General features: G+C 48.4%; 2 protein-coding genes across 8 annotated transcripts; both read right to left on the bottom strand.

The window, feature by feature from the left end:
* Positions 1 to 28,640: 28,640 nt before the first annotated feature.
* Positions 28,641 to 64,073, bottom strand: MAPRE1 (microtubule associated protein RP/EB family member 1). Of its 2 annotated transcripts, none has more exons than XM_036009709.1 (7): positions 63,972 to 64,073; positions 52,726 to 52,849; positions 42,366 to 42,511; positions 39,922 to 40,129; positions 37,530 to 37,651; positions 32,262 to 32,414; positions 28,641 to 30,357 (listed from the first exon to the last, which is right to left on the bottom strand). In XM_036009709.1, exons 1-7 carry the CDS (start codon positions 64,035 to 64,037, stop codon positions 30,301 to 30,303), a joined length of 876 nt encoding a protein of 291 aa, XP_035865602.1. In that variant the 5' UTR covers positions 64,038 to 64,073; the 3' UTR covers positions 28,641 to 30,300. The 2 variants fall into 2 exon arrangements, with proteins under 2 accessions (XP_035865602.1, XP_028379819.1); XM_028524018.2 differs by lacking the exon at positions 63,972 to 64,073 and adding an exon at positions 57,315 to 57,453 and having other exon boundaries at positions 28,819 to 30,357.
* Positions 64,074 to 65,395: 1,322 nt separating this feature from the next.
* Positions 65,396 to 106,067, bottom strand: DNMT3B (DNA methyltransferase 3 beta). 6 transcript variants are annotated; one of them, XM_036009703.1, is made up of 22 exons: positions 105,862 to 106,067; positions 90,438 to 90,600; positions 89,355 to 89,416; positions 87,771 to 87,875; positions 86,469 to 86,594; positions 85,580 to 85,789; positions 84,251 to 84,409; positions 82,255 to 82,362; positions 81,003 to 81,147; positions 79,193 to 79,321; positions 79,001 to 79,045; positions 77,538 to 77,617; positions 77,090 to 77,202; positions 76,445 to 76,628; positions 75,799 to 75,883; positions 74,709 to 74,854; positions 74,389 to 74,479; positions 73,918 to 74,066; positions 72,975 to 73,060; positions 69,783 to 69,852; positions 68,939 to 69,057; positions 65,396 to 66,752 (listed from the first exon to the last, which is right to left on the bottom strand). In XM_036009703.1, exons 2-22 carry the CDS (start codon positions 90,592 to 90,594, stop codon positions 66,611 to 66,613), a joined length of 2,511 nt encoding a protein of 836 aa, XP_035865596.1. In that variant the 5' UTR covers positions 90,595 to 90,600; positions 105,862 to 106,067; the 3' UTR covers positions 65,396 to 66,610. The 6 variants fall into 6 exon arrangements, with proteins under 6 accessions (XP_035865596.1, XP_028380594.1, XP_035865597.1 ...); XM_028524793.2 differs by lacking the exon at positions 105,862 to 106,067 and adding an exon at positions 90,785 to 91,089; XM_036009704.1 differs by lacking the exons at positions 86,469 to 86,594; positions 105,862 to 106,067 and adding an exon at positions 90,785 to 91,089.
* Between the last annotated feature and the right edge of the window lie 10,376 nt (positions 106,068 to 116,443).

Below are 116,443 nucleotides of genomic sequence, written 5' to 3'. Positions count from 1 at the left end.
GGCCCTGGGGTGGGCCCTGGGGTGGGCACTACGGTCTGCAGAGCACTTGAATAAGGAACAGGCCCTGAGAGGAATCCAGCCCCGCCCCCAGGCCCACATCAGGAGCCCAACAGCCCAGCAGGGCTCGGGGGCCTGCTCCGGCCCACGAAGGGCTCTTTCCTGGGGCAGGGTCCTGAAGCAGAAGGAAGGCCCCCCCGAGGCCTTGCTCTCCCACCCTCATTCCAGGTCCACAATGCACAAGGCTGGCCGCCTGCCCACCACGTGGCCAACCCACAGGACTGGAGCAGAGGAGTGGGCAGCCGGCCAGGGGGACAGCCAGCGATCTGTGGTGACCAAGACAGGGCCGGAGGTACAGAGCGCCAAGCCACCCCCAGGCCCCCAGAGTGGCGCCTCTGTTAAGCCTACCGGCAGCCTGGTGATTTGAGCTAATCCCATAATCCTTGGACACCAGGCTGGTAGGGTCAGGGCACGCAGGCAGGGCCTTGCTTCTCTGAGACTCAGGGACCCTGGACCAGTGACGAGACAGCGCATTGGGCCCCACCCCTGCCCTGTGCTCCCTCACTGTGTGACCTGCAGGGAGTCACCATCTTAGCCTCAGTTTCCCCATGTGCATTCCTCCCCTTTTCCTGGCCAGAGGTGGACTGAGGCCCCCAAGATCCTACCCATTTCTCCGAAGGCTTTTCCTACCTCTCACCTAGCTGGAAATGGGTATCCTAGATCCTAGCTGGAAATGGGTATGAACCCCTCACATAAAGAAGGGAGGGAAGTATCACAGTCTTTATTCCCTCAGGTCAAATCTGACTCTGCGTCCCCATACACCCAAGCCAATGGGTGTCCCAGAGTGGTCATTTTTCAGGTCACTGTCACCCTTCGGGAGCTCCCTGGAGAGGAGGAGCCAAAGGTGTGGTCACAGCAGGGAGCCTAAACACCCCCGTCCACCCCTCTTTTTAACCACCACTGCCCATAGCAGCCTCCTCCACGGCCCACTCCAATCTGACTACACCACTCCCCAGCTGCACACCCAGCTGTGACTGCCATCTCGCTAGCAGTGACCTCCACGCCCCTTCTCATCACCCTGGCTGAGCCCCTCTGCTCCACTGCCCCCAGCCCGGCTTCCTCGGCACCAGCTGCCCCACTGCTCCCTGAACACTGGCCTCACTCCCACTGCAGGGCTGTGGGCTCTGCTGTATCCCCACCCGGGACTCTCCCTGCACACGCTCACCCAGCTGGCTTCTCAGTCCCGCAGGTCTCTGTTCAGACATCACTCTCCTGCAAGTCTTCCCCTGATCACGTGTCCTGATGGACTCCTTCTCACCTGCCCCCGCATCAGCTGTCTCTCCCACCCGCTGCTTCGTTAGCTCCTCTATCAGATGTTGGTTCACCACTTGACCGTTCTTCCCTCGTTGCTGCACACGAGGGCCCCGCGGGTGGGTGCTGTGTTGGTCTTATCCACGCCACGTCCCCAGAGCCTGTCACACACTAGGTGGTCAATAAACAGGAGCTGGAGGAGCAGACAGTGCACGGGAGGGGTGCTGACACCCTGAGCTGTCCACCAGTGGGGACAGCAAGGCTCAGACTCTCAGAATCAAGGACAAACAAGGACAGGGCAACAGGGCACTGATGTGGCGTGAGGCCCATTAAGGGTGAGCCCGGGTGTGGACCAGGCTCCCCATGTCCGGAGGGGACACTCCTTGACCATCCTTGCCAAGTCTGGGGTCAGTGTCACAGGAGCGGTGCTCCCTGGAGAACACGGAGGCTCAGGTGGGCAGGAGGGGCCGGGTTGGAAAGCGGGAGGCCTGGGACCCAGCCAAGTCCCCGGCAGGCCTCAGCCACCCTGTCTGCACAGCGGTCGGGCCGCCTCCTGCCCTTTGGCTTCCTCTGGGGGTGAGAGGTAGGAGAAGCCTTCGGAGAGGCGGAATGCTGCCGTTTCTCACCCAGGAGAGCAAGGCTCTGGGGCGGGGCCACAGAGAGACAGGCCGATCTCCTGAGTGCAGGCAGGCCCAGAGCTAGTAGCAGGGCTCACGCCACGGGCGCTTGCTTGGACAGTCTTCACGGTGACACCACCACATGACATCCAGGACGCTGGACAGAGGGTCCCTGCAATGGTTGGGTGCAGGCCAGGCCCAGCAACCTTGCCTGGCTCCCAACGGCTTCTTCCCTACAAGTGTCTGCTTGTTGAACAACCACCCCCTCGTTCCATTAACCTTCCTGGAGCCACCCCCCACCCCCGCCCCACATCTGAAGGTCTCTCCGTGTATGTGGGTTTCATCTGCCTTGTCAATACTTCCTGTCTTCAGACCTGTAGAGAAAGGCTGGGTATTACTGGGGCCTGCGCCTTCTCTACGTGGGGGGGCCGGGGGGGGGGCGCGGGCGGAAGGGTGGAGAACAGGGGAGGGGCCACGAGGACCCCACAGGCTCCAGAGTGAAACCAGCTCTGTCTGTTGAGAAACACCAACACTGTGAGACTCTCATTCCACGAAGGGGCGCTCCCTCCCCCACAGGATTGCCCTCATTGTCTAGTGCTTTGGTTCTGTTCTAGAATACACCACCCCTGTAATGCCCGCTGTCCAAGGGGAAAAAATCCACTGAATGCAACCGTCAATCGTGAGACACATTCCAATATCTTTTTTTTTTTAGATTTTATTTATTTATTTTTAGAGAGGGAAGGGAGGGAGAAAGAGAGAGAGAGAGAGAGAAACATCAATGTGTGGTTGCTGAGGGTCATGGCCTGCAACCAGGCAATGTACCCTGAGTGGGAATTGAACCTGCGACACTTTGGTTTGCAGCCCGTGCTCAATCCACTGAGCTACACCAGCCAGGGCTGCATCCCAATTTCTTAAACCTTTTTAAGATTGTTCCTTAACACAACTTTATAATAATGTCTGAAATAGTGGCATTTAATTTGATTAACATACTTTAAAAGAGAAATAAAATGATGTCTGAGAATTGAAGAAATCTAGTAGTGCTAAAATTGTTGGAATAAAAAAGGAAAACAAAGATTTTTTTTACTGGAAATGTTTATTTTTCCATTACCATTTAGTCCCCTTATACCCCCTGCCCCCCAGCAATCACCACACAGTTGTTTGTGTCCATGAGTCTTTCTCCTTTTTGCTCAGTCCCTCCGCCCCCAACCTCCTCTCCAACCCCCATAGCTGTCACCTGCTCTCCATCTATGAGTCTGTATGTCTTGCTTGTTAGTTCAGTTTGTTCATTAGATTCCACATGTGGGCGAAATCACGTGGTGTTTGTCTTTCTCTGGCTGGCTCATTTCACTTAGCATAATGTCCTCCAGGTCCATCCATGCTGTTGCAAAGGGTAAAATTTTCAGCTTCAATTCCCCTTCAAAGGAATCTATACCAATAATATATCTTATGGCTTACTACACAGCTATAAAAAGTAACGTACTGATGATATTCAAAGATCTCCAAGATACAGTGTGCAGTAAGAAAAGTAAGGTGAACACCAGTGTGTATGCCATGCTACCTTTATGTAAATAGGAGGAAATGACTTTACACATGTGTGTTTGCGTAAATAAATATTGGAAGAACAGCCAAAACCAACAAAAGTGGTTACTTCAGGGAACAAGAACTATTTTGGGGAAGAACAGGAGTAAGGCTGCACTCCTCATTTTAATAGCCTTTTTACATCACCTGATTTTTAAAGTTTTCATTGGTGTATAATACACACACAGGAAAGTACAGACATTGTACGTTTTTACAAACAAAACATGACCGTTCGATCAGACCCAGATAACGAGGCAGAGCACTGCCGGTCTCTGAGGTCCCTCCTGTGGCGTCTTCCAGCCCCTTCGCTCCCCCCACCCCCAGCCCCACACAGGTCATCCCTTCTAATGGAATAGCTGTGTGGTGTCTGTTTTGCATTACATAAATGCAACATTTGGTGCATGTGCTCCTGTGGCTGACTTCTTTCACTGAAAGCATTGGAAGAGCTCCCCATTCTGCAGTGAATGGATGCAAACCACCCGTTTCCGATGCTGGGTATCACCCGGCACAGCATGTTGGCCACGGTTCCCTTCTCCAGTCTACGCCGATGAGCACTTGAGATGTTTCAAAGGTGAAGTTACACAAATAGTAATCCTATCATTCTTACTCACACTTACTCACACATTCTTACCCACACTTCTTAGAGCATAGATTTCTCTTCGGTACAAACTGAGAAGTTGCTGGGTTGTAGAGCAGGCACATCGGCTTTAGGAGCTAGAGTTCCCCAAACAATCCCCAAAGTGATTACACCAATTTACACTCCTACCAGCTGTGAAAATTCCAGGTGAGGTGGGTGGGTCCTTGCCAATATTTTGGAGTACCTGCCTCTTTAGTTTTAGTCGTTTTAGTGGGCGTGCAGTGGTATCACATTGTGGCTGTGATTTGCATTTCGCTGATAACTAATGAAAAGGTGCTCAAGTTCATTAGTCATCAGGGAAATACCAATTTCTGAACTATGTAAATGTATATTATACCTGCCCAGGAAAGTACATATATTTTTTATTTTTTAAAAAAAATTGCATGACTCCAGGGCCCTCACTGCAATGATCAAAGCCCATGGAAGAAATGTGTGTGTGCATGTGTGTATACACATGTGTGTGTGTGCATGTGGGTGTATTTGATGTGTGCGTACTTGTGTTTTGCTGGTTAATGGTGACTCTGGTTAACAATAGCTTCTCCACATCAGCCAGACCACCTTAAACAGGAAACGTGATAGACTCAGAGGCCCAGTCCCAGAACCAGGGTCCCGGCCCATGAGTGGGGCTCAAAGGGACTTTTTCAAGCCATCGTCCAGTGCCCTTCCTCACTCCTCCTCCTCCAAGGGGACACAGGACACAGGCAGAGAGTCACTGGTCACCAGACGAGAGGATGTCAGGGCAGTCCTGAACGGCAGCTTTTATCTGAGCAACCTCCTTCCTGAATTCCAAGTCCCTTCCCTACACTTTCTCCTCCTTATAAAGAAGGCTGGCTTGAATGGAAACATAAGATGGTCTCTTCAAGTCCATAACCATCCGTCTTCTCAGCTCGCCAGCCATCTGAATAAAGTGCCCATAAAGACTCAACCCCTGTCTGGACTGAGGGATGTGGCTGTGGCCAAGGCCCAGCCCCAATCTCCTGTGAGACTCCCCGGCAGTCCATAACTGGGACGCAGCTGGCCAGACAGATGGAGGTGAAGCCTGGACATGTGTGTGGTTACTAAAATCAAAGGACTCTGGGAAGAGACAGGGGAGAGGCAAGCACAGAACCCAAAGCCGCGGCCCAGGCCTCGGGGTCTCTGGGGACAGTGAGCAGTCTCTGCTCACCACCTGGCAATGCCCCAGAGGATTTTAATCCATGCTCACAGTCATCCCAGTGACAGACCTCTCCAAGTGCAGACGCACCACTCCCAATGGCAGAGAGCAGGGTGGGGCGGCTGCCGGCGCTCACCTCTCTTCCCGTCAGTAGACGCAGTCACAACTAGGTTCATGTCATGAAGACATGCCAGGTCGGTGACCCACATCTGCTGGTTGTGGAGCGGCGGGATCTGGTTAGCCGGCCAGGGGAAGAGCAGAGGAGACCTGGGCTAGGGGGGCTTCCCCAGGAGAGCACACCAGGAGCACGGGGTCCCCGTGCAGCCTCCCCTGCCACCCGAGGCGCTGGAGCCAGGCAGAGACCTGGTCACAAGCCTAGCGTGACCGCCAGCTACTAATGACCAAGCCTTGGATAAACTCCCTAACTTGAGTCTGTTTCCACATCTGTAAAATGGGCTTAAAAAGCTGGTATCTTTACAACCCTTTAGAGAAGTTTGACCACCTCTTCAAAGTTGCAAATGTACAGAGTCTGCAGCCCAGGACCCACGCTCATAGCCCTGAGCGTGACTATGGACGTGCTCACATGCACTCACAGAGCAGTACATGCCAGGGACCCCACGCAGACGTCAGCAGTGAAGGAACTGTGTACATGCCAATAAAGAACAGTTGTCAAGATACATTATTAAGCGAAAAAGCAAGACGAAAAGTGGCATTATAATGTGCTACCATCTGTATACTTAACAAGAAAGGGGGTGGTGTCTGAATAGGCTATCCATGAAAGAGCACCCCAAAACTCGTCAGAGCAGCTGCCTCCAGGGAGAGGCATTAGGGTCTGGGGCAGGAAGACTGACTGTCCACTGTCTGTCCCTCCGTGTGCCCCAGTGTTGCTCCCCCAGTTTTACTGAGATGTTATTGACGTATAATATTGTTTGTTTTGTCCCATCTGGTTTACACTTGCTGGCGTCCCCTGGTGTGCACTAAGGGGAAGTCGACCTGCCAGGCTGTGAGGGATGAACGGAACCGTGGCAGCTGAAGCGTCTGGTGCGCTGCCCAGCAGTCGGTGGGAGCCAGGCAGGCCAGGTGCCCTTCCGCGCCTGCGCCAGCCTCCCTCAGCACTTACATGGATGGAACTCACCCAGGTCGCCAGGGAGGGGACACCACGAGCAAAGGCCTGTCCCAGAAACAAACTGTTACATCCAAGGAAGAGAGGCCAGCCTGACAGGTCTGGGTGGGAGGAGACAGGAGGTAACTTGGGGCGGCCAGCTAAGGAACTTGTATTTTACTTTCTGGATCACTGCACAGACTCCAAACTGAAGAAGGAAGAGAGGGATTCCATCTGGAGACGGGAGGGAGGGGCATTTCTAGGCAGCTCCTGCAGGCGGATACCCGGAAGGGAAGGCGAAGGCAGAGGCCGGAAGCAGAATGTGCCGACAGAACTCAGAGCACCAGGAGCAGGGGCCTGTGCCAACAGCTGGGGCAGTGAGGACAGTGGACCAGGGCCCCCTGACGCCAATTACCTACACACAAGGGAAACAACAGTAACCCGTCACCCGTGTTCAGATGAGAGACTGGGAGCCCTAGAGGGTTTCAGTGACCTGCCCAAGGGCGCACAGCTAGTAGGTGAAGCCCAGGCCCTGCCCCAAACTCCAGGAGTCTCCATCTGCATGGCCGCAGGTGTGCAGCTAGCTAATGGTCGTGGCAGGTGCCTGGTGACTCACCCTTGATGACATCTACTTGAAAGCAGCCCCTCAAGGAAGAATACCCAGGTCTCCCAGACCTTCCAGGAGAACCTCCCTCTGTCTTCCTCCGCCCTCCTGGGCTTTGGCCCTTGAGGGGCACTGAGGTGACCAGGTAGCAGCCAGAACCAGGAACTTAGGCTACAGTGTGCCCCCTCCCCCAGGAAACATACAGAGAAAAAGAGGGGGAAGTGTGCCAGAAACCCCAGCCTCAGGAGCACGGTGTGAATCCCCCCCAGTCCTGGGCTACCCAGCGCACCCAGAGGAGTCACTGGGCCTCCCCGGAACTTAGTTCCCACCCTCGGCAACTGGGAGGCAGTGGGGGGAGACCATCCAGAGCCCCCAGCCCCAGGGTGCAACCCCTGGGGCAGCTGTAAAGCCCTCTGCAGTTACACGGGCGGATAAAAGCACCCACACTGCCAGCAGCGTCTCGGTTGTTAGCCTCTCCTCCCGAGAGCTGGGCCTGCCTCATTTGCTGGAGGGTTCTAGACCGGCCTGGCAACACAAGCACGTAGTGGGTTTTCCCGAGCGTTTTCCCACCCATGGTGCTTGGCCACGAAGCGACGGCAGGAAACCAACGAGGACGGCAGCTTACGTTCTCCGGGCGCTTGCTGGGTGCCGTGCTCAGAGCCCCATGTATGAATCGTCTGTCACCAAATCCTCCCGGCTGCCCTGTCCCATTCGACAGACGAGGAAAATGAGGCATGGAGAGCTCCACGGTAATGGGTCCAAGGTCACAGAGCTGGAAGGGGGTACCCTGGGGTTCTAAGCTGGGCGGTGGGTGGGGCTCCGGCAGCCAGGCTCACAGCCACTGTGACCTCCTGCCTGGCCAGGCAAAGGGTTCAGATCTGCAGGATGTGCTGACGGAGCGGGTGCAACAAAGCAGGGAAGGGGGTTGATCTCCAGCAGGGGACCCTTCCTCTGAGAAGGGGACACAGGAGGAGCCTGGGGGACAGACGGGGCTACAGCGACACTCGGTTTGGACTAACTGGGTTTGACGCATCTGTTGGCCATTGAGGCGGAATGAACATCAGTGGAATCTCGCTTACAGAGGAGACAGGAGGCCCACAGTCCCACAGGGAAGCCGGAACCTGGACCCACCAGCTGTGACTCCAAGTGCGGGCGGCCTCGGGCCCTCGCCCTGAGGAGGAGCCCGTTCTGGGTCCAGGGGTTGCAGAGCCTCTCTGACCATGCACGCCGTCTGCGCTGCACGCGCGGGCCCCACTCACCCTGCAGGAGTGGACAGGTCGGCGAAAAGGACTCTGACTGGAGCTGCAGGATCCCGTCCCAGGTGACAGGCTACGCCCAGTCTCCTGGAACTGCTGGCCTAAAAGCCCCGCCTTCACAGCCTCATACCAGTTATTCCCGTGGGAGGTAATGAGAGCGAGAAGAGCCCACACAGAAACAGAACGAAGACACAGAGGAGGGAGGGGAGACGCGCAGGAGGGGCTTTGCTCACACACGTTGCAGGGGGCTCCAGCCGGCTCCGGGGGATGCGGCATGGGGCTTGCCCCTCCTCCAGGAAGACCGCTACCGTTACCACTAGTGGCCAAAGGGAAGGGACCCATCCCGTGATGAGGACGCCAGTCATCATGGGAGAGGCGGATGACACAACGAACGGGTTTTTGCAAAGCTTTTAGTGGACGCATGGCCCACAGAGGGCGAGTGGAGTAGGGCTTGTTGGCTGAAAACTGTAACCACACTGATTCCGGCAACGGCTCTAGTGCTCCAGGTGGAGTGGGGCGAGGGCCCGAGGATGAGGGAACGTGGACAAGTGTCTGAGAAACCAGGGCCCCACCACACCACCCCTCCTCCCCAAGGACATGCCCTGGGTGCCGCCGACAGCTTCGGGGCCGGACCTGGCCTCACAGGCAGCCACGGCCAGCCATCCCGGCAGGCCTCAGAGCCACCTGCCAGGGGTGGCTTCTTTCCTGTCCCCAAGCTGGCTGAGCCAGCTATCTGGCAGTGAAAGGACACCCCGGTTTTGACTTCCCAACACAGTGCACCTCTCCTATTTGGTGTGCCTACACCTCTGGGCCCCAGCAGGGCGGGTGACGTTCGCTCGCCTTACAGGGCCCCAGGGGAAACCCGTGTGCTGGGAGTCCCATCCTGGAACTAGGACCCAGCAGCCTCCATCCCCACTCCAGCCACAGCCCTTCCCAAATGATGTGGCATGTGGCTTACCCATAACCCAGTCGCTGAAATTCTACTTCGCTGCAATCTCTGCAGACGAGAGGGACACAGCTGTCCCCTCTCTCCTGCTGTCAGCCCGTAGCTGTCCCAATCGTGAAGAATATTCTCAGTCACCCCCCCCCCCAGCTGTCACCTCCAGTGTTGCCTCTTCTGTCAGGGCCAGGAAACGGCGGGGGACAGACATGACAGGAAAGAGCTACAAAGTGAGGAGAGCCCTAGGAACTGTCACCTCAGGAAGTCTGGGTTTTGTCACTGACACGATGAGACAGCACCTCCCTCTCCGAGGGCTGCGGGGGGGACCACGGAGCCAGTGTGTTTGGTGAGCTGGACCCAGGCCCGGGACAGGCCGGCCAACCTTTGAAAACTACCCTTTCACGAAGGTGATCACATAGTATCTGGCTATTTTCCCCACCGAGCCTGAAGGCTCTCCGGGTCTGTAGGCTGAGCACGTGGGCTGAACCCGGGGGCGAGCTTCTGGACGTTTTTGGCTCAGGCCTTTCAACCGCCCTTGAGAGTTCAGGAAAGTTCAGGAGAGTCCAAGGAAATGGACTGTTGAAGGCTTGGCTACATCAAGTAAAGCTTCCATGTCAAAGTCTAAGTTTATAAATCTCTCATCATATTTATGGGCTACCTTTTTTAAAGGCACCCTTTCATGGGTTTCATTTAAACCATCTTCTCTACTAACCTCCAGGTTGTTGAGGGCAGGGGCTGCCCTCCAGTCCGTGGTGTCCCCATGGCCTGCTCCGGGTGTGGTCCCCGGAGGACAGACCCACCACAGCCCCTCCTGACTAGGCCACAGATGTCAGCTGCCACACCTTAGACCAGAGGACCCGGCTCCTAGCCCCAGCCCCCTGTGCTGGGCAGCTACAGCTCCAGCCCAAGGTGGGCTCTGGGAACGGGGCCAGCAGCACACGGCAGCCCAGCAGGCCAAGCCCCTGGAGTGCTCCTCACTCGTGGGGTGTTTTGAGGGCGGGGGCAGATGGGGCCACAGCACAGAGACAGGATGAGGGGAAGGTCCAGAGGGCACAGGGGGAAGAGCAGCAGGAGGAGCAAACAGGCAGGGCCAGGCGGAAATCCAGGCAGGAACAGAGCTGCAAGTCCCAAAGGTGACACAGGGGCCACTCCTGAGGCCCGGGGCAGGCTGAAGGAGCAGTTGCCTGTGGTAGCTCTCACTCCGTCACCTCCAGGGACAGCCCAGGGCCCACTGTGTGAGGCACCCATGTCCTGTGGACGAAACTGCCAGCCCCACTCAACCCGGCCCTGGGAGGAAGCGGAAGGAGCTGTGCTGTGGGGCTGAGGACTGGGAGGGGCAAATGGAGCAATCCCAACATTTGATATCTCTGAGCCTCAGCTTCCTCATCTATAAAATGGGGACAAATCACCTACTTAATGCTCAAGCCTACCTACCCATTTGTGAGGCCAAAAGGAGCTAAAGGACATCAAGCACCAGGCCCAGTGCCGACACTCGGTGGCCCCCGAGTGCGGCTCAGGGACTGAGGAAGGGCCTGGCTGCAGGGCCGGTGCAGGCTTGTTCAGACCCACCCTTCAGCCCAGCGAGGGGCCCCTTACAGGGGGTGGTCCTCTGGGGCGGGTGGGTGTGCCGTGGCACTGGCTCTTCCTCACCAGCTCCTTTCCCTGGAACTCACGCACCACACGATCCACCCGGTTCGACTGCCTCAGGAAGAAACACAAGGCGGGGGCGGGGGGGGGGGGGGAGCGGGGGTTGCTGGCCCAGAGCCCACTTCTGGTGTTCTGCGTCTCTCCCAGCCCCTTCCCAGGAGCTCGGGAGCCACCTCCGCCCCCAGGCTGGCCAAGGGAAGTAGCGTAGCAACAGAGCCTTTCTGGATCTGAACTGGGTGAAGGGCTTATTGGCAAGCGGGTTTGTGAAGACAGCATAGCAGTGCCTGCCCCTTAAAGCATTTCTGTGATGCCAGAGCGGCAACTCTCAACCTTCTTCGTCTCACGGAACACACAAACCAATCACTAAAATTCCACAGCATGCCAAAAAATATATTTTTGCTGATCTGACAAAAAAGTTGGTATAATTTTGATTCATTTATGCTGGACGGCTGTTGTGTTGGCTGTTGTCATTTTACTATTTGTCAGTCTGAGGGAAAAGAGCCCGGTGCCCCTGACTAAACAGTCAAGTCCTGCGTGTTGTGAAGACTCCCGAGGCACAGCAGTGGAAATCGCTGTGCCAGAGGCGTCTTCATGTCACTCCCACACCCGGCTCCCCTCCGAGCCTGCTCCTTCACCCCGCCTGACGGATGACGAGGAGACTGTGCCTGAGTAAGCGTGGGAGGGGGGCCACAGCCCACCTCTCAGCTGACAGCAGGGGAGCACCCAGAGGCCACTAGGGCACCTCTAGACTCGGCTGGTCCCTCGTGGAAATACGGCCGAGGCCAACATGGGCCGCCAGGCGAAGCTATGACCACAAACAGGGAGTCACTAAGAAACATCAGGGTGTCGATGGCAGAGTAAAGCTGGACACGTGTTTATTCTAGAACATTACGGGAAATGAAAGCAAAATGACACAGAACGTGCCCTGGGCCGAAAAGGAGGTATGACGGAGCGGTTAACGCAAGCCCCTGGGTCTGAGACGGGCTCTGCGACCCTGGGTGAGGTCCTTGACTTCTCTGTGCCCCCTCCCCCAACCCGTCAAGCGGCAGCTCACGGTCCCTCACGCGGAACACGGACATCGGATGGCGGCCCGAGCGCAGGCAGCCTCTCCCCGGGGAGAGAGCGGCGTCGAAGTGCCTTGTGCAGCAGCGAGCAGACGCCTCGCTCTGGGGGTCAAGTCCCTTCAGTGTTTAAACCACGTATATTGTTCACCATCATATTATTTTAATGTGCTTCTTCTCACAAAGAGTCGCCAAAACCAGACCCCTGACTTCTGCCAGCGCCCTCCCCGAGCCACCAGTGACATGGAGCCTGCCGGTGCCTTTCTTTGTCCTGGGGCCTCCTCCCCACGAACAGAGAGCCCCCACCGGCCACCCCGCCTCCCTGGGCAGCTGCGTCCCCTCCAGGCTCTGCTGCCTGCCCTGCCCTGTCACTCCGTGTCTGCCTCTCCTTAGCACTGCCCTTTGTTTTACCGCATGAGGCCCTCTTGTGTGACCTCATCTACTACCCGCCTCTACATCTCAGGAGAGAATCTCTCCCATGTCCCCGGCTGTTTCCAAGTGCCCCCCCCACCCCCTGTGCCATCCCTCCAACTCAGGCTCACAATCCAACTTATCTTTATCCCAGACTTGCTCCCTATTCCTCTGTGTGTTATCTTTGCTAATGGTGTCGTTGCTCCCCAGTCACATAGACTGAAAACCTGGGGTGGGGGGGCTTAATGTCTTCCCTCCTAAATCCTCCTTAAGAGCCTATGAGCCTAGAATGCAGGCAAGGTCACTGTCCCTGTCACCCAGGCGAGGACGCAGAGCACCTGAGAGGTCCCGGGAATTGCCCCAGGACACAGAGTGGCACAGCAGGGATTTGAAGCCGAACCGTCCCTCCTCTCCATCCTGCCCTCCACTGCCCCAAGCCCTCCCGCATCCACCCAGCCCCCTTGCTTGTCTCCAACAGGTCTAGATGTGTCCCCTCCCCGTCACTGCTTCAGCCCCACTGCTGACATCTGGGGCCCCTCCTGGCCTGAGTGAGTCACCCCCATGACCCACTTTCTCCCTCCAGCACAGCAGCCCCCTGCGCCCCTCCTCTGCCACTGGCTCCCTGGAAGCGCCCCCTCCCCGTGCCCTGAAACTCCTACCTCTCAGGCAGGTTTCTAACCAAGTGCCCTCCCCCCCACCCCCAGCCGCACGCCTTTCTCTTCCTTTCTATCTGCCTTTGTAATGCCAAGACATAGAATCATGGGCTCTTTTCATATACTTATAAGCATTTCTAAAAATACATGCCACACTAAAAATATTCAAGGAAAAAATGCTGTTTCCTAGCCTCCCGTCTGCCCTTGGGGAAATGCGCCCACGCTCCCCAATGCTCCCTGGAACAGGATCGCTTCCCTGTGCTGCGTGCCCACACCCCCTCCTTCATTTACTCTGCTATCTGGGGTGCTGCACACAGTGCACGGTGCCCCAAAAGGCACAGGCTCAGTGTCCGAGGCCCTGGGCCACTCCGCTGGGCATGCTGTTGATGCAGGTGAGCAGGGAGAGGCTCCAGGCTCCTGAGATACAGCCAGGGCCCCCGCCAGCTCTGCAGAGCTTCCGTGGGAACGGAACAAAATCCAACAGGGAGCTCCATAACCCATCAACCTCAGTTCCAACACCGATTTTACCACGCCTGGCAGGGCTGGGTAAAATGCCTGTTGGTGACACTGTGCCTCTGATGCCCACCCAGAAGCACCTGCGCAGAAGGTAAGGTCCCCACGGGCTCCCCACAGGGAGCTGCAGCTCAGTGCTAATCCCTCGACCCTGGGCAACCCGCAGGCTCCCCCGGCAGGCCCCCAGCCTGGGCTGTGGGCACATGGACGCTTTCAAATCCTCCCAGAGACTGGTGGCCCTTCTCTTCAAGAACCATAGCCCCCCCCTTCAGAGACCTCAGTGCCACCGACAGAAAACTACGGCCGGGAAGGGGAACTCGCAGAAGGAGGAAGAGAGCCCCGTCCTCTCCCCGTCCGCCGAGGCAGGCACCGTTGGCTGGGCTCCCAGGACACGGCACTGAGCCCGTGCGCAGAGTGCATCTGTTTCAGGGACTTCTGAAAGAGGAAAACGATCCCCTTTTCCTTCACCCTACATCAACTAAAGGTGAGACGTCCTTTCCTCCACTTAAAACCATGACCTTTTTAGAAAACGAGGAAGCACTTTTTTACATTGATATGAAGAGATTACCAAGACATATTAAATAAAAAACAAGAAGAAAAACTTTGGTATGAATTTTTTTTTAAAGCAAGGAGCAGACAATGGTAGGGATCCTTTTACAATGTACACCAGTATCAAGTCACCATGTTGTACACTTTAAATGTATTGTAATTTTATATGTCAATTACACCTCAATAAAACGGCGGCGGGGGTGGGGGTGAAGCAAGGAGTAGAACAGTGTGGGCAGTAGGCCACCACAGAGTGTAAGAGGGGGAAGCGACTATACCCACTTCTGTGCTTGTCCAGCAGAGGGCGACGTTTCTCTGTATGCCAAAAAGGTATCAAGGGCAAGTGCATTTTCAAATTCTGAACTGCACAGCTCTCCTATCTATTCAAGACAAACACAAACACAATAGAAATTTGTCGGGGTCCAAGACACAATGATGGCAACAAACACAAACACAGAAGAACTCCGATTAGGAATCACCTCTTCAGGTCAGACACGATGGTGCCTCCCCGGCCTCACTTTGCTTATTTGTAAACTGAGGACTTGTCACCTCGTCCTGCGGTGACCGTAGCGGTGACCACGGTGTGACCGTAAAACTCAAAAGAAATTGATGGGGTGGGTAGACAGGGCGCAAGCATTGGTGTTCGCAGTTTAGTGGGTATAAACAAAGGTGCCTTTAAGCATGCGTTATTTAACTTTACGACGTGTATCATCCCACGGGAAAAAGCAAGGTCTGAGGAAAACATCCGATGCACAAAGGATGTTCTTCACGATGTTAAACTCAATAAAACCTGAATGAATGTCCCAACACACAGGAACAGCATGGCCCATCAGTAGAACATGCACGCTCAGTAGTAAGGATGGTTTGGGAAACCACGTGACCACATGAAAGGCCCTTAAGGAATCAACATTAAGAGGAAAAGAAGGGTCTGGAATTACATACATAGGACAATTACAGACATGTGAAAACACACATGGCCATCTGTGGCAGAAGCTCCGGGACTTCCACCTCCTAGTGTTCATGCCCCCCGTGGCCCCCTCCCCTTGCCTGTGGTGGGACACGTGACTCACTTCTAACCAACGCGGCGAAGCTGATGGGATGTGCAAGACCATGTGCACGTGATTACGTGACTGTGTTGTGAGACTGCAGCGCCCGTCTCAGTGGAGTTTCTATCTCCCTGGCTGGTTTGAGCCCGGAAACCAGCCACTGCGGAGAACCACCCATGGCCAGGAGCTGCAGGCGGCTTCCAGCCGACAGCCAGCAGGAACCGGAAGGCCGCAGCCCTGCCGCTGCCAGGGCTGGTTCTGCCAACGACTTGAGTGCGCTCAGAAGTGGGTCCTGCCCCAACCAGACCCTAGATGACACCTCAGCCCCCGGGCCCATCTGAGTCCGTGAGTCTGTGGGAGTACTGCCACACAGCAACAGATGACAAGCCATACAATGAAACTGTTTGGAAGGAAATACACCAAAACGCTGACAGTAGTTACATTTCGGAGTTTGGATTAGGGATATTTTTTCCAAGGTCCCAAATAGCCTCCAATATGCTTACAATGTACAAATTAACAATAAAAGGTTTTAAAAGAGACACTGGATACAAAAATATTGTCCAGTCTGACCCCTTCACACACTGCAGGTGTTGGGTCCCACCCTGAGCAAAAGCCGAGAGAGTAAGCCCACAACGCACCACCTCCAGTTGAGTTTGCGTCATTCCCATTTTCTCCACCTCGGCTGGGGGGAGCTCGGTAAACAGCTAAGACCCATGTTGGAAGTCGGGCGTCTGGCTAAGGGAGGCAGGTGGTGTCAGGGGCCTAAGGACCTCCTTGTCCTTCTGGAATCTAGCTGGGGTGGACAGCTAGAACAAACACGACCACAAGAACCAGAGACTAAGAAGGCTAATTTCCCGCACTGAACACTTTTAAGCACATCTTGTTGAAACACAGACCCTCTGGGGAAGGGCTGGGTGTGCTGCGTCACAAACTGATGCAAACAAGCCTCGACCACTTCCAGGCTTGGGAAGACCCAGACGTATCCGGACAGGCTGCCTCCCCTGACTGCGGCAAGTTCTCCTTTTACAGACGCCACACCTGAGGCTCTGTGAGGTTCTCGGACACGGCCGGCGCCCCACCTCACACAAAACAGGCCTCTCATTTATACAGAGCTTCAGTTCAGTGACTATATTGTTTCCAATCTTCAGTGGTCAGAATTCAAGACCCCAAAGAATCCAGCCCCATGTTCCCCAGACAACTTGACACAGTCCCGACGAGGCCAGACACCCGCTGCGTCGGATCAGACCACCTGCACACACACTGAAGCCTGTGCAGACCCCTCCCTCAGGGGCTCGCAGCTTCCCGCTCCTCCTCACCTCCCCACACCCCCCAAAGCCATCCCCACCCCTCAGCCCCTCAGCATCAACCATGCTTCCTCTCGTTAGCTCCTACCTGTCTCATTGTGACACTGGGCACAATGCCTCAGGTCACTGAAGGCCCAGGTCCTCAGTCTGCCTCTCCCAGAATAGGGCAGGTGTAGGCTGGGGCATGAGGACCAGCCACTGAGTGCTGCTCCGAGACGAGCTGTTTTGGGCTTTGGGCAGCCCAGCCCCCGCAAGCAAGCACAACACTCATCTCCTGCGAACCTTCGTCCACTCTTGGTCTACACACATTGGTTAAGTGCCAGGCACAATGGACACACAAGTGAACCGAGTGGAGGCCTGCCCTCATGCAGCCAGGCAGGTGAGCCAGTTAATACTCTCACTGGCCACGCAGACCCTCAGACTAGAAAGCTGAGCACCATCTTTGGCTCTTCCCTCTTCCTTCCATGCATTCTCATGGTGCCTCCATTAGTCTTACTGTGGTCCATCTCCCACGTCTAAGCCCTCCTCTCGCACATCCCTGCCCCACCCCAAACCCTGGCCTGTTGCTGGGACCAGTACAATGGCCTCCCCTAACTGGGGCCTGTGTCTGGCCTTCCCTCCCATTCACCTGGCACCAATCATCTTTCTGGAAAGCAACTCTGATTGGCTCTGACACCTCCCAGGCTACTCTCCCACCACCACCACCACTACTAAGGCATTCAGAGCCCTTTGCAAAGCAGCCCCGACCTCTTTCCAGCTCCCATGCACACTCGGTGGTCCAGGCACACCAAGGGCTGCCCAACGCCCCAGGCAGAGCAAGCATTCGCTGTTGCTCACAGTGTTCCCTCTGGGGAACACAGACTGCCTCCCCCCAAAGTGAACGCCCACCCATTCTTCAAAGTCTGGCTCCAGTAGCACCGCCTCCAAAGAGCTTTTTTATAACTTTCAGGTAGGAGTCATCTCTGCCACCTCTGTGCCCCCAAACTCTTCACTCACATCTTCCATGCATGTGTGATTCTCATGCACCTGCCCATCCATCCCTGTGTGATGGGACACACGCAGATGCGGAGTCCCAGAGCTCCAGGCAGGAATTCTGCCTGGCTCCCTCCTTCCGAGCTAACTGTCTTGGGCGTACCACATCACCTCTCTGAGCCACCAGCGTCTTTGTCAGCAAGAGACCCACAATACCCACCACGCAGGGCTGTGGTAAGATTCAAATGGCACCTGAATGCATGCGAAGCCCCATCAAACTGCCGTCACACAATAAATAATGGCTACTGTTGTCACTCCTCTCACAGTGAGCTTCTGCAAAGCAAGGGCATAGTTATCTTAATGCAATCTTAATTTAACTTATATTAATTATCTCTATCATTCCCCAACCCCAACCAAGCACGTAATAGACACTAAATAGTTATCTGGCTTGAGAGTAATCTGCACAGCCCATCATGCCATCACGACTGAGCTGAAGAGCATTAAGTTCAGTCCATGCAGACTGAAACCGGGCAACCTCGGGTTTGCTACACAAGGCATGTGCAGGGCAGGGCTTTAAAGGGGACACCAGCCCGTCTCAGCACACACTTCAGCTTCCTTTCTGGCCTCGTGAACATCCGAGTGTGAGACCCCTGGTGAGAGACTGACAACCGACAGACTTCTGTGCTGAAGGGTCACGTTTGGGTGCCTCTAGAACACCCCCTCCTGCCAGCAGCTCTGAGGGAATTTTTATTTGAAGATTTTTTTTTATTCATTTAGAGAGAGGGGAAGGGAGACAGAGAGGGAGAGAAACATCCATGCATGAGCAATACATTGATCACTTGCCTCTAGCACGTCCCCAACTGGGGACCTGGCCCACAACCCAGGCATGTGCCCTGACTGCGAATCAAACCGTCAACCCTTTAGTTCATAGGCCGGCGCTCAATCCACTGAGCCACACCACAGGGCTGATGGTTTTCTTACCATTTAAGGTTGAGGACTTTCTCAAGTCCTCAGAAGATACGAGTCTTGACCTAGAATAGGGAATTGTAGTCACTTCAACTTGTCCTTGTAAGGACCACGTGGGAGGCTGACCTAGCTAGGTCACAGGAAGCTGAAAAGGAAGTCAGGGTGAAGGGCGTGTGGCTGCCCTGTGTCCACGGACACCCCAGCACACACCTGTGAACGGCCCTTTCCCCGCAGGGGCTTCCCCAGCAGGGGGCTTTGCCAAGCTTACACTAGTGAGTTTTCCTTCCCCTGGTGGAAGCGAGTCGTCCTACTGAAGCCTGGGGCTTCTCAAGTTACCATACTCGCTGCTTACTGCCAGAGGCTTCCTGAAGGCGAAGGCGGTCACCCTTTTAACAGAACTAGGAAGGGCTCAGGCGGCCAGGAGGTGGCCCAGCTAACTCCACAGATGAGGAAACTTAAGGTCCAGGGGCAGGCCTGTGTCCCAAGGGGTCAAAGACAAGCACCAGAGGGCGGCGGGACGGGCCCAACTTTCCACTTCATACGTGCCCCCACCCCCTCTCTGATGCCCCTGGAGACAGGACATCTTTGGTGGCAGTGACAGAACCCTCCTGACAGGAGCCAAAGGTCAGGGGAGAGTGTGGGGGAGAGGTCTGTCCCCCGGAGCTCTGCCCTGAGAATATAAAGGCCACGTTTCCACTGGGCCAGGGGCGCCTCCATAGAAGGTGGAGACAGCGAGCCCCACCAGCAGGAATGGAGGGGGCAGGACTCAGGGATGGCAGCGGGGGAGTCAAGCCCCACACACGCTCAGTGGACAGAGCGAGTGAGACAGCCAGGCCAAGCAAAGGGCTCAGACGGGAGGGGAGGGGATGGAAGGTTGGAAATAAAATTTTAAACTACCTCGCCAGGGAGGCTGAATAGGTGAGGAGCGGTTATGAACACTCGTCAGCATAAATGGAGGCGGAGAGGAAGAAGGCTGAAGACTGGCCGACAGCGCCCTGACCTAACAGCGTCTCGGCAGCAGCTCAGATATAAGGTCCAATGGAGAGAGACGAGCCAAAGGAAAGAGTTAGAAACCAAGAACCAGGGTAACAGAGGCGTATGCCAGAAACATTTCTAGAAAAGGGAGCAAAGAGGGAAAGTAGCTTGATTCATGTTATGCTGAACTGTCCAACTAGAAAACAGGGAAAGAAAAAGCCCTGGCTGATGAGGCTCAGTGGATCGAGTGCCCGCCTGAGAACCAAAGGGTCGCTGGTTCAATTCCCAGTCAGGGCACATGCCTGGGTTGCGCGTGTGTACAAGAGGCAACCACACATTAATGTTTCTCTCCCTCTCTTTCTCCCTCCCCTCCCTTCTAAAAATAAATAAAATCTTTTTTAAAAGAAATAAAAAAAATACCCAGGGGAAAAATACAATAAAGGCCAAGTTTTAAAAAAGAAAGAAAATACAAACACCTGAAACTGTGGGGACTGACACCTGAGGGGTGGCTACACTGAAGAGACAGGAAGGGGAGGAGAAACAGAGAAGACAGGATGAGTCAGCCAGCAGGATAGGATGCTCAGGGTGGACCGAAACGAGAAGGGAATGAAAGGGACACTAGCCGTGGCAGCGAGAGGCCACCCGTGGGGAAAAGGGCTGCCGCGGCGGGTTTCTGAGTCCACTTCCGCTAAGGGCGCGTGCGTGTGTGTGTTGGCACAAGCACAGAGAGCGCGCCTGGGAAATTATACCCCAGATGCAACGGCAGTTATTTCTGGCAGGTGAGACTAGGGAGGATTTCTAAATCTCTGGGTTTTTTTTTTTTTTTTTTCACTTCAAAAAAGGTCCGTGACAGCCTTTAAAGTGTATTTCAATGGAGCGGGCAGAGCGGTGGGTAGGGATGTAAACTGCTCCTCCGTGAAGGAGCGCTGTGCACAGTGGCCGCTGCGGCATGGCTCGTGGTGCGGAGGGTGAAGCGACAGGTGTGAGAAGAGGGGCAGTTCAAAGGTCAGCACGCCCGCACTCCAAGCGTGACCCGGGCACCCAAAGGTGTGCATCCGACCTTCGGCAGACAAGGAGGGATTTCCATGAGACAGGAATAACTCAGAAAAGACGCTGAAGAGTGCCCGTGTGATGCCAATGTTCAGAAAAGAATGACAATAGGTATGCGTCTATACACTGTGTACACACACATATACGTACATTTTAAAAAGAATCATCCTTAATAATTATGGGACCAAGGCAAGAGAACATAGGTCCACATAGCAAGTCTCAGCACTTTAAATGTTTGTAAGTTAATATGCTATGGAAAAAATATTCTATTCTCTGACCTTAGCAAATATGCTTTCAAAACAACTTGGAAGACCAGTTTCAAATTCAGGGTTCTTCAGCTCAGTGTCAGAATGTGGCAGTGTGGGGAGAGCCGGCCACAAGCCCTCTGCCCAACCCTGTGGTGCCCTCTCTGGCCTACTGAAGAGACTTACAGCTGGTGACGCGTACTCAGACACCCCAGCCCACACCCAGGCCACACTCCCCGTCACCTACCCTGCTCCACAGCTACCTCTGGCTTCGGGAGGGTTGCCTCAAAAATGATGCACTGAGGAGCCGGCCTGAACAGACCCTGGAGCCAAGCTCAAAGCCATCTGGGTAGGAAATTCCAGTACTTAGCGCAGTGGGGACGGGGAGCCCCTGGGAGGCCTCGTCCCCTTAGGCCCTTGATTCCTCACCAAGTAGAGGACACGGCGAGAGGAGGGACAAAACGGGGGGCCCAGTGCCTTCTCACCTGGGTCGACGGGAGGGACTGCACTGTCAGTACGTACAGAGTTGTGAGCACAGAGAAAGACACACAAGGAAACACACTGGGGTGCTGACTCAGGTTTTGGGGAGTCGGGGGCTAATGTGGCAGAAGGTGGGTGAAGAATAAAGAAAGGCGGGAAAGTCCGCACTAACCAAGGCCTGTGCATCATCGCATCTGTGTAAAGCAGGAGCACGGCCACGTCTAAAGAAAACGAGCAAGCTTCGCTCTGCTTGAAAGTCTCGACCATGAAGTAACGCCACTGAGGTGGGAGCCGAAGGCCACCGTGCGCCTCCTGGTGCCCCCACTCAGGATTCATCGTGTCGGTGGCACCGCTGGCAAACGAGCGTCACCTGGATCAAATCAGGGGAAATGAGACACACCCAAACTGCAGGGCGCTCTACAAAATAACTCGGTTTCACGCTAAAAATGTGAGTGTGTGAGAAACAAAGGCAGGCTGGGCACTGTCCTAGACAACTAGAGGTGACTGGATCACTAAAGGTGACTAGAGAGAGCCAACAACTAAAGGCCACGCGTGTCTGCCCAGACCCCAGGCCCCAGGCCAGGGGAAACCAAAGAAGCTCTGAGGGCCGCTGGGCCCAACGGGCTCTCCACACTCAGATGACACTGAACTGGCAGTCCCCGCTTCTGACCGCTGGGCTGCTGTTACGCGAGAACATCCCTGAGCCAGGCAACACACACTGGAGCAGTTGGGGGAGAGGGGCACAGTGTCTGCAATTTATTCTCGAGTGGCCCAATAAACATGCACGAGAATAAAGCCGATGTGGCAAAATGTTCACAATTAGTCAATCTGGGCAAAGGGGAGTTCTTTACACTACTCTTACAACTATGTAGAAAATTTTAATTATTCCACATCTAAAAATTTGATGAAGGAAATGTGTTTAACCAGGAGAGAGAACTCCGTGGATGTTCATGGACGGAGGGAACAAGTGGAAAAACATCGGAGGGCAACAGAGATACCCAAGCGATACCGAGGAGAAGAGTGAGCAGCAGACAGAGGTGCCAGTCCTCCAACACTGGTGAGAAGGACACTTCAGATGTAGAGTAACATCTGTGTTTAGAACAGAGAACCAGTAAGAGCAGGGGAGGCCACACCCACTGGCCTTGATCTATTCCCTAAAGGTGACCTGCTCTGGGGGCAGGAGCCCGGAACTGCACAAACCTGGAAGCAGGAGTGGACCATGGAACAGCCACTAGTGGCACACGCTAGGGACGGAAGAGGAGTGACTGGATTGCTGACTAATTGAGAAAGAATCTGTGGGGGCAGATGACTTAAGGCCAAAGGCAGCTAAAGCCATCCTGGAAATGGGTAAGAGATGCTCTCTTGTTTGGCCTTTGGTCTCAGGCCAAGTGCAGGCCAGGGCCCAGGCATCCAATCTTTTAGGAAGGACTTCATCCCCAAACCCTCAATCACCCTGGCCCAGTCTGATCTGCCCAGCTAATCTCACTGGCCACATCCAACAGAGACTTATTGGCTGTCCTGCATCCAAAGCAGCTCTATGAAGTTGCTGTGGACTCCGGGGCTTCCACCTAACCTCAGGCAGCTGGCCACACTGAGAGCTGGGAAACGAGACAGAATTCCACGTGTAGAACACAAAACCGAACACCAGAACCCAGCCCACAAACCATAACAACGCAGCCATTTTCCATCCAATTGGAGACAACCTCTTTATTGACGTTGAACTTACAGCAGACAGTGACAGGAGCTACAGCACACACCGCCAGGCCAGGTGTGAGTACAAAACCACCCACAGAACAAGTACAGCACAGAACACCCACCTCGCACGGAAACTGGGCAACGCCAGGGAGCCTTACGATAAAGCAGGATTCACCGAAACCAAAGGCCAACTGGCCCCGCACCTGGGACAGGAAAAGGCACACAGCAGCTTCTTAACACGTCCTCTGCGTGAGCTCCAACAACCGGAGAAGAGGACGGCCACAAGAGCACTGCATGCAGATGGGGTCTCACAAACCCAGACTTCGGAGCAGGCCTGGGCCGGCACAGCCCCGCTCCGCCCTGGTCCACGGCACAGCACAGTGGGGTGAGTCAGCCAAAGGTAAGCCTCTGGGGAATTTCAACCCAGGACACAGAGTCTGGATTTAAAGACACCCGCCGAGTCACACTTCATGACAACCTACATGTTACCAAAATGTAACGACCACCACGTAAGACACTCCCCAGACCACACCACTAAGAGACCACCACACACGTATGGAAAAAATGTCTGTGCCTGTTTCACCCATAATCAAGGAGAGATGTTCACACTGCAGAACACTAAAAGTAGAGTGGGTCAATGAAACGTCATGAAAGATACAGGTCTTTTAAATCAGCTTCATTGAACGAGGTCTGACCACGCTGGGAGGGTCTATTGAGAAGACACACGAGGCTCTTCACGAACTGCTTCCCGGTGTTCAGTTTTGGGTTTTTTGCTTGTTTGTTTCTGGCCCAGTGCTTTCACCTCCAATCCAATGTGTCTACCTACAGGAGTTTCTGCATTTATCAGTACTTTTATACAGGCTAAATCCTGTCACAATGTACTTTTCCTTCCCTGGGAAGAAACATGAGCACGACAGAGAAATATTAAGATACATTCTTTTAGGTAAGGGAAAGTTCAGAAAACTCCTGCCTAAATATAATCGATCAATAACTCAGGTTAAAAAAAAACAAGAGGTAGGAGGGAAGGTGACTGGAAGACAAAAATTCCCCACGTACACCTCTGCACAAAAATAATTCAGGAAAAAAGTTCGAAGTCCCACTGGAGACTAGTCCCCACATCACCTGCCAACCCTCAGGCGACTCTGCTCCCTAAGAGGGGACTCGGGATGCTGCCAGACTGCAGTGACGGGCAGCGAGCTGCTCCAGGAAGCCGCCGCCACCCCACCCAGCAGCAAGGCCAACATTGTCCTTCCCGGCTTCACCACTGCAGGTTTTAACACGTCAAAATCTGTATCCTAATACACAATTATATGTCGATTATACCTCAGTCAAGTTTTAAAAAAAACAAACTTGCACCCTCAGCTTTCATATAATTTTTCAAAAATTTCAGGATGCAATTTGCTTTGCTGAATATGAATAGTCTGTAAGACTCTGTAGGGGCAGGTGACGTGAGGCCAAAGACCAGCAGGGCCGTCCGGGAAACGGGCACGAGATGCTGTCCTGCGAAGCCTGCGGTCTCAGGCGAACTGTGTGCTAGCCACGCATGGAGGCCCTCCCTTTTCAAACACAAGTAAGTGAGACAGATTTCAAAATGCCATAATTCAAGAAAAAAGGCAGATTCTTAATGTGGCTACTTACCTATCTCCTCTCTCCCCCCAAAAAGATAAAAGGGGTGGGGGTGGGTAAATATTAAGTCAGAGTGTTAAAATCCTTAGGAAAATTTTTAAAATAATTCTTTCATTCAACATCAAACTTTTTCAGCCTTTAAAATTAACAGGGAGGGAGGTATGCACACGGCCTATAACTACCTATAAAACACACTAGTTTATTCCACTTTTCCAAGCAGCATTTGAAATAAGTAAAAAACAGTAGCTGTATATCATTACACATGGTTAACTCTCACATCATTTTGTAGAAAAAAATACCCCCCCAAATAACGGCGGTATCAGGTTAGAAACCTTCAGAATGCTGAAATCCAGGTGACCTTGAGTTATGCTGGACCTTCAAGTATATAAATGGACCCCTTTATGAGAAACATAAACAGGACATGATAAAACAGCTGCGAAGCACGCAGGAGAGCAGAGAAACCCAAAGGTTGCTCAAGCTGAGCCTGGGATAAACCATGACCTGGGTACAACACACCTAGGTTCTCACGCTAAAAGGCGAGATTCGGGGGTGGAGGTATTTGCAAAGCTCTCCCTGCAGCTTGCTGCAGCCTGCAGAAAAAGTCAGACACATTTGTTACGTCTTCTGTCAAAGCCTCTTCTTTTAGACAAAACTTTTATTAAAAACCAAAAGCTATACAGTTTACAGTTTGTCAAGGTTTTTTTCAACATTCCTCACATAAAATGTGTGTAGCTAATACTGAGAAACATTGTACTTTTCTTTGAACCAAATTTTCCCTCAACTGACGAAAACCCGTCTCCTCCAGAGGGCAACAGTTGCCAGAACTGGGCACTCCCCCACTCTTACTGCTCCAGTATCCTCCTGGTTTTTAGAGACCCAAGTCACTTCTTCTGGCCCGGAAGGGGTCTGGGGGAAACCATCCTCAGCTCAGCGCCTAGAGGAGGACCCTCGTCTCAACCCCTGGTCCTTGGCCTCCTGACCTCTAGAAGTCCCCTCATTTACTTTGGTAAAGGTCAGAGAAGGGCTCTGGCCATAAACTCCCTTTAAATATTCTATCTACCCACTTGTATGCTTCTTCAACCCCGGACTTAACCTTGACAGTCTACAAGCTAGGAATCATTCATTAAGGCTGAATCTTAGAAAGTCATCTATCTCTGCTCCCACTGCTAACTTGTAAGACCCATAAAGCCAGCTTTATTAAGACTCCCTGATGGACTGACTCAGCTACCAGCTTCCCAAATCTCATTCCACCACCAAAACTAAATGTTAAAGACATCAGTAAACAGCCCTGGCTGGGTAGCTAAGTTGGTTAAAGTATTATCCTCATACATCCAGGTTGTGGGTTCTATTCCCAGTCAGGGTACATACAAGAATCAACCAATGAACGCACAAATAGGTGAAACAAATCGATGTTTCTCTCTCTCCCTTCCTCTCTCTAAAATGAATTTTTTGAAAGACGTCAATAAATAGAATAAATTGCTCTTCCTGCTCTCCCTTATACCCACATCCATCCTACCCTCACCAATAATTCCTGCAGACTATGAAACACCATTCGAAGTCAACTAGGAAAAAGTTAAGGGAGAAATTTTTTTTTAGCTTTTGAGCTCAGACATCTCGCAGAATTCCAAACGGCTGACAGATCACTTTGCAATTCTAAATCCCTCTCTCTATCTGAAGTTCTAGGCCCTGGTGACTAACCTGGTTTGCCTTCCAATGGTCACGGCACGAAGACATGCCTCTCCCCACACACACGTTTCTAATGCTGACAGACACGTGTCTGTGAAGGCTGTCTTCATTCTACATCTCAGAACCTCAGAGCCTTCGACAGAAAGAAAACACAGACTAAATTTTATATACATGATTTACGGTGCTGGTCTGAGGAGCCTACATATCCTATTCTAAGGCTAGACCTGCTGACCTAGATAGCCAAATGAATGAAGCTACCTGACTAAAACCTCAAGAGAAGTTTCTGTGCTCCAAGGACTAAGGCATTCCTTCCCAATCCAGACCTTCCCAAGCTGTAGCTGTGTGGAGGTCTGGCCCAAGTCTTCCAGGTCCATATTTCTGACTACAGGTAAGATTGAACGGGCGTTCTCTCAGACGAGGACTCTGCATACTCAGTAACATCCTCCTGTATGAAAACTGTGAGAAAAAAGCACCAAGCATCAGAAATAAATATGTACTCATCTGGTTTTAAAATTTTATAAATGGAATGTATGAAATCAAAAGCATGACATATTCCTAATTTTAAATCAGGACAGCCACAGTGCCAGACCAGCAAAACGAGTGGTCATTCATGAACACTGACCACAGGCTCAGGTTCAGCCTGGGTCAAAACCATGGTTCTCCCTCTGCTGACAGCGGCCGGCCTTGGGTCGCCCTCATCCTGGCAGGCTAATCTGATTGGGCTGATCAGGCTTAATGCCCAGGTTTTGTCTGCAGACTGGGGTGAACTATGGCGGACGTTACAAAACGAGCTCCTCATACCACATCTTAGAAAACAATCCTTAAAGAAAAACTTCTCTAAGTCTCTCTGGTTTTAGCAAAAGAAAAGGTTCCCTTTCAAACATCATACTGCATTCTTGAAGAAAATACAATTTTTAAGTCAGTAAATCTGAATTACTGAATCCCTGAATCTTCTTCATAAAAGAAAACAGTGGCGTGTATGTTTAGACCTCGATTTCACTAACAGTGAAAAACCATGGTTTGAAAACTGAAAGGAGCTGGGCTCATTGATACCGCTAAGCTAAAAAAGAAACACTGAGAAATCTTATTGTTTATTTTACAAAATACTCAAAGCCTATCTTAAGGAATGCCCTCCGGATTTCTCAGGATGCGAAACCCTGCCCAAAGCTTTTCTGACCTAGAAACAAACTTTCAGACTGGATCAGAAGAACCCACGCAGGGCCATCTAATGTCACGGTTGCTGTCAGCTCCCTGTGATCAGTGAGGGTGGCACTTCAGCCAAGGTCAACATCCCTGTTTTTGCAGGTCAGAACAAGAGAGGTCAATTAGCACAGAAGTCATAAAGCTAGGAAGGGCCTGGAAGGACTAACCCCCAGTCCGCCCACCACCACCACTCTCCCCACCCTGAGCCAGAATTAGACTTGAACTCGCAGGCATGTATGTAAGGGCAAAGTACAGGTCTCAAGACTACATCCAGCCCAGCTCACCTGAGGTACATAGTAAAATGCAGGTTTTCAATCTCCTGACTTGAAATTTCTGGGGATGGACTTTAGAAATATGTTGATCAAGTTTCCCCGGCAACCCTGAAGCCCATCAGTTTGAGGACCCCAGGCATGAATGAATCCTCAATCCAAATCCAGCCAGAAAACCCACCTGTTTACCTATCCTCCATGCAACACAATATTTGCCAAGCAAACCAAACAGCCCATTCAAATTTCCTGTACCAATGACCTAACCAGAGTTAGTCACATCAAAAGACTTTGTGTGCCTCAGCCGCAAGAGCCAGGTCAACGGACTTAAGGTCAGAGGTACACACAGTATCAGCTTCACTCTTTCCAAGGTAACATCTCAGTTGACATTACCTAAGAGTATCTTCACAAACTCCATGCCCTCCTAGAGGTGTCTTCTTATAGATTACTGCCACACAGAGCGTCCAATGCCTTCTGAAGGTGTGTAATGTTTCAAGAATGGTGTCAGACCATTAACTTCTAGAGGAAGTAATGTGGGCGTCACCTTGGTCACAATCATCAAGGTGGGTTTACAGAGCATCCATGACTGTGGGAGGTACTCTAGAGATCACACAAAAACTTCCTTCTACCCATTTAACTTTATTTCATATTAAAAATGGAAAGAAGCAAGTCTCATTTCAGCAGAGAATGTTAAAAAGGAAGAAAAAAATGAAGAAAATTTCAAGTTTATTTTATATATTAAGATTGTGTTCAATGCCTTTGAAATATACTTTCAAGAAAAACAAACAAACAAAAAAAGTATCTCCCCATCAGCCTGCTGCGTATCTGAGGAGGAAGCAGCCTAAAAAGGCATCACAGGAGCTAGGCCAAGCCTGGGACTTCTGCACTACCACTCTGCAGTGAAAATGCAAAACAGCAGGAGGCCGAGAAATGTAATGTGAATAAAGGGGGAAAAAGAACAGGCTTAGAAATAAACACTTTTGGAAAAACACTGAAGGATTTTAAAAAGATCAGTCCTGATTTAAGAAAGAAGCATCGCTACCTTATCGTTTGAACCTAAAAGAACACACCCAGGAAAAGACAAATTTCAAAAGACATGACACTCTTGAAATACAGAATTTTATTTAGAAACTGTTTAAAGTAGAAAAAAACCCTGTCAAGAAAGACCAGGTGGAAAATGGGTTCCCAATAAAATGGAATTTTAGGGCAACAAAAGTCTAAAAGGCCACAAAAGAGAAATAGCACCACTGTTATTTGAACAATGGCTAGTTACTTGCATTTTTGGCATTGTTAATCACTGAATCTGGGTTTTCCTCTGAATTCCACACAGAGCATGCACTACACAACAATTTTTCATAAAACACCTGCTTTCTACACACACATTTCAGGACAAACTACCACCAGAAACAGATCGGTACAAGTACATCGGGAGTGGAGCAATCTCAGTAGTGGGCGACACACGATTGGAAGAATTCTGCCACACAAAGGAACTGAACGGGCTGTGGGCAAAGCAAGTGAGGGAGTGTTAAGGAATGAAATATTTTAAATATTAATAATTAATTCAGACATGGTACTGTATTTTCTGCAAAAAAAGTAACATTTAATAACACGCTAACGAATTTTATCTCCAAAGAGATTAGTGCACTGGCAAAGTATTCTGTTAACAGTGGAGGGCTGTGGACAGCAGGGACCAAAACACCCGGCCTTGCAGATCCCAAGGCAGCGACGGCCTTCACTGATCACTCCCTTTGTCAGAGGTCCAAAAAGAACTTGCAGCATGATCGCCAGCCGGCTGAACTTCCACTCTAAGCAGCAAACTTTAAGGAGCCAAAAAGGAGTCCCCAGTGGGCAAGGGAAGCAGAGAAATATGTTAAATATAAACTTAAAAGACAGTAAAATGGGACACAACCCCCATTCAAATCCCAGAGATGTGGGCAAGTCCCCAAAAGTAGTTGTTAAGATTTAAAAACTGAACACACCTCATTTCCCAAAAAACACAATACATAGAAATTTCAGGGGTAACCGGAAAAATCGTCAGGGGAAATGCTCAATAAAAATCAAGCTCTTCAACTCAAACACTGCAGGGTCGAAACACACCCTCTACTCATTCAGCCAACAATGCCTCTTGCTTCTTAGCAGAGATGCAGTTGGTCAAGGACACCAAATGGCTTTACAGAGCAACTTTTTAAACTTTCCTTCTGGGCCAAGGTTAGGCCTCTGCAGGCTCAGGCAGCCCTGCAAGGCCTGTGAACAGCAGGCTCCAAAGTTCCGAGGTCTGGTCCTTCCTTCCCAGACACAAGGGCACCACACTTCCTCTCCTGTCAGGTTACATCTCATATTTTGAAATATGGAAGCATATTTTAAATACTCTTAAGGCATTTATTTATTAAAACGTTCTCTGCCGAGATTTCACATTAGCTTAAAATTCAAATCAGTCTTTACCTCCACGAATCACATAAAAACATCTTCTCCAGCCATCAGTGTTACCAGCATCCATATGGTGAGCCCATGGTCAGCCTCTCTGTTTCCTAGGTGAACCCACTAGATGTTAATACTGCTCTGCTACAAGGTAAAAGCTCCTAACTCAAACTTATTGGAAAAGGAGTGAAACTTCTGCAAAGTGCACTTTAAGAAGAGGTACTTTTTGCTTATTGAAAAAGAAACCAGTGAGTCCTCTAAGAATAATAAAAGGGAGTATTTTACAGTTAAGCACATGATTTGGAGTGAAGAATTCAGATGCTGCTCTGCTGGTCCAGGCTGTTAATACTCTTCTTGCTCCTCCTGTGGTCCCCCTTCATCCGGTATCACAAAGCCTTCCTGAAAGGGGAGAATGAGAAGGGAACGCTATTACTCAACACCGAATGATCAGTTTCTACTCTGGGTTCACTTTCCTGTATTTAAAGACAACAGTTCTTCCTGTCTCTACCACACACTTGGCATTTAATGGCACAAGGCCGGGGCACCACTGTTTTATTACTTAGGCAGTAGAATCCATCTCACAAAAGACAAAAACTGAGCACAATCAAATGGTGATGGATGTGTATACACTGTCTTGATTATAGTGTTGATTTCATGTCATCAAGTTGTATGTACTTCAATATGTGGTCATTATGTCAATTCTACCTCAAATCAGGTTGTTTAAAAAAGGTGCCCTGACTAGTGTGGCTCAGTGGATTGTGTATCCTTCCTCAAACCAAAGGTTGCTGGTTCGATTCCTGGTCAGGGCACATGCCTGGGTTGCAAGCCAGGTCCCAGGTTGGGAACCTGCAAGAGGCAACCAATCAATGTTTCCCTTCCACTACGTGTCTCTCCCTCTCTTTCTCCCTCCCTTTCCCTCTCTCTAAAAATAAATAAAACCTTTTATAAAAAGGCGAGGGAAGTTCAGGGAGAAAAACAAAAAATGGAAAAGTTACCCTCAACAATCCCCAAGGTCACCATAAAAGTTTGGTACCATCTCCCCTCAACAAACTGTCTACAGCCAGCTTTTCCTTTACGCATTCCTTTGACTGCATTCAGGAATCATGCCTGCTATTTACGAGTGTTGTGGGTGTTTTGAGTGTTTAAACATAAGCAATGCCTGTGCAGAAATAGCTCCAAGACTGATCCAGCACAAATGGCATGGGAAATCAGCAGACTCCAGGGCCCACTGGCATGCACTAATGGCCGCACTAACATAAAAATTAGACTTCCCTTTCAACCACCATTTTTTTAAAACAAATCTCTATGGATGAATTTACTTAAAATACGACTTCACTAAAGTAATACTTGGACTAGATCAAGGACCCCTTATATGCTTATCATCTTTGTTTCCATTACCTGGCACAGAGCAGGCCTGAAATAGGAATTTATTTAACAAATTACCAACTTTTAGTCATCTGTCTTAATCCTCCAAATCTGCTTGGTACGTTTAGAGGACAGGGTTAATAAGAGCATGAGTATTACCCTTATATCTGTGTGCTACAGACATACTACACATCACTTAGGCATATGTGACAATTTGATCCTGCAGACCTTGCTGGGAATGCAGAAAAATCTGAAGTACCGTAAAGCCATTAAACAGTGGACACAACGAGGTACCAAATCCTAAATCTAGGAAAAATCAGTGTTCGGGCAACAGCAATGTTAGGATATCTGCCTCAGGAACTTCCCTGGTCAGTTGATGTCATGATTAATATCAGCAGATCTGCTGTGTAATACACCTAGGTCCCAAGAAACCTGACCGCAGCGCACTCTGAGGAAATGAGAACCAGGCACGCTCCTGGGAGGGAGGAGTGAAGGTGCACTCTGCTGTCTGTGGGCAGCAACATCAAAGGGGGACCACATGCCTGGCTCTCCAGGCCATGCGTGGGGCCCCAAGAAAATGGAGGCAGCAACTCAGGCTGAGGGCCCCAAGGTGCAGAGGGTGGAGAGGGGATGGCGAGGTCAAGAGCATTTTGTGGCACTCATCACCTATCAGTGGCCACAAACTATAGAAGCAGGGCAAACCAGCTGCCCACTTCTTCCTGTTCCTGCCTCTCAAGGGCTCACAGACCTCAAGGCAACGGTTGTAGCTGGGCAAAAGTGCCCCCTGGCTGACTTAGAGGGGTCAAAGGTGAAGCCCTTCGATGAATGCTAAACTGGAACACAATGAGCCATCAGCACGGAGTTTGCCCTAATCAACTAGATAAAATTCATTTTCTCTTCGGTGGCAAAATGGCAAATACCCCCGTGTCAACACGTACATCTGTGGCATAGAGAATGTCCACAATCCTCTGCAACACAGGGTTGTTTTCCCCCTCGTTCTCCTGGCAAATCAATTCGATGTTCCTTAGCTTTCCAAAGTAGAAATCTCTTTCTTTCTCCAAGTCTTCCACGGTGAGTTTCAATACGTTGACCTGCACAGGACAGTAACAAGGGTGAGACACCTGGCACTCGTGCACCACCAACACATCACACAAACATCCAACCCGAGAGATGTGGCCTTTCATCGAACTCCCTAACGAGGACAAAACTCACTTCAGTGTAATGTAACCTTCCCCCAGCCCCAGAGAAATAACATGGGCTTATTCATGTCCACCTTGACTGTAACGATTCTTAGAAAAGGGCAGACAGCACTGTGAAACATTCATGAACTTCTCAGGGACTAAGAAAAGACCTAGGAGAAAAACTATGAAAGCCTGAGACAAATATAAAAGCAAAATGCAGCCCAGCAGGGCAGCTGACAATCATAAGTTGAGTCCTCACCACTGGTCAATCAAGTCCAGACCTTTCTGCGTGTGGAGGTCAATGGTGAGAAAGGGTCCAGGACAGCAGGGGAGAAATGGTGAGCCAGGAGGGGAAGACTAGCGAATGCTGACTAATACTAGCCAAAGGCCTAGAGCTAGGACTACAGGAGGCGCGGGCACAGAAAACTCAATGGTCTTTTTCTTCTCCACCCCGACCTGTATATTGGGGAAAGGGCAATCCTTGACTCAAAAGAACAGCATCTCCAGGCGTAGTTCAGTGCATTGAGCTCGGGCTGTGAATCAAAGCATCGCAGGTTCGATTCCCAGTCAGGGCACATGCCTGGGTTGTGGGCCATGTGAGAGGCAACCACACATTAATGTTTATCTCTCTTTCTCCCTCCCTTCCCCTCTCTAAAAATAATTTAAAAAAAGAAGAATAGCATCTTCCAAGGACAGTCCTCATATCTGTCTTTCTCCAAAGAGAGTCTGAAAAGGGAAAGGCAGCAGAGGTAGGGAACAAAACCACATTCACGGCTAGCTCCTCCGCTGAGCATCACACCAGCTCACCGCATGTGCTGCAGGAGCCTCCAGGAGCCTCCACTGAGGGGCTCTCATTTCCACAAGGGGGCAACAAAGAAAGCAATCTCAGTGCTTAGGCCAGGGCTCTGTCTAGCCAAGAGTACTAAGTGTCACAACGACTCTTCCAGTCCTCGGTGTATTTTAAGCACGGTGCATCCTCATTCCAGTGTGTTCACATCGACACCATGCGAATTCACTTTAATGTTCATGGAATGTAAATTACAAGGCATACCATGAAGCATATAAAACCCTCACAGGACTTACAGGCTAGGGCCACATGGAAAAACAAGCCAGGAAATCACAGGTGGAGCAGCCGTGAGCAATTTGGATAACAGGGACTATGAGAGCCAGAAGGCAAACCTATGAAGTTCAGACCTTCTGAACTTAAAGCTGCAAAAACTGAAGGAAACTGCTGATCTGGCTTCCCCAGAGCCTGATGAGGAAGCCAGATACAACCACAGGGATCAAACACTGTCCCAGGCAGAGAGTAGCTCACCCTTCGTTCAGAATCTATACTCAAGACGCACCAAGAGGTGTGGAACAGGTGACTGGAACCAGCAGGACCATTTTATTAAAGACTTATTGTCATGCTCATCATTAAAGGCCTGAACAGACCAAACCAGAAGAATCGAGCTTATATTTCAACCACAAAAATCACTTTTAAAAATGACTGGGCCCTGGCTGGGGTGGCTCAGTGGACTGAGCACCAGCCTGCAAACCAAAGGGTCGCTGGTTCGATTCCCAGTCAGGGCACATGCCTGGGTTATGGGCCAGGTCCCCAGTAGGGCGACATGTGAGAAGCAACCACACAGTGATGTTTCTCTCCCTCTCTTTCTCCCCCTCTCTCTCTCTGAAAAATAAATAAAATCTTTAAGGAAAAAAAAATTACTGAAAGTACTACCATCACCTAGTAGCCAGCAAAACTAAATTGCCTATTTCCCCGCATTCCCCCCACCCCTGCTTTAACTGCTGCAGTGCGGTTACCTTTCCTTAAGCATCAGCCCCGAAGTGCAGTGCACATGGGGACAGAAGGACAAGGGCTGACCAACTCCAGCAACAGAAAGCCCCCTTGAATCTTCAGCTCCAAGCTCCAAAAGCCTGGGAAGAGGCCTTCTAATCACATTAGTGACCAAGAAGGAAAAGGAAACTAAACAGCTTAAAAAGGTATGCTAGCTTAGAGTCCAACTGCACACTCATGCTTCACTAGCGCCTCCTCATAAACCCATCAGAACCTTCTCTGGCCTCCGCATCATCCAGGGCACCAGAACCCAGCATTCTGGGCCCCACCTGCAGGGCCAAAGCAGCATTCCTCCTGTCATCAATAACTACGTACCTACAAGAAACACTCAGGAAGTACACGCTACGTCACTGGCTTTCACTGAGCACTCCTCTTAATGCTTCTTTGAGGTTATTAAAAATCTGTGCTACTAATCAGTATCCCTCTTAGAACCTTCTCTTGTAGTAAAGTAATAGCTTTAACCTAAGAAGCCCAAGAAGAATGCAAAGGGCCTGCACTGGCCAATCTGGCAGCTACGAGCCATTCGTGGCTACCTGAGCCCTTGAAACACGGCCAGTGCAACTGAGATGGGCTGTGCACACTAAATACACGCTGGATGGGTCTCAAAGACTAGTAAGGGCCTCCAAATGTGAAACATCTTGGTAACTGTCTGTACTGATTACATGTCAAAATGGCAATATTTTGGGTATACAGTCATACCTCAATATTCATCAACTTCAGATCTTGTCAAACCCTGTATTCATCATATTGTGACAAGAAAAAAATGTTTGCAGCACTCAGCACTTGCTCAGGGCTTGTCACACTCGCCAGAGCTTACACAAGTCACAACACTGCCCCACAAGGCAAAAGCTTCATCGTTCCGCACGCGTCAGTTCTGGCACTTGTCACGAGTTCCGAAACACATTAATGACGAGTACCGAGGCACCACTGTGTTGGGTTAACGTGCTATTCGAGCTCACTTAACCTTGTTTCTTTTTACCTTTTTTTAATGTGGGTACTAAAAATTTTCAAGTTATACATGTGCCTCACATTTCTGGTTCACGTCATATTTCTACTGAACAGTGTTGTTCTGGACCAAAATCAACGACAAGTATATTTCTCCACGTTGAAGTGCAGCAGACCTCCCAAGGTTACAAACACAACGAGATGATTTGTATAGAACACACTCCTCTTCTCTTAGCCTAAACAAGCCCATCTGGTGCTATTTCTTATATTAGTCATAACCCCCAGACCTCCACACCTTTGTCAGGGCCACAAATTCAAATATTTTCAGGGACCAGGAAGATCACATAATGAGCCAAGGGCAACCTGGAGAGAAGCTAAAATCTTTCATATAAAAAAAAAACAACAACGTTAAAACTCCACGCAAGCCGAAGCACTTCTGAGACTGGGCTAAACCAGCTGTGAACAAGCCTGGTTCAAATCCCAGCTCGGGCTACTTGACCTCTCCGAGCCACAGTGCCTGGACCTGCAAAGCAGCCTCACAGGGTTGATGCAAAGGTGAAATCAAAGTGTTTAATAACATAATGGCACACACTCTAAAGATGTTAGCTGATTTTGTTTCCGTTATTAATGTTCACAGAGCCCATACACATTAACAACACTCATGTACGTATTTCATGCACAAAAAACTTTATTCCTGTGAACTTTTTAAAAAATTTTTTTAAAGATTTTATTTATTCATTTTTAGAGAGTGAAGGGAGGGAGAAAGAGAGAGAGAGAAACATCAATGTGTGGTTGCTGGGGGTCATGGCCTGCAACCCATGCATGTACCCTGACTGGGAATCGAACCTGTGACACTTTGGTTCACAGCCCGTGCTCAATCCACTGAGCTACGCCAGCCAAGGCTATTCCTGTGAACTTTTAAAGAACACTTCAGGTCCTATCTCACTCTGTCAAGACAATGGACAGGAACCATAATAACCACAGTGTCTTCCATCCACTGTCATCACTCCGTTTATCGCAACACCATTCCAGGCACTTCACGTGACATCAGCTCCAAGCAAGAGCCCCAACACACAGCAGTGAGCCTGCTTCCCAGGTACACCCAGGCCGGGACAATGACAGAGCGAAGTCTTCCTCTCCAGAACATCTACACTTCAGTGACAGCACCCAGAGCACGCTCAAGGCCACCACACTAATGGGGACGGTGACCCAGTCACCCTGACTCCCCTGAGGCACCTAGAACCATGGGTCACACATGAATCAGAGAATTAAGAAAACAACGTGTGATCTTTGGGCAGGCTTTTCTGTCCCGCATCTGCATCACAATAGGTTCTGGTTTAAAATGAGGCTGTCCCCCAGGTTTTAGGACTTGGCTTTTAGGAAAATAAGAGAGTCCAATCTCAAACTCACTGGGCTAACAAAGCATCTTGATTTGAAGACTGGGATTAATCAAGAGAACCACCCAAAAGCAAACAAACAAACTATAAGGATTAGTGAGAAAGTGTTTAAAAGTCTAAAATTTGTTCTGATCCATAGACCTCTAACAAGTACCTTCAGGATATTAATTAGCCCTAAAGAAGACATTTTAAGTGTCCCAGGTTCGATTCCCAGCCAGGGTACATTCCTGGGTTGCAGGCCATAACCCCCAGCAACCGCACATTGATGTGTCTGTCTGTCTGTCTGTCTCTCTCTCTCTCCCCCCCCCCCTCCCTCCCCTCTCTAAAAATAAATAAATTAAAAAATCTAAAAAAAAAAAAAAAGAAGAAGACGACATTTCAAATCACTGACCTATTAAGAACAGACGAACAATAGGCTTTTCATATCAGTTCCACTCTCAACTTGGATTTCAGAAGAGAAACTGTGAAATCATTTTTATTATTCAAAAAGAAACTCCCCTTTACCCTTTTTCAGAGCCAAAATTCAAGAGACACTCCAAACCCCACAGAGCTCCACTATCATTCCAGAGACGTCAACTGGACTCTGCTGTACAGGTGGGTTTCCAAACTAGACCCTGGTTCCTGCCACACTTACTGACCTCAGAACGCCCAACCCCCTCTCCCTCCTCCGCCTCCACACTCACGCTGCCCACACAGCACCTGACGGGCTCACACACGTCAGGAGGATAACTGTTTTGGCAGACAACGCAGGTCTTCCACAAGAACACGAGCGAGCCTCCTCTGGTCAGTGCAGCAAGCATCCTCTTCACTGACCTGACTCCAGTCTGGGACACAGGAGGGACCTACCTGCTGCATGAGTTCAGCTGCTTCATCATCTCCGTTGCCCACACCAGGGTTCTTTCGCACCACACCTGGGCCAGTCTTAGGGGTTGCAGTAGTTCTGTGTGTTGCAATGGGCCTCTGTGGAGCTGAGAGAGGAGCAGAGGTCTTTTCAAGAGCAGAAATTTCAAAACAAAGAAGAACCCACAAGGCAATAAGGACAGGCTGTGACCCATTGGCCTCCACAGTAAATGCAGTGAATGAACCCAATGTTGAGAGCTTGACATACATGACAACACCCTAAGTTTGCCCAAAGTAGCTCTTTAATCCTGGCAGCAAAGTACAGTACCAATTTTAGCCATAATCCCTTGTGCTGAGAATTAGTCCTTCTGTGAGGTCTTTTTGCCACTGTTTTTGCCTCTGCGGTGAGTAGACTATCTGAAAGAGGCACACACAGCTGTTCTACTGTAACTCACTTCCTGCCAAATCCACAGCAGGGCAGCTTCATGGTGCAAAGGCCAATTTCTCTCCAGGAATGAGCTCAGGGCCCCAGCTACTGCTGGGTGCTCACAGTTCCCCATGTGGAAAGTAAGATACCTCCTAACTCAGAAACTGAGATTCCTTGGACTGGGAAGAGCAGGGTGGTAGAGACTACTCTTGTGACTAATTACTTCAAGCCCCTGGCTTGCTCACCTTTTAGAAGGTATCTGTGGAGTTAGGAGAGAAAAGCAGCAGCCTAACCAGAATTTGCAAACTTCTCAGTGGTAACAGCCAAAAGTAGACAAAGACAAGGAAGAAGCAGTAAAGGGGCCTACCTATCTACAAGTTAAAATAATCAAATGTATCATTTATGATTTTATTCATTCATTTAGCAATCATTTTGTAAAGTTTATACATTATGCCATGCTTAGAAATACCTGCTTTTCCTGATACCCGTGTTACTCAACAATCATGAAGCCTGGGACCTGCCTACAGTAACAGGCATTTCCTCTGGATGATCTCTAGTATCATCTCCAGCACATTTACCTCTAGTAAGTTTATCCCGAAGACTAAACGCTTAATGCAAGCCTCTGCGTGCCTGGTAGCCACGTCTGAGATACGAAATGCACAGTTATCTATGCACCTCCCCATTCTGAGTAGCTAAGAAAATAAAATATTGAAGAATAAAAGTACTCAATATTTGGAGAAAGTGGAGCCTTCATATACTCTACTGATGGTAATGCAAAGTGGTTCGGCCACTTGGGAAAACAATCGGGTAGTTCTGCAAAAGGTTAAATACAGTGTTACCACAGGACCCAAGGACTCTGCTCCAGGAGTATATACTCTAAGATATATACCCAAGAAAAATGAAAACATGTCCACAAAGAAACTCATATAGGAATGTTCATAGCAGCATTACTCATAATAGCTAAAAAGTGGAAATACAAACAATCAACTGATGAATAAATAAAATGTGATACAATGGAATATTATTCACCCATAAAAAGGAATAAAGTACTGGTACATGCTATGACATGGATAAATGTTGAAAACATGGTAACGAAAAAAGCCAAACACAAAAAGACACATTTTATGATCCCATTTATATGAGGTCATATGAAAATTTAAAAGTACTCATTGTCCCTCTCTTTCTACTTGATGGATCTAGCCTCTTTCTCAAGGTACAATGGACCTTACTAGGGACCTTAACTAATATTCTTGTCACCTTCTGGAAAAGGAGGAGCTAGCACCTGTAGGTGCTATGTACAGGTATAGTCTACAGATATACCGCTGCAAACACATTTTGGGAAACCTCCAGGCCAAGATTTTTTAGAGAAGGTCTCTAAAAACAGCCCCCGCCCCACCCCCACCAGATTGTGCTAGCATCAAAGCAAGCCAAAGCCACTTAACAGCTAAAGGTCTTGGGAGGGCAGGGAAGCTTTAAGTACCGGAAGCTGGTCTGCAAGTACAGTGATGACGCAGAGAGCCAAGAACAGTCCCTGAGAGACCCAGAAAGCTCCTTAAGTTCCTGGGAGCTCAGGTCTCATTGCAATGGGGCTCTGTGTACCGTCCTTGTGTTCAAACCAAAGCTCTCTTTCATGTGAGCTGGCCTCAGGGGTTTCTATTCCATACAACTAAAGAGCCTTGGCAAAACTGCACACAGTAACTCATTCAGGCCTCAAAAGCAACCCTCTGGGACACATATTCAAAGTCCCATTCTATATAGGAGGAAACTGCAGGGCAGAGGTAAAGTGGCTCACACAGGGCTACAGAGCCCTAAAAGCCATAAACATGGGTCTGCCTGATGCCACACTACCTGCTCCTGCCACATAGGCTCCTTAAGCCTATGGCTACTCAAAAAATTCTGGTTACAAGTTGAATGAATAAATGAGCACCTGGAAAACTATTACTTGGAAATGGTATTTGTTTGGTTTTTTACCTGCACTGCTAGAGCTGAGAGGTTTCTTCGGTTTGTTCAGAGCTGGAGCAACAAGGGAGGGGGCCACTGCGGTTTCTTGACCTTGTCTGGCAGCTACAGGGTCATAGTCTTTTCCATCATAGTTTGCATCAAAAAACTTCTTGAACCACTGAACGAATTCAAAATTGTCCTGAAATTTTCCTTTTACTAATTTGTCCACGGGAATTATCTGCAGAGAAACATCAAGACTATTTAGCCCAAAGCAAGAGGCTTTTGGCAAGTACCACGTGTGTCCGCGCATCCAATGGGTACAAAGCTCTAAAATAGTTTAGAAGTAAGAACTTAGTACAAAGTAAACCCCTGAAAGTTTATAAAGCAAGTTTCACCCAGTTTGCCTTTCACAGAATACTTCTACCTACCAACCCCCCTCCAAGGCCACCAAAGGAATCAGAGATGCAAAAGGAACAAGTATCACATATAAGTCACATCCACAATCCCAAACACATCCTACTATACGACATTCCACTGTACAGAATAAGTCTCCGTGTAACTTGCATGGCCACGGTGTCTGTCACAAAGTAAAGAATCCAGAGCACAAACACAGGTATCTACAATAAACCATGTTAAAAAACTTGTTTTAAAAATAGGTCAAGGATAGATTTCTACAAAATGGCATGTTTTTACAGTAATTCCAATCCTTTTAAAATATACTTTAATGACTCTAAGTTTTGTTACTACACAAAAGTACCATGTTATCAGATATTACTTCAAGTCACTGGACTTTGGCCCAAGTTTATTTTCAAGAATTCCAGGTGCAATGGCACTTTTATAAAAAATACATGTAATAATCTGAACTATATTCATTCTCTAAACAAATAAATATAAAAGTACTTTGTTTGATACTGAAACATTTATAAGTAAAACACTATGTCTGGAATTCCAAAACCACCCAGCAGGACACGTGGCGGGGCAGAGGCGGGGCTGAACCGAAGCCAGGCGAGAGCTGGTAACTGTGGAGGCGCGTGGGGATTCACTGCGCGATACTCTTGACTTCTGTTCACTTCAGAAATTTACTTATTTTAAAAAATTAAATTCTATAAAAAGAAAAGTTACTGTATATAATAAGCTGTACCTAGTTTAACCTTTGCCTGGTAACTAAATGATATTCTTACAATACACGTGCACATTTTATATATTGCAGAGGCAAAACTAAAATAAAGACAGATTTTAAAGTAAATAAAAACCAGACAAACCAGCAAGCTAATTAGGGGGTTATTATAAGCTTTACTAAAAAATTATTTTCCCCCCAAAATGGCTTAAAAGGATAAACCTTTCTGATAGGTGGGGAAAGAAACTGTTTAATTTTACAACAGATACACACTGCTCACCAATGGGGATGCATTTTGAGAAATGCACTGCTAGGCAATTTCGTCATAGCATACACTTACACAACCCTAGATGGTGTAGTCTACTACACACCTAGGCCACAGGTAATAGCCTGCAACTCCTAGGCGATAAGCCTGCACAGAGTATAACCGTACAGCACCTCACAAGATTAAACGAAGCACAAGACAGACTGACGCAACAGACGGGATGGGCGAGGCTGCTGCTCACATGACTCAGCGTGCTGTTTTACGGCAAACTCTAAGTAGAAAGACAATGCTCTAAAGCAATGGTTAAAAAGTACAGTATAGTAAATGCATAAACCAGTACCACAGTCATTCATTATCATTACCAAGTATTGTGTACTTGTACATAATAATTACCTGGACTATATACTGTACCTTTACACGACTGGCATAGCAGTAGGTTTACGTATACCAGCACGAAAGTTTAATGCATTATGCTATGATGCTATGACGTCAAAAGGTGATAGGAATTTTTCAGCTCCATTATAATCTCAGGTGTCCTTGTTGACTGAAACATTATATGGCTCATGACTATAATCTATTAATATTACCTACTACAAGAGATAATCTTTATCCTAATGAAGCCTAGTGGCCAGTGTTGCTGGTACCTTTAAATAACCTTGTGGGCAAGAGGGAAATTCCCAACCCAAAGGGATCTGCCTTGTACCTTGCTTCTACAAAGCAAGTATTTCTAGAATTTTCTCTATTAGAACTACTTATTGTACCATATGGTATGCTTTACAAAGGTAAATCCAGGGATTAAAGACTTAGATCTCAAATTAATAGAGATTAAACAGGTTGATTCCTACAGATGGTTAACTAACTTCACTAAGAAAGAAGACAGCAAGGGAAGGGGGAGGTTGGGGGGAGAGGCCAAGTAGGAGGTTAGAAGGAAACTTTGCTCCCAGTAAATTCTAGGCTAACAGGAGAAAAAAATAACGATATAAATTGGGAAAAGAAAAAAGAAAATGTTGACAGTCATGGGCCAGCATCTGTCTCCTTAGTAACAATCACCAGACAAGAAACAACCTAAATGAAAGAATAAAATTTACCTACTTTGTCAACACCCATTCTCTTAAAACCTGCTTGCAGTATTTTGAAGTTCTGGATGTATTCATGTTCTAGCTTAGCTTGGAATTTCACTTTCTTCAAGGCAATGGAGCCAGGGAACAGCATGTCCATAAACTGACAATATGCAGCCCCTGAATGGACAACAGCAGAAGAATAAAAGACACAACAGATCATTAAACGTTATCATTAAAGAAGCAGGGTGAACTTTACCCCAAACCCATGTAACCCAGGTACAATTGTAAAAGTTGTACAGCAGATCTACAAAGCCCTGAAGCTACAATACCACTTGACTTCAAAGTCACTTTTATAATCTGTCATAAGACTGCGGTTTTACCAGATAGGTTCTACAATACACTTGTAACTTGGAAGACTATGGTGAGGAGAAAAGAAGTATTTCTATAAAATTTTAAACCTAGTCTTTATTAGAAACTAACATAACAATAAAATGACCGCTGCAAAAAAAAAAAAAAAGAATGCAGAGAACAGAAAAAAGGGAAACAGAGGTGACATCATTTTCTGATTTTTCGCAAGCACATACCCTCCCCCTTCTCCTGAGCAGGAGGGACTTCCCAAGTATTTCAAAAATCCATTCTCTGACCTAGGTTAAAAAAAGTTTTTTTTCTAAGATGTATGTCCTTCCTGAGCTTTTCACATCTCTACATAAACTTAACTATGTTCATTGCAGCATTATTTACAAGATCCAAGATATGGAAGCAACCCAAGTGCCCATCAGCAGACAACTGGCTACAGACGTGGTACATATTGGGCTGGCCAAAGAGTTCATGTGTAAGAATAAAGAGTTTTTCTGTAAGATGGCTCTAATAGTGTTTAACTTCATTCAAAACAATTTTGTTAGATTGTATTGTGACAGCTGTGATATCAACATGTAATTTAAAAAAAAAACGGTGAACTTTTGTGTAGCCATTTTAATACTGAAATATTAGCAACTTTTTTGAAATGTTGGTAGAAAAATAAGCAACATTTTTGGTATATTATGCTTTATTATTTCAAGAAAGGTAAAAACACAACTGAAATGCAAAAAAATATTTGTCACTGTATGGAGAAGGTACTATGACTGATCAACCATGTCAAAAGTGGTTTGCAGTTTCATGCTGGAGATTTCTTGCTGGATGATGCTCCACAGTTGGGTAGACCAGATGAAGCTGATAAGGATCAAATTGAGACATTAATTGAGAATTAATATTATACCACATGGGAGATAGCTGACCTACTCAAAATATCCAAATCAATAAAGTTACTGGTGACAATGAAAATGTGTCTTTTATTTTACAGAAAAACCACACCGACTTTTAGGCCAACCCAATACATACAATAGAGTCTTACTCAGCGAGGCCCTGGCCGGGTAAACTTAGTTGATTCAAGTGCCTTCCCATACGCCAAGGTTTCAGGTTCAATTTGCTCGATCCCCAGGCAGAGCACATACAAGAATCAACCAATGGCCCTGACTAATGTGGCTGAGCAGGCTGGGTGTCAACCTGCAAACCGAAAGATCGCTGGTTTGATTCCTAGTCAGCGCACACGCCTGGGTGGCAGGCAGGTCCCTGGTTGGGGGTGTTGGCAGCATGCGAGAGGCAACCAATTGATGTTTCTCCCACATTGATGCTTCTCTCCCTTTCTTCCTCCCTTCCCCATTCTGTAAAAATAAATAAATGAATAAACTCTTTTAAAATAAAAATATTTTTTTTATTTTAAAGGCCACTATAAGAAATTATTGCATGTATTTTGTCCCATTTGCTCCCCAATTTCATTCCTTCCCCCACTTGCCCATTTTTCTCTAATGCCTACCAACAGCCCTCTTCTAACACAGGGCAGGCTTTACTGTGTGCTTACTGACTGGCCAGGGCTAATTTTGCCACAGAAACAAGACAGGGAAGGAAGTGAGAAATCTAGTGACTAGGCAGGCAATAGATGTTCTGCAGAACTCGCGACTGCCACTGTATGTATAATCAACTTATTTAAAATGGCTCCCTGCCAGTTCCAGCACAAAGAGTGTCACTGTCATTATTTTTGGAAAGAAGATGCAATGAAAGCAAAGCACTTCAGTGACCAGAGTGACATTCTCAGTAGAAAGGAGCACCAGAAAATGAAAGCCTGGTTTTTTTTGAAGTGGCTGATTTATTATTCATGCAAGAGACAATATACTGAAGGCATTCTATGTAGCTGGCAGTGCAATAGCAATATTTATATTTTTAAAAAAGAGACACAAACAGTGTCCTAAATTCTAGAGGACAAGAACCCCAGTGTCTTCAACAAACTAACAGCATGAAGAAGGGTAATTCTTTTATATATATATATATATACACACACACACACACACACACGAAAAAACTATTTCTAGATATTTACACTTAAAAGCTCCAGAAATTGTTATATTTTAAGAGATATTTAATATCAATATTAATCAATGTAGTGCCAATAAATTCAATTTTAAAAAAAATTTTTAGTGAAAGATTTAAAAGTCACGATTTACCAAGTGCAATGTAAAGAGTTTATCTGGATGCTGATATACACAAATCAACTCACATAAACACACACATATAGATAATCTATTGAGCATCTACACCTGTAGCACTGCTTTACACATAAAAAGTATTTTTCTGAAACAAAATGATGGGCTTTTACTAAATGCACAGTATTTGCAACCCATCCGTGGGACTTCCAGATCAAGTCAACGAAAACCACTTAAAAGCAGCAGCCATCTGCTTCTCAGAAAAGTCTGCTTGAAGAACTATTAGTTTTTATTTTAGAGCTAGAAAAGTCCTTAGAGCCTTAAATTTAAAATGTGAGACCCAAAAATGGTGGCCCCAAACCACAGAGGCCAAGACCAAGCTCAGGACCACAACCCAGGCGTCCCGAACTCCCCGTGCGCGCTCTTCTTCACAACAGCATCATACACGCTCTTGGAACTACTGCAGTTGAATGAAAAGCACTTCCTGGATTAGGAGGGAAAAAAAGATACACCATGCTGCTATGGTCTAACTGGCTGAAATAGCACTTATATATATTAAAAAAAAATTAAGACCCCAGTAAAAATGGACAAAGTCACTGGACAATTCACAAAAGAAATGTAAACGGCAAATGGCCACGTGGGAAGCCAGCCCCATGTTCAGGTACTGGTTCTGAGTATTTCAAAGAGTGTTAAACTGCAATTCTGACATTGCCCTTGGACACTGTTAGAATTTTATATGCTTCTACTCTTGTAGGAATTTTAAAAATACATGTGTCTGAACCAACAAGAAAAAAAACAGGAAGCGACCTCTATCTCCCACAGTCGCTGCAATCACTTACATAAATTTTAGCATGCCATCTGCCTGACAGAATATTATGCAGGCATTCAAAACATTTTTTTTACTTCTTTAGGAAAAGCTCAAGATTTAATATTGGAAGAATATACATCTTCATCTGTATCTTCATATATAAAAATATCTTGATATATATGCATAGAAAAAACCGCAAGAAAAATGTATTAGGTTCAACCATATGAAATTATTGCTTTGTAAATCAAAAATTATTGAATGCTGGCTATATCTGAAGGGTGGTACTAAATGTATTCTATTTTTGAAATATTTAATTATATATAAATAAATAAACACACACACACACACTACAATGAATATGTTATCATCAGAACACCAAAAAAAGGTGGCAAATGTTTAAAAGAAAAAAGTACAATATATCAGCTGCTTTACACAAAAGGGCTGAAAACTCCTGGACTATAAAAATGTCTCCACTAGGCACAGAAGAGGTTCACAAGTGCATTCCTTCCAGGCTCTGCCTTAATAACAAAGGCTGGCAATCTAAGCAGGGGACACTCTTAAGGGCTGCTGCCCCAACAATCTGCAACAGAACAGTCCCTTAAGGCCGCAGACAGACTTAGCGCAGGACCAGCTATGCCATGGCATCAACTCTCAAGGCTGACTGCCACAGCCCCGCCCTGCCAGGAGCTGCGCTGGAACTGAGAACACCAAACGAGGGCACTGCGAGGCCCCTGCTCCAAAGGCTTACAGTATCTCAAGTGCAATGGCTCTCAGCCCTTTTGGGTCAATGGTCCCTTGGAGAATTAGATAAAAATTGCAGCCAACATTCTACAAGAATAGATGCTCCCATATCAGAAAACTCCAGTGTTTTAAATCAAATACAGAGGAAACACACTCCAACTACTACACGTAAGAGTGTTCGGGCTTTAGGGGGTAGGTGAGGCTTGAGTCATCTCACAGTATGAATAAAATTTGGAAATAGGGGGTTGTGAGAAGTCATTAATATAGGCATTAAAAATCATCAAGAAATTTAACATGAGAAAAATAATCCTGTTTTAACTTTGCAAGTAGGAAACAAAACTGTACAACACATGTTTGTATGATGTTACTGTAACAATCTCTAGTGTCAACAGACTGGAAACAAACTAAATGTCCACCGACATGGGACTGATACAAGGAAATTACCATATACATAGCCATGAAAGAAAATAACGTGGCATCCGATGATACGTGGATATGGAACATCCTCCAGAATATACACTGTGATTAAACATGCTATCATTTGTATAGGGGGGAGAAAACACGTGCACACAAACACACACACAGAATACGGATAGATGGATGTTATGTTTCTGATTGTATGTACATACTCTCTCGGGAGGCTATCCAGCTAGTGACACTACATTTCCTCTGGGGAGGGAACTGGGCATCTGGTAGATACCAGTTAAGAGGGAGATTTATCACTGTTTTATCTTTCTGTTCTTTTCAAATTTTAAACCATTTTGAGACTTCCAGGATTTCAAAAAATAAACACCATATATGCAGCCCTGGCAGGGTAGCTCAGTTGGTTAGAATATCATCACCCAAGTCACAGGTTCAATCCCCAGTGAAGGCACATACAGCAATCAACCAGTGAATGCATAAATAAGTGGAACAACAAATCTATGTTTCTCTCTACCTTCTTCTCTAAAATTTTTTAAAAATATCACTAAAACCCCCACATATACAGTATGTCAGTTAAGTACAGGTAAAATGAGTAAGCTTGGGCAAGCTGTTAACCTCTCTGTGCCTCACTTCCTGATCTGTGCGATGACGGCAGCAGTCCTGACCCTCCAGATTATATATGTGAAGCACTTTGCAAAGCACCTGGCCTAGAAGCACTCAATAAATAAAGCCACAATTCAGGAAAAAATATAGCTAAAAGCTAACAATGACTATCACTAACTTGTGACATCACAGTGGACTATGGTTTTCTTAATGTTTCGATAACAAAGACTTAATCACTTATAATCACAAGAAAGTAAGTTTCTTATCTTTCGTTTTGTTTTGTTTTAAGGCAAAGAAAAACCAAGAAGGTGCTTGAAGACTTAGGCAAAAAAGTTTGAAGCAATACTTCTTTGAGCACAGGAGTGACTCAATAAAATTGCTCTCCCAGAGAAGCTGCAAACAAATGTGGTAGAACAAAGAAGTGGGGGTGAAGGAACCTAGAAGGAATCTAGTGCCCGGCCGGGGCCACTGGGGCAGCAGTGAGCAACGTGAGAGGTGCTGGCCTTGGCTGCTGTGGCTCCATTGGCTGGAGCATCGTTCTGTGCACCACAAGGTCCCAGGTTCTACTCCCCATTGGGGCACATGCCCCGGTTGCTGGTTTGGTCCTGGTTGGGGTGCATATGGCAGGCAAATGACAGAAGTTTCTCTCTCCCACCCCACCCCCCACTTTTCCACTCTCTAAAAATCAATCAATGTATCTTTGGGCAAGGACTTTTTAAAAAATGCTGAGAAGGGGCTCAATCTAAAACACCCTTCAAAAGACACATAGAACTCTGTCAATTAGATTCAGATGCTTCTCAGGCCTGCGACAACAGAAGAATGGCATAATCACGGCCCCCCACATGGAGCGTCTGTAAAAGGAAGTCAACCTGAGAAGCGAGGCAGGCCTGGTTAGGGGCAAGGTCACACAACAGAAATGAGCAAGACTGACAAGCTGTTTTACAGAAACCCAAGGGCTGGCAGGGCCCCACAATAAGCTGAGGAAAAAGTCAACCTAGCATTTGCCTGAGAGCATGTGAACACTTCTCCTACCCTGTGCAGCACAGAGGCAATGGCGGAGGCCAGGCTGGAGGAGAGAAGACAAGGAGAAGGGAAAGGGAGTTGAGAACATTCTTTGCCCACCACCTGACAGGTTCAAAGCCCCATGCTGGGCCCCTGGGGGAGTGCAGAGGCCCGAATAAGGAATGGAACTGAAGAAACAGCAATGGGTGACAGAAGGCAACTGGCATCCCCTTTTGACACAAGCAATCCCTCATCAAAATCCTCCTCTGTGATCAGCTTTGTTTTCTTGATGGCGAGCCCTCCAATATAGGGAGACTAGAGAATGTAATGAATCTTGAACAACCACCTACCAACTCTGTCACTGAAAGTAATCCTCACCTTATCTCACTACGAGAGCCAAGTAAAGGTTCATTTCACTTCCCAAGCAAAGGTTCATTTCACTTCCGGGGGCCGGGCGGGGGGGGGGGGGGGGGGGGGGGGGGGCAGTGCCCACAACACTGACACAACGCAGCCAATCCACAGGCAGCCAGCACATTGATAGTGTGGGACCTTAGAACTATGCCCTCTCAAAAGAAAAACCTATTCCTACCTTTTAAAGCATATGTTTGGTAGAGAATTTTAATCTGCTTGATTGTCTTCCCATCAGAGCTCAGAAGAGGAGGCAAAAGGCAACCTAGCCCCAGAGGCACCAGGCCCCAGGCCCCAGAGTTAAAGACCAAGGGATTCTGCTTTGGCCTCTGCAGACACAAGGATCTGAGGAGCCTCACTTTCTCTGTGACTCCGATCCCCTGGCACGGGCCTTCTCCAAGGCATGGCATCTGCCACTCATCCTGTTTGGTCTCACACTGGAAGCTGAGACCAGGTTTTCTAAACATTAACGTGAAGGACAATACGACCGTCTACACAGTGTAACAGAAGCCCCGCAGGGCTCTCAAGAGAGCTAGTTATGAATGAATAAAAGTTTGTTCACAAATCACAGTCAAGTCCTGCACTTAATATTTCCTACTGGAGAAAAGCATTTTATCTAGAGCAAGAGCAGCAACTGCCAGTAGGCAAAGTTGAAATTCTTTACAGATTCTTAATGAGGCAGTACTGTTGTAATTAATTACATGTAATCAACATTTAACTCTTACAAATGGTTCTTTTATTTTTATACACCATTTAAAACATTTTTATCATTTAATGATTTTAGAGACAGAGGAAGAAGGAGAGGGAGAGAAACATCACTTTGTTGTTCCGCTTATTCATCCATTCACTGGCTATTTGTTATATGGGCCCTAAGCAGAGACTGAACCCACAACCTTGACATATCAGAATGACGCTCTAGCTAAGGGAGCTACCTGGCCAGGGCCAAATGCTTCTTTTAAAAAGACATAACATGTATACAAGACAAAGAATGTGGGCTGTGTGGCCAGAAAGATCTGGGTTCAAAACTAGGCTCTGAGATGCATGAACTGTGCCCCACAGGTAGCCTCCCCACCTGTAAAGCCAGGATGTGCCCTCCCTCGAGAGATCTGTACTTGCCTCCAGGGTCTCGCACAGAATCCACATCTGACAGCTGTTTTTACAGGTGGGCCAGGTCCAACTGCCCTGTTCACAAATGAGGAACTAGAACATTAAAGGCTCCAAAGTCACATGGCTCAGAGCTGACGAATCCTTGTCTTAGCACGACAACTTCCTGTCCGACTGAGATAAACCTGGAGTCAGATCAGCACAAGCACAACTCGCCTACACAGGAAAAGGGATCTCATTTTCCCATTAACTAAGTGAAATATACTCTGAAGTATACTTATTGAAAGAGGTAACTTTTAGGGAGAAACTGCTACCAAAAAAGCCAGCTCCAGTGAAAACTAGGATGACCTCATCCCCACATTAGTCATAAATCACGGGTCAAACAAGTGCTTTAGAAGCTGCAGACAAATAGGGATGTGGTAATGAAACAGAGGAAAAGAAGAGAAAATGGGGGAAAGCAGCCCAGAGTTAGGGCTGACAACCCTGACTGACTCTGACTAACAAAGTAACTCATGTTCCATCAGCATGACTCTCGTGCACCAGTTCTTCCCTGAACAACCTCACATGAAGCCTCTCCTGGACCCTCTGTAGAACTGAGATTAAGCTTCACAGGGGAACAAGACAAGTAAATGAAACTAAGACCAAGACTAGGACACGGCTATAAAATAAGGAAGTACAAAGCTGCATTTGTTTTAAAAAACCATACAGTCCAGGCCGGGTAGCCCTGCCCAGGCCAGGTAGCCCTGCCCAGGTGGGGCAGCCCTGATAGCTGGAGCAGCATCCCGATGCACCAGGGTGGTGGGTTCCATCCCTGCTCAGGGCACATGTCGGAACCAACCAGTAAGTGCGTAAAACAAGTGGAACAACAAAGAATTGGTGTTTCTCTTGCTCTCCCCCCAACCCACTTCCGTCTCTCTAAAAATCAGTAAATTTTTTAAAAAAATCATGAGCAATGATTCTTATTTACTTTTTATTGTTGTTCAGTTACAGTTGTCCCTGTTTCCCCCCCATTACTCTCCGCTGCCCTACCCACCCCCCACCTTCCACATTCAATCCCCTCCCATGACCCCGGTCTTTGTCCATGGGTCCTTTATACAGGTTCCTTGATTTGACACTTCCCCTTCTTTCCCTCCTTATTCCCCTCCCTCCCTCCCCTCTGGTCACTGTCAGCTTGTTCTTTATTCACACGTTCAGGTTCTATTTTGCTCACTTGTTTGTTCTGTTGATTAGGTTCCACTTCTAGGTGAGATCATATGGTATATGGTATTTGTCTTTCACCGCCTGGCTTATTTCATTTAGCACAATATGCTCCAGAGAACAATAATTTGAAATTGATCCAAATGGCACCAATTGGTAAAGGAAAAGTCTAGAGAACGAGTGAGGCACAGGGATTGAAGAACATGGGCTGTTGATTTAAATGAAGGGTCAAGTCTCAATTCTATTCTTGGCTGTATAATCCTGGACTTCCTACTCCATTTATCTAAGCCCATTTCCCCATCTGTAAAATGGGGTTTTGTAACCCCATCTGTAAAACATCCCTACCTTCTGGAGGAATGATGAGAATTAAATGAAGAGGTATTTGAAAAGCTTTTATATAACGATTACTATCATTACTGGAAGAATCTGAGGATTCTAACAATCTATCCCATAAACAATATAAAAACTTAAACAGCAGAATACATGTCTCATCTTTCTCTGGCATATTCTTGACTTCCGTGGTAAACCCAGTTTTGATAACCCGACACATTCCTTATGTCAGGACAGTCAGGGGTAGACAAACTCCCAAAAGGTGGGACAGGAAGTCTTTAAAGAAAGTAAAACTGCTAACACCTTTATGAAAAACAATTACCAAGAACCTAAAGTTCATACCCTCTGAACTAGTAAATCCATTTCTAGGACTCACTGAAGAAATAAACGGAGATTAAGGTTAACGTGAAAAATACTCAGCCTAGCTACAGCCACAGTGCAAAAATTAGAACCCCACATGCCCTAAAACTGGGAAGACAGCAAACAACTCCAGCATACCCAAAGAAAGCAACAGTATGCAGCCATTTCAGGTAAGCACTGAATAATTCCGAGATGGTGAATGACACTAAAAAATATCCCCAATATGAGGTTAAGTTGAAAAACTGCAAGGAAAAGTAAAAGAAAACAACCACACAATGGTTTTCTCTGAATGAAACTATTACCATTTTTTTCTTCTTTCTAGTTTTCTAAATGTTATACTATTAGCATATATAAGAACATGTTTGTGTGGGGTTTTTTTAAAGATTTTATTTATTTTTAGAGACGGGGGAAAGGAGGGAGAGAGAGAATGAGAGAAACATCAGTGTTGTGCACTTTTTAAAAAATCATTACCTCTCTGCCAAATTTTATTAAACAGAAATTCAATAAAATTGTGGCTGAAATGGCATCTACCTGACTTTGGTCTCAGGATAAGAAATGCCCCTGATAAACTAATATAGAACTAGAACAATTATAATGACTGTCCTCAAATAAAACACTTCAAATCTAACCAGAGAAGAGCGTGAGTGGAGACGGCAGAGTGAAGCTGCAGGCCTCAGTGCGCAGCTTCCACAGCGGGAGACGATGGACTCGTGGGCCAGGAGCGTGCTCCTTTCAGGCACTTCCTCTCAGAAGTACAACCAGGGCAGGGCTGAGCAGAAGAAATGGGGCAGGCCTAACTTAAAACCTGAACCTGTGTCTTTTGCAGTCAGATACAGACCTGCACATGCTTGAAGGACCTATAGGCTCTTCTGGAAAAACTTCTCATGAACTTCTCTTACCTGAGCACAACTGTTCGATCTTTGTCAGATTCAACTGCAGTGACTCATTGATCCAGGCCAGCATGTCATGTCGACTGAGGTTATCGCTGGTGACTGACGTTGAATATACATTCACTGCCATCTTCTGTAGCACGTGAGGAAAAGAGAAGGGTGTGCGTTACTATGAAGCATGCAAGGAAGAACAATCACTTCCTTCCTAGAGAGTCACCCACAGCAGGCCTGTGGGAACGCTCCATTTTTAAGCCTCACCTTCTTCCCAAAGAGGCCAAATCAGAGACACCAACATTCCAGCCACAAGGCTGGAATAAACGTGACCTGACATGAATTGCCCAACAGCAGCCTGCCTAAAATTTAGGCTCCATTTTCATGTAACTGGTATAAAACGTTAAGGTACAAGGAACTCTAAGTAAAGGGAAGGTTAGATGCTTTATGAAGGGAGGCCGATGCACAAACAAAGATACTGTGTGTTTAGAAAACATCAGTTCAAGCTTCCCCACTAACATTAAAATGTTTATAGCATTATTCTTCAGACAGTGGGCTTTTTACTAATTCCTCTTTATAGTTTCACTATTTTCCAAACTTTCTTTAAGGACTATACCCACTGTTATAATCCAAAGTAACCTTTTCAATAACCTAAATACTACAAAGTGGTGGCAAATAACCTTACAGTGAAGAATCCTTGTTACTAATTCTCTGTGGAGCTACCTGGAGACAGGAGGGCATCTGAGAGCCTACTAAGCGCCAGGAGCATCACAAACACTTGTCATTTAACCCTGACAACTCTGCAAGATTCACTCGATTCTCCTCATTTTACAGACAAGGAGAGTTTCAACAGAGACCCTACAAACTGGCAGCCAAGCCTACCCAGTCCCATCGTCCACATTCTTTCCTCAGCCTAGAAAATGCTACCCCTCACCCTGCTGTCAGGCTTTGAAATTCAAAACACACACACACACACACACACACACACACACAGAAGAAACACATTAACTTAAAATGCTATTAAGTGAGGACGCCATCATCACCCTCATTCAATCTGCAAATGTTTACCAAGCACTGATTTTGGGAATGGAAACAAGACAGGCAGGAAAGACAAATGGCTAGTCTGCAGAGCTCACGTTCTAGTAGTAGAAGTCTAACACTGACCAAATACACACAAGTGTCATTTCATACTGACCTGAGGCAATGGGGGTGAAGGGAGTGTCATCACAGAAAGCCTCTCTGAGTGACATTTGAGCTTAAGGATCAGAAGATCTGGAAGAAGGGTGGCTATGGCCCAGTGAGCAAGAGGGAGTGCAGAAACAGAAGTAGGAAAAGCAGCAAAGAAGCCAGATCATGTTAGGACTCTGCAGGCCATGATAAGGAGTTTGGATTTTAGCCTCCCTCTGATCAAACTCTCATTTAAATCTGAAAAAGATCACCCTGACTGCTGGTAGAAAATAGGCTGTGGAAAGGGAAGACTTGAGCAACATGAGATAAGGACAGGCTAAGTCAGATCCAAATGAAACCTGGGGGCAATCACCATGAGGACACACGACTATGAAACACTGGATTTCACAGCAACCACTTATAATTTTCCTCATTTCATAAGACACCAATATTACCAATGGGCGGGGGGGAGGGAGGACTTGGCAAACGTGGAACCATCATAAGACCCCATGCTGTCTTGTGGCACTTCATTCTATGTCCTCACACCCCACACAGCACTTGGCAGAGTGCCCTCCATACAGTGGGAGCTCAGTAAATGCTACCTGTTTTCAGGACAGCAAGACAGTGTTAGAAAAAAATGTATCCGTATAAACTTTTTTCAGAAAGTAAACCTTTTACACTTTTAAAATTTTAAACTAAATTATAAAACTGTGTTATATGTGAAGCCTGCACATTTTAGCTCCTGACTCTACTGGGAAATTCATCCCCACGTTACCACTGCACTTCATTCCAACCTCTACCGTAGGCATTATCACAGGGGACTGTCATTATCTCTTCATTTCTGAGTGACTCCAGGGCCAGATTTGGCCAGAAGGCAACTTGCTCTATGAAAAGAGCTGAGGATTTCAAGCAAGGAGGAACTGGATCTGAACTTGAAGATGTCATTCATTAGTTGTATGACTTTGGACAAGTTACTTAACTTCAATGTACTTCAGTTATGAGTTAATGTCACTTACCTGAACAGGAGAAGGCAAGGTTTAGATGAGATAAGGTACATAAAATACCTGGCATTCTATCTGACACAGAACAGGTATTAGGTCCAGGGCAGGGAGGGACCTAGTCTCACTCATCCTCCTACCTCCAGTGCCAAAAACAGAGACCTGCCACCACCATCTCTCATCTGGATCCACTGCCACTGCGTTCAAATTAGTCTCACTGTCTCAATCTGTTTTTAAAAGGAAGCCAGAGCCCTGGCTGGCACAGCTCAGTGGATTGAGCTCGGGCTGCGAACCAAAACATCACAGGTTCGATTCGCAGTCAGGGCACATGACTGGGTTGCAGGCCACGGCCCCCAGCATCCGCACATTGATGTTTCTCTCTCTCTCTTTTTTCCCTCCCTTCCCTCTCTAAAAAATAAATAAATAAAATCTTTTAAAAAAAGGCATCCAGAGATAATTTTCTAAATCACAAATCAGATGAAGCATCTCCCTGTTTAAAATCCCAGAATGAACAAATAAATGATATGCATACTGTATGCAAAATGCTATTATCAGGTGCCGAAAAAACACGGTCTCAAGCTGAGCATTTGTAATCTATATTGGCAACATTCACACATACATCAGGTATTGTGTATGTCACGCTACTAAAAACTGTAAGCAGCTGGTTAGGCCACGTGTGCCTCCAGACCACACCCCAGTTCTGAAAACGTTATGGCCTTTCATCATCATATAATTCAAACCTCCTTCATTACCAGTACATTAATACCTGGTCCCATGTGCTCTGCAAGCTCTCCACCCACTAAATACATGTGGTTAGGCACCCTGTGGATGTGCAATAAACATCCACTGACTTAATTAATTGGCCCTTCCAGGCAATCAAAACAGAGTCCAGTCTGTTTTGGAGGAAGCTCACCCTTCCTCCACAATGATTCCATTGCTTGCCCTCAATGGAAGACCCCACAATCACCCGGCAAACCTCACCCTTAAATAACTCCTTGAACCAGGTTTCCAACTGCCTCGAAAAAGCATCCTCTTGCCTCCCCAGCTAGTTCTCCTCCTTTAGCAGTTCTCCTAGAAGACTCCCAAGCTCCTTTGATTCAATGTTAGCTGCTAAGCACCCTATTATGTTCCAGACGCCATACTGAGCACTACAGAAAGAGGGGGAAGGAGATGCCACCAGAAAAAAAGTGATGTGACCCTGGATGAACACCTCACCTTTCTAGATCACAAATGGCTCACCTGTAAAAGGTGAGCAGTATCTTCTGAACAATATGGTAATGAGAATTAAATGAGAGAGCCTGGAATCAGTAGTCACAGATGTGGCTTCTGCCATTTGCTGACATCATGAAGTAAATCACCTCTCCTGTAAGGATCTAAGCCCTCCCATTTATAAAATGAAGAGACTATCTCTTAGAGACAGAGTGATATATTAAATGACATAATGCCCCGCCAAGAGCTTAATACAATGCCTGATACATACCAAGTACCCAATTAACAAATAATAGTTATTATTACTATTCTTAGAGATATTCCATTAAAGGTGGATGCCAGGCCTGCTGTACCTTCCTTCATTGGGTTTCAGGACCCTCATCCCCCCAAATGGAGCAGAAGCCAAAAGCCTGTAGCACCCCAGGGCAGCTGTGAAGCAGGGATTGGAAAAGCACTGTTCATACAATCTTCCTAGTAGTTATATGAAATTATCTTGTATGCATTTCCTCATTTCCTACCTGTCTCCCCACCCCAATATAACAGACTCCTGGGGAACAGGCCTTTGCCCTCTTACTGCTTAGTGTGTAGCCCAGTGTTTAGCACAATACCTAGCACCTAGTAGGCGCTCAACAAATACCCAAGGAAGAACGGAGTCTACTGAGCTGGCTTGGTTTCTGTCATTCACTGTGTTGGAGCTTTCTGTACGGAGTATTATCATTGTTCCTACTTCACAGATGAGGAAACTGAAGCCCAGAGAGTTTAAAGCACCTGCCCAAGGTCGCATAGCAGGAGAAGCGAGCCCAGGTTTGAATAAAACCCCTAACTCTTAACCATCAAGCAACACCTACTCCTACACTGGTGGTCCTCAGAGCTCCCAGCAGGGCCCACTTCAACCACACATACCCAGTAACCGAGCTGGCCACGCCGCAACCTCCCGCTACCTCTGTCGGGGTTCCACAACTCGGCCACGACCCAGAAGCCCCCACGCGCTACGGGGCAGCCCCCGCTTCCGGCCCGAAGCCCCGCCCCCGCCCCCCAGTAGAAAGGAGAGCGCTACCCCCGAGCCCAGCCCGCGCGCGCCGGGTCAAGGCCCCGCCCTTCCCCCCACCGGCCCGAACAGTACCGCCGTGAGGAGAGACCCGCGCACCGCACGCAAGGCCCGCTGGCATCTCCCCGGCCAAGGCCTACCCGGCCGATCCCTGGCCACCTCCCCGCGCCCACTAACCGGCTCACCGGCTCTCGGCGGAACCCCGTCCACTGCCCGTGCCCGGCTCCGGTTCCGTCTTCGTCTCGTTCAAACCGTCCGACCCCGCCCGCCCGCGCGATGACCTCACACGCACCCCCCGGTTACGCGACGACGCAAATGCTCGTCACCCGCGCCGGCTCCTTTTATAGAGACTCGGCGCGCTCTGAGGGCGGAGCCCTGCCCTTGATCGACTGCTGAGACGTCCAAGGGGCGGGGTACCGAATGCTGGGCGGGGGAGGGCGGGGTTTGCTGCGCCACACGGTCTGCCACAGCCAATGAGATTCTGCCCCAGGGCGAGTGTGACTGCCTAGGAGGTGGGATCCAGTTTACAAATTCTTCCCCGGTAACCAAAAAAAAAAAAAAAAAAAAAAAAAAAAAAAAGGTTTTACAATGAATTTCTCCAAGTATGGTTTATTAAATAGAGATACTTGATAGGGGCTTACAGGAAAGACTTAAAAATATCACTTCAAAGACACATTCTGTAACCCTATAATCTCATCTGTTTATTTCTTGTTAGTATGAGATCATCTTGTTTATGCCTTTCTGTCTGCCTTTTCGTTAAGTATCATGGAAGAAAAAATCTTCTCAGTCCTGTTCCACCTGTGTCCTAGTGTCTGATACATGGATTCTTAGAGATTTGCTGAATGAATTATCCCCCCCCCCCCACACACCCCACTTTACAGAAGAGGAAACAGACTCAGTGAGGTTAATTGGCTCAACATCAGAGGCTGGTCCAGGTTTCGAGCTAGTTTCCTTATCTAGATATCATCTATTCACATGTTCAACAAGTATCTATATCCCCTGGTCAATCAGGTCCTAGGAATTTGATGGTGAGCAAAATCCAGAGAGCATCTGAGTTCTTAAAGTTTCCAGTCCCATAGGCTAGGCTCAAATCACGATACAAATCACTGTTTGATTCCAAACTAGACTTACTGCTAGGCAGGAGCGGTATTCAGCAAGGGTGATGGCACCTCAATGCATGGAGTAGGGTCCTGGAAACCCCTTCTGGGCCAGGCCTCCCCCAGTTAGTTGTTGAAGCCTGGGGAGATGTTCAGGGAAGATTGTGGGGTGAGGAGCTGGGGCAGGAGCTATTTACCCATCAGTCTGGAGGCATTTCAGTATTTTAACCACAAGTACTGCTGGTTACCTCTCTGGTATGCAGTGCTCCAAGAGTACATCACAATGAGACCTGACCTCACCTGAATAGTGTAGGAAGACCTGATACTTACCCTAAAAGATGAGATGTTAACCTGGCAAAAGGATTAGGGTAGGAAAGGGCAAAAAGGAGGATATAGAAACAGCCTTGTGCCCAATAGTAGTAATATTAGCAGTGAATTGATACGAAGCATGGATAATCGAGAAAAGATTTTCAAAATCACTTAGAAGTAGCTTTATTCCATTATTCATGCTTCATATCAAAATGTGTTACCCTCACTTTATACATGGGGACATTAAGTTTCCAACAGGCTAAGTGAATGTTGTAAGTAGCGAAGGCAGCAGATCTGGGTTCAAATCCTGACACTGCTAGGAGTTAGAATTAGATGTGTAAAGTTCTTTTCTTAATTTTTATATATTGATTTTAGAGACAGGACGGGAGAGAGAGAAAAAGAGAAACATCGATTTGTTGTCCCACTTATTTATGCATTCGTACGTGCCCTGACCAGGGATGGAAACCACAACCATAGTGTACAGGGAAGACACTCTAACCAACTATACTACCTAGCCAGGGCTAAGATATGTAAAGCTCTTGACCACTCCTAGCACACTAGTATGTGCTTATAAAGTTTTAGTGATTTCTGAGCCCCTTTATATTTATGTCAATACTCAATGTCAATTATTGTCAGCATTATCTAAAGGCCATTTTGGCTGGGGGGCAGGATGTTAGTGTGGCAGATGAGATCAGTGGAGAAACCCAAGTCAAGAAAAGCATCAAGCACCAGACTAGGAGTCTGGGCCTCGTTCTGGACACACAGAGCATCACAACAGGTTTCTGAGCAAGGGCCTCCAAAATAAAAGTCATCTCCCTCCCAAGAGACATCTCCCTCCCTCCCAGACAGGTGAGAGAGGGGCAATGGCCTGCTCAGAGTACATTCTGGTCCCTGAGAAAGGAGCCAGTCAAAGTTATCAGGATCAGACTAAGCTATCTGCAAAAAGTGAGAGGGTGAAATGAAAAAAATATGCATCTTTAAGCAACTGTTTTAAAATGTAAAATCATCTCATTATCACAGAAATTGTGAGTCTCCTCTCCAAAAGCAAAATACCATGACTTCAAGGCCTGAGTTTTTCAAATGTATGACAAGTTCCTTTTTTTTTTTAAACCCTCACCTGAGGATATGTTTACTGGTTTGAGAGAGGAAGGGAGAGAAACACATCAATAGCACCCAGTCCAGGGATCGAATCCACAACCCAGACATGTACTCTGACTGGGAATTGAACCAACCTTTTTTGGGGGGGCGGGCGGGTGTACAGGAAGTGCTCCAACCAACTGAACCACCTGGCCAAGGCTATGACAAGTTTCTTGAACTCAAAAATGGTGTTGGAACATCTCAGCTACCTTGGGGACCTCAAGCTCATGAAGGAGACAACTACAAAAATAAGAAATTATAATACAGAGAGCTTTGTGCTGAAATGGAGTCTCCCAGCTATCCACAGGGAAGGAAGGCTCAGATCAGAGAATGGCTCCTAATCCTGCTTCGGAATGGGAGCCAAGAAAACTTCCTGAAAGCGATGAGAACCAGAGGACTAGGCAGGCAAGGGGGAGAAGGCTGTTCTAGTCAGAGAACGGCAGGTTCAAAGACTCAGAGTAAGCAGTTACCAGCTCTAGCAGTGCCAACCACTGTTTTGTTAGTGCAGTGCAGAGAGCTCAGGATGAACCAAAGGCTGGAGAACACAGGTAAGTTTTAAGGCCCGAAGCACCAGGATTTATAAATACTCTGTTGTTTGTATATACTTCACAATTAATCAAAAGGTTTTTTTAAAGATTTTATTTATTTATTTTTAGAAAGAGGGGAAGGGAGGAAGAGAGGGAGAGAAACATCAATGTGTGGTTGTCTCTTGCGTGTGCACAACCCAGGCATGTGCCCCAACTGGGAATCAAACCGGCGACCCTTTGGTTCGCAGGCCAGCACTCAATCCACTGAGCCACACCAGCCAGGGCACGATTAATCAAGTTTTAAAAATAAAAAATAACCAAGTACAATGTGTGATTCTGGAATAGATACTGGTCAAAATATGTTTGTTTATTTGTTTTATTACATTTATTATTTATTTCTCTTCCTCTATCAAGGCATTCCTAGAGCAACTGGAAAAACATAAATGAGGCATGCAGACTAGATAAAGAGGTGAATGAATGCATTACCCAATTATGATAAATGTACTACAGTTATGTAAAACAGTGTTCTGGTGTTTGGGAAATACACAATGAAGGACTTAAAGGTAAAGAAAAATCATGTCTGCAATGCAATCGCAAATGGTCCAGAAAAAAAATACCCATCACCTAAATTCCTCCAATGTTAACATTTTGCCACATTTGTTTTGTCATCCTCTCAAATGGGACTACATCAAACTAAAAAGGTTTTGCACAGGAGGAGAAACCATCAACAAAATGAAAAGACAACCTACTGAATGTATATTTGCCAATGATACACCTGATAAGGAAGTAATATCCAAAAATTTTTAAGAACTCATACAACTTCACACTGAAAAAATAAACAATCCAATTAAAAAATAGGCAAAGAACCTAAACAGACACTTCTAAGAGGACAGACATACAGATGGCCAGTAGGCATAAAAAGATGCTCAACATCACTAATCAGACAAATGCAAATTAAAACCACAATGAGATCTCACCTCACACTTGTCAGAATGGCCATCATCAATAAATCAACAAACAATAAGCGTTGGTGAGGTTGTGGAGAAAAGGGGACCCTTGGACACTGTTGGCGGGAATGCAGATCGGTGCAGCCACTGTGGAAACCAGTATGGAGTTTCCTCAAAAAATTAAAACGCAACTGCCTTATGACCCAGTGATTCCACTTCTGGGAATATATCCAAAGAAACCTGAAACACTGATTCAAAAGAATATATGGACCCCTATGTTCATTGTAGTGTTATTTACAATAGCCAAGATTTGAAAGTAGTCCAAGTGCCCAGCTGCAGAGAAGTGGATTAAAAGATGTGGTACATTTACACAATGGAACATTACTCAGCTGTAAAAAAGAAGGAAATGTTACTTTTTGCAACAGCATGAATGGACTGGGAAAAGTAATACGCTAAGTGAAATGAGCCGGTCAGAGAAAGACTGATACCACATGAGTTCACCTACATGGGGAATCTAATGAACAAAACTAAACAAAATAGAAGCAGACTCAGAGAGACAGAAAACAGGCTCACAGCTATTAAACGGAGGGGGGTTGGGGGGCTAGGTGAAAAAGGTGAAGGGATTGCCCTGCCAGTGTGGCTCAATTGGTTGGAGCATTTGTCCTGTACAATGAAAGGATGTGGGTTGACGCCTGGTCAAGGCACATACCTATGTTGAGGGTTTGATCCCCAGTTGGGGCAAATACAGGAGGCAACCAGTCAATGTTTCTCTCTCCCTCTCTCTGTCTCTCTCCCTCCTCTCCCATTCCTCTCTAAAAGCAATGAAAAGATGTCTTTGGGTAAGGATTAAAAAGAAAAGATGAAGGGATTAAGCAAAAGAAAACAAAACAAAAAAACCCTCATAGACACAAACAGTATGGTGATTACCAGAGGGAAAGTGGGGGGAGGCAGAAGGTAGAAGAGGGTACAGGAGGGAAAAATGGTGATAAAAAGGGACGTGACTTTGGGTGGTGAGCACTCAGTACAATATACAGATGATATAGAATTGTACACCTGAAACCTATGTAATTTTATTAACCAATGTCACTCCAATAAATTCAATAAAAATAAAAAATAAGAATAAAATAAAGTAAATTTAAGAAATCCATAAAGTTAATCAGAAAGAAGGAGGGAAGAAACAATGTAGAATGGATGGAGAGGAGGGAAGGCGGGCTAGAAAAAAGAAGGGAAGGAAGCCAGGGAAATAGGCAAATTGCACCCCAGGCTGCAAAGGGTAGCCAGCAATTTTGAACTCCAGCAAAACAAAAAAGAAAAATACACATACAGAAAAAGATTAAAAATGAAATAAAGATATAGATGGCAGGTAAGACCAAGGAGAAACAGTAATAGACCTTGGCTTCAACACAACAGATTCCACCTCCAACTGCTTTACCACTAGCTGCGTGGCCTTGGGCTTGTTATGGGACCTCTCAGTCTCAATGCTCCTACCTATAATCACGCTGGTCACGGCATCAGTCCAGGGTTGCTAGGAGGGTTCTCCAACAGTAACAATAAAGCAGTGTATTTGCTCAGCACTTACTACTCACAAACATTTTTCCATGCACTTATGCTCAATCATTGGATTCATTCATCAGCCTTAGGAAGTTGATATAATTATCCCTGTTTCACAATTGGGTAAACTGAGGAACACAGCCTATGAAGAACAGCTAAGGTCATAAGTCAGCAGGGGGTGAGGCCAGAATGGGCACCCAGCCTGGCTGCAGAGAGGAATCAAGGCCCAACCCAGGCCTGGAACAGAGGATCACTCAAGAAGTAGCAGTTGGCAGGAAAATGGTAGGAACTTAGGTCCACTGGGAGACCCTGTCTGTTTGGTGCTGACCCCACCCCCCAGCCAAAGAGCTGTGGAACCGTCCAGAGGTCAGTCCCTGCACCCCCAGGCAAGATCCTGTCCACCCCCATACACTCCCTCTAAAAAGGAGCAAGGAGCCCCTGGGGCAGGGGGGCAGGCCGTGGTGATGGACACTACACCAGATGCTGCTACTGCTATAGCCCAGCTCCTATGCAACACCTGGGGGAATACTACCCTCTCCTTCCTTTGTAAGACTTTACTGTTAATACATTTAAATAAATGTTGGATGTTACCATCACCACTGGCACCCAGGCACTCACACTGCGGTAATGGCTTGCCTTATCACAATACCATCCACTGCATGTGAGGACTTGCTGCATGCCAGGAACCAGGCAAAACACGTTACTCAGATCATTCCCTTGAACCCTCACAGCAGCCCTAGGAAATAGATAGGATTTATGACCCCCACCTTTTGGAGATTTGAAAAAAGAAAAAGAGATACTCCAAGAGGCACATGCCCAAAGTGACCCCAGCAACAAGCCAAACCCTGGACACAGCCCCAGGGAACTGGAATATCGCTTCAGAAGAGGCCTACGTGTGATACAAAATCCAACCCATGCTCCAGCGAGGAACGTTCCTCACATTCTCCCCTTGGCCACAGAGCGTGGGATCACTCGGATCCCAACCTGGTCATCCTGAGAAACCATATAAAGACCTACCCTTGCCCTGGCTGGTGTGGCTCTGGATCAAGGGCTGGCCTGAGAACCAGAGGGAAGCTGGTTCAATTCCCAGTCAGGGCACATGCAGGTCAGGCTCCCAGTAGGGGGCATGCAAGAGACAGCCACACATTGATGCTTCTCCCTCTTTCTCTCTCCCTTCTCCTCTCTAAAAGTCTAAAAAAAATTAAAAACCGCCCTCACAACAGGTCTCCCCCAGTCTGCCCCACAAGCAGACCAGGACACCAAGGGCCCCTCACCTGGAAGGCTTGTCCATCTCCTCTCTTGGAGTTTTTTTTAGGCCGGGGCTGTTTATTTTGCTTCATCCTGTCCTGGCATTTGTGCAGCACTGTACACAAGATGGCTTAACGGGGAAGCCAAGGCCCCTGGGGGTCTCAGCACCTCAGAGAGGAGCGCCAGCCCAGCTTGCTAATTGCCAATTGTCTCACCATAGCAACTCACACCTGGGCTGCTCTAGCCCAGCAGCACCTAAAAAACATAATTAGTTTCTCATTCTCCACTCCACTAGACTTTGTGGCACACAGCTAACTGGGACTATAGCCTATCTTGCATACAAACAGGCTCACAGGTGCCGAGTCCAACTAACACTCAATTGATATACTACGTGTGCATCCCCTTTTACACATCTTCCTCCATCTGCACACACCAGCTGACCAACATCAACCTCTGGAGGGGTACTTAAACTTCACAGGCTCCTTTTCCCTGAGCAAGATAGAGGCAGCAAGACACGAGGATTATGGGATTGTGGCATACTGGGCTTGGGACATCTGGCTAAGTGAACTCAGGTAGACCTTAAGACTATGTAGGGGAGATGCAGTGTTAAGCTTCCAACAGCAACAGGTACAGGCTCCTCCAAAAGCGCCAAGACCAAGGGCAGCTGTTACTGTCACGGGGCCACTACCAATCAGTCCTTTCCCTGGGGCCAAGTCCTTTTCCTGAATGTGGCTTAAATGCATCATGACAACTTGAGAGCCACGGAACAAGGTGCTGGAGAATCGCAAAGGCATAAAGAATCGGGAGAATCAGCCCTGCGATTCTCGAGTCCTGAATCGTCTCAATCAGCTTCCCAAGAGCTTCAAGAAATTGGAGGTGGTCGTTTCAGACATCGAGCTTTTAAAGCACCTCAGACACTCCAGTCACTCATTTTAGGAACGAAGGTTTAGAAGAAACTCATTCACTAGCCCTTTGTGGCCCCTGAACCAGAGGGGTGGAAGTCTGAGTCCCCACTCCACACTCAATTAACCGGAAAACTTGAAGTGGGGCCCAGAAACCTTCAAACAAGCCGCCCAGGGAATGCTGATGCACTGGAGCTGGAATTCTGGGGCCCTAGGCCTTGCCTGCCTGACGTCACTAGGGCATTCTGCACTGTGCTTGTTGAATGACTGGAATGACTTAGTGTCCAACCACCGACCTTTGCACGTGAGCCAGGCCCGTCCATCTGACCTGCGAAGAAGGAACAAAAGGGACACCACCAGACTGTTGTAGAGAAATACTGATTTTAATTCAACATAAAGTAAACTCTAGGCATCTTTCAGCCTAAAAAAATAGCAAAACTGTTGAAACAAGGCACAATTTTTCCCCCATTCTTGTTACGTGACTACGATTACAAAAAAATCTTTTTACGAAAATGGTAAAACAAAAATAGAAGTCAGGTTGTTTTTTGTTTTTTAAAAAGTGTATTAAAAATTCTCACAAGACTTGTCAAAGTTACTCCTTATTCTACAAAATAGCACCAGTAAGATGACTAAAAGGTGTTAAAAACCATTACAATGGCATTTCTGAAATGCAGCTTTTGTCCTACCTCCTGTTATTCCTAAAAAAATGATTTATCATGGAATAAGACTTTAAAATCTCTGGAGGGAGGGTTGAGCTTTTATTGCAATTTTCCCCCTGCTATCTCTAAGATGAGGGGGCTGTGCTTCTGCCCTGGCTGTCACTGCTTCTGAGTTTAGAGAAAGGCTGAGGGATCAGAGTCATACTTCTAATAGGGAGGTGCTGTGCCTGCAGAAGTCTGGAGGGTGCGTTTGGGAGGGTCCTTAACTAAGCTCCCCCCCCCCCATTTCACCCCCTCCCACACACACACATAGAAGAGATAGCAAGACGCCATACCTGCCTGCATGTCAGCTTATGACCCAAGTCACCCCCTGCCTGAGCTCCCAGGGGGGTTCTATTGCAGTCACTGGGAGGGATTTCACGAAGGCTGGCCCTGCCTTCGGGTCCATGGGAAGAAATAGCCCTGAATGTGGTAAGGTCATCCCTGCTGAAATCATTGTTAGTGTGGAAAATACTCTCAGTAGGCCCCAACAGCGAATCCCAGCCCTTTATACTGAGGCTTGGGGAATGTGCTGGGTAAAATTCAAGCATAACAGAGACATCATTTCCTCTTCTGCCCTAGAAAGTGTCCTGGCCCCTTAAAATGTCCCTTTGCTACGTGTCTAACACTGCACACTCCTGGAAACAAGTCGTCACAGACGAAAGAAAAGTCCTGCAGTAACTGTCTCGGGTGACTTTTCAGCCTTAACCTGAGTATTGGAGAGCTGTTGGCACTGTGGTTTTGGTATATTAGCCATTGTTTCTGAGCAGTAAACCCAGGAGGCGGGGGGGGGGGGGGGGCAGGGGGAACCATCTTTACTAACTACTTCAAGTTTCCAAGTTTTAGGAGAAGACAAAATAAGCACCGTGTTTGGCCACTCCAAGCAGCCAGGTTGAATTGTGCGCAAGAAGGTGGCACCTTGGGCTCCCCCTGCCAGGAGGGTGTCAGGTGGCTCTGGCGAGGTCCGTGGCGTGACCCCACACAGCTGAGCTGAGAGAGGACAGAGCCTGGGATGCACCGCCTGGGTTCTGGCTCTGCCCCCTCCACCCCAGAGCCCCAAGGGGACTATTCACAGGCAAAGTAGTCCTTCAGGGGGGCGAAGAGGTGTCGGATGACGGGCACACTCCAGGACCTCCCGAGCAGCTTCTGGCGGGCCCCGCGGCCCATGTTGGACACGTCCGTGTAGTGTACGGGAAAGCCGAAGATCCTGGGGGGCACCAGAGTAAAGAGACAGGGAGTCAGAAGTGCCACCGCCAGCGTGCTCGGCGCCTCTGGTGTGAGGTGTGGGGGGTCCTCACACCTCAGCCTACGCAGCACTGCTCTGTCTGCCCTTCGTCCAGGCCCACCAGGCCTCCGTATGGGGACTCCTGTTTTTTTTTCTGGAAGGCACTATTCCTGCCCCCCCCCTTTTTTTTTAAGAAAAACATCTTAATTTTTATTGGGATTAACTTAAAACTTACAGAAAAGTGACAAACATAAAATCGTACAAAGAATGCTTATGTGCCCTTTACTCAGATTCACGGGTTGGTGTTTTGCCCCATTTCCTTGTCACTGGCACACGAGCCCTCTCTGGACCCCAGAGGTCAGAGGCACAGTTCTTCAGAACACAGGTGTTACCAATGAGGGCCTGGCTCCTCCGTGAGGGCACCTGTTAGGTGCTTCCACCAGCACGGCCACCGTGCTCCTGGCACAGAGCTGGTGCTCGGGGAACCTTTCTCAAATGAATGAATGAACAAAGTTTGAGTGAATGCCAGAAGACAGCCAACAAGAAGACAACAGTGTACCGGTCTTCAATTCACAAGATGTGAGAAGTTAGGTCATTTCCTTGTAAGGAACGCAGACACTTGCAAAAAACAAAGCTTATTTTCAGTCCTTGGATGCTCAGGCAATTTACATAAGGACGCTGAAGCATCTTGTGTTCTCTTTCTCTTTTCAAACCCAGTTGCTGAATCAAAAGCCAAGCTGGACTCAATGGCAGATGGCAACCAAACACACCAAGACCCTCCTTTTTGGGATTTTACCGGGCCTGGTAAGAGGTTACAGATATACCGGACCTTATTCTTACCCAGGTTTACCATCTAACACTAAAAATGACGCCAATGGGCCAATGCTAAGTGGGTATTAAGAAACAGGCAAAGTTGCAACACTTCAGGGCTTTGTCTCAATTTGTCTACATAATGACAGCCATCTGCACCACCCACGTATCACAGGTCTGGCCCAGCATGTTACACTTGAGTCTCAAAATACATTTAACCCGTGAACAGCACGAGGATTAGGGGTGCTGACTCCCCACCTCCATGCAGTTGAAAACCCAAGTATAACTTTGAGTCCCCCAAAATATAAGTACTGGTAGGTCACTGTTGACCAGAAGATTGACTGATGCCATGAATGGTCGCTCTGTGCTGACTCTGTGGTTGTAAGTGATAAAATAACACAAGCATCTACATAAATTTTATTCACTTATGGCAGACCTAATTTTTTCTTAATTTTTTCAATATTTCTTTCCAGACTATGTGACTCATCTGTGAGCTTTTCCCAATTGTTGCAAATCTCCAGGAAATTTTCATATATATATATATCCACGTATGAGTGGGCCCACACAGTTCAAACCTGTGTTGTTCAAGGGGCCACTGTCAGAATAATCCACAGCACGAATGGGCAAGGTTACCCAGTTTGTTTCTCATTAGAACTTTTATACTATGAAAATTATTGCTTAGTAAAGATTAAAACTAGCTGTAGAACTGAAATACCAGGAATGAAGAAAATACTCTGTATCAATTCCTTTAAGACATAGCCAAAAAATGTAGAGAGGAATACTCATATCCCTTCTTACACTCTTAACAAAAATAAAAACAAAATTAACAAGAAAAACAAAAGGAATGAAAAAAATTGAAACCAGAATAAGAGAACTGAAATTTAAGAGCTGGTTCTCCGAATCAAAATTGATAAGCTACCAACTCAGCCAAACACACAGAGAAGGCGCGCAGGAAGGCACGTGGCTAAGCAGGACGCAGCTACAGGGGGTGGCTCGGCAGCGGTCTTCTGAGAAAGAGCAATGGCACGTCAGTGGGGCTTTCTCAGCTGGTTCCGCTGACACCCTACAGCCCCAGCATGTTAGGGCAGGCAGACACCGGGACAGCGCAGCCCACGGGCAGACCGTGCTGCCTCATGACCTCATGTTCCAGATTCCTCCTCACCACCACCTTCTGCCGTTTCTGCAAGGACTAAGGACTAACTCTGAAAAGGTATTGCTCCCAGCCCTACTAACGCAGAAGGTCGGCGGGCCCCTGTAGAATGGAGGCAAGCAAGCCCACTTGCGCTGCTGGCCTTAACCACGTTTCTTCCCCTTTCTGTGTCTGCAGCGTTCCCCTCTCCACATGCAGCCTCGCTCACCTTTCTAGCTCAGTGCACCACAAAACATCTTCTTTGCCATTCATGACAACAGGGAAAAGTTGGTTTTTCCCCTGTCTGATCGAGTTGGACTTGGTGGTTATTGTCTGTACTTTCTTTAACTGGAGAACAAAATGACATCATGGAGTGAGCACAGAAGGAAGGGTTCTGGGTTGAGTCGAGGCTCAGAAGCACCTAGGGGAGATGGGGGCAGGGGGTGCACGTGGGGGAAAGAAGGTGGCAGGTCTGGGCTCCCAGAGGGAATAAGAAAAGGAGAGTTGGAAGAAGAACAATTTGTGCTTCCCACAAACACCAAGAAGTTAATGCACAGGAAGGACCAGCCCAGAGAGAACAAGATAAAAATGTGACCGTGAATGAGATCACGTGAGTGCCAAAGAGAACACCAGAGTTACTGATTGAGCAAGACTGAGCAAAGCATAAAAACCCACCGAAGATTATAGAGGACAGTGAACCAAACCAGGGTTTTGATGAACCTTAGCTTATTGTTAACATTAAGAATTAAGTTTATGGACATCTTAATATAATTATCTATGCCTTGTCAGCAGATAATTTTTTTTTCCTTTGGCAAGAGCATTCACTCATTTTTGGGAGGACCGGCGGACATTATCTGCATCTCTACGGCGTGTGCATTCACAGTTGGAAAGTAGAGTTGCCTCTTCTCATACAGTGACTGTTTGTTTACCGAGGACCGCTCCTACTCTGTACTTGACAGACAGGACAGAACAATCATGTGGGGAAAGAGGCCCAGCACCAGGGAGTCACATAGCGGGGGAGAGGCAGGAACAAATGGCACCAAGGTCAAGTCCCAGCTGTGACCACATCTTACCTTTGCTGTCCTATTGAACTCCAAGCAGTCCTGCAGCTCGAGTTTATCATTCTTTGATGCTATCACAGGCCTGGGAACAGCCAAAACCCATTACTTTCTACCGTTTGTTAATGGGCCTCAGCCAGGCACCTCTCAAGGTGGGGAGTGAGGGCAGGGCTTAAGGCCGCAAAATGTGCTCTGGCAATGGACTTGCTACAAACACACAATGATAATTATCCTGGCAGGAGCACAAAGCTAAGGACAGACAAGGCCCTTGAAGGGGCAAGCCCAGTGTCCAAAAATGAATGCTCCCCTGTCCCAAAATTTTAATATTAGTCAAAGCCAGGTTGTCATTGAGTAGAGCAGGATGGAAGAGCACACTGAAGCCTCAGTAGACCCCTCTGATCCCAGCTGCACCGCTGAGCGATGACCTTGAGCAAGTAAGTCACACCGGACACTGTGTCCCGGGAGCTTGGATTAGATCTTTGTTGGTCTACCTGCTACAATGAGCACTTCAAAGCCGTGACTTGGTGGCTTACTTCTGGGGATGGAGCCACAGGAGGCTAAGGACTAAAAACAAGTGGGTGCAGGTAGGAAGGATAGGAGGTGGTTGACAAAGCACTAATTACCCTCGTAACTTTCACCATCAAACCTTCCAATGCAGAGGGAGGCAAGCCAGTGCCCAGAGGGGGACAGAACTCTAGAAGCAAAGTGGTTGAGCAGTTACAGAGCACAAACCACCGGGATCTCTGAATGCAGCGTCAATCGACACCCGGCAGCTCTCCTGTAAGGAACTTCAAGGTCACAAACAAACCAGACCTCCTAAGAATGAAAATGGTTTCCCTAACAGAGACCATTGAATGACACCAAACATTCCCCAGACCAATGATTTTCAACCTTTTCCATTTCACGGCACACGTAAACAAATTACTAAAATTCTGCAGCACACCACAAAATATATCTTTTACCAATCTGACAAAAGAAAGGGGGGCATTATTTTGATTCATTCACACCAGATGGCCATTGTTGTGTTGGCTGTTGTTTTTTTACTTGACAGTCTGAGGGAAAAGAGGGCAGTGCCTCTGACTAAAGTCAGGTATTGCATGTTTTAAAAATTCTTGCAAGCACACCAGTGTGCCTCTTGTAACACACCGGTTGAAAATCGCTGCCCTAGAGTCATCGCAGTCTTCCTTGACCTCAGCTTCCACATTTCCAGTGCCACTCTATCCCCACGCCCAGATCTTTCTGTGAAGCCAAGGGAGCTGAGGGACCTGGGGAAAAGGACGCAGCATAGCCCTACCTATGTTGATTCTAGGATTTAGATCTAAACAAACTAAGGCTTTTAACCCACAGCCTGGATGTGGCTCTGTGGCCCCCAGATTTATGCTGAGTCAATATTCTAGAATCCTGCAGAGCTGGCTACAGTGTTACACCTTGGTTCTTATCACAGCTCAGGCAGAAAACTTTGTGGCATTTTAACCGAGTCTTCTTTTCATCTTACACCACAGCACATCCCGCGCATCAGCGAATCCTGTAAGTCCAACGTTCACATTACCTAGAACCTGATCTCCCCTGCTGAGATCCACAGAACTCCCAGGAGTTGCAACCCCCTGGGATGCACTGTGTACACGAAGGGCATCTCCTAGGGCACCGCACCATAATCAGTCAGCTCCATCCTCTGAACAACCAGCTCATGTTTCTCCCCATTTCTGCCCTCATCCCACTATTATCTATTCCACCAGAAACTACCATGAATTTAGGACACTACCCCTTGGCTTAAAACTTCCTGTGAATTCCCAAAGTAAATCTAAGTGGTACCACGACCCATAAGCCCTACATAACTTGGGCCCATGCTCTGCATTCTGTCCTCCTCTCCCAGCCTTCCCCGAATAAGGAACACTGTTCTCCAAACTGGTCTTTAAATTCCCTGCCACACCCCTTACCACCCCCTTTTATTTATTTATTTTTAATCCTCACCTGAGGATCTTTTTTAAAATGATTTTGCGGGGGGCAGGGGGGGGTGGAGAGAGAGAGAAACATCGATGTGAGAGAAACAGCAATCAGTTGCCTCGCATACACACCTGACCCAGGACCAAAGCTGCAACCTTTTGGTGGACAGGGTGACACTCCAACTAACTGAGCCACTGGGCCAGGGCCCTTACCCTGTCCTCTAACTTTTTCCTGGAATGTTCTCTGAAATAACTACGGCTCCATTCTTACAGGCAGGTCCTTGCGGGCATGAGAAGCCTCCCCATCAACTCTCCCAATGCACCCCCCTCCAGCCATGGCCCTGAAATCATTTACTGTCTTCTCTCCCCATCCTCCACTAGCACATCAACTCCATGACACAAGACGTAACTCTGACACGTTAACCACACAACTGGCAGCAGGTACAACAGTGACTGCCACGGAGTGACAGCTCAAGTGTTGATTGAATGAGCCCATTTTACCCTGAACACAGCACTGCACCATTTGACTGATCAGCCAAATAAAAATGCAAGAAACAAACAAAAAATCCTCCAAGCTAGTCCAGCACCTTCTCGCCTCTGTCCACATTTTACCAAATGTCAAAATTAATGCTTCAAATACTTCCCCTTCTAAGGGAGAATACTTTTAAGTTGAACACATTTGCAAATGTGGGGTATCACATTTTGGATCTTAATTAGCATACCACACATCCCTGAAACCACATATAGAAGATAATTAATCCTCTAACTCACTTTGATGGAAAATTGGGAAAGGCTCTTGGTTAAGAAAGACCGAGGGAGACAGGCTTTGGGTACCGACAGTCATCTCAGCTCTGTCCCCTGCCTGGTCACCACAGGCTGGTCCGGGGTTCCTTCATCTCAGGGAGAAGGGCACGTCTAACCATCCCCTTCCATCTCCCGGCAGGACAGGCAACTGGGAGAAGCGGTGGGGTAGAGAGGATCGGCATCTCCGGCTGAGGAGACGCCCGTGTGCGCCAGTGCACGGTGCTGGAAAAACCAGGGCCCTGGGCAGCGCGGGAAACAAGTTGGAGCAGACCGAGGCATCTTGGCTGAGATGCCCAGGTGGTTGTACGTCCTCACAGACGTCAATCCGTAACACCAGGGGTTGGTCTGGGGCCCAGGGTGGGGCCCGTTCTCTGTCTCACAAGAGTAAACCTGTCAGGGCTCGCTCCATTAGCTGCATTTCACTTGGCTGTTACCTGTCCCTCTCGGAGCCCCTTGTTACCTGTTCATCCCAGGCAGGTTGCCCCAGAAGTAGCGGGCCCGGTGAGCAGCAGACACTTTGATGGCATCAATCATCACTGGATTACACTGTCAGGGGAGAGAAGAGCAACTAGCTGCTAGGAGCCCACATCAGAATGCAGGTAGCAGCCAGAGTGAGGGGCTGCTTCCTGGCTGTGGGAGACACCTGATTCCTGCCAGCCAAGGGACCGATTCCCAGGGAGATCTGGCTGGGGGTCCGGCTAAGGGACCCCTTCCCATATTAATGATGAGGAAAGAGACCAGGTCCGACCTGCAGGTTCTGAGAAGGTATGCCCTGGGGGGTGCCGGATTGCTCTGGAATGTACATACAGGCAGCAAAAGCAGCTCAAAAACAATCCGGCAAGTCGAGCTCCTGGCTGAGGGAATACAGTGCTGGCAAAAACATGCCCGTGCCACCCACCTGCCGGGTTCACGCAGCAGGAAAGAACTAACTAGCCGGTTCTATAACCTCTCTAGCAGAATTTTAGGCTGTAAAGCTTTGCGGAAAATTAAATAAGGAATGTGTATAAAAAATATTTACTACAGTGCTTGATGCATATTAAGAAGTGTATCTTAATGAGCTTGCCTGTGGCCTTCAAGAAGCAGTTCTCAGAATAAGGATGAGAAAAAAACTCCCCAGAGTAAAAGTGCTTAGTCCAATCTCCTGAGGCCTACAAAACTAAGTGATGATTTCATCATCTCTGACCTCAGTGGGTCTGGGATGAACTTAAGAGATCAAATCTTTTTCCGAAAATATTTGAACAACCCAAAGAGACCGAACAAAAGGGAATCAACCCACTTGACTCCATTACTCTCAGACCCAGCCAATCCTGTCAAAAACCCAGAAATTATTCCCAACATGGAAACACCTGCCGACCCTTCCCCGCCCATGCAGTCTTGCCAGTTAGGACTCTCGGTCCCCTCACCTCCAGGAACCGAGAGATGTCCCTCTTGTCGCCGACCTTCATGGCTACCACATTCTCAAACATCCAGAAGAAGGGCCGGTCCTCTCCCTCCTTGGGGCGTGAGTAATTCAGCAGGTGGTAGAACTCGAAGAACAGTCGGCCTGTGCCCTCTGGGCCCACAAGAAGACAGATGGCTGGGGTCACACCCACCAGCCCACCCCTCCCCACTGAAACAAATGGGTTCCCTGCGATCGCCCAACTGAGGCAGCACCCTAGGGCCCCTCCACCTGCCGTCCTCCAGACTCAGGGCACGGGCATTGAGCAGCACAGTATTTTTAAGTATCTCTGGGGACTGGGGATTCACAGCGTGGCAGGGACGGAGCTGACAGGTGAGCCTGGCCAGAAGCAAACAGCTCCTTCCCCGGCCACTCCTGGACCAGCACTCAGGAGACACAGGGTGCCCTTAGGCCATCAAAAAGTAGGGATACTCACCATACAGGCCTTTCCTGGCAGGGTTCACATTGGAGAGATCATTGCACGGGCTTCCACCAATCACCAAGTCAAAGGGGCCCCATTCCTCAATCTGGGAGAGAAAAAATGGTCTCAGGGGAGGGGAGGGAGTGAGGATGGAGGGGCTGACAGCCTGGGTTACAAGTACCCTGTCGATAAAGGGCACCTGCCGTAGCCACAGGTTCTCCTTTCCCACAACCCTGTGCACAGGGAAGCGGACAGCAATGGCTGTGAGTGTGCCAGGCTCGGGGCCTGGAGGAGGCCGGGGTGTTGGAGCCCCCAGGGGTGCAGGTTGCCCTCACATTTTTCTTTGTGATGTTCCTGACATCATTCACATATTTGATGTTGCCTTCGTGCTTAACAGTGCCAACGGCGATGGACTCTTCACACACTTCAGAAGCGACATACTTCTCTACTTTGATGCCCAGTTCTCTGAGGACCAGGTACCCTGTGGGGTTGGGGAGACAGAAAATGCACTCAGGGTCATCCCGCCTTCAGGGATTCTAAGTCCAGTCCAGAACTTAGACCAGACCCAACAAGGACCTGGTAGCTCTCCAGGGACCCATGCAAATGGCCCTGAAACGGCAGGCTCTCCAGGGCATGGAGTTTCGTGAAGAACAGACGTAGTTATCAACAGGTACAGCCCACTGGTAGGACCTGCTGAAACTGACGGGTCCACAGCCAGTGTCCCAGCGCAGTCGAACACAGACGCAAGGACAGGGATCTGCACCACAGCCATGTTTATTAAACAACCTCAAAGTCTGGAGACAGTGACCGAGCACATTTTCTACCGTGGTTTACCTGTGCCAGCACGGACAGGTCTTTAGGACCCAATGGGGTGGGGAAAAGAAGCAGCTGGTCCTGACCTGAGAGTCATTAAAAGCTGTCAGTGATTTGGGCAGGTGGACACTGGTGGACACACACAAGGACGAGTGAGGCCGTGAGGCTAAGTGCACAGCAGCGCATTTCCACCGCCTCCCGCTCTGGTGAAAGGGAGACATTCCTGATAATACATCACAGGGCGATTTTGATGAAATGAGTTAAATCAGGTAAAGCTCCCAAGGATGACACATACATTGGCTATGCTCATTCTACCCATGTGGAAACCAGGGGAATGGAGATATTAGTAGGGAGAGTTGTCAATCTCTGATATATCTATACTTATGGAATAAAAAAATAATAACTTTCCAAGGTACTTACACATAACTAAAAAATAAACTGCAACAGCTAAAATATGTCTATATGACTTTTAAAAAAGACCAAGATGGCCAGGTAGGTGAACAAGAAACCAGTGGTTTTCTCAGAACAGACAGGTAATCCCAGGAGTCTTGCTTGGCATTGAGGACAGACACCTGGACCAGGTGAGCATCCCAAGGTGAACTCCGAACTCACCTGTGGCAATCCCATCAAACAGGGACAAGACTCGAATGGGCCGCCTTCGGGCTGCAGGAATCGCAGGGTATAACTTGGGGGCTTCCTGCCAGGTTAGAGAAGGTTATGGAGGTCATGGAGGTGAAGGTGCAGGGGGAAGGGCCGTCCTCTGGGAAAGGAGTGAGTTGGTTGACCTTGCTCTGAGGGATTCAAACCCTGTGTTCTGCCACAGCTTAGCTGGGACCCCCTCGTGAGCTTTGGCAGAGTGGCCATTCTACCCTTAAGACACGGAAGGCAGAGACTCTGAGAGACAGAGGCACACACACACACACACACACACACACACACACGGACACGACACCCTGAACAGGGATGACCAGGGGTCTGCCACGTGGACCTGGAATATCCACTCCCGCTACAATTCAACCGTCAGCCACAGGCTCCTCTCCAGCAGGCCCCTGAAAACACGTGGGAGCCACGAAGGAGGGGAGGAAGGAGCACTGGGGAAGCCTGAGGACCGCACACAGAACGTGCCCATCGGCCGGGTCTCAAGTCGGCCATCGGTACAATGGACCTTTCCACGAACTCTCGTCAACAGACTTCCAGAGTGTTCCAGATCCCTGACACGCTGGGGTGGGTGGTACTGGGCGAAAGAGCCTTGGCTTACATATTCGAGACCCGTGTCGCTGGTGAAGAAGGACTGCAGGCGCACGTTCCAGTCCTTCCGGCGCTGCAAGACCCCGTGACAGCGCTGAGGGAGGCACATGTAGCAGCTCCAGGGCTCCTGCAGCTTGGCGTCTGCGGCCGTGCCTGCGCCCACCAGCACCTCCAGGCACTCCACGCAGAAGCACCTGCGCCCGGGAGCGGAGAGAATGGGGGCCTTCGGCACCAGTCTTCCTCTTACATACCCGCCCACCCCCCGCCCCCACGTAGACAGCAACGCACTGCCTAAAACCCCACTGCCTAAACCGTCTCAGGAACCCAGCTGCTCCTCCCATGGGCTGGCAGGTCCTGTGGTGTGATGCGGGCTACACTACCCTCTCCCTTGAATACCTGTGCACCGCCAGTCCACAGGCTCTGCACAGAAACCATCTTCCCCCCCCCCAGGAGTAGCTAATCCGCAGGGAGCCTTGCACACGCTGCTCCCCACCCTCAGACACTCCTGCCTTAAACACACGAGAACCGCAATCCCTGCCAAGTAGTGGCTGGGGTCTTGTCCCAGGTCCTTTGGCTCTCAGAGAGCCAGGGGGATTTCTGGGGCGGTAGGAACCACGGGCACAACTTGGGAGCCTCGCCCATGCCGAGCGCTCACCGGCAGCAGCTCGTGTTGCTGCACAGGAGCAGCTCGCGGCCCTCGCAGCACACGGTGCAGTAGGACTGGTAGCCGTCGTCGTCGTACATGTAGAACAGCTCGAGGAACCGGTCCTGGTGGCCAGAGAGAAACACTGGTGACACAGGAGACCAGGGGCCCCCGGGTCCTGCTTGCTTGCTGGCTGAAGCCTTAGGACGCAGTTACAGGGCAGGTCACTGGTGGCTCGGTGCCCTTTACAGGAAGGAGGGCCCAGGGTGTGAGCGCCGCTGCAGATGGCCTCCCAGGTGGCACACCTGCCCTCAGAGTGGAGGGTGTGCTGATGGGGGCCAGGGAGGGCTTCGCTAGAACCTTCCCTGGTGGCTACATGCAGGTGCTTTTCCCTGGCATGTACAGGGAAGTCGTGGAGGCAGGAAGGGGCAGGAGAGTCAAGGGTGGGGATAGGACTTACCCGGCAGGTCTGGCAGAGCCCACCCTCAAAGAGAGGGTGGAAGGACACAGGGTTTTTCCTACCGCAGGACAAACAGCTGTCTGTAACAAAGACACACACGCAGCTTGTGACGGTTTGGGGCCCAATGCCAGCTGCCGAAGCCTTGGGCCTAATGTTCTTGAATGTGCACTCCACACTAGCAATCAGCCGGGGACTCTTCATGCTTTCTTCTTCAACAAAGCTCCCAAGCTACCACGCCCACCCCAGACTCGGGGCACGACACCGAGCAGAGGCCCCTCCAGCACAGGGACGGGCTCGGAAGGCCTGGTACAGACATCTTTGAGACTCTAAAAGACCAGGACGTTGGACAGTTCGTGGTGACGCCAATTTGCTAGCTGCCATGTCATGAAAGGACGTACCCAGGAACTCACTCTACATGCAGCCAGCCATAGCTGCAATTTCGGAACCCGGGTCTTTAACTATCAGGCTATTCCGGCTTCCCTTCATGTCAGCAGGTCAGGACTGACTCACATCGCTGACCAGATGGACAGGGCCTTTAAAATTTGAAGTCCAAGCCCTGGCTGGTGTAGCTCAGTGGATTGAGCATGGGCTGCAAAGTGTCGCAGGTTCGATTCCCAGCCAGGGTACATGCCTGCCTGGGTTGTATGCCATGACCTCCAACAACCTCACACTGGTGTTTCTCTATCTCCCTCCCTTCCTTCTCTAAAATAAATAAATAAATAAATCATTTTTTTTAAAAAAGAAAAAAAAAGAACTGAGGACAAAGACCAGACGTATTTAAAAAAAAAATTGAAGTCCAAGCATCCCCAGCTAGCAAGCACACAGACGGGCAAAGGAGTCTTTGGGGACAGGAGAATCATGGGCCAAGGTTCCCAGGATCGTCAGGGGCTGCTCCAAACCCGAGCTTTCCCTGTGGCTGTCTGGGTCGGGAGCCGGATTTGTTCTTCCTAGCCAGCACTGAGTAACGCTCGATAAATATTCGACCAAAGGACATCAAGAGGAAGAAGCAAGGAAGTCCATCCTTCCTCACACTCTCTGAATCCCCTTAGAAAACGTTCTGGGCAGAGTTTTGATTCCAGTGGCAACCCCCAGCTGGGACAAAGGGGCGCGAGTTAGCTGAGAGTGACTGTGATGCCGTGTGTGCGCCTTTCACCTCGAAGCCGGCCCAGTGCTCGTCTGGGAAGGCTCCCAATGCCATAGGTCACAGCTCCAGGTTTGGGGCTCTCCTGGCCAAAGGGGCCTAGTACCCACTCTGCCCTCGGCCCACCCTGCCTGCTGGCTTAGGTTAGGGGCGGAGTCAGTCTCAGCAAACACCAGGAACCCGTTCTATAAAATGTAATGAACATCTGTGACGACGCCCATGCGGGCACCTGAAGTGAGGGCACAGGGCTCTGGGCTAAGCCCCAGTGGGGTAGACAAGCAAGAACGGGGAGCAGGGAGGACAGCGAGGGAGAAAGCATTACCTTCCAGACTACTCTTGTTGCTGGCAACATCCAAAGCCATTTGCTCTGTTGAGGAGAGAAGGTGTGAGACGGGGTCAGGAGCCCTTACTGATCAATGAAGCCAACCCCGGTGCTGAGCGGTCCTCACAGCCGGGGCCACTCCTAGTGATGGGTGATAACAGTACCCGGGCCTCCTCACCCCCCCCAATTCACCTCGACTCTGGTCTTCTTCTCCTCGGTCTTTGCCGTTGTTACAGCAATTCGTCTTGAGGCGCTTGGGTGGGGGGCAGTAGTCAGCAGAGGCGGTGGAGTCGTCAGCTGCGCGCCTCCGAGTCTTGCTCTCTGTGGGAGCGAAGGAGGCGACAGCCACAGCTGGTGGGAGGTGCAGGGCAGACACGGGCCTGGGACAGGACGCGGGCCTGGGGGCCAGCTGCCTCTGGCCCGTGACAGGGGTCCACACTGGGTGCCATATGGCCCCACTATGCGGTGTAATTCAAAACACCCGTACTGAACACCTTTATGGAGTTTCAAAAGCAGCTTTCGATGTTTAGACCCAGCACGAAGAACATTAACCAAAATAATCCACAGCGGAACCCTGAAACATGTCTCCGTGATGCGCAGCTCAGCGGCACACAGCCACAGGCAGCTCCCGAGCACGTAAGCTGTGGCTCGTGTGGCCGAGGGACTGCATTTGACACGCAATTTTAATGCAAATTCTTAAATTGCTGATGGACCCAACTGATTAGTTCAATGGAAACTTGGTCAAGTAAAAATTTGGAACTTAAGACATCTGTGAAAATATACTATCAAGTATTTCTAACAAAAATTTCACATCCAAAGAGATGTTATAAAAAACACATAAAACATGAGATCTTGAAAATATTACTAGAAGGAAATGTAAAATATCTTAATTTTTATACCGACTATTGGAAATGCTTAAATGTTGGAAATACCAGATTAAATTCAATGCACGGTTAATACTAATTGTACCTTTATTTCTTTTCCTCTTTTCAATGTGGCTACTAGCACATTTTTAAATTACTTTATGCGGCAATTCTTTACATTTCTGCACAGTGTCATCTATAAGGGACATGGTTAAGTTTGACTCTGCCCCTAGGAAAGAAACTTACGCAGCCATTAAAAATCATAAGGACACTTTAGTGACAAAATGACATTCGACAGTGCTTAGACGATGCATACTGAGAGACAGAAGGAGAGCATAAGTCCAACGAGTGTGCAGAAAGAGACGGAATGGTGTGCACACCCAACAAGGTAACCTGGACGGAGGCCTCGTGACGGCTGAGAGTGAAGGGGGTGGAGGAGCTCAGGCTGAGAGTTCTTTTCCAGTGACCACTGCATATGCAAAGACATTGAAGGAAAGTGCAGAGAAAAGGGTGCATAGTCAAAAGACGGGAAGGGAATACCGTATTTCCTGGATTCTAAGCTCCCACTGCCTGCACGACGCACCTTCGCCTTATTAACCACTTTTAATGGAGCGGGGGAGGGAAGACAAAACAAAACAGAAAACACTACGTTAAATGTATGAACCATAAGACAGATCCTGGGTTTGGGGCCTCCCGGGTTTCGGAAAGTGTCAATGTGAAACTACACATCTTATAATGGAGGAAAGGCGCTGTCGGTCAGAATGCTAGGATGGGTGATTCCTTCCTTCTAGGTGGAGGTGGCTCCTAGGTTTCGGTTTCTGTGTGTGTGTTTTCTAACAATACTTGGAAAGTTTTCTCCAATGAGCAAAGCTTAATTATATTTTCCCTTTTAAACGTAAAGGTGCTAGTTAGTGAAGACTCCATCTTGATCTGTTTTACTCAAGTTTTCACAGCGGAATCAATCTCAGCCCAGCAAAGCCAGAAAGCCTGGGCGGTCCGTCCTCCCATAGCCCTGGGAGTTCACAACGGGGTGAAAGAGCAAGTCTCTGAGCCTCGGCTATTGCAAAGCTGGGGCGGGACAAGGGGCAGCAAGAGTGGCTGCATCTCCCAGGGGTGCTCCCACAGGGACCCATTCCCACCTGGTTGCTTGTTGTTGGGTTTGAGGCCCTCGATCCCAGTGGGCTTGAAGCCCCCATGGGCCCACTCCAACATGGGCTTCAGCTGGTCCTCCAACGAGTCTCCGGGGCTGTTGGGGAAGGTCTTGCCAGCCCGCACCCTGGCTTTCTGGTGAGATAAAGGTGAGTCCGTGATGAACAGGAGGGATGGGTGCACCCCCAGCAGTACCCAGGGATTCCCCCAGCTGGGGCCTTGCGTTCCCCTTCACACTGGGCCCTTTCATAGCCAGGCAGCTGTCCCGGGTATGGTATGTGTCAGGGAGGAGGGGCCTGTGCAGGGAGACAGGCAGGAGGCTATGGAGGAAGAGTGAAGTCTCCATGCAAACACCAAATACGACCTCTTCCTGTAGGGAACTTGAGCAGTCAGCTCCCTCTCAAAGGGCAGAGGATGAGAATTAGCTCTGCAGTATCATCAGCTATGAAAAAGCTCCAGATTTCTTATCTCATTTCCCTAATGAAGATGGGGAAATGTCCAATGGTAAGTCCTATTTCAAAAGCACCGTGAGGATTCCTGATTAAGCACTGAGGCTGGTTCATAAATGCTGGACAAAGGTTCAAGTCAAGATAAAGGAAAGGACAGACAGAGCCTGACGAATCCCACAGGCAAGGGAAGTGGCAGCTGGCCTCAGCTGCTGCCCACTGTTGGCCTTGAACAGCACCACTTAAAAGGAAGGAGGTTCTCATGGCTCTGGAAAAACACATTCGCTGTTATGAACATTGTCCACCACTTTCTGCTTCCTCATTCAGTTGGCAATACTGAGAGAGCCACCAGATGGAACTGAAGTAGCACTTGAAGTCATGAGGAAAGCCCTGGCTGGTGTGACTCAGTGGATTGAGTGCCAGCCTGCGAACCAAAGGGTCACTGGTTTGATTCCCAGTCTAGGGCACATGCCTGGGTTACAGGCCAGGTCCCCAGTAGGGGGACACATAAGAGGCAACCACACACTGATATTTCTGTCCCTCTCTTTCTCCCTCTCTCCCCCTCTCTCTAAAAATAAACAAAATCTTTTTTAAAAAGTCACAAGGGAGTCTCAAATCCCATCGCTCCCTTCAGCCTGGCCCATCAGATAGACCACCATGCTTGCATTCACCTCCTGCCTGGTGACCCTATCCCTTCCAAGGGTTACAACACTGTGGCCTGAGCTGGCTTTCTGGGTTGTCTCTGGTCTTAACCCTGCTCTGGGGGCCAGGTCCTCACCACCCACCACTGTGTTACCTCCAGAGCGTGGTACATGGCCTTCCTATAAGAGACCAGCTTATTGAAGGTCGCCAGATTAAAGTGCTGGCTGAATAGCCCCAAGGCCACCAGCTTATCTGCGGAGACCTAAAAGAGAAAGACATTATCAACATCTACCTACAGCCTGTGTCTGGAGTGCCCTGCCTCTCACAGGGCTATTCCCGGTGGTCAAGTTCAGATTCAAACAAACAGGAAAAGAAAAAAGGAGAAAACAGAAATGGTACGTATATTCCTGATGCACCCTACAGCCAGAAGCATGATGGATGATACTCCCAGTGTGAGAAAGTGTGTTGCTGAGTGGGAGTGGATAGAATTAGATGCACCCTGAATTTGTATATGTTTTAAGAGTGAATGACCCACATGGTCCCTGGAACAGGCCCCTTGTGGGTCAACTTCAAATTCTGTAGATGTTCCAACATTGGTGTTTGTCTATGTTCTCCCCTCCTTCGTGAGGGTGACAAATAGCTGTGATAACTACTTAGCCTTTTACTAATTGGAACTAATTTATTGCATGGGTTTAAAGGACAGTGCTTGGAACAGAGTAAGTACGTTTTTGTCATTGTGATTTGCTGATATCTGCCTTCCACTTGGATTAAAGATCCAAGTCCTGGCTCAGTGGATGGAGTGCCGGCCCTTGAACCAAAGGTTTCAAGAAAGATCCATAAAGTTTCATGCACCAGGTCCCCAGGCCACGTGGAAACCAAGCAGGCTGCCTGTTGGAAGCGATAGAACTGGGTGTTCTGGGGTGCTGTTCAGACAGAAAGATACACGAGATGCTTCATTCTCCGCAGGACATGCTCACACTCACCCCCATTTTGCACCTCTAGCCTGACCTCCCACGAGGAGGGTGTTCCCATTTTTGGTGAGAAGAAACTTGGGCTCAGCCCAGCAGTGCACCAAAATGCAGGTGCTCTTCCCAAAGCCAAACTGCCCCAAGGCAACATGCACGCTCAGCACCAATTACGGCAGTCCCCTCCCATGATGCTAACAGCCTCACACTTCATTTCATCAGCATCAGACCCAGTCTTGCAAAGTTTATTTTAGGTCTTACTGAGCCAAAGCAGTAATAATACATGTGAAACCGCATCCCAGCGTTTAGATGCTTCAGGAAGAACAGGGACCTGGACATTTATCTGTCCTTTGGCTCCCTCTGCTGGCCAATGAGGACATCAGCATGCAAGGAGGCGCCCTTTGGGAACATCAAAATGTTTATGGCAAATGGCCCAGAGGAAGCCTAATTCGTATGAAAACCAGAACCTCAACTTGAGGTCAGATCCCACAAATGTGCTAGATGGTCCTTCATTCCGACATCTGCCTCCATCCTGGCCCAACAACCTGCTGTGTGTGCCCTCACCTAACCTCTGGGCATGCCGAATGAGGGTTAGACGGACATTTCCAAAGGAGACCATCACAGGGAAACTGCTGTCTGCACCGTTCTGATCAACATCTGGAGATTCCAGAATGTGCCTTCAAACTGGTATAAGAATCCAACAGCCTAATTCACTTGTCTAACACTGCTCTTACGGGGCAGACTCTCGGGAAAGAGGAACTTAAAAGGGCTAACATCAATAATCGAGAAACCCCGAAATAATCAACTCTGCAAAGCTTTTTACTACTGTCACCAGGCAACTTAGCCCCATCTCTAGAACTAACTAGTCAAAGGCGCCAGGGCTACAATGAGACCACCCTTCCTTTTCTGTCCCAGAGGAAGAAAACCAAGTGGCTATGGACCCAGAGGACTTCCCAGCTCTGTCTCCTATAAGCGTAGGCTGAGCCTTGGGCCCCCCATAAGACGCTGTGTGCCTGTTTAAGCAAATTAACAAGGGAAAATTTGTCATTCCTCCTAGATACACAGAGTCAAACATAGCCTCACCCATCTGGAAAAAGCAAGTCACAGGTCGGTATCTTAAAAGGAAAGGACGAAAAGCGCTGTAGGTTGGCAGGCGCACGACAGCCTACCACACCCTGGACTCACCTCGGAGAACTTGCCGTCGCCAAACCACTGGACCCACCGCATCCCGGACATGGCCTGGCGCTTGGAGGTGGCCTTCCAAGACACCACCATGGCAGGCCACCAGGAGAAGCCCTTGATCTTTCCCCACACGAGGTCCCCTATTCCAAACTCCTTCCCATCCTGGAAGATAAACCGCATGAAGAGATCCTAATGAGACTGACTACCTGGGCCAAGGAAAACTCCTGCCTGGCCCACGGGCCCCAAGGGCAACCACCTCAGGGCCTCCTTCAAGTGCCCAGGAGACCCCCTGAGGAAATTATCTGCCCACCTCCAACACTGAGAAACTATGAGTGGGGATGGCTTAAAAATAAGGGGCAGTGGCTGGGCAGGACTGATTGCTTGGGAGAAACACGGGGTTTATTATATTAGATTTGTAACAATTCATCTAGCATCTAGCAGTGAAAGGTGTCAACTAAAAGCTCACAGGAAGTAGGATCAGAGTAAAATACTAACAACCAGCTGCATAGTCTCACCACAAGCCATCAGACGGGCCATCAGTACAGCCATTAAAATAAAAAGACACAATTTTAGCCATTTGCACATAGCTTGCCATAAAATGTGAAGTACCCATGAAAATAAGCAAGTTAATGTATCTATAATACCATCTCCCCTGAAGTAATGTATATACAGAAAAGGATGTCTACATGATATATGTTCATACATATGTATTAGATATGTAGAAATGCTCGAGTTAAAACCTCAGTTTGTTGCCCTGGCTGGTGTGGCTCAGTGGATTAAGCACCAGCCTGTGAACCAAAGGGTTGCAGGTTCGATTCCCAGATCAGGGCACACGCCTGGGTTGCTGGTCAGGTCCCCAGTAAGGGGTGCATGAGAGGCAACCACACATTAATGTTTCCCTCTCTTTCTCCCTCCCCTCCCCTCTGCCTAAAAATAAAATCTTAAAAAAAAAACCCACAAAAACACTCAGTTTGTTCATTATGAAGACTAGATGGATTATACAATATAATGAAATTACAGGCACAAAAAGGGAAACAACTCTAGTTCCTAATAAGTGAAAAAAGCCAGTCAACAATTATATGTATACTAGGGTGGGCAGAATGATATATTATGCATGCAAAGCACACGTTTCCGGGTATAAATATAATGTTCAGAAAAATCATGAATCAGGTGCTTGAGATATGTCTGGGAGACAAGGAGGGTAAAGGATGGCAACACATGTGAAAAATGAACTTGAATTCACACATTATGCCAAAAGTGAAAAATACTCCATTAACAGTTCCCTCTGGGCAAGCCCACTTTTCTCCTAAATTCAGCCCTTCCCAGCCGTACCTGATACTCGGTGCCATCTGTATCCCTGCCCTCTGCATCCACCTGCGAGAAGTCCAAGTTCTCCTGCTGGCTGTCCTGGGCCAGGCGGGTGTAGGGGGTACTGCTGCTCTGGGGCACCACGCTGTCATCCGTGAGGTCGATGGTGAGGTAGGAGCTGTCGGGGGACGGCCACGGTGTGCCTGCCGAGGCTACTGTCCGCCGCCTCAGGGACTGTGGACAGAAGGACACATAGCTGGGGCCACAGCAAACCAGACGGAAGGTCAGAGGCCAGTGGCACCCCCAATTGCTTCCCAGGCAAGCAGAAGGAGAGGAGACCTACGTTAGAGAGTACAGAGGCCACTAAGAATGCTCTTCCAGGACCAAGTATCCCTCAAGTGGTGGGAGAAAGCCACTTCCATCAAAACTGAGAGTCGAGGACAAAGGCGTAACAATGACGAGGGATGCCCAGAGGCTCAGAGTCAAGCTCAGAGAGGACCACTGACTTCCTAAGTGCTTACACTGTGTGCCCAACCTGCAACGGGAGTGGCGAGTTGCGGTAACCCCTGGGGCTGCCTCAAGACAGTCAGTGAAGAGACCAGGGAGACAAGACAGTTCTGGAAATCAGTGGTTTCGAGCTCATTTCCGAGGAGGGGCAAGAACCCAGTCAACAGGTAATTCTTGCATTCCCGCCACAGTTCCATCCAGGATCAGGCCAGGAGAGAAGTCCTCAGGCTTAAGAGAAGCTTACCCAGCACCCAGGAGAGAAAGGAAAGGCAAGACCCTGAAAAGGAGAGGAGTGTGAAGAACAGAAGCGGTTAGGGTTATGCACTGGCTGCTTTCGGTGGTGCAGTGAGAAGAAACTCTTCCAATTAGAGACAGGGGCAGGGGTCTAAGCGTCCGGGGAACAAACCCTGGTAGCCGAGAACTCCACGGGGGACTCTTCCACGTGGTTTCGGCCCTGCCGGCCTCGGGTAGAACGGAGGGAGGGCCTGTACCTCTCTCGGCTAGAGGCACTGGTGCTATTTCGAGTGCGGACCTGGAAGCAAAAGAGGATAAGCACGAGGGCTGTGGTGACTGCAGGCACGAGGTCTCCTCAGGGGCCAAGAGGACTGGACTGGAGAGGCAGCCTCAGGTCATCAGGAGTACAGGAGGTAGGTGAGCGGGGCTGGGAGGGGCACTCTAGGCTGGTTAACTGCCCACCCAGAGACCCCGTTCCTGTGAGAAGGGGTTAGGGAAACCAGCAGGGCTGACAGTCCATAGCAGATCCCACTGCCTGTCACAGCTGAAACTGGCACCTGCAAATTGAATTGAAAAATAAAAACCAAGTTTACTCTATACCAAACACATATTTTTCCAAAAAGCATCAGGGTAATTATTGCATTCTTCCAGAAGGTACTGAAATCCTCCAAATGGATGAGAAGCACTTGGGCTTCTTCCTGAAAATGGCAAACTTGGGGGCTGGTTGCAGACCTGTGTTTGAATCCTACACAAGAGTTAATGTTGGACCATGGGTAAGTTACCAGAATCTTCTCATCTGTGAAAAAGGGGATGATACACGTCATATCCTAGAGCAGAGTGTGATGATGATACACTGTGCCTGCAACGGTCACCCAGCATCAGCCAGCTCTCTAGCATGCTGGCTGACCGTAAGCAATACACCTTTTCCCATCTCCAGACCTCTACATCCCAGAATCCACCCACAGAAGGGACTCTCCTAGGGAAATGGCACTGAGCCAACCACCTGCCAACTCTGTCACCACCCTTGGGCATTTCCAAGAGTGTTTTGTTTGTGTTTGTTTGTTTGTTAAGATTTTATTTATTTATTTTTAGAGCAAGGGGAAGGGAGGGAGAGAAACATCAATGTGTTTGCCTCTCACATGCCCCCACTGGGGACTTGGCCCACAACCCAGGCATGTGCCCTGACTGGGAATCGAACTGGCTACGCTTTGGTTCGCAGCCCGTGCCCAATCCACTCAGCCACACCAGCCAGGGCTCCAAGAGTGTTTTGAGTGTTTAAAAACTGCCATGTGAAAGAAAACTTTCACGTGCTAGTTCATGGGCTGTGCTGTCATTTTTCCAGTTTCAAAACATCTGTTCACCTCTCCCTTCAAAGCCCGCCCAGGGAGACCCAAAACATGTTTTCTATGCAGGACTATGAGTGGCTGGAGGCGGGGCCTCGGCCCGGGGGGGGGCGGGGGGCGGGGGGACTTACAGCGGGGCTTTCAGAGCGAGTCCTGGTTTCCCGGAACAGTTTCGGCATCACTGGAGTGTCAGGGCCGTCTCCGTCTTCCCCTTCATCTCCATCGCCTGTCAAATCCTTTGTCAAATGAAACATTATGAGCTTCGGGTGTCATTAGCAGGTCATATAACTAAAATAGTTTAAAAATGAACAGTCGTATTGAAAACACTCATAATATTGGTCCAAGAGATCTAAACATATTTTCACCTCATGTTGTTCCAAAAAGCTTTTACAATGCCTCCCACCACAGGATCATGAATTCAAGATACAACTGGAAGATAAAACCCCAAGTGAAACAGAAAAAAAAACAAAACAAAGAAATGGCATGATGGCAGAGGCACCGTGAGGACTTGTGTGTTCATGCCACCTTCGGCTGATGTCTATGCCTAACAGGAAGACCCGGTCAGTTTTCAGTGTCTGGGGGAAGTTGGATCTTCATACAATGACCAGGAAGAAACAGCACCAGCTGTAACAAGTCATGAAGACCCCCCTGGTGCATGCCCCAGGCTGCGGACCAACATCCAGCAAAAACCGAGGGCAGAAACAAGAACAGTGGTGCATGGCCCAAGTTATGGCCTGGCTGGAGTCTCAAGAATTTGACTTTTCACCGGCCAATTGCATGGCCTTGAGTAAGTCCATTCCTCTCTTTAAAATTGGAACACAGCAGGGTTATAGTTAGAATCACATCAAGCACACTTCGCCCAAGGCGAGCATGGAGGAAATGCTCAGACAGGAGAGGTCACTGCTCTTGCTGGTAACTTTCTGCCGGAACAGCTGTTCTGAGCCTCCCACCCAGCACACTGTCCCCACCCCATCATCTGGGTGCCCGCCACAACAGGAGATGCACGTGAGCTTTCATTGGCCTATGACTTTTACCCAAGATTTTGTCACTCATGGCTGCTGACACTGGTTCTTTGGAAACTGACAAAACTCTGGGATGATTAACATAAGGCAAAAGGCATAAATAATGTCAGGAATTTTTTTAATGGAAAAACTAACTTGGAAAAAACTGTTCAAGGAGAAACCTTGCTATTGCAGGAAATGTTAAACGATACTGCAACAATTACTAAAATATTCCCTAAAACAAGCCAGGTAAGTTCTTTCCAAAGTGCATTAAAACCAGACAGATATGAAAAATAAAACCATCCATCCATTTCATTCATGAAATAGATGCTAAAACATAAATCAAATTCCAAACATAACATGACCGAGTTGAAGTTGGATGCATTCCAGGAATAAAAGAACAATTTGCTACATTAGGAATTTATCAGTGTAATTAATTGATCAACCACACTGAAAAAAAAATTTCAAAAAATGTGCAGGAAGCAGTTGGTTCAAAACACCCGTAAGTTAGTAAAATAAATGTTTGATTTTAAAACACTGGGCACATGACTAAGTGTGAGGTTGCTCAAAGCACTCTGTGCCTGGCAGTGCTCACATTCGTCATCAACGAGTATTTATTGGGCATCAGTGGAGGTGGGCCTTGTGTACCCCGTCTAATGAAAGCTAAAGGGAATTCCCCTGAATCCTGAAATAGATGGAGTAGAGCCCCAGTACCTGAGTATAACTTAGCAGGCTGGAGACCTCCCTCTTGGAGAGTCGTGAACTTGACCTGCGGCCTGTGGGGGAAAGAGAACCGGAGTCTGTTTTGTGGAGGGAGCAGCGCCAGGCTGGGCAGTAGCCACCTTCGCCATCAGCCATCAGCCATCTTCCTTTGCTGATGGGCGGCCGGCCCTCTGTGCCCACCCCCCGCCCCAGGGCTGTGGCCTGGGGTCTTGCTAAACTCACTGGCATCCTCAGGGGTTCGCCGCTAGACAAGACACTCAGGCCCGTAGTCACCTCAGTGTATTCATAAGGCAACGGTTTACAGGACCAGGCACGTTCGTTATAGGACCCACAACAATACTAAAGGTTCTCAGGGGAGAAGGCATGAAATCCCTCCCAGAGCTGGGCCGCTGGACTCAGTGGCCACTAGCCGCACTGACGTGAGCAATCACATGCCTCCCACATCAGCCACACTGCGAGTGCTCACACGCAGCTCGTGGCTATTGCAGTGAACAGTCCAGAAACAGAACAGGTTTACCCTTGCAGCGAGTTCTGTGAGACAGGATAGTTCAAGGAGTTGTCAACAATAGGATGAGGCAACAATACAGGGTTTTTTAACCAGTTGCATTAGAAAATCCCAGTGGGAAGGACCCTAGGTGACAGGACTTGGGAACTGCTGAGATGCGGGCAGGGTGGAAGGAAGCAAGCCTCAGCCCCTCCAGCCTGAGTGCTTTCCCTCCTGCACAGTCAGTCCCGAGCAAGGGGCTGGGACCCACTGCAGAAGAGCCAAAGACCCCAGCTGATGCTGTGACTAACCCCACTGTGACTAGAAAAAACAGTGATCATCACTTTGGGGTCACCTCCTCAGGGTCCCACCTGAAGTGAGAGGACAGGAAGGAGGTGACAAGGGCCGTGGCGGGCCTGAGAAATGCTCTTGGCTCTGCCTACATCCTCTTTGCGTCCCTGGGAGGTGTGGGGGTTGTCAGGGACCAGACCCTCTCCCCACACCTGCCTACAGGCTGCTAGAAGGGTGTCTCACGTCCCAGCTGTGCTCCACAGTGTCTGCCCCACCCCACCTCCCCACCGCCTGGTCACCTCTTATCTCCGGGGTGCTGACAGCCTCCAGGATGGGGGGCGAGGGTGCGTCCTTGGAGTCAGAAGACTGGTCGCTGCAGCCCCCATTGGTGATGATGGAGTCCTCCCTTCCGCTGGCGTCCTCCTCTCTATTGAGTTGTCTGGTGTCTCCCCTCATTGTTTCCTGCAGGAGGGTCAAGATGGATAGGGTAGCAGTGACGCAAGGGCTAGAGGGGTCAGCACACCCCCAAACTTCCCACCTATGGCTCTATGTCCTCGGGTCAAGAGAGGCCCTAAGACACAATTCTCAGGGTGGTCCTCCTTCCAAGGACCCGCCCCCTCCTGCCCCCCACAGCCTACCCCCTCACCAGACTCGGAGGCTCAGGACTTGGTTCCATGTGGCCGGACAGCCCAGAGGCTCAGAAGCCAGCACCCAGGACAGAGGAGGAGGCTGGGCCTTGGTCTGAGGATCAGGCTGCTCTGTGCAATTAGCCGGCCACTTCAAACAATGCCATTTAGGACCCGCCTGCCCCAGCCTGCCCAGGCCTGCCTGCGGCCAGTCTTGGTCTCCTCTGCCCCTGGCCCCTTCTCCCTGCCCAGCCTCTGCAGGGCCTCAGGAAGCCAGTGCATTATTTTCCCTCCTGACCCCTTTGTTTGCTCTCTCCCTTCCCCTCAATCTCCAGGTCCTCTTCCCACCGCCCCCTCCTTCCCCACAGAACAGCTTCTCTCTTCTCCATGGCAGCACAAGCCCCGCCTTACCCCAACCTGAGGGGCCCATTGGTCTGCTTGCCTGTCACTCTCTCCTCTCCTCCCTCACCAGCTGGGGCTCCGAGTCCCAATTTCCCAAGAATGGAAGGGATGAGAAGGCACAGGCAAAGGAGTGGGGCAGTTAGCAAGGGGCACCCCTATCTGCTCCAGCCTCACCCCACTCTGGGCCTTGTTTCCCCGCTGCTGCCCCTCCTGGTGACTGCAACATCACTAAGCTCTTCAGCGAAGACCAGTGCAAGCCACGTCTTCACAAATAGGTTCAAGGGCTATATGAGTGAACCTCGACCTGGCCCACTGCCCGCAACATTTGTTGGTAGCCAGAACCAGAGCCCTTGTCTCATTCATTCCTCCCAATGTCATTGTGGGCCCATGTTATAGAAGAGGGAAAGTGACACACAGACCTCACTACTCTTAAGTCAAAATCTCATTTAAGAAGTGGGTACAAGGCAAAATTGGAGCCTAGGTGCAGGGCAAGGCCTCAGACTATTTCTTAGTTTCCCCAAAACAGCACAAGAGGCATTTGGCACCACACCTTCATGGCCTGGAGCCAGGCTTGGGAAAACTTCCCCAGCAAAGGGCGGTCTATCGGCACTGAGCACTCCGGCCCGAGTTCAGTCTCAGGGACTTACCATGTGATGACAGATGACACACGATGCCAGGTGACCCACGGTGGCAAAAGACCTGCAGTGCCAGACTACTAGCTCCCTAAAGTAGCTTCTAGAAGCACCGTCTGGATTGCGGGGTGGCAGCAGTGATGCTGGTGATGTGCCCACCAGGGGGCGCTGTAGGACTCGGCCTGAAGGGGCCTACAGCGCCCTCAGACAGATTCCCAACGTGACTGGGGGATCCCAATTCTATCCTCTGCAACTGCCCATTCCCCAGTGGGCATAAGGCAACTAGACCTCTGACACTCTCCATATGGGCCAAGGACCAGTACCCTTTGAATCACCTGGGAACTAGTCAGAACTAAAGAATCTCTGGTACCATCCTAGCCCTACTTAATCAGGGTAGGCATTTTCACAAGATCCCTGGGTAATTAATATGCAAGTTAAACCAGCACTGTTCTGGTTATAAATGTATATACTGAAAGAGAGTATGGTGTGGTATTTACAGTTCCTCTTCCATTTTCTCTCAACACCTGTTGAGGAATCCCACTCACCAGCGCCAGGGAAAAGGAAGGCAGCCTGTTCAGCTGCTTCTCAGCACCTTTCATTACCAAGCCCTGACCTGGAAGAAGAACTGGCTAGCTGACCTATGGCCAGCCCCGGTGAGAGCAAGCCGCCAGAATCCCAGGAAAACTGCTGGAGTGTGGTTCAAAGTAATAATTAATTTCCTGCATTTCACCCCAGGCCAAACCAGTGAGCTACACCAACGGGTGGCCTGGCGCAAGGTGGGAAGCTGGGCCACGAGGTGCAAGACACCAGGAGGTCCTTGGGAGCTCTCTGGAGGAGGTAGGGCTAGATGAGGTTTCTAATCAGGAGCTGGTATCAGGCCAGATGCTGCATCAAAGGGCATGACTTCTGTCTCATCTGGGAGACCCAGACTTCCCTCAGACAGCCTCTAACTGGGTCAATCAACCAGACAGGCCCAGGTGAGCCTGCAGCCCAGGGCCAGCAATGATTAACCACCTCAGGCCTGTGCTGCCATCCTGCCCGAGGGGCCGCCGGGCAGAGCACCTTCCCAAAATCAGATCTCAACATTCAGGGAAAAATCTGCCTCTAGAGCCACATGCGTGGGCCCTGGAGGAAGATTTGGGGGGGAAAACCAACCAGCTGTAAGTGTCACCAGCTTCCTGGGTGCCATGGGGTGAGCTGGGCAGGTAAAATACTCTTTCCAGTTGCATAATTCAACGTGACTTCATAGAATATCCTTCTCTGTAGTTCTTGTCCCTCTGGGTTTGTGATGCCATTGACTGACCGGGCTGCCTCACTGTCACAACAAACAACAGTGTGCAGAACCCGCACCCGCGACTGAAAGATGCCCAGCTCAGTTCCTCCACCCCATCCTCGTGCTACACAGGGACAAACAAAGCCAGCCCCCAGGCGTGTGTGGCTACTGTTCCCTCAGCCTCGAAGTCCTCCCATCTCCCTACCACTTGCCTCCTTATTACTCAGATTTCAAAAGCCACATCTCAAAAGCCAGGAAGGTTTCTCCCACAGGCCTCTGCTTCCCAGAGTAACAATCTGGCCCTCCTCAAGTAAATACACAAATCTTCTCAGATGATGATATGGTAATTCTTCCAGTGTTTACTAGATGCCAGGCACCCTTGTGTGCTTCCCTATATTAACTCCTTAAACGTGGTAATTTAATCCTTAAACGTGGTAAATACTATTATCCTTATTTTACAGATGGGCAAACTGAGGCAGATGGGTGAAGTAACATAATACACACTTGATCAATGTGACTCAAAGTGCTTGCGTCCAGGAAGTTAAGAACACACACATTTAACTAGGTGCTCTTGGCACAAGGAAGAAATTAGCACCAGGGATTGGTGTGAAAGGGTAGATACAAATCTCCCTCACTCCACCCCACCCCTCAGTCTGGCTCCTCGTGAGCCAAGGCTGGCGTTCCCCAGAATAATGTGGGCCCTCAGCACAAGCCAACTGCTTCGCCTACTGTGGTCACTTCCGGGCTGGAGGACACACTAGCTGGGTTCCCTCCCGAAGGAGGTGGCACCTTCCTATGGGACTTTTCCAGAGTGGCCGGCATACCAGACTTTGAGCTGCGCCTGCCACGCATTCTGCTGCTGCAGTCACAGTGCCCAGGTTCCTACTGTAAGCTAAAGGCAGCAAAAACTCTCTTCACTCGCACCTCGTCCTGAGGCAGGTCTTGTTATCCGTCTATTCAACAGGCTCAGATGACTAATTAAGTCACCCAACAAAGTGGCAGCACCGAAGACTCGTGCCCAGGAAGTCCAGGGCACGTACCTAACTAAGGGAGACAAGAATTATAAAGTTGTAACAATCCATCCTCCATCCCAGGGGCTACAGTTTTTTGGCTGAGGGACATGATATACCAACTGAGTGTTACCTTGACAGGAGGTGGTGATCTAACCTCCTGATGCAGGGTGAACTCTGACCTTTTCCCAGAGGCTGGGGTTTGGCACCTGATTGAGGGGTGGGCAGCAGGGCGAGGAGGGATCACTCTCAAGGTTCCCCCCACAAAGCCCTGCCTCATTAGTGAAGGGCGTTTGTGTTCAGACTGAACCAGGTCAGATGTGTCCAAATGCAATGTGGCAGACCGAAAAGTGAGTGGCACCCCCAATTAGACTCAGAAAAGTAGCCCTGGAACACCACCCCACCCCCACGCCATCCATAAAGCTCAGAAGTGATTCTGTTCATTTCCTCCAGGCTGGCACCAGCAACAGAGCTATTTCACAGCACCTTGTAAATGTTAATTGCATTAATTAAACTCACAATGTGGCAAGAGGGGTTGGCGGGTATGACCAGGAAGTAGTTGGGAGGGGGCCACTTGGGCATCTCTGGTCCCCGACCAGTCCCCGACCAGTCCCCGACCAGTCCCCCATGGCTTACTTAAGATATTTCCACCTCTCCTGTTTAAAAATGTCTTCCCTGCAGCCTGAGAGGGAAATCTAGACTTCAGAATCTCTTCCTTGGAGGGCACAAGTCTGTCTTAGCTGTTCCCACTGTCCAAGATTCCGAAAGAACACCTGGAAGAAGCAATTACTATGTACCTCACCAAAAACCAAGCTACTCTTATGATTGCCCCACTTTGCAGATGAGTAAACTGAAGCTCAGGGAAAGCAGGTCAGCAAACCCCCTGCCCAGGCTCACACAGCAATTAAATGATGGAGATTTAGGCTGAATCCAGGGGATGAATCTTGAAAACACCTCAAAAACAATGTGGTAACAATAGTTGTAAAAGTTAAGCCCAAGGAGGAACACCACCCAGGTACGTGGAGAGGCAGGGAGGCACCGAGCAGGGAGGAGGGCAAGTACAAAGGCAGAGAGGGGCCAGACATGGGCTGCCCACCTGGCTGGTAGCAGAGCACAAGGTCCTGGTTCATTGCCTTTGCCTGATAAGGAATCTCCACTAAATTCCAGAAAAGATCAGAGTCACGAGAAAGCAAAAGCCTTCAATGTTTTTCTCAAACCCCAGTTTTATCACCTGTAAAACTGGCATGACCCTGCCTAATTGATTCCCTGGGTGGTTAGTGCTAAGGGTCCCAAAGCAGATGACAAAACATGCGACGTGGAGATTACGCATTCTCCTTTGCCACTGTGCCCCTTTCCCAGCTGTGCCTCACACAAAGCAAAGCATCCCTTCATCCCCGACGATTCAGAAGGCGTCTGAGAATTGCTCAGTGCCTCCAGGTCGTTGGCTACATGCACCACTGACTTCATACAGTAAAACCTGGGCCTTGGCAAACTACCAGAATTATCAAAAGAATTGATCCCAGTAGGGGTTAAATTGGATAAGTACAAAATATTGGCTATACGAGGCTGTTCCTTGCAGCATTGCCCATAATAGCAAAATACTAACAAACACCTAAATGTTTGTCAGTGGGTTGGGATAAAGTTATGCACCGTTACCTTTTAGATAATTCACAGAAACAAAGATCTAAACAGATATGCCAACTTAAACTGGAGTTCATTGTCAAAATGTTTTACCCTATATAAACAAAACACAAGCAACCAGCCCCCTTCCCCTGCAGTTTTATTTGGGGAAACCCGCGGGAGGATGTTCAAATGCAGAGGGAAGCCCAGAGTGACTCAGAGAGTGATGAGTGGCGGCATAAGGAGCAGAGGATTCTGGGAGCTGCCATGCCCACTCCTGTGGCCATGTGTGCCCCTTGACAAAGACAGAAGTCAAGGAGCCCTCTGCCCTCTCCCAGGGAGGTAAGGGAGGAAAGGAGACCAGAGTTCTGGAAAGTGATCGCCTTGACTCTGCCCCTCACAGTGGGCCTGCTGCACCAGTTGCTACCACCAACGCCTTAACTCTCAACCCTCTATAAACCGAGGGTGAAGATACCAATTAAGCCTACCTATTGGCAATCGGACAGTATGATCTAAAATGCCAACTGTCCGTACCCTGTTACACAGGATTCCACTGCTAGAAACTGTCCCAACCCAAAGCTCCCACCATGACCTGCGTGCAAACATCGTCCCTGCTCTCCCATTTGTCCATGGCAGAAGCTGCAACAAATGACCGTCAAAAGGAGACCGGCCAAATTACACGCAGTAAACTGAGGACTACTACCGAGAGGTCAAGAAGGAGAAAATGATTGTTAGATGAAGCCATGTAAAGTGAAAAAAGTCTGTATGACAGTGCAATCTCATTTGTTAATTTGTTAGCATATGCATTAAGACATGTTCCTTCAGCATTATTTTTCTCTAACTGTAAAAAGTCTGATCTCCCAGGCAGGTACTTGCGGAAAAACTGACTACCACGTGCCCGTGTTACGTTCACAGTCAGAACGCAGACTCAGCCCCGGCTGGGTGGCCCAGTTAGTGAGAGCGTCGTCCCCCCACACCAAGATTGGGGGTTTGATTTCTGGTCAGGGCATGGTCAGGGCACACACAAGCAGCAACCAATGACTGCAAATAAGTGGAACAACAAATTGATGTCTCTGAAATCAATCAATAAAAATCCCCAATGAAAGAAAGCCAACTTTTAAAACACTGCTGTCCAAGAAAGCCTTTTTTTTTTAATCCTCACCTGAGGATAGGTTTATTGATTTTAGAAAAAGTGGAGGACAGAGAGAGACATATCAATTTGAGGGTTGCCTCCTGCACACACCCTGACGGGGAATAGAACCCACAACCTTTTGATGCACGGGACATGACTCTAACCAACTGAGCAACCCAGCCAGAGCCAAGAAACATTTCTTCCTTTGGAAATGGTCACTCAAGTTTAGTCAACCTCAAATTATTTGCACGTGGCAGAACACTCACTTTTCCCTACGAAGTAAGACACATACAATAACTATGTCCCAACCCCACCTCTTTTATAAAGTTCCCCTGCACACAGAACATATTTCTGGGCTCCCTTTCCTTTTGCTATTTATCCCTGGCCACCTGCTATATATGCCATCTTTCAAGTATAGCTTTGTAAGTGCTCATTCCTGCTACAGCAAGCCTGACGTCACTGAAAAGTTGTCAATTTTCTCCTTAAAGATCATAAACATCCTTGAGCTTGCGTTTTCTTATTTCTAGTTCCCTCTATTAGCTCCTAGACTTCTTTTCTATAGAGCTTAGCTCTGCATGCAAAAAAACTCAGATAGCATCTAGTTGTTTCAATATAGGGCTTACAGATTATCTATACCATAACAGAAAATAATTTCTTGTGTATTACTTTTCATTTTTATGATTTTCATTTTTGTAAAGATTTTATATATTATTTTTAAATATTTATATATTTTGCTCTGGCTGATGTGGCTCAATGGATTAAGCACCAGCCTGCAAACCAAAGGGTCACTGGTATGATTCCCAGTCTAGGGCACATGCCTGGGTTGCGGGCCAGGTCCCCAGTAGGGGACACATGAGAGGCAACTGCACATGGTATCTCTCCCTCTCTTTCTCCCTCCCTTTCCCATCTCTAAAATAAATAATAAAATATTTTTTTAAATTTATATATTTTGGGGGGGTTATTTACTTATTTTTAGAGAGGGAAAAGGAGGGAGAAAGAGAGAGAGAAACATCAATATGTGAAAGCTACATTGACCGGTTGCCTCTTGCACGCCCCCAACTGGGGACCCGGCCTGCAGCTCAGGTATGTTCCCTGACCAGGAATCGAACTGGTGACCCTTTGGTTCACACGCCAGTGTTCAATCTACTAAGCCACACCAGCCAGGGCTATTATTTATTTTTTTAAAAAGACAATGTTTCACACTACAAAAGAAAACAAAAAGAAGTTGGAGGTAGGGGGAATGGGTGAAGGCGGTCACAAGGTACAAACCTCCAGCTATAAAATAAAATAAGTCCTGGGGACATAATTACACAGCATGGTAACTAACCATAGTTAAAACAATATTGTATACTTGGAAGTTGCTAAGACTGTAGATCTTAAAAGTTGTCATCACAAGAAAAAAAACTGTAACTATGTGAGGTTCAAGTAAAGGGAAATCGGTAGGGTTCCAGGTCTGCCCATCTCAGCACTATGGTGCGGCAGGCCGGCAGAGAGGGAGCACCTTAACCCAGCACAGCCGTGCACCCTGCCAGTTCTGTGGGGTCACGACAAGTGGAGACAAAAGTCTCAAAGAAACTTAACAGCACTTTGACCCTGGCTGGGTAGCTCAACTGGTTAGAGAATTGTCCTGATACACCAGGGTTGTGGATTCACTCCCCGGTCAGGACACATTCAAGAATCAACCAAAAAGCCCTGGCTGGCATAGCTCATTGGGTTGAGCACAGACTGTGAACCAAAGTGTCTCAGGTTTAATTCCCAGTCGGCGTATATGCCTGGGTTGCAGGCCATGACCCCTAGCAACCGCACATTGATGTTTCTCTCTCTCTCCCTATCTCCCTCCCTTCCCTCTCTAAAAGTAAATAAATAAAACCTTTTAAAAAAAAGATTCAGTAGAAAAATCATAAAAAAAAAGAATCAACCAAAAAATGCATTAGTAAGTGGATTAACAACTTGGTATTTCTCTCAAATCAGTAAGTTTTTTTTTAAGATTTTATTTATTCATTTTAGAGAGGGGGGGAGAGAGAGAGAGAGAGAGAGAGAGAGAGAGAGAGGGAGAGAGAGAGAGAGAAACATCAATGTGCGGTTGCTGGGGGTTATGGCCTGCAACCCTGGAATGTACCCTGGCTGGGAAGCGAACCTGGGACACTTTGGTTCCCAGCCCGCGCTCAATCCACTGAGCTACGCCAGCCAGGGCTCAAATCAATAAGTTTTTTAAAGATAAATTTAACAGCATTTCAATCCAGATTCCACTCCTTACTGGGTGTGTGGCCTTAGGTAATGGTGAGAATCATATTTAATATTGAGCAGTTACTCTGTGCTGGGCTTGTAGCTCAACACATAACATCCTAGGACAGTTCAAGACACTGGGAAAGGCTACTCTTACCCATTCATCAGATAGGAGTTCCTGCTATGCTTCAGGAACGTGCAAGAATAAAGGGCAGACAAAGCCCAGACACAGCCCGTCCTCGTGCAGCTGCCAGTGGGGTTGGAGAGGGAGGTCAGGAGAAGCTGGGGGAAAGCTAAGATAATAGCAACAAGGTTGGTTCACCCCCCCAATCTACACTGCTCTTACGCTACTGATACCCTTTTGCCAAGAGCTCAAGAAGACAAGATTCTGCCCACACCTCTGTACACATTGGCTCAGAATTTTCTGAATTCCATCATCCAGTTGCACAGTCTCCTGTGTAACCCATAATAACCCAGAAAATCTGTCACCAGCACCTGCCTGTTCAGGCACCCAGCCTCATTCACACTCCATTTCTCACCACATCCCGGGGGAGCTGGTTTCCTTCCACTCACTCTCCGTGTCTCCTGTGGGTTCCATTGCTGCATGCAACTCGGGTAGAGCAATGCCTGCTCTTGCTGATTTAGCTAAGTCACAGCACTTAGCCAAGGAGCCAGGGTGTCAGGGGCCCAGCACTCTGCTGGCTTCTGAAAACACCAACCAAAAGGCATTATTCATTATTCCTTCTCCAGGAACTGGAGCCCAGGGGAAGCCTGGGTATCAGCCCCAGTGATGGCCCAAAGCATGTCCACTTGCAGTGAGAAGCATATGCAACTAGAAGCAAATGCTGCTTAGGAAGAGGCCCAATTCACCCCAGAAGGTGGGGCTGCAGGGAAGGATGAAAAGAAATAGTTAGGTGCCCCCCAGTCCTCTTTCTCAGCCTATTTTAGAGGCAACCAGTCCTCCACCAGCTTGCACAGAGGAGACTGCCGGAGGAGGAGGGGATGGGCTGAGAGTTCTCAAATTCCCCAGCGGCACCCTCTCCACCAGAGGGTCTGTACCTCCCAGGCAGGGTACTAGAAGATTCCTCTGCCCTGGGGAATAAGACAGACCCAATAGCAAAGAACTTCCTTCGGATTTTGGGAGACCAAAAGACAAGTTCAAATCATTATTTCACAAAGAAACCCTTCAGTTTTCAAGTCCCACAGACAATTTTGGTTCCTTTCAAATATGGAAGTTCAAAACTTAAATACTAAAAATGAAAACAGTGCCCCGAATGATGTTGCTCAGTGGTTTGGGTGTTGTCCTGCAAACCAAAAGCTCGCCAGTTCGAATCCCAGTCAGGGAACATGCCTGGGTTGCAAGCCAGGTCGCCCCGTTGGGGGGCACATGAGTGGCAACCCATGGATGTTTTTTCTTCCTTCCTTCCCCTTTCTCTAAAATAAATAAATAAATAATTTAAAAATAAATAAAATTAAAATTAAATAAAAACAGTAAAAAGTCAAAGCATAAAACAAAAGTTCAAATAGAGAGTTGGCAGCGGAGGCTGTATCACCCAGAAAACAGAACACTATGGACAAATGGTCACAGGGAATACTACCAGGCCAGGAGACTTGACATCTGATTCTAAGAGTTCTAGAATGAGAGCACAGGGGGAAAAACACAGAAGGGAAATGATGATCCAAGTAAATTTATTTCCTCGGCCTTGGGATGGGAGCCCCCCGCCAGGCTGGGCCCTCCCCTAACTGCACCCCTCCCGCACACCTGGTGAGCATCCACCTGCCCCATAAGGAAATTTCTTGGTTAAGAACCTTTTTCTTCAACGACAACTGTTTACCTGTCTCCTACCCATCCACTCTGTCATTTTTGGAAGTGCATTTCTAATTTCCTGTTCATAATGTTTGCAATGGCTACTGCTTTCCCACAAATTTCAGACTGTAAAAGACAATTTTCTAGAAAATTTAAGTTCGACTTTCGAAGTGCAAAACTAAAAAGCAGGGGAGCTGTGGGGAGGGGAGCAGGCGGGGGTTGATTGAGGGCAGAGGCCACAGACCACACTGAATGAATGAATGAATGAATGAGAAGGAAGGAAAGGAAGGAAGGAAGGAAGGAAGGAAGGAAGGAAGGAAGGAAGGAAGGAGAAACGAAGAAAAGGAAGAAAGAAAATCTCTGCAGATGAAGTGACTTAACCAACTTGATCAGGCAAACTAATCAAAGAACAAGAGCAGAAGCCAGTGACTGCAGATTCCGAAGAATCTCTTCCCACTGTTACCCAGAACGGTCCTCCATCTGCTTGTGGAGCCAGGCCCATGGTGACAGCAGTGCCCTCTAAACCTAAGATTTCACCTTTCCTCAGGATTCTGTCCTTTCCTGAGGTTCCTGTCCCTTTGCGTAGGTAGGGCTCCTAGTCTTGACTACGTTTTTCTATATTCCTAGAAGAAATCGAAGACTCAAATAAAAGTAAAGTAAGGGTAACCTTGGGACTGAGTTTACAGGTGATGATTAGTTTCTTCTTAACATCAGAAGAAGGTAAAGCTTATTTTCATTTGTATCACATACAGTGAATGTCATTTTTTAAAAAAGATTTCACTTACTTACTTTTAGAGAGACGGGAAAGGAGGGAGAGAGGGAAGGAAACATCGGTGTGAGAGATGTTAATTGGTTGCCTCTCGCACGCCCCCAACCGGGGGACCCAGGCAGCAACCCAGGCATGTGCCCTGACCAGGATTCAAACAGGGCGAGCTTCCGGTTTGAAGGCCGGCACTCAATCCACTGAGCCAATCCAGCCAGGGCTTTTTTTTTTTTTTTGAAATATTCAAATTCCCTACTACACAAAACAGTCTCCCAAGTCTTTGGTTATTCCCTGGAAAAAACGCGGGAATGCTAACCAGGACTGCATTTCTTTTAGTAAGTAAATCATAACCACTTTATCAACATTTGAATGCTTACTACGTAAACTGCAACATTTATTGAACCTTCCACATGCACATGTTTTAATCCGTAACAACTCAACTTATTTAAACTTCAACATCTGCCCTGACAGGTATGGCTCGGTTGGGCTTAGTCCCATAAAGTAGGTCGCCAGTTCAATTCCTGGGTTGCGGGTTCAGTCCCCAGTTCGATGTTTCTCTCCTCTTTCTCCCTCCCTTCCCCTCTCTCTACAAATAAAATAAAAATTTAAATTTAATTAAAAAAAAAACCTTCAGCCCTGGCTGGTGTGGCTCAGTGGACTGAGCACCAGCCTGTGAACCAATAGGTCACCTATTGGTAACCTATCAAGTCCCGATAAGAGCACATGACTGGGTCGCCCCAGGTGTGGGCGGACGAGAGGCAACAGATAAGAAGTTTTTCTCCCTGCCTTCCCTCTCTGTAAAAATAAATAAAAATCTTTTATAAAAAACCCCAAAACTTCAACATCCCCTGGGATTGGCCAACAATGAATGCATCCCTACTTTACAGGCTGAACCACTGAGGCTCAGGTAACCAGTGTATAAATGGAGCAAATAGAAATACATATTCACATTTGATTCCATAGCCCAAACCCCCTTTACGTCTATTGCCTCAAATGACATAACCCAACAAATAACAGAATTTTACAATATTCAGGGCCCCTCACCTAACTTAGCAACTAAGCCTTGTGAAGCAAAAAGGCCCCTGACTTCCAATTAGTCCTCCTGAGGACTGAGTAGGTGTGTCCTTGTACCCATTTCACAGAAGGGAACAAAAATTAAAAAAGGGGTGACAGTTCGGTTTATGGCTTTAAAGGAGCAGGATACAGCAAACCCAGATACAGGCCTCCTCTGCCATTTACCAGGCCACTTCCTCCAAGCTATGGCCGGCACATCTGAACACCTGCGCTGGGCTTTCTCCCAGCTGGAGTGCCTGGAGTGCCGAACTCTGCCCTGAGATAGTGGCAGATGTGATGTGAAAGCGTTCTGGAAAAAACCACTGAGGTGTGGAAGCAACTGGATATCCCAGAACCTCAGTTTCATCAGCTGCAAAACGGGCCCAGTGAGAACAGCCACCCCCCCCCCATAAGAGAAACAAGTCCATCCAGCACTTCACAAAGAGGGTAAACTGCAAGGAAAAGGAGGTATTCTGTATTCCTTGGCCCTAATCCACCAAGAAACTGAAAAAATCACTTCATTCTGAATTAGTGATTTTTAATGACTTGCTCAACACAAGGGCATGCCCGAGTTGAGGTCCCTGAGGTTCCGTACCTATCAAGGACTGGGGGAGGGGGCACTTGCCAAAGGGTAGGACCCAAGGATCCTCTCAGATGACATTGGAAAAGGTGCCTGAGCCTGGAGGCCAGACAGCTGGCATGAGAGCTGGTCTGAGACAAAGGATTCAATCTAAAGCTAAGTGTTCCTGGAAGACCTTGCCCAAACCCCACCATAGGAAGCAGGTCCCTCAGGCTGCAATAATGAGGGGCTACGGGACTCTTCTGGGTCATAGGCCCCACGTGGCAGGAGGAAGGGGAGAAAGGAAAGCACCCTCCCCCAACCTCACCTCCCTAGCTCCTCCCCTTAGCCCCCTGCAGCTCCCAGATGCTTCCCCCCACCTTCCAACATTTGCAAGGGGTGGGGAGTTATGCCTATGGCTTTAAGGAACAGGATGCAGCCAGCCCCAGACCTGGCCCCTTTGTCTCAGCCCTCTCCACCCCAAAGGGGAAAGGTACAGTATCTTGCTTAGCTCTGAAATTAAGGATTCAAGGTAGGCCCCAAGCTTGGGGGGGGGGGGAGGGTAAAAATGGCCCCTACCCATAAAAGAAAAACACAGCTTCTTTCAAAATGGGACAAAGGCACCTTTTTTTCTGCCAACTCCCAAATCAAGGACAATTATTTGGAAAAGTTTTCATAGCTGATAGGAACAGTACCTTGGTGCAGGAAGGCAGGCAAGAGGAGCCAGCAGGGGTGTGCCTCCCTTCATCCCCAACTCTTATTAACAGCTACTCTAAACAGAGGGGCTATTGGTTAATTAATACAGATGTCAACATTCACCACCTGCTATGTCAAGCACTATCCAGTTGAGTCCCCACCCCAGCCTAATGTGGTATATGTTAGGGGTCATCATACCCATTTGATATCTGAAGAACATTGAAGGTCAGAGGTCAAACTTCCATAAACTGGTTTCATTCTTACACAACCTGGGGTTGTTTGCATATTCCCATTTCACAGATGTAATAACTAAGACATAGAAAGCAATGGACTTACTGGGATAGATTTAAACACCATCCAAAGATTCGTGCATCCCCCTGAAGAGGGCAACCTGCTTAGCCCAGGTCCTAGCTAATGCCAAGAGTGGCCAACTTCTATTGAGGGATTACTGTGTGCCATTCCTATAAAATAGGCATCATCATCTCAACTCTGGAAAAAAATCAGGTCTGCACCTGGGGAGCTCAATGGCTTCCAGAAAAGAAGCAAGGCAGGCCTCCTGGAGGGCAGAGGCAGGTAAACCTCCTGGGCTCTTTAAGTGAGAGCCCCAGAAGGATTTGCCTCCCCAAAATAATTGCCACCAGTTGGCCAAAATCCACATCCAAAAATCAGGAGGTGGCTCAAAGTTTATATTCTCTTTAATTCTGTTTAATTCATGCAGTTCTTGGCTTGGGGTGGGGGAGTGGAGGTGGGGAAGCAGGTGGGGGAGGGGGAAGCCTCTCTCTGCCCAGGGTTGGGAAGGAGGCAGGCGGGAAGCACAAGGCCTTGGGCTGGGCGCGTAACTTCTGCAGCCTTTCCCAGCCACAGGTGAGTGACCCCAGGAGGAAAAAGCCGGGCCCAAGAGCAGGTCCTTGTTGCTAACTTGCTATGTCCACCCTCTGTGTTCCACTTTCTCGCCTGCGAAGTGGGACTCCACATCCACCCTCCCTCGCCAAACACACGGGCAAGGAAGCTGGTCTTCTAGGAGGTGGTGCTAACTAGCAGTTTTGAGGCCTCGACTTGCAAGTTTGGGAAGTGGGACCAGCCTCACCCCGGAAGAGGGGAAAAAAATGGAAAGTGAGCCCCAGGGCAGGTAGAGTGGCAGAGCGAGGAGACTCCGCCCTCGGGCCGGCTCCTCCCGGCCAGGTGTGCACTGCGAGAGCGAAGCTCCTCCGGAGGGCATCCCAGACAGCCCCGCTGCGCCTCGCCCTCGTTGGCTTATCTAGGGAGGACCCCGGGAGTCTGTCCCTCTGGCTTACGCCCCCGACCCGCGCACACCCCTCGACCCACCTGCTCGCCCGCACTCACGCCACTGTTTCTTTTCCATCCCTGGTAGTAAATAAAACTAAGTTCTCTCAGCTGAACTCGCAGGTCCAAGTCAGAAGGAACGGATGCCGGATGCCCACCTTCTTGGCAGAAGTCCCTCTTATATTCCGCCCCCCTCCCCAAGGAGGCTCCCTCTCAAGTCGAGGCCAGGTAAGTATACCCCCTCCCATGAGGTCCCCTTCTCTCCAGAGGGACACCTCCTCCCCTTGACTCTAGACCCCAGGAAGGACGCCCGGTCTCCCTCCCTAAGGGTGAACGTCTCTCCTCATCGTATTCTTGCAATACAAGAGTAGGCTTTCCACTTGAATCCCTGGAAGAAGACACATTCCCTCTCCCCCCTCCAACTGTATCCCTCTTGTCCCCTTCCCCCAATTAGGGTCAGGGGACCGACCTCACCTCCCCTAACATGCCCGGTCTCCAGCCGAATGGGAGCCGCCTCCCCAGGAGGTAGCCGGGACAGGGTCCCTTCTGCTCAGTCCCGGCCCCGTTCTGCTGTCCCCTCCCCCACCAGCCCCCGGAGTCCCGGGACGCGCGAGCTTCCCCCGGACCACCGGGTGCTCACCTGCCGAGAGCCTGACTCGAGCGCGGCTCCGCGGTTGAGCCGCGGGTCCGGACAGGCTGGCGCGAGGCCGGCGGGCGGCCGTGCAGAGCGCTCGGCTCGCGAATCTCCGGCGCCGATCGCCGAGCTGCGTTTACTTGGGCCACTTAACCCCCGCGCTGCCGGCCGGGCGCGGCCACTCCTTCGTCGGCCTGCCAGCGGGCCGGTAGCGTTGGTCGGGGACGCTCGGAGCGTCCACGCGGGCTGCGGCCGGGGGGCAGCTGCTGCGAGGAAGCAGCGCGGGCCGGACACGGCAGAAGTAGAGGGTGGGCAGGGGGCGGTGCTGAGTCCACTTGTAGCCCCGGCCCGGCATTCGCCCCGCCCCCGCCCTGAGGGCGCCCCCGCCGCAGCCACTCACAGCCCGGCCTCTGGCCGGGGGGAGCGAGGGGAGGGGGATGAGGGAAATTTGAAATCACTTCGGAGCCTCCCCTCCGCCCCTCCTCCACAGGCCCCGCCTCTCGTCCCAGGGCCTGTTAAATCACCCACCGGGATACCAAGACTTAGTGAGGAGAGCTCGCAGACGTCTGCTGCTAGTGGAGACCCACTCTGGGGCCCCTCTTCTCTGACCCTCGATCCCGGACACATGCCCACCTCTCTGGAGGTAGTGGCCCAGAGGGGGGAAGCGTTCCCACTGGAGTCACACAGCAGCCAAGTCTCCCCTTTACCTCCACCCCCAGCTGCAGTATCACCTGGGCTCTACCGTGCTTCTGCCGGTCAGCTGCCCGGCTCTGGACCCTCAGACTAGCCCTTCCTTCCACCGCGGTCAGCCTTTGTCAGTCATCTAGAGGGGAAGGGAGGGAGAGCAGAGGAGGGAAAGGCAATCAGGTCCCTGGCTGCCTGGGTTCTTAGGTACTTATTGCATCGGGGCGGAAGGAGAAGCCCCATTCTGTTACCAGGCCTCAACTTCCTCTACCCTTAAAGGGGCACTGAACTATTGGAAAACCGCACTTCCTCCTAATATTTGTGATACCTGGTGTTTTATACTCATACATTAGTTTGTTTACCTGCTTATGTGTGTCTCCACGTATTAGACTGTGAAGGTCGGGTCTCAGTATGTCTTAGCGCACAGATGCCAACAAATATGTGTTGAATGAATGAAAGAACAAATGAATGATGACATGATGGCCTTCAAGCCCCTGTAGCTGGCTCCTGCCTGCCTTTCCCGGCATCTCCCTACTCTTTCCCCTCCTCCCTCACATCACTGTAACCTCGCATCTCTTTGCTGTTCCTCTAACACATTAAGCACGTTCCTGGACATTTTTTGCCCAGATCTTTTCATGGCCAGCTTCTCACCATTCAGTTCTCTCCCCAAAGGTCACCTTCTGGAGAGACTTTTCCTGACCACCCCTCCTCAACTCTACCCTTTCTATCATTCCTATTTCACTGTCTTTGTGGCACGTATAGCTCTTCAAATCATTTTGCATTATTCTTTACATACACCTTTGTTTTCTTTTTTTTCTTGGTATGTACACACACAATCAACTATTTCACGAGGGAGGGCAGAAAACACCTGTCTATCGTGTTCAAGCTGTATTTCCAGTGCCTGCAGGAGGAGTTCCATACAAGTTTGATGAGTGAATGAGTGAGCACAGGTTTCCTGCCTCCTGGGCTCCTGCTCTCCGAGTAAAGCCACAATTTTCTCCCTTCATCTCTTACCAGGTATTTGCAAATGAGTAAATGTCAAATTCTCTGGAAGCTGCAAACATTTCTAAACTTACTTGTTTTTGTTCAACCTAGGAACCTGGAGAAAGGCTAAGGAGATACGGAAGTGAAATGCGCTCAGCAACCCTTGGAGACTCATGGAATGAGCAGCAGGAACTCCTTGGCCTCTGGCACAAACATCGAAAATGGGCTTCCTATCAGTTTGGTGCAGGGAGAAGAGGTATGTCTTTAGAGGGGGAAAAAAAAACATATGAGTTAGTGGGCCTGTGGGAGGGCTGCTGGGCCTCTTTTTTCTTATCATAAGCCAAGACCTGTTATATGGCAAAGAATGTTTCTGCGCCACCAAGGAATGCCTGGAAGGCCTAGTTAAGATACCAAAAGATTGGGTTTACTGTGACACAGAAGACATTTCTGTGGACAGTAGACCACCTAACTCCAAGAAGAAAAAAGAGAGGGTCTAAATACCTAAGTTGTCTCAGTCCTATTATTGGGAAAGGGCGTTGAATGCCAGGGAAACTGGGAAAGAAAAATTAGCATGTTGTCTCCCCAGGGCACAGAATTTTATAATTTGAAAAAAAAAAAAAAATGTTAGTCATATTCACACCTCATTTGAGCTTCACAGGCACTCCAGGAGGAGTAAGGGCAAGGAGAGTTAGGGTCCCATTTCATAGGAGGGGACTGAGTCCACAGAACAGAGGGATTTGTGCAAAGCAAGTCAGCCATGCAGCCTATCTTGACTGAGTGCCTGCTGTGTGGCATGCACCCAACTATAAATTCTGACAGGGAGGCCCAAGGCTTACAGGCTGGTTGGGAAGTGTCACACAATAAATATAAACAAATAAGACAATGTCAGATATGGATAAATCTGGCAAGAAGATAAAATGGAGACTGGAGTGATTCAGCCTGACCCAGGTCAGGATCCAGCTTGGCACGTGGGAAGGACAGCCTGGAGGCCAGTGTGGCCAGAGTAGAGGGACTGAGGAGGGGAGAAGCAACTGCAAGAGGTGGGGGCGCAGATCTTGCGGGGTCTAGTAAGCTTTGGCGACTTTGGGCTTTTGATGTCACCATTTAAACCATGATCTGACTCAGATATTTAAAACTGACCCAAGTAGGGAGGTGGATGGGGAGGAGGCTGGTACAGGATCTGGAAGACTGAGGACAGTTCAGGGGAGATTGAAAAAAATGACTGGATTTGGGGTAGATAGTGGAGATTGTATCAAGTGGTGCTGATGGCCCCAGAGGGTAAAGGGAGGAGTGGCTTTAAGGATGACTCCTGCTGTCAAAGGTGATTTAGCTTGAGTACCCAGGAGAAGGAAGGGGGAGTCATTGACTAAATAAGGAAGGCTCCTAGAATGTGGATTTGGAGGAGGGTTCAGTAGGTCTGATCTGGCCACGTAACTGTGAGTGTGGATCCACACTCACAGCGTACTGGGCTTTCCCCCAGGCCCCCTGCCTCTTTTTTAGTGTTCCTCACTGTCCAGGTGGTAGGACACGCCACACACACCTGTCACACCACACCCTCTCCCCTAGCATGCATTCTTACAGCGGCTGACCCCATGTCCTAAAGGGGACTTTTTATCAGACACTGTGGTTTGAATCCAATTTCTGAGGTCACATGAGTCTGATAAGTCACCTGGTCTCTCTGAGCCTTGGTTTCCTCAGCCACAGAAAGAGAATCATTCCCAGAATTGCTGCTGGGATGATTGAGTGAATTTAAATGAAAACATGGTAGTGGATTATCCAGTTGGGCAGATCAGGCTCTGGCCTCCATGGAAATAGTTTTATGAAAGATTTTGTTTTTCTGTAATTGAAAAAAAAAATTTAACCTGGCTGGCGTAGCTCAGTGGATTGAGTGCAGGCTGCAAACCAAAGTGTCGCAGGTTCGATTCCCAGTCAGGGTACATGCCTGGGTTGCAGGCCACAGCCCCCAGCAACCCCATATTGATGTTTCTCTCTCTCTTTCTCCCTCCCTTCCCTCTCTAAAAATAAATAAATAAAGTCTTTAAAAAACGGAAAGAAAGAAAGAATTGTCTTAGGTTCTTAAAAAAAATTTAAAGGAAAGATGTTTGCTTTTATTTCTACTACACCCCCTAAGATGTTGCTTCTTGGTGTTTAAAAGGACATAGATGTGTTACTACACACACACAAAGGCAGCAGAGAACATGGATAGTTAGAAGGAACTTCTGTTTCCAGGTTGATTTCAGATCTTCCTCTGGTTGCATGCAAGTGCAACAGGGTTTTCTTAAAAATTTGTTGCAACATCACGATCATTGTAATTGTGATGGAAATCCACATTTCTAAAGGGAAGGATAAAAATGCTGTCATTAAATGTCATTTATTTCATCACCCCCCCCCCAAAAAAAAAATAGGAGAATGTCCTTGCTCTTAGGAAATTAACACTGAAGTATTTGGGGGTAAAGGGACACAATATCACCAATTTGGCCTTAAATGGCTCAGGAACAATAAGATGCGTACATATGGGAGAGGGAGAACATAAAGTAAATGGGGGGAAACGTATATAAATGAAGAGTCTGGTTAAAAAGACATTCATGAGTTCCTTGTACTAATCTTAACAACTCTTCCAAAAATTAGAGATCACATTGAGTAAAAAGGTGCCCCTCCCTAAAATATTAGTGTTGAGATGTTTTTGTTTTCCTTATTTTGCTTTTTTAAGACACACCAGTATCACTTTATTCAGGAGATAATTAAATACAATACAGGGCCAACAGTGAAAACGAGCTGTACATAAAATTATATACATCGGCCACATTTTCCAAAAGAGATTCAGCCATTGTAGAAGAAAGAGCGACAAGGAGGGTGTCTAAATGACTGTAGTGTTTCAAGCAAGTGTCCCCACACTCTGGTGAAGACAGCCCCAGGGGGAGGTGGTCCCTTTAGCAGGAATAGGAGGAGGCGGTGCCAGTGCACAGGCCATGCCTGGACTTGTGAAACTCAGAGTGCCCAGCACTTGTTCTCAGGTGCCTGATTGCATTGGGTATACACTTTTACCAGCCTTCTTGATAATCAGTCAATACATTGATGGACGTACACCTATGTTGGGATTAAATATTATATTTGTGTTGGAATATACTGTCATGTTTACAGCTCTCAGAGCAGCTGTAGATTTTTTAAAAGATTTTATTTATTTATTTTTAGAGAGGGGGAGGGGAAGGAGAAAGAGAGGGAGAGAAACACCAATGTGCAGTCACCTTTCATGTGCCCCCCACTAAGGACCTGGCCTACAACCCAGGCATGAGCCCTGGACTGGAAACAGAACTGGTGACCCTGTGGTTCACAGGCCCATGTTCAACCCACGGAGCCACGCTAGCCAGGGCAGTATAGATTTTTAATAACACATTGAAAGTGCTTAGCACAATGCCTGATGCATAAAAGGTATCTCATATATGGTAGGTATTTTTATGAGCAAGTGACTTCATATCTCCGTGCCTCTATGTCTTCATTTGCGAAATGGAGGTAATAGCGCCTACTTCATAGGATTGTTGTGAGAATTATATGAGTTAATACATGTAAGGCATTTTGAACAGTTCCTGGTACTTGGAAAATACCATAAAAGTGCTGGTTAAATTAAAAATATATAGTGTTGCCCTGACTGGTGTGGCTCAGTGGATTGAGCACTGGCCTGACAACCAAAAGATTCACAAGTTCGATTCCCTGTCAGGGCACATGCCTGGGTTGTGGGCCTGGTCCCCTGTTGGGGACGTGTGAGAGGCAACTGATGGATGTACCTCTTGCACACTGATGTTTCTCTCCCTCTCTTTCTCCCTCTCTTCCCCTCCCTTAAAAGATAAATAAATAAAATCTTTAAAATATGTATAATAAAATATATAATATATAAAAGTATATGTATAAATATATACATTAAACACTCACACACACACACACACACACACACACACACATTGTTGTCAGTAAACATGCTCCTCTGCTCTCCTGGCTGCCCCAGCTTTTGGCAGGTTTGAGATGTGCACTCTCTCCCTGCCTCCCCAGCGTCGCATGACCCTGTGCCTCGGGCTCCCAGCTGCTAAAGCAAGCCCAGCTCACCTTTAGGTCTACAAGCTGTGTCTAGTAGCATTTTATGGCTGAGGAAACAGGCTCAGCCATGGGAGACTGCAGTTTGCCTGAAAGCTGCGGCAGATTGGAGGTAAAGCTGAGTCTAGATCCCCAGGTCCAGCACCAACAGCCCACCCCCACCCCCCACCTCCGCCCAGTGTGCTATGCTAAGGAGTTTGAGCCCCAGTCATCTCCCCATCTAATTGGAATAATAATAATCGAAATGCCTACTTCCCGGAATGACTGAGGGATTCACAGAGCCCAAGTGTGTGAAAAACCCTCATTGTAAAGTACTCAGTCTTCATCACAGTGTCATTAGAGCCCACGTTCATTTGCAAAGTAGGTTCCTCACCTTTCATTTTCAACAGGAATACCCAGACTTCTTTCTGGCCCCGCTGACCACTAGATGGAATTCTTTTCTGCCTTTTCCCCCCCACACATTTTATTTATTTATTTATTTTTAACCCTCACCCAAGGACATGCTTATTGATTTTAGAGAGAGTGGAAGGAAGAGTGAGGGACATCATTGTAAGAGAGATATATGGATTGGTTGCCTTGATGGGGAACCAAATGCAACTCCGGCATGTGCCCTGACCAGGAATCCAACCTGTGACCTTTCAGCTTACTGGATGATGCCCAACCAAATGAACCTCACTGGCCAGAGCTTGACTTATTGATGAGACAGGTGGGGATGGGGGGCATTGATTTGCTGTTCCAGTTATTTATACACTCATTGGTTGATTCCTGCACGTATCCTGACCTGGGATGGAACCCACAGCTTTGGGATACTGACACCATGCTCTGAAAAACTGGGCTACTCCACCAGGGCTCTTTTCTGCTTTTTTTAAATTCAAAAGTGAGCCATTAAAATATTTGCTTTCAATACTCCTGCCTCAACAAATACACAGAGTCTAGCCAGGTTTTATTTGTTAGTTATTATTGAAATATGTATTTAGTAGTAGCTATTGAAAGGATGATACCATGTGCCAGGTACCAAGGCTGAGTGTTTTACACATTATACATCGATTCCTAAGGCAGCCTAATGAAGTAGGAAGGAGGATTATTTTCATTTTACACGTGGGGAAACTTGGGCCCACAAGGGCAGAGTAATTGTCCAAAGTCATACTGCTAGTAAGTGTGCCCATTGCTGGGATTAAAAGTCAAGCTGTGGTCTTAACCATTTTGCTATCTTATAAAATGCTTAGCACTTTGCCTGGTAAGTGCTCATTAAATATTAGCTGTCGTTCGTATCATCATCACTGAATAGGAAGAGGTCCCTGTGTCAGAAACTGAGGCCCAGGAAGGAGCAATAGTTTGCCCAAGGTCACACAGCAAGTTCCCGGCAGGCAGGATTTTGGACCATAAGTCTTCCAAAATCCCAGAGCCCTTTGCTAACTGCACAGCCCCACCTGCTTTCCTTTGCTTGGCCCGGAAATCTGTCTCATCCTCTGAGCCAGGAAAACTCCTGAGGCTTTGCTCCTGGCATCTCCCATCTCTTCCTCCTTGCCCTCCTCCAAAAAAGAGAAGTCCCTGGGGTGGGGAGGGGGATTGGGGTAGAAAGTGGAACACCTTTCCTCCTTGTGCTGGCACCCATTCTCTCTGTAACCTGCAAAACCAGTGTGGAAGTTCTTTCCTTATTGCCCTCACTGAAGGGGATGCCTTGGTGGAGGAGGGGTGTAGATTTTTATTGTTCTTTTAATTGATTGATTTGAGAGAGAGAGAGAGAGACTAATCAGTTGTTCCACTTATCCATGCACTCATTGGTTGATTCTTGTATGTGTGCTGATGGGAAATCAAACCCACAACCTTGGTGTATCAGGACGATGCTCTTAACAAACTGAGCTGCTGGCCAGGGCATATTGACTTTATTAAACCACATGCCAGGCATTGTGGTAAAGACTGGGGAGGAAGCAGAGAAAAACAGACTCAGTCTTAGTATAGGTTCCAGAAGCCTATAATTGAGTAAAAGAAATAGATATTAATTTTTTAAAATATTTTATTTATTTTTTTTTAGATAAAGGGGAAGGAAGGCAGAAAGAGAAGGAGAGAAACATCAATGTGCAGTTGCCTCTCACATACCCACAACTGGGGACTTGGCCCCCAACTCAGGCACATGCACTGACTGGGAATTGAACCAGCGACCCTTTGCTTCACAGGCTGGCTCTCAATCCACTGAGCAACACAGCCAGAGAAGAAATAGATGTTAATTTAATTTACCTCATGAAGAATTGTGAGATTGCAATTGTGTTAAATGCTAAGAAGAGAAGGACATGGTATCATAAGGGGAGAGATTAATCAAGCCACAGGGCCTGAGAAAACATTACTGAGAAAGTGATGATCCGGGAGAGGTCTGAAGGGAGGCAGCAGTTAAGCGGGCTGAGGAGTGAGAGGAAACGTGTTCTGGGCAGTGGGAACAGCACTTGCTAAAGACCTGTGAGACCACGAGCACTGCCCACACAAGAACTGAGAGGAGGCCCATATGACTGGGCTGCACAGCTGGAAAGGACGCTGGAATCTGGTGAACGAGGCAGGGGACCATGTTGTTCAGACCTTAAGAAACTGAGTTGTTGGAGGGTTTCCAGCAGGCAGGTTGTAAGGTGATCAGATAGGAGTAAAGCATTTGGCCCCCAGGGCCTGGCGCAGCGGTAGCTAGTGGAAGGCAGGAAAGCCCTCCCTTCATTCTGCGGCAGTCTCTGTGTCGGTAGATAACATTTCACCCCTATTTCTCCAGATGTCCAATGAATGAATGCTTGACTTATTTATTATTGTTATTAGTAAGAGTAATAATCATATTACTCCTAATTGGCCTCTGCTGAATTGCCCAAGAAAATCATTTAAAAAGGTGTAAGATATGATTAATGGAACACAACCTTCCTGTCCATCGCCCTTGTGAGAAGAGCCCCCCCCCACCCACATACACAGAATAGAGTGTGTGATGTCTGTGTGGCTTGGGGCTCAGCCTGACCCACGGATTGTTTTCTCCATCCTAGGCCTTCAAACAGATAGCATGCCTCACTCTTTAGAGAAAAGTCCTATGGCCCTTCCAAACTTGGTGATCATAACATGAAGTATCACTTTTCATTCATCCACACTTGAAAGGTTTCTACTTTTAGGAAGTTATTTGGAAAAGTTTTGCTTTTACTGCCTGTTACCTGGACTGGCAACCTCACCTGTCTTAGCTTCACTTTCTCCATCTGTAAAATGAGGTCTGGTGAAGGTTGAAAGGGATCGTGTGTGTCTTCATGCACACTGCCAAGACCTCAGCCCAGAGTTCTCCCTGGGACAGTGGTGGTGATGGTGACAGGGAAATACAGGTGTCCAGTGATCTGCTTCCTCCGCTGTCAAATGAGGCACATGATACAGTGTGGAATGGGGCTCAAAGTCTTAGTTTTATTTTCGACTCCTTTCTCTCGTGCTTCTACATCCGAGCCATCAACAAATCTGACAATTCTTCCTTCAAATTCGATCTAAAATCTGATCCCCAACGCCCTTCTGTTTCCACCACTCTGGTGCCAGCTGTCACCTTCCTCACTTCACCAGACTACCGCACCAGCCTCCTTACTGGGCTCCTGGCTTCTAACCTTGCCCCCTAGGGTCTCCTCTTCCATTGCAGCCAGAAGGGTCTTTGCAACCCTTCAGCTGTGCCCCATCTCTATTGAAAGCCTTCCCATGACTCCCCATCTTACTCAGAGCAAAGGCCAAAGTCCTCCTAATGGCCCCCAATAATCCGTGTGATCTTTACTCAATCCTCCCACCATCCTCAGCTCTCATCACACCAGCCCCTTTGCTTTTACTTGAATACATGAAGCAAAGTCCAATCTTAGGGGTTTTGCAATTACTGTCCCCTCTTCCTGGGATTCTTCCTGAAGGACGCATGTCTTATTTCTTCACTTGCTTCATGTCTTTGCTCAAATTAAAGATGTCTTCTCACCTCCCTATTAAAATAGCAAGCCTTGTCCTGGCCAGGTAGCTCAGTTGGTTAGGTAGCTCAAATTGTGCAGGTTCAATCCCTGGTCATGGCACATATAAGAATCAACCAATGGCCCTAGTCAAGCTGCTCGGTTGGTTAGAATGCCCTCTGGGTATGCCAAGGTTGCAGGTTTGATTCCCAGTTATGGCACATACAAGCATCAACCAATGACTGCTTAAATAAGCGGAACAACAAAACAATGTTTTTTTCTCTCTCCCTCTTTCCCCTTCCTGTCTCTAAAATCAATAATAATAATAATAATAAGTAAATAAAATAGCAAACCTCTACCTTCATCTTCCAGCACTCCCCATCCTCCCTTCACTTATCTTCATCCAGTATGTATTTCCTTACTTATTATTGCCTACCTGAGCAGCATATGCTCCATGAGGGACAGCTGATTTATCCGTTTGACCACTGCTATGTGTTGTTCATTGGGCACCTAGAATAGGGCCTAGCTCATAGTAGGTGCTCAATAAATATTCACTGATGAGTCAAGGAACATGCCTAACTCACTTATCTTCTCCAAGGCTTGGATTCCTTCCTTAAATGGGGGTTTCCAATGTTTTCTCCATTGTGTTGTTATGAAAGGTTACATGGCACATGGGAATGCGTATTTCAGAATGCTGCCCAGATGTTGAAGCTGAAGGGGTCTTATGGCTTAGAGCATTGACTTCTGACATCTGTGTGACCTTAGGAAGGTTACTCAAATTCCCTGGCCCTCCCAGTATCTGCTTCAGAAGTTTATTGCAAGTTTTAAATAAGAAGCCACTTGGAAAGTGCTTCACACAAAGTTTGACATGTAGTAATAACTACCGTCATTGTTGTTGAGGGACCGGAAAGGAA

Source organism: Phyllostomus discolor, chromosome 9 (genome assembly GCF_004126475.2).
Source record: "Phyllostomus discolor isolate MPI-MPIP mPhyDis1 chromosome 9, mPhyDis1.pri.v3, whole genome shotgun sequence".
NCBI lineage: Eukaryota > Metazoa > Chordata > Mammalia > Chiroptera > Phyllostomidae > Phyllostomus > Phyllostomus discolor.
This window is presented reverse-complemented; position numbering and strand designations above follow the sequence as displayed.

Excerpts from the sequence above, each read along its gene's own strand:
- MAPRE1 (XM_036009709.1), bottom strand. The coding sequence starts at position 64,037 with ATGAAGCAAAATAAACAGCCCCGGCCTAAAAAAAACTCCAAGAGAGGA. Across the intron at positions 52,850-63,971 it reads GAGATGGACAAGCCTTCCAG|AAGATGGCAGTGAATGTATA; the intron begins GTGAGGGGCCCT and ends CACGTGCTACAG. Across the intron at positions 30,358-32,261 it reads ACATTCTCTATGCCACAGAT|GAAGGCTTTGTGATACCGGA; the intron begins GTACGTGTTGAC and ends CTCCCCTTTCAG.
- DNMT3B (XM_028524793.2), bottom strand. The coding sequence starts at position 90,814 with ATGGAACCAAGTCCTGAGCCTCCGAGTCTG. Across the intron at positions 79,046-79,192 it reads AGAAGAAGACCAGAGTCGAG|AGCAAATGGCTTTGGATGTT; the intron begins GTGAATTGGGGG and ends TCTCCTCAACAG. Across the intron at positions 77,203-77,537 it reads GGCTCTGCCAGACCTGCCGG|GACCGGTTCCTCGAGCTGTT; the intron begins GTAAGTCCTATC and ends TCTGGCCACCAG.